Raw genomic sequence first — 111,649 nt, 5'->3', positions numbered from 1 at the left:
ACACATATAAAATGAAACATACATTTTATGACGAAGGAACAACTTTAGCTTGACAAAATATATCTGAGAACAATATTATAAGAAATTATTAAGAACCAGATTTATGAACCTAATTTTATTTTATAAATTTCTATTTAAAACAAAGATTGTAATATCCGCTACACTTCGTAATACCTTTGTAGAAGTTTCACTATGTATAATTTATTTATATATTTATATGCAACAACTAGGTAACAACAAATAAGTAAACTCTCTACTGTATAACGTTTAAACTTAAATAATTATGTTTTATAATACCTTAATTTCAAGTGATGCTCGAAAACTGTTCTTCTGATTTGCATAGCCGTTTACTAACAATAATAATTATTAAAAGTTTTTATGCAAATGCAGAAAACTAAAATGTTGATGCAGTGCTGTAACTAGACTACTGGAGGCCCGTGTGCAAACTAAAATCTAGAGGCCCCTTGTTATAGGTACATCATTTTTAACTTTAACTTTTCCTTTTTTTGGAGGGGGGGAGGTGCTGCTGGATAAAAAAGTAAATAAAAATATAAAATACAGTTTATCAGAATAATAATATATATATTATATAACATATAATATAATACACGAACTACATAATTAATAAACAATTAAACAAATATTGTATTATAAAACCACTTGTGTAGTTGTGTCTTGTTGGGCTGTATCACTATACCTGTATCAGGCATCAGCTGTATCTTTCTTTTCTTCAGATTCAATATAACAGCTAGATGTTAATGTTGGTCTTTCATCCTGAACATCTTCATGAACATCTAAAATTAGAAATAAATAGTTTTGAAATCAATTACTTTCAATTAATTGTAATAAATAATTTATCAAAAATTGTTTTAAATTTAACCAATCTTTCCTATTTCTTTGAATTACTTATGAAAAAAAAATTTACACGGTGATCGGCGATTAATCCCAATAAGCAGACAAGGCGTGTGTACATCGTACGAATGTACGATACCATGATACTATTAATAGTATTACATGGAAATACAGACGAACATCTATATAAATACTTCATAACTTTGATAGGTTCTATGATAAGTACTAGCAAAATAATAGGACAACAATAATAGTAAATTAGTAAATAGATACAAAATAAAATTCGTTCCATTTTAAATGTTATAAACTTATAACTAATATATTTTTATATTTTTATAATTTAATAATTTGAAACATTAGTCCTTTCGACTTTTGAGGCCCTCCAATATATTATGAGGCCCGAGGCCTGTGTGCGGTGCACACTCTGCACACCAGGTTTTTAAGGCACTGTGTTGATGTGATATGATTTCGTGTAAATATTAAATTTAATGTTTATATAATATATTTTATTCATGTATCTAGTTTACCGTCTACTTCAATATCTTACTTGTATATTTACATTTTTAATTAAAACAATGTCATATAGGTAGTTACATAAATATCATACTCGCATATTATTATTAACACATATTTATTTGCATTTAATTTGTTAAAATTATTACGTGTACGTTAAAGCATTAGAAAATGAATTGGTGAATTCAATTTGTTATACGCATTAATTATTTGAACCGTAGTTAAGTACGAATGGTTACAAGTTAAACGGAAATTTAAGGCTGAACTAATCATGTGAAGTTGATAGCTAACAGAATTGATTTAAATTTTATGATGTAGTGGTTGAGGTAAAATGAAATTAAAACTTCATTTTATTCTATGATAATAAATATAAAACGACTTCATGAAAGTCCTCGTGAGGAACAACTCTGTAAGTAATGTTGTTATTAAATAATCAATAAAATCCAAAAAGGAAGAGTACGACCACCTAGGGGAAAATAAATATATAAATATATATTTTATTTAATAATTTGAAAAATGATTGTGGTACCTATATTGTATGTGTAAAAATCTGTAGAAGTATTGTGTTTATCGATTTTGTAGTTAATATAGTTAATGTATTTATATTATGTATGTTATTATATATAACTTATGTAACAACTAAAAACAGAAGATATTATATAATTTTAAGATCGATTTAAAGTCTATTAATTACATATTTATGGTTAAATATAATGTAATATATGAATTGCTTACCGCATTATGGTGTGCAGTAACTATAAATAATATTATTTTGGAGTATTATTATATGTATATGTATAATCAATTGTAATTGTTGAAACAGTTTTACGTTTCAATTTAATATATTTATTAATTTTTCATTAAAAATGTTGATTCAATAAACGATAATCTAAACGCTAATTGAAGATCGCTTAATTCAAAATAACTTTCATACTCCTTTAATTTTCTCGATTAATTTCATTTAGTAAACATTGCGACAAAAAATATTTTTAAATTATGTTTTGACTTTATTAAAGTGATAATTTAATTTAAATTAATGGATATTTTAAAAACAAAAATGATGTTTGCTGAAAACCATAAAAGTTAGTTTGGTTTCTTTAAAATAATTACCGTTTCTCATTAATTTCTTTTCAGCGCTATTCTTTTTGACACCTAGTCTGTGCCTAGCTGTTTTACACTATTCGTAATCCATCATTGAAATTTGAGATCCATTTATTATTTAAGGCTTTTTCGTGTTGACATAACATACAACCCTAATTAACGTCAGAGCTGTCGGGATTTCTTCCGAACACGAAGGGTGCCAAGATAAGTCTGCCGGGCATGTGTTTGTTAAAAAAAAAAGTAAGGTAGAGAAGTATAATAACTGCGGTTGATTTTACACGATTTCGCTGATGAGCTATGCATATTAACATTTCAACGCCATCGTTATAATATTATGAGATTACACCAATAGACGTAATCTACACTATTACCTACTTATCTGTATAATTTACGGGAAATAAAAACTGAATAAAAATAAAAATACTATATACACCGTTGAAATGGTCAAATAAAAGTTAAAAAATATATATAAGTATAAAAATATTAATATATTTTCTGCATCTTATAATAACAAATAAGTATTAAGTATTTTTTAGTATACTATGGCATTGCTTGAAAGAGGAAATTCCGTATTCTAAAACGTAGACATTTTATAACAATGCACTGCAAATAAGTACCGCAGAGAGAAAATATCAGTTGAAAAAATACAGTTATGCGGGGAGAAATAGAAGTTGTTAGAGATAAATTGTCACACTCATTTGAAGATCCCGTGAAAGACCGCAGTGGATACATTATATCCTCATTTTTTTTTTTATATGATAATTATATAGCAGATTTATCTATATTCGTCATTACGTAGTCTATTACCTATTTATACCTGTATTACATTTTATAATAGTTATTTTTACTTTATATAATGCTTGGACGTATATTAAATCCTATATAATATTTAGGATTTAATTTTATCTGGTGATATTGATGATATACATAGGTAGGTATACATTGTATTTTATAATTAATTTTTTTTTATTTGCTTAAAATTTACAAGTCTTAATATTATTTTATGGTCTATTCATTTTCATCTCAGTAATAACTAATAAGAATCATGGAATATTTCCAATTAAATTATTATTATATTTCCAATTAATTATTCAGTACCTAATAAAAAGTCTTAAGTATATTATCCCACTTAAGTTTTAGTATAGATCATTATTGAGTATTAACAGTATTCATCAGTGCTTGATATTGCGTTCATATTGGTATCATATATTATTTACACGATGCACCTACTCAATAAATCGTAACAAAACAAAATCATTAAATTTAAACAATTGCTTATTATTAGAAAAGTTAATATTATTTTTTTGGTAATCGATTTATATTTGTATAATTTATTTAAATACACCTACGGCAAACCGAAATGTTATTCTTTATTACAAACATATGTAAAATAACTTAAAATATTCCGTTACAGATTTTTTTTTATTTTTAATTGCTTTACCGAATGTCTATATAAATGATAAATATTGTATCCCTATTTTTTTGTATCTGTATAAATAATAATAAAACCACAAATTAGTTAAACAAATTTGAATTTTTTTTAAACCCAAGTTAATACTTAATTCGATCCTCATTGTAACTGACGTATTAATTTAAATATTCTCATCTTATCAAACACTAAATAGGTACCTATGGAATATTTTAATGGCTCGTATTTTTTAAGAATAACCTTAGACTTGTTTTTACGAATTAATATATTTTATTCGAACGGTATAAAGAAAAAAACGAATTAAACTTGGTTACAATACAAGCGCGGCATCCTGATCTCGCTGTCGGTGATCAACCGATAAGTCTTGAAATTATCGGTAACAAGAAACATAGCATGGGATTTATGCCTAAAGCACGATTTGTTAGGTTCTTAACGTCCTACGTGCACCGTGTACATATACTTCAATCTTGATAAACTAATAGTTAACTACGAATTTATTGTTGCGCAATGATTCATTATACTAAGTTATTTTTAGTAATAATATTTAAAACAACATCGTGTTAGTACAAATTATTATAGATACCAGATAGGTATAGGTACGCACTGTATGTCTTTTGAATTGAGTGGGTTCTAACCATTTTAATCCATGTTCATATGTAGGTTTGGACATAATTTAGAAACCAAGATTATTATTTTTAACATATATTTTTAAGCATATAACTAGTAAATTATTAAACTATATTACTATAACTATGGGCTGTATATTTATTTTTAAAGATTTAGTTGCGCTATTTTTTTTATACTAACAGAATTCCATACATAAACAGAAAATGGTCAAATCTAATGAGTGGTAAAACTTAGTGTATTTTTTTGGAATGCATTTCATATTATTTTTAACTCTTATCATATATTATCAATTTATTAAATCTATCATAGTTGTGTTTAAGTATAAAAAATGAATAAACTTGCTACCTAATACAGGGGCGTCTCCAGACCTTGGCTATGGGGGGGGCGAAATAATAAAAAAATAAATATTAATTTACATGAGAATATGGGATTCAGATACTGAGTGATGATTTTAGAGACTGAGAGAGAATTTATCATATTATCATAACGACATAACGTATTATCATATTTAAATCTATAACACTTATCAGTTGACTCCACTTATCAGTTATCATGGCCATGTGGAGTAGTTGCCATAGATATTAAAGAATGGATAGGCCATTTGAGCTTATCATACGGGAATGAATATGAAATTATTTTGAGGTTATAGAGGTCTTAACACAAATAGATAACAGAATTTGGTTTAATCACACATAATAATTATTTATTTTATTTATTTCATTTTATTCAATTAGTTGTCAATATTTAATACTCAATATTATAAATTAGTGTAATATACTAATATGTAAGTTTATAAATTAATAAATAATAATAATACAATTAATACATTAATATTAAACCATATTTTATATAATATAATAATAATAACATAAATCATTCATGTCTAAAATGTACTAATTTCGTCAATTTTGACCTTGTTTTTCCAGATTTAATATTTATATCATTTATTTTACGTAGTTCGTGGAAAACTCTAATGTCTACATATGTAACAGCAATTGAATTAATAAGTTTATTTTGATGAGTATCCAAAGCAGAAGTTTGACTTTGGCAATTAAATAGGCAGGTATTATTTGTTTTATATAAACTGGATTTCAAAAAAATACATACTATGAATAATTAACAGTTGTCGAAGTACTTGGAACTGGTGAACAAGATTAGGCTTTAATATTTTTCTTGCAGTACTAAAAATATAACAATCATTTGTGAAGTGATTTCCACAAACATATTGCCAATCACCAATTTCTTGCAACCCGAACCCTAATGCTGATGCCCATTTTTTCCTTTTTTCCAAATTCTTAGGAAATCTAACCATCATAATTATTAATTAATTAACATTAAATATCTGATATTACTAATTTAAAATAACCCATAAGGGACTATGATCCTACCTATGAAATGGTAAATCTTTGTTGTCTTTAGATGAAACATTACACACTTTGCAAATATGAACCATAGTAAGTTCTAATATAAATATTCAGTTTGGATTTTGGACTTAAATGGAGTAAATTAGTCAAATTATGCAATAACTAGGTAACATCCAACAGGTTCAATTAATACAATTAAATTTATATTATAATAAAATATACATATTACATTTATAATAATTATTATTTTATTATAATTTATAAATTCAAATATCTATTATCAGTATTATCTATGCGTCCAGCAATGATAATAATCACAAAATATAATTTATGATAAGACCTCTGCCAGAAAGAGAGGTAATGATAAAAATCTGTCTTTCTCTCTTCCCCATTCCGGCACACTTCCCTCTATTCGATTAATATAGCAATGGCCTATCCATTCTTTAATATCTATGGTAGTTGCAAGGTTTATAGATACTAGTATGATACTATATGATCGCGAATACGTGTTTTGATAACAAGATAATATTGTGAAATTACTGAAATTTCATATTATATAAATGTCAAATAATTTAATATAAATTATAAAATTTACTAATAATTACTATGCAAGTCAGTCACCTTACGGGGGGGGGGCGATCGCCCCTTTCGCCCCCCCCACAAGGACGCCCCTGACCTAATATTCATAATGTATAAATTAAAATATTTATATTTAAATACAGACATACTGACAATAAAGAAGTATATAACTATACAAATTAAAAAATGTAGATAAACTTGCAAACAATTATTAAATAAATATAAATTAATAAAATAAAATATTAACATTATATACAGGAAACAGACATGTAATAATAACAATAGTTGAAACTAATAATTAATATATACTTTGTCTTATGATTTTCATTGGCATAACGCATAACTCATAATGATTTCACAATGTCTGGATTATTGTGTAATTGGTTGCCTTAAGATAGCTTCCTAGAAATAAAAACAAATAATTGATCACATTTTTCAAGCTAGCCAAAAAATTAATTATAAACAACTTGATCACTTTCACGCTGGTTTATTGTCTATAATATATCATGCAAAGTTATAATTATACCCATAGTATTAGCTATGTGCCTATGTCTATCCATCTAAATATTTAATTATTATGAAAAAAAAAATGTATTATATTTTTATACACACACGTCATGCAGTATACCAAAAAGTAGAAAAATTAGTTAATAATTACTCTTAAATAAATAATAATTATAAATAAAAATGTTTTTACTGTTTTATAGAACCATGTTTTTTTAATTAAATTTCATTCGTTAAAACAACGTTTATTTGAAGCGTTCGTGCGCACCAATGGACATACAGAGAACAAAGATACCCTATACTGGGTGTTTCACAAAGAGAGGGGTTGACAAATTTCACCACACCAACTTTTTTTTTGAGAAGAAAGGTATTGGGGTGTTTTGACACCTAAGACACCCTTCTACTTAACGCCTCTATTAAAACCACAAAACCCTCATTGTTAGGTGGTTAGGAAAAAATACTCATATTTCTAGGGGAGTAATGTATTTTTAAAATGAAAATCTGGTAAGTGAGAAATAAAGTAGTTGTTGGTGATACTAAGTTAACGATTGTTGACAGTTGGTGAAACCAAACGCTTTCATTCAGTTGATATAGAAGTTTCAAACGCATCCTGCAGATAACTAAAAAATACTTCTATTAAAAAAATCCAACGTGCTTGCCAGCTGCCATATTGTTATAGCAGTTTTGTTGCTTTATAACGTTTTTTTTTTTTTTTTTAAACTAACAAATCAAAACTTAGTATGTATGTGTATCATTATAAGATATAATATATTTAATATGTGGTAAAGCTTTTAGACAGACCTATAAAAACGTGATGTTGTTTATGTGTTTAATGAGCTCTAAGAGACCTGAATATTTAGCGCTCAGACACGACACGGTAGAGAGGTGCCATAAAAATGTCTCACTAAAATAACAGTTAACATGATATCAAGACACAAATATCATGAACAAAATATTTATTATATAATGTAGATACTCTAATTATTATTAATACGGAATTTATTTTTCGTTTTAATTTAATCTTCTCGTTGTAAATGTATTTACTGCAGTGTTAAACATTATAATTGCATAATTGGTCGAATAAAACAATATTATAATATATTATTATATAGTAATATTTACATAAGTAGTTTTAAACACATGTAACCCATATGTAACAAAATTATCATGTGTTTGTTTATTTATTTGTTGAAATAAAAAAAGCATTTGATATGACGTTCATAAGTTGAACACAGAGAACTAATAAATTATTACGGCCAAGAGAATAAGTATATATTATTATTATTAAGAGAACCCGCTGTAACATAGTCCATTTGGTGTGGGGTGGGACGGTAGGGTTTTTTTTTTGTGTATTTGTAGATTTTTAAGTTGGTTGTAAACTTGTAACACGTTTTATGTATGTGTGACAAGGATTTGTTGTTGAAAATCCTGAGTGGTCAGTGGTCACCCATCCGGGAGCTAACAACTGCAGCCGGTTCGTATGCTCAGCGCGTATCCGCAGATGAGTGAGTGTACGACCGCGCCTCACCGAGCCACATTTTTATTACTGTAAAGAAAACACTAGGACAATACGACTTGTTCATTTATATACATGTTTTAGAAATGTAATACATGTATAATATACAGGTAATATGGTTGTATATATAATTTTCTTTCTTTAAACTACCTACTTGCAAATAAAAACATATTTTTGTTGTGTATTTCGATCTATCAATGATATTTTTGTGCGGTACTATACGCGGTATAGTTTTTAACGCTTGACAAAAATTAAAGAAGCTAGGAATTTATATATTAGATTATATTATTATATTTGTGTTCGCAAAACCCAAAGTATTTCCTTTTTAATTTACCATTAAATTTAAAAAAATAAATAAACAGTACAAAATTTAAAAAAATTAAGTTTGTATATTTAAATTTTATTTTGCAAAATAACACACGAAAAAATTATACGAACAGTATCAAAGTATATACTAAATTAAAACTTAATATAAATACGAATATAAACGTTTAACCAAAATTTAATACATAATATAATAATATTATATTTGTTTCAACATCTTACTCGCAAGAAATATTATATTGAATAATATAATTGTACAGTCAATTCATTTCACATTTGGTGGTTTTAACTCATCATTAACTAGAAAATAATAAAATATATGGATATCTATGTAGTTTAATAATAATTATCATGTACCTACTGATGTACTAAACGAGTGTTATTTAAAGCTATAAAATGACTTAAAATATAAACGCAGACTGTAGATACCTACATGAAATTAACAACTCATTAAAATTTAAGTAATACACTTTTTTTATTGGTGTATGGATGTATAATATTATGTATTATGTATACACTATCCTCATAAAATCATAAAACATTAAACCTTCCAAGTAATTATTATGGTTTAATAAAAATATCACGATACGTTTAATTGTACTTAAAAGTTATAATACACAATCCTATAAGGTATGTATAATAGTTAATATATATATATATATGTATATATATTATATAATGTGTATAATTTACCTTGATAAGATAATAATTTGAATAAAAAAAATGGTGTGCGTTAGTTTTTACTTTTTAATAGTAACACAATATAGTATAATATATATATATAATAATTATAATAATAATAAAATTTAACTTAATAAAATTACTATTAGTTATTTAGCCATTTTAGGTCTATGTATATAGTCATATAGATACCTAATAACTTTTATATTAATTCATATTTTTTCTCTTAATTTATTTATATAAGCTCCGTAATAAATGAAAATTAAATTAACAGTTCGGTATAATAATGCTAAATAATGAAATAACATTTTAAAATAATGGTCGTAAGATTATAATTATGTCTTATACGAAACATAAAAGTTTTTATACACTTAGAACTAATGTTGGGGATTAATAAATAATAACCACTACAAGGTACTACAGTTTACTTAAACTTGCATTCATCATATTTTGTTAATTTACCAAATTAATTTGGGTCTGGTCCGTATAGTATATTTTATTATAACAAATAAATATTTGGCTTTGTTGCCGTGTACTCAAATATTTCCATGGTTATAAGTTTTAAAAAGATTTAATTTCAGCATTAACATAGTTGTTACTCGTGTTATATAACGTCTTATGAGCACGCAACGTGTCATAAAACTTTTTTGTTTTACATTTTTACGACTCTTATGCGAGGAAAAAGTTGCATATAATATAAATTTACAATTGTCGATTGCTTAGAACGGTTTTATTTTTGTTTTTTGTGTCAATTAATATCATTTTCATTTTTATTATTATTTTTTTTTTTACAAATGTTCGGTTTTACCTATTTTCATAAATTATTATTACATATAATAATAGTTGATATATGTATACAATATAGTGCAACGTCAGCTGTTCATATGTTTCAGTGTATGCGCAGCAGCCGCGTGCTCTAATAGAGCTGTTCGTCTGTTTAATTTGGGTTTAATCGAAAATGTAAACTCGCTGTCGACACGCTACGTCGCGGTATATATAAATAAATAAATATATATATATATATGTGTGTGTGTGTGTGTGTGTATAATATATAGACAGACAGACATACTGCTATGCACAAGGCAATAGGCTGCACACCGTGACGGACTTTCGGAATTACATATCCCCATAGGTATATGTATGTATATAAAATGGGGCGTACTACCCAGATGGTACTGATACCCCGACAAGGGTGCTCGTTAAAAACATTCGATCCTTAATTATTATTATATCTACCTAGCGCCCGGAGAGTATTTTCGCCGTCAAATCTAACGACTATATTATAGGTATATACGGTGCACGAAGAGTATAAAAACAAATGGCTTTATATAATATTATATAGGTATATGATGCTATACGTGGTGATGGTGGTGGTGTTGTTGTTATTTATTTTTTTTTTTTTATCGAACACCTGGCGTATCAAAAATGGTCCGCAGGTATACGTATAATAATAATACATAAATACACGATTGGCCGGTCGGCCGTCAGGAACGTATTAATTTTTTAATCCGAGTTTATTATGTACCTCAGGTTTCGTATTAATAATTGACCCATCGTTTAGGTGTCCGAAAAAAAAAATAGGCGGTTTCCTCGCTTCTCTATCTCAGTTTCATTCTTCTCTCTCCGTCTTTCTTCCCCTCCACCATTTCTCATTTTTCTCTCTTCCTTTCTAAAATAAAAATTGGCTTCCGTCCCGACGCCTTCGGTTATTATTAATAGCTCGTGACAGTTAAACATGTGCTGGTAATAATTACTAATTAAAACTGAGATATCTCTATTAAAAATAGGACAAACGTAACCCCTTGAACTGGGTATTTTTTCTCTCGGTTTTCGTGTTATTTCGTTCTGCATAAACTTTTTAATGCAATGAGTGTATATACGCGCTCTTACGCCAACGAGTTTAGTTTTCCCCGTCATTAAGCCCTATTATATATGCTGGTACCGTGAAATGCGTATAGACAATAATACATAGCAAACATAATATACACCCCTCGCCGCACTTAAGCCGTATACAATGCGTTAATGTGTTTTTAAATATTATGTTATCGATGGATATAAAATAAATTTAAGTTTGATTTTTAAGTGTGATAATTATGGTGGTTGCCGATTTTGAGTAAAGCAAAAGAGTTACAATTATTCAACAATGTGTAGGTACCTATTTCATAATTATTTTTTTAACCAGGAAAATACATTTTGGGCGTATTAAATTATATGCTCCACTCCTGCATATATGATAAATTTAAATTTAAGTATACCGATCATCGTGGTAACTTATTTATAAGTTTATAACTAGTTTAGGTAGATATTTTCCTGGTAATATATACATACATATAATACATATAATAATATATTATGTATAATATACATAGTATATTAGGAAATCATTCTTATTTCTCTTAAATTTATTGCACTGTGTACTAACGTAAATAGAACCTATATAATATATATATATAGCCATATAGGTACCTACTACCTACCCATTATCAATAAGTCTGTCAGAATAAATCGTTCTTACTTAAAAAAATACAAAAGGGTTATTATACCCTGTCATGATATAATAGGGTCTATATTCAACACATATTTGATACATTTATTAAAGTGTGAACGTTATATTCAGATAGGCTGTATCACATACAATACCTTAACGGAATACAAGACGTATGTTGTAAATGCTTATAACTGCATCTTATTATAACAACATGTTATGTAGTCCGGCTTTAAGCGTTATAGGTATTTCCATAATCCAATATTAACATGATTTTTATTTATATAAAATATAATATAGCTACATAATATTACATATTATTATCACCTGCAAGGGCTGTCTGATTTGGTGCCAGTCTGAGATCCCCGGGTTACCGTCGTCACCACTCACCTGCAGCGTTGGAGTTGAATATGGCTCGTGTTACGACACCTGAATTGTTAATACTTGATATAAATAATGAATATATTACATTATAAATTAATATGTTGATATTATTTTGAAATGTCTTTATAATACGTCATAAGCGTTGTGTGATGATAAAATGCTGACGATGCAATGGTCGATAATAATATGATTTGTCTTGAGTACTTATAGGTATTATATTATACAATACAATACAATTTATATACACACATATAACTATTTTATTTCATATACTAAACCTATAGCTATATAGCTCACTGACTTAGTTTATTATACCTATTGGCTATTCACCTAAAATATTTAAAATTAATTATTATAAATATTAAATACTTTATCCAGTGGATGATTGATAGTAAATTATCATCGTAAAAATTGTATTAGCTGGCTTGAACGTTACTGTCGTTACAAAAATAAATATTATGCTATGATCTTGGTAATTTTTATATACACCACTATAGCAGTATTAGTGTTTTTATACATGCAAGTCGATAACCGTGTCAAATGTCGATGTATGTTGTGGAAAATATTTTTACTGTAACCGTAACTCATTCGAGTACATACTCTTATTCCATATATATTTTTAAATCTTTAAAATAAAATTTTTTTCCATGTATATAGGTTAAAAACTTATAAGTTATAAATACGAAGTCTATAGGATATTGTACATCGTTATCTATCTATATATGTATACAAACACGCTGCAGCTAGCAGTGCTAGCATAATCACAGGAAACGAATTTAACACACAGTTTGAGGCATATAAAAAGTAGGATTTTTAATGGGCTACGAAGTGCACGGGTTCAGCTAGTGATTACTGATTAATAATAATAAATAATTTCATTATTTTTGACGGTTGAAAGTATTATTGTTTGTTGCATAATCGATAGTTACGGCTATATTACAATAGTGCCTGTTAAAATAATGTTTTTAATTTCGAAAGTCTGCATTGAGATTTTTGTTGGTTCAAATATATTTGTTCATACTACAAAGGGAAATAATAAGACTAGGTACTGCAAAAAAAAAAAAAAATACAAAACAATCAAAATAAAAACCGTTTGGTTTTTAAACCTGTAACTATAATTCTAAGAAATATTTACGATTTTATTTACCATATGAGCTGATTGCTGATAACATTAAATCAAAGGAGAAGTGTTAATATTTATTATTGAACATAATAATTTTTAAATATTGTTTTTATACTTATATTAGGTACTATAAATGAATACCTAGATTCTATTATTATTTTAATGTAATGTTTTAAAGAAAAGATGAAAACTGATATATTTAATATATATTAAACTATTAGTTATTACTTATTACAGTAAATTACATAAATTGCAGTTAGACAAGGGAAATGTATGTAACTAAAATAATTTTTTTTCTGATAGTTTTACTGGTTACCAAAACCATTATTTGTATATTCCGAAGGATGTGAATTGTTATTATTAACAATTCACATCCTTCGGAATTTAAAATTGTTACTTTATTTTTATTTTTAATCTACTGCCTATATTTTAGGTTATATTTTATACATATATAATATTATATATATATATATTTATTAAATAATCGTTTGAATTCATCGTATCATTATACAGGTGACAAAATAAAACACAAAATAATAGGTACTGGGTGAAAATGGTATTTTATTATTTTTAAGAAAATTAACTATAAGCCTATAAGAAATTATAAAAGTAAAACTGTCATTAATAAAAAATAGGTTAGTTTATTCAATTTTGCATAGAATACATTAATTATAAGTAAAACTAAAACTAAGCTCTTCTACGATTTTACAGATTAAAATATAATGATTAAAAAAAACTATCAAAATAATGCGTTATTGTTCTTTAAGTAGATTAAGAATTCATAAATTGATAATTTATAAATTAAGCATGTAAGCCAAAAAATCTCTAGTTAGGTATTTTATATGGTTGAGGTAGGTGTAGTAAGAAAATAATGCTGGTTACAGGTTTCTGACATCTGACCAGCCACCGGTCTTTGCCGATTTTTCTTTTACGCCAAATTAAACCATGGATTACAAGATGTTCTTACACTGTGCCTTATCATTTAAGAATGATATATCTACAATAGATAAATTCTAGTGATCGGTAAATTTAACCACCGAGAAAAGCAGTAGGTATGCGGTTTATAATAGTTCTTATAAACTTGATTTAAAAACATCTTTTTATAATATCCTAATATTATGACCATTATCTGCAGGCTGCAGCTGACAGTATTATTGGATTGATTACTAAATTAAAAGTTAAAACAAATATTTGCTCTTGACAAAGTAAAATAAAATTAATTTCTTGCAGTAAAAACGTTTTGACTGTATATATTATTTACAATTGTTTTTTTTTTTTATTTAGAAATAATAAGATAAATATAAGTGCTATATTTATTAATTAATATTATTTACTGATAAATTATTAACACGTCTTGTCTCAAAATTACATTGTTTTATCGACATAAAGCATCTTTATATAATATATATATATATATTAATAAAAATATATACTTATTATTATGAATAAAAGTTTTCGAGTTCAGTTGTTATTAAACTTAATTGCAATAACAGGATGGTTTTAATTGGGTGATATAATGGTTATATACGCCAATTACAAAATATAGTCAGCCTTAGTATATTTATTAAGTACAATATTATATTAAAAAATCGTGTATTAACTGTAGCTAATTATTAATTCACGAAGGCACGAAAAACAATAATTATTTTAAATTAAAAAAAAATTATAATAATAAGACAAAACTATTAAATAGGTAGTCTCATCCTAAATCTGATATATCATATATGATAACATACTAAATAGTGTAATAAATTTATTGTATTACAATTACGGCGGCGTAAGAAACCCATTATAAATCATACAAATATTCGACAGTGCTAATTTAGTAATAAATTGCATACTAAATTGTAATAACGGCATACGGTCGGTTAGTAAAATAATTCATTTTTAAATTTGCATAATATTATGATAATAATTTTCGGTTCAAGTTTATTGGTTAATCCGACTGCTGCAGAAACTCTTACTACACTGTTTTAATCGAGACATACATTGTGAAGTTAACCAGCTAACAACCACCGCCATATTATTATCATATATGAATATCATCACAACGGACTAACTTATATCTGCAAGTACACACACCACTTGCTATTCACCGTACAACAGATATAATATGAGATACTTCATATTTATATTCTTATATAAGACCACGAAACGCGTAGTGGTAGTAATTTTTAAGTTTTAACGCTGTGCAAGTGTGGATTTATTTTCAAAATCACAAAAATCTAATTTCTATAGTGTTCTCAGTTGCTTCGATATATATAAAAGGAAAATAGATCACTGTTGCAACTTTGCAAGACGATATCGTGTACAACACGAATAGTTTTCATGCAGCGTTCCTATACCCTGCAATACACTTTTGATGAAGTTGTAACAATGCGGCCTTTTTTATATCAGTATCAGATGTGTTGGCCAACAGGTTTATATATATATATATATATATAATGACACGTATCATCGATAGATTTTAATATGCCAATGTGGTTTAGAATGACGTATTTTCAAAATCAAAATAATCGTATTTTTGAAATTCCATCGTGGTCTTCTCGAGATCGCGTCGATATATAACGCAAATCGATCACAGCTGCACGACGGCGATATCGTAAACTGTAGACATAGTTTTCGTTTATTTCTACCACATAAGATTCGGATGACATTACGAGTGTATTTGTGTATGTTATATCGCATGAATTGTGTTGGTTAGTACCAAACTAATGCAGAAACTGATATGCTGTTTTAATCACGACACGCACACACACACAACGCACTCCGATTCAAAACTACCTACTATAATATTATATCATCACAGACCAACTTATATATATATCTTCAGTAAGTACACATCAAGCGTACTATTCACTACGTCTGCAGATACGAGATATAATAGGTCGTACGAAGCATTGATGCAGTAATTTGTCCATTTTAGCGCTGTGCGATTGCGCATTTACACAATTATATTAAAAATATATCCATACAACATTCTTATCTTCATTAAACAGTCCAATTTTGGCAAACGTCGTACAGACATGCAGAGATAGAAATAATATGGTTCTCGTTCGCAAAAATAACCTAACTGCACTTTAACAATAATGTTACGAAATGCAGAGGATGACAATAACAGTGTATATTACAGATATCCGCAGATGTGTTGATTAACAGATTTTTATTTAATGACGCGACTATATAACTTACGTATATTATATCAATGGGGCTTAAACATATTTTTAAGATACCAAAAATTCGTATTCTCGATCTCGGAATTCTGTGGCGCCGTGGCGGTGTTTACGCGATTGCGTCGATAAACAGTGCAAGTCACCACTTTTTCAATTTAAGACCTGAGTATTAACCTTCATTTCAATAAAGCGAAAAGTTCAAGAATAGGGAGACATATAATAATGAAAAATAATAACAATTAATAACAGTTTAAGCCAGAAAATATTTATTTTTTTCGACAATTTTGAATTGTTATATCTTCTTAAATTATTTAAAAATATACTTTCAAATATTTTATTAATATTTTGTGGTGATGACTAATGAGTCGAAGACATAGTGTAATTCGCAAGGTATATCTGATAAGATCGAAAAAATAGACTAAAAATGTGGAAATACGTCCTTAACATTACTCGTTGATCCCATTGTAACCAGTGAGTTAAATAGAAGAGTTTTTACGTAGGTATGTGTTGATATACGTGCGTAAATCGAGACCTGCAGCCCATAATATAATTTGAGTCCAATAATAGCGAACGAGTCCACAGACTAAATGTATAAATCTGCCATAAACGCTGTAACTTTTGCAAACGTAATGCAAATCGATCACTGCTATACGGTTACGGCATTGCGCGTACTACACATCGTTATATAATGCATTTTTACCCCCCAAAAACTTTTGACCATGTACCTATATATATGTATATATATATATATGTATGTGTGTGTGTGTAAGTGTGTTTTTTTCACCAAACGACCAGCATTATAATATTATATATGTTTGTCCATAAAAATCGTTACGGCTGTCGTCGTCGGCGACCGAGTGCGCAGCGTATACATATATATTATAGGATTCGGATACGCATAAACATATACCTACCTGTAGCCTGCCTACCTACCGCCGAACTGACGATTTCTATACGACCGCCACCATTGCCACCGTCGAAACCGGGAAGTCGGCCACACAGCGATACGCGTCGGTCGTGTAATATATATGTATATTGTACCGTATATTATTACGCTCAAGCGGGACGATACTGCTAGTGCGAGATCGGCACGCAGGAACGCTGGAACTCACGCGAGCATACTTCCGGCGACCGGAACCAGCGAATAACGACAGTCGTCGTGTACCGCAATACATTGCATTGTAGTTTATTTTGTGCACCTAAATAATATTAATACATAATGATAATATAAATATTGCTCAAACGTTGTATGTTTATCGTATATATATATATTCGTATTCATGGGACTGTATTATACGAATATAATACCTAATATGATATAAAATATTGTGATAATTCGTGTACTGACGATGTTATCAAGGATGAAGGGTATAATGAATGTTGTAGCGATTAATAAAGCGTACCCGCATACTTAAAATCCATCTTATTTAATTATAACAAACGCATAACTACCAATACCATTAGCAAATGTAGGTTAGTAGGTTCAGCTAAAACCGTAACGTAGGTATATGTTAGCTGTTTAGGATCAGATGATATCATTTCGAGTAAATTAATCGTTCATCATAATGATTTATGACTTTAAGAGCATTTTTAAACTCTATTGTATAATTATTATTGTACATACTATTCATATTATATCAAAATTATAATGGAGATGTTAAAATATAGTATCTTACTATAATATGTAAATGTATATATGTATAGGTACCGTATAATAATATGGTATGCGCATATACAAGCAGCTAATACGAACGATGATATTTTAGGAGGGAAGTTTTTTGAGTGTTGGGAATAGGAATAATTTTGTTCTGAAAATGTACTGTAACATAATAGATATTAAATTAAATTATTAATTTGTATATTCAATATAGTTAGGAAGGAACTTTTTCAACTTCTCGGTGGCAACCCATTTCATGTCGTCGATTATAAACCTACTAATAATATGAAATATTCATAAGAATAATGATTTACGACGATCGTGATAAACGGAACAGAGAACGGCGCCGGACAATACGGCGTAGTGTTCTTATCGAAAACGTCAGCGAGTGCACTTTTTTTTCATCTATAACGTAAAGGTCGGTAGGGAGGTGACTGCATACAAAATATTGAACATTATATTTATAATAATGGGTGAAAAATATTTACCAAGTCTATCCCTCGACTAATTTCGAGTTTTCCTGCAGGGGCGACGTCGTATCACGGTAGACGCACACTACGCTATCGCCACTGTGCGCGAGTACTTTTTCCGCGTCACACTATTATTCTTATATTATGAAGTATCGACGACGGTCATCGTTGCCGCGAGATGAAGATGCGAACTTGTGTGTACCACTGTGTGCGTGTGTGTGTGTGTGTGTCGGCCGAATCGAGAGACCGCGGCGGCGGTTGTGTCTTGCAGGCGCCTTTACAACACGCCGCGGCTTGGGAGGTAGCCCGCGCACCAGTCCGTGTGACCACCGCGAAGAAACCGGTTTAATCCCGGGCGGCCGTCGATACATCCGTATAGAGTGGTCCTCCGCGCGCGCAGTCATCGTGCACGTTCGTCTCGCCGCCGCCGTTCGGTATATAGATGCATGACCGCCGCCGCCGCCGTCGCCGCTGCGCTCTCTCTCTCGCACCGCACCCGGTGCCGCCGTCGCACTTCGCAGTCAGTCAGTACTCAGTACGCCGCTTACCGCACCGAACGTCGTAACTCGCGGTCGACCGTCGTCATCACGCACCCATGTTAGTCGTCGTCGTGTTGTTTTGACGTAGCTTTTAATACTTTGCGCGCGATCGCCCTTCCCCATCACACTCACACCCCAATCGATAATGCCGTACGCCGCCATGACAATCGTTTCGGTAACGTCGTCCGGATAGAGGAGGTCCCTGTTAGGCTCTTCTAGCGGTATAATACACTGTGCACAGGTATTATATAACACTACCGGTAAATCCTTCGCCGCCGCGTGTGCGTTTGTGTAAATGTTTGTGAATCGTCAGCGGAACCAGCTCGGTAGCGCAGTCGTAACCATCTTCGTCGGACGCACTAGGAGGCCCAGGACGATCCCGCCGGGACACTCGTTCTAAGGTAATACCGAATATTATAATATACGCGTATCTGTTATAAAAAAGCATATTATATACCTATTATAATTATGTTGTATAATAATATGCTCGCGGAAATCGTGACGATAACTTCGCACGGCGACTGCGGAATTACGAATCGTCTTAATACTCGACTCACAAGAATGCCGATTATTTATACTAATATCGGCTAAACAGAGTAGGACCGAAGGTATTATTCTGGTCATACATTTTTTTTAAGCGCCATCCCTTCTCTTAAACGTCCACAACGGTATGACACATTCTTCTTATTCTTCACAATATATCCTTAATCCACAATTGACAGACATGTACTCCCTATAAAATATGCCTATAATGGTTAGCGCAGTTGATCTGCACAATTGACATGGGTTCGTTTGATCGACAACTTCCGAAATCTCTTTTTGATTAAAACGTTTGTAAGACAATATTACATACAATTAAATATGATTATTGACCATTTGGCTCTGTCTAAAATGAATTATAAACATAAAAGGCGTACCTATAGGTGTTAAAATTCATCAGTTCAGGAGATGCGAGCAAGGTTTTTTACTGTTGAAAACTATCGCTAACACAAATCGATTATGGTTTTTTTTTATTACATCACGTGTTCGATAGTAAGTAATGGATTTTCATCGTATCCGCTTGCCGCAAGTTCAGTATACTATATAAGTACGCAATATAATATCATACCCTTAGGGGTAATCGACACTTAGATTTCCGCGTGCAGTGTATCATGACTGTTTGTTTTTTCTCCTTGCACATCCGTCTATTATAATATACCGTCTTAAAATATATATTTTCGCTAAGTGATTTGACATTTTCGCCGCCGTTTTCTCGGACGCGCATGTGTATGATATTTCAAACTTCGCCAGCTTTTCTAAAATGTCATATCACTCGAGAGTTCATTCTTCATTTTTATATTCATATATTAAAGATTACTTGAGTATTATTTTCCATCCAACTAGCAATATCATAATGTCAGTGAATACTAAATTATGTATAATATATTATAGTCTGTCTGTAATCTAGTTTTAGTGTTTTATTATTATTATTATTGTTTGTGGTTATGGTTTATTTTTTAAACGATTGGTGTTTTTATTAGATTTATAAACTAAATGACATGTAATACTGTAGTACAAGTTACAATGATTTCATCTCATATTAAATTCATAGACGCTATTAGCAGTACCTAATATGATGTTAAACTTTCATTTCTATTTACTAAATTTTTTTTTAAAAACTGCCTATGGCATCTTTATTTAAACGACCAAAAGGTTTTATAAATACAATATGTTGCGAGTGTGTACAATATAATAATTTATAAGTAATAATAATAAAAATAATTACTTAAATATATATTGTACAAGAACATGTTTGGTGTTATACCTCCAATGAGATAGCCCCTTTCCTTAACCTAAGTCATCTGAGTGTAAGATATGGCCGTTGTGACAGTTTTTGCTGATTGTTGTTCATCGCGTTGTACTGCAGAAACTTTTTTAGGGTATGCAATTTTCTTCTGCTTTTTAGTAAGTAGAACAACCCTTCCAGTTTGCGGTATAAGCTTCACCGCAATTGACACGTTTAGGTTTTGATTTTTTTTTTTACTAATGACAATCTTTTTTTCTGTGTTCTTCACCGCATTTTACACACACGTGTTTTTTGTTACAAAAGTTTTGTTTATCTTCTTTAGTAATAATAAGATTAAAATCGTGAAAATCTTAAAAATTTCATAAGGTGAGCGGTTTGAATAATATGAATTATTCAATTATTGTAGAATTATATTACATCTACCTTTACGTGTTCATTTTTGTTTTAGATATAGCTTTATTTTGAGAAAATTCTTGGTAGATACCTACCTATACATATACGACGATCAATGAACAAAATTACTTGATAATCCCGAAATAATTTAAAACTTTAATACTGTGTTCAACCCCTGATATGGCTTGTGGAAGTTATTTTAATGGTTCAAAATTTCGATCACAAACTAGGTATAGAATATTAATATTATGTTCATAGTTCATACGACATCCAGAGTTAAAAAGGAATTTCAAGAATGCAAATTTGTCTAACATTCATCTAAAGGTATATAAGATAATATGTACATAATGTATTATATAATATATTATATACATATAAATTGCCTTTAAGTTTTATTACAATAACGTAAAGCAATCGATATTATACGAAACATATATTTATTAAACCTTATAATATGTTATATCCTATAGCTATGTGTAGAATCTGTATACGGTGTTATAGTAGTTAATGCTTATTATATCGATAAAATGTGCTGGGTCACCTTTTCCTTATACATAATATCTCAATTGTCTAAGAATACAAAAAATATTTTAAGTTATAACTTATAACCCTCTCTCTCACTCTCTCTAGTGGATGTATCGCTGAAAGACAATACTGAAACAATGCTGAACCGCAGACACTTTATATACTTATACCTACTATAGCCGCCGACAAAAATCGAAGCTTAAACCTGTTCTCAAAAAGCGATTTTTAAATAATACATATTATAATAGTTATGGGATCGACTGCGTACGTTTTACTTAGTCGTAATTCGGTGGAATGTTTGTAATAACATAATAATAATAAGGAGGTATGCACTTCGTATCAAACATTTTATCTACGTCGTGTGACGTGTCATATACCTACTTATTTAATTGACTTTTTATATTGTCTCATCGCGTGTTTAATTTTGAATCAATTGTCGGCATAAGTCATATAATATTATATGTGGGCATTTAGGGTGTTTGAATATAAAGTATGACTCTGACAAGGAGTTGTCAAAATCATTCGTAAATATATATGTATGTCAATATTATTTGACGGAGCGTTGTCAAAGAATCTATTAAAAAATTCGAATTTGTATGAATATGTATTTTAGTTACGGTTGTGTAGGTATAAACATATTATCTAGGCACACACACCACTAATAGTAATTAATAGGCTATATCCATTCTTGCAGGTTCGGTTGAACGTATTGTTTATATTCTAATTATAATAATTGTATCGTTTTGGTTTAACGGTCGATAATTATATGGTCTGCAAGTACGGCGGCGGCCAACCCTAAATTTCTTACGTTCTCCGGGCGCCGCCGAATGAAAATAATAATCACAATAAGTGCACGCTAATTTGCGAATATGTTAAGTACTTGAACACATGAGTTTGTAATGTTTTCAAAAAACACGAACTATATTATCATATTTCCCTCCATAGATTCATACTCGTTAGTACCGTACCTATAGGTAAAATGTACAGTGCTGCACTGCTGCTGCTGCCGCCGCCATTCCGGTTTTGTTCTAAATAAAGTCATTAAAAACAATAAAGCCATTATTTATACGAAATAAAAAACCAGTTTTCCCATACTCAGACCCGGTAGTTCGCAACCCCTCAATTGTTCGATATCTTCCTATACTTGTTACTGTCTATTATATTATATACACCTAGAAAACAATAATTAAGTGGTATCTTCATTTTATTTTTAAAATTTTTATTTTTAGGGAAGTACTCGTTTACTGCAATGAATGATTTCTTGAATCGTTTTTTTTTTTTTAAATGCTTAAGAAATAGTTTATAAAATAATATATTATATTTCATTTATACGATTAATTATAATAATTGTTTCAACGTGTTTATCAACGATATTTCAAATGTTTTATTAATCGTAGATTTTGGATCGTTAAGTTACATTACCTATTTAACAATATCGACTTGTACGGTTAAAATCTATGCAAATATATTTTTCGAACGAAAAAATGCTTTTTCAATATTGTCCGGTGTAGCTCGAGACTTTATGGTGAGCTATGCTATACAAAGACAAATATATAAATAAATAATTCTAACACAGCTATTGTAAGGGTATTTAAAATTTAAATGCATTTCTTTTTACGCTTAAAGCTTACATTCTCCGCAATATTTTTGTAATCAAGAGAATTTTATATGTTCATATTTATAATTTTTTGAATTCTTAATTCATTTTCCACCGAGTTTTACTAATCACATATTGTATGAACATTGTTTTTAATTTCCACCGTGCTCGTGTTTTCATTTGGATTGACACGAGAATAATTGAATTTATAATTTGTGAATTCCCTTATTAAACTTGGAAAGTTTCCTGACGTTTTGTGGTTGTGAGGTGTCTAACGTCGTTTTCTATATTATTAAGGTAAAGTGTTCGTTACGGATTCGCTACACCTAAATTTAAATTAATTTTGTATATATTTCAGAACCCTTTTCAAGAGCAAATATAGTATAATAGTATTAATATATATTTCTTGGTAATACGTCATTCAGTCATTCTGTTAATACATTTAAACGAAGTATTTGTTAAACATACTTTTATGTGTATATGTGCAATTTATATTCTATATACATTATAAATAATGGCATTATAAAAAAGTGCTTATATATTCTACATTTCCGCGATGTTATTTCGCAATTTCAGTGCGTGTTTACTGAGTTAAGCTCCAATATTATAATCATCTTATAATATATTTTATACCTTATTGGTGCTCGTCTGGAAATCCTGTTTTTGTCACTTACCTCGTTGGACATTAAAAACCAATAAAGGAGCCTAATAAATCTGGTTTTAGCACGTAAATAAATAACATATTATATATTATAAATTTATAAATTATTAAAGGAATATACTCGAATATACACATACAGTTAACAGCCCCTCATATATTTTGTATAGACAGTGATACGGTGATTTTAGTGACATACCTAGGTGACAAGATATTACGTATCATGGTTTCGATTATTATACCAATAAATCAACTCAAATAGAGGCTTCATTTGGAGTAACACCATGGTTAGAAATAGCATATTGAAAAATATTTTTAAATTTGCATTCAATTGTATTAATGAAGCTTCTGAGAAGACTATAGTGTATCGATAAGTCTAAATAAACTGTTTATCATAATTAGATAGAAATATATTCTGAATTTCACAAGTTAATCAATTTAATTCTAAAGGAAGTGTTCCAGACACTTTATTATAAAATTCACTCTAATTTCTTAGGTAATCAATTATTATTTAGCTTAATATACTATATTAAAATTGATATTGGGTTAGGTTGAATAATTTAGCCATCGTTTATGGAAAATGGTTTGAATAAAAAATTAATTTGTATTTTTTTTACAAATTACTCAAAAGGTATCGTAGCTATTTATTTTCAACCCTAATAAAAATGGTAAAGGTAGCAATTTCATTGTAATGACACCTATGAAGCAACCAATGTAATCTTTAAAAAGTTTTTATCTCGAACATAGACGTAAAAAATTCTGAAAATAAAGCTTGAGCAGTTGATGTTAACTTATTCTAGTTTTTGATGTAAAACCATATGCTTTGTCCACATCTTTTTTTTTTTTTTGGTAGTTATACCTTATACACACAGTTTTATCAATACTACTGCAGCAGTACAAAGAAATTGTAAATTAAATTATTAAACATGTATATCAATTAACAATCACCTAAAGTATGGGCATCTATTTAGTATTTTTATTATAATAAATTCAAAACCTAATAAAATCAGAAATAAATGTTAAATAACAAAATTAAATTACGTTTAAATATTTAACACTAAATTGTGTAAAATATCATATGTATGGCTTGAAATGACCCAGGGATGGCTAAATCTTCCTTAACGATGAACGGTCTCCCCACCATTTATTAATGACCACAGTGACGAATTTTATTCGCATCTTTAGTCTTTGAAAAATATTCAGCAGGCGATTCGACAACGATAAACTCAACGGATGTAGTTCGCACCAACATGAAAACAAATTGTGGTGAAAATCGAACCATTCTGACGACATTATCATCACGACGGGTGATTTTAAATGTACTTACTACTTACTTTAAAACGTCAGTATTATATACGTGACCGTGTACCAACCATTATTGTGTTATATATTATATACGCTTGGTGTATATTATAACATGGACGCAGACACGCAGTAGTCATAAATGTTGCACAGTCGGCGAGCATGTCGCTTACACACTGATGTTTTGTGTCGAATAATAACGCTTGAATTGGATATTTCATAATTTGCCATGTGTCCGACTCATGCGGTGGTCGGGTACATTATTGTAATGTAAGAACGTCGCGCCCGGATTCGAAAAATCATTTTTCTGCGTGAATCGAACAAAAACGCGTAGTTCCTATACGGAAAAAAAAAGAAACGTAACGATTGTCGGTTAAACGCTTTACAATGGTAATCGCCGCAGTGGGCTGGCCGTGTTCGACGTATATATATAGGTAAAGCGTTTGAACTGTTGAAGGGAAATTCATTTTTTTTATTGAAGTAGAATTGTAACTATTATATATATAAAAAAAAACGTTTGTAGGTACGCATATAATATATATATATATATATACAACACAGCCACTCATTAATCTAACAATGATGTTTCTGATCAATTGTCGTCTGTCGACAATTCAATGGGGTGGTTTCCACGGTTAACACATGTACCGAAAATTCTGTAGAATATATACATATACATTATTTTAAATAACAAAAAAAAAATTATTGGACTAGTAGCTTACGAAAACTGCACGTGTTCAACAGGGCGGATAGTTTTTGGCTGTCGTATAAATGTGAATTATTGTATTGTATTTTATATTTTTTTCTCTCTTTAAACCCCTATTGGTGCTTATGAATGTTAAAACTGTTATAAGTATTTATCAAAGTTAATTTTTTTTGAGTACAATAACTGTTTAATATAATATTATATTTCGACTTATGGTAAATGAATTTTCATATTATTTACAGTTCATCTGACGAGTTAACTACGGTTTTTGTACTATTAATTATTATAATAATACGTAATACGACAATGTTTTGATTATATTTTGGTTTAACTTATGCTATATGATGAAATAATTGTAATTTTGAATAAGTGATCTTATAAATCATATTTTTCTCAATAGGTCTTGTAATAATAGAGTGGTAACTTCACAGAATGAAAATATTTGTTATCTTACTATTATTGGTAGGTACACTGATATCTTAAATTGCACCATTCCAGTTCAGTGTTCACGTTATATAGGTATTATAACGGTTCTTGGATAGATAATGTCTGTCATTTCTGTAATATTAAATTTATGAAACCTTGTATCTACATCTATGGCTATAGTATTAAAATAGTAAGTATTATATTTATACAATTTATTTATTGTATACAATGTATAGCATTGTATATAATTTATTTTTATTTTAATCACAAAATGATATCTGTTAAACTGTAAAAGACAAAAATTGCTTTAAGTTTTTTATACATATCAATCATTATTTTATACAACTAATAATCAAAAGCAAGGGCAAGAATTTATTTTAAATGCTATTTTATTAATAATAATCACTATTTTAATGGCATACTGCGGATCAAAATAATATTTTACATTCATGATAATATGATAAAAATAAATTTCACGAGTTTGATATGGGTTACAATAGATCATATTTTAACCATCTTAATAGTATTTCTTTATTCAAATAATGTTTGAAGCCTTATTAATACACTCTTACTTATTATAATATTGTGAAATTAAATACGTCTTTCTTATAATGCATTTTATTTTTATAAACTGGATACAGCGTTGCTAAAAATACGATATTGAATTTAAATAATTTTTTTCGAATGAAAGCTAAGCTAATGAGAAATGTCGGTGATCGAATTTCCCGTGATTTACATATTCTATGAGTGAAATCCATACCATGTATAGGTGTAGTTTATAACGACATAGTTATACAGTCGAATGACCAATATTACAATATTCACAATAGATATGTTTAGAAGTATTGTGAATTGTGATGCACACATAAATGTTAGCACTGATAAAAATTATATTTGCATAACGTGTATTTTATCGTCATATAATCTGCTTTATTCGTTCTACATCCTGAGCTTACTATAATAAATAATAGCAACAATATATTCGGATGCTGCTGAGATTTATTACGTTTTTCATTACTATATCTGTATACGGGTTAAGTATACATAAATTATTATTTTTATTGGTTATTATTACTGCGCAAATGAAATGGGATCTAAAACAAAATGTACCTACACATAATGATAATATTATATATTTTGTAATATCACGATGAACGTTAAATATTAATCAACACGTGTCAGATGCGAGAGCGATTTCTCTTTATAACCTAACGTCATTTTGTGCATGTATATGTAAGTGTATCGTATATACTTTATTGTGTGTATAGTACATACATGCACATCATCCTAGTGGTTAATTTTACACGTGTAATATCGTCTCGTCTCCCGATGGCCGATGCCGACGACTCGGTACTTTTCACACGTAAATTTTTGTTCGGAATCTTAATACATAGGTATATATATGTCGTGTGCAGTAAGTTGTGTGCATTTGATAATTTGATTCCTTAATTCCGTTGGATATAGTTAAACCGGTTAACGGATACATACTCTATAAGATTGTATTTAAAGCTTCCTATAACGATAAATCGTTTGTATGATATTATAATATGCGTAATTTATTTATCTATACTAACCAAACATATACTATAGTTTTCTGTTTGCGTTTATCCGAGTTATTCGAAATTCTATTTGAAATACGTTCATACGTACATAAAAATATGTTCGTTGGTGAAAAAAAAAAGAGAAACGATTATTTTAATAGAAACATTCAATATCACATAATATTATATAGTTATTTATTAATTATACGTACTAGGTTCAAAAATATTTTTTCCTTTATAATTTCACTGTAACTAATAATATTACTTATTCGTAACGAAATTACGAAATCACCATAATCTGTCATCTGTGTGCATGCTAATGCAAATCGTTGCTTTTTTTAATGCGACTAAATAATAATATAATTAATAAAATTAAAAAAATACGCTATTATTGAATGAATAAAACTTAAAAGTGTTTTTGTTTTAAAATCCTCTGATTTTGATTTGAATAACAAATGCTAAATTTAACGGCAGTGAAAACATGCTCGCCCTAGTCGGAGGCATTGTTGTTTTAATTTAATCCCGCGTGGGTTTAAAATAACATTTGAACAAAGCGAGATTTGATAAAAATATTTAAATCGAGATTTGCTAGAAAAATGCATTAACTTTTACGTTTAATTTATTGTAATATACATTATATACAGTATACACCCTCGCGAAACACTAAAAAATCATTACAATAATAAATTGAAACGAAACAAGTCGTAAAATATACGATCGATAAAGTTACATTAGGTAACTAACAAATTATTATTGCAACAATATATATATATATGAATATTGTGTATTTGTGTATACTGTATACTATAGCCTATAATTAGTTCCGACAATTAAACATTACTGGACTATTTGTACTAACAGTGTACTATGAAGTAGTGTAGTACAGTTAAGTATTTAGCTGAATTCGCCATTATATTATGTACACCAATAATGAGGAGTGACTAAAGAAGTTTAACAAGAGGTGCGTCACAGGCAAGGACTTATTCGGAAAAAAATGAAGAACATTGTACCCATTTTGATTAATTCCAGCTTATGTATAAAAGTAGATCCAATAATATTTTGCGATGCTTCTCTAGTTACTTATTATAATCAAATTCGTATAATCGCAAATAAGCGTTGTGTTTAGATATAAGATATATAATATATTTTTAATGGAAAATTATGTATTTGATCCATTCTAAATCATAACAATCATATTTAATATTTTGTAATTAATTAATAATAATAATATAATTGACAATATGAAACTTATTAGTATGAATAATATTATAATAGTAACCGGCAATAATAGCATGCACTTATCATATATAAATTAAAAAATACATAATTATATATGATATATTATATGATTATTAATCATTGAAAAACATTTATTTGATGGAGTATGCTGTATTTGTTGTCAGGCACGGGTCCATAGTAATTTAAAATGTATTTCTCAATATTATAGTATAATCTTAATGTACATAAATAAATTATGAACTCGATTAACACGTGAATACGAAAATACTGCAATAATAGAATCACAGTTCACTGATATCATTAATTTTATATTTTATAGACTATAGTATATTATAAAATCAATGCTGATATGTATATTATCACACATATTTGTGACTGGAATATAGTGATATCTACAGGATCTATAGAGTTACAAAAAAATTGGATAAATAATATAGCTGGGGAGGGGCTTAGCCTGGGGCCCTTGAACTCTCTAGATTTATCCCGAGTCGTTGTGGAGTTTTTTGTGCATGTGTTGGATACACTCGCGCATTAATAATCATACCTAAAAATCCTTCGCTGTTCATAAGAATACCGATAACTTCAGATTGGTTGCGTTATAAAAACCCAATTAATACAAGTGTATACTTGCGCAATACGCATTTTAGTTACAATTTACATTACACTAATTTTCAATATGCCGCTAACTTATAAACACAACGATAATGCACGATAGATACTTAAATGTTCTAGTAAGTGATACTATAGGTATAAAATTGTCATGCAACGCGTTTCACGATTATTTTTCAAAGATTTTCAAACCTACCCATTTTGTTATATTTATATACAATCTATTTTAATTACCATATTTAGTAGAAACGTAAGATAATGTCTAATCCTATTTACAACGAATTCCTGTGAGTACTATAGGTGACTAAGTGTCTAAGTGTATCTTATCTTGACGTATCGCGCGGTGAGTAATCATCGGGAATCTTCAAACGGGTGGCACGTGTTGTCGTGCCGAAGGTGATTAAGACTAGTTTGGCAACTGCAGCACATAACTACATCATTTGACACAAAAATAGTTAGTGATCGAACTTCGCCGATGAAACTTCTTAGTACTACACAACGTGCTCATTGAGGTGCAGGAAAAGGAAACAAAAATCAAAAAAAAACGTTGTAATCGAACGGTTGATGTATAGAAAAGGTGGCAGTCGCTCGTATCCCGTTCACCGTGAGTATACCGTAAACAACAATGGAGAACGGTCACCCAAGCTTTGATTACCGCACGTGTGTTTGGTGCGTATCTATAAGAGGAAATTCTATACTGGAAAACGTTTTTCAATACGAATGCTAACGTTTGAAACGTTTGTAAGATTGAAATTCATATAAGCGCTTGGTGTATAACCTTAACTTAGTTGTTTAACCGTGGTATAAGACATAAAATGTTGACCGTGATAAGTCGTGATATTAGATGGCCGCAAAAGTATAAACAAAGTCGATCACGGTTCTGGTTAATAGAGTTAAACTGACCAAACGCTGGATCATGATGGCGTTTGCAAATGTTTTAGGCTTCGTTATTAACAGGCAGCCCGAATTCGTCCGTTATCAAACGTTTTCCGCTATAGAATTTCCTCTAAGAAAGCGATTCTCAAACTTTTTTTTCGCGTACCTACCACTTAAGTATATTATCAATCAGTCGCGTACCACTGATGATTATAAATATCGACAATATCAACGATTATACCTATACGATATCTTATTTATTGACGTATTTTCCGTGAAATCTAACCTTTATTATCTGAATATTAAAAAAAACACACGGCATTGTAAAATCATCGCTACGCCAAGAATCTAATATTTGTTTTTAATTTTCCATCCTATATCACCATGCGGCCTTTTGCGTATCACCATGGAGTCTTTCGCGTACCACTATTGGTACGCGTACCACAGTTTGAGAACCGCTGCTCTAAGAGTATCTCTTCGTTTTTTCAAACACGAATTCCACAATATGGGCTGTAAATACGTAAGCTCGGTTAAGGCATTTACTACGGCTGTATTCATGGTGAGCAAGCCCAGATTAAGACATTTTGAGGCCCAGGGGCCAAAATTTTAAATGAGGCCCTAGTACGAAAAAAATGTTATATATTATTATATACCTGCCTATTATAATAAATATATATAAATACATAGTAATAAATAATGAATAATTCAATAATGTATCACTTTATTAATAATTAATAATTTACAAGTTTTTTTTCTTGCTTTTGTTTCACAAAATTCTTTAATAGGTAACTGTTTCATTATTTATATTTTGAAGAATGTCGTTTTCAGATGCCAATATCATAAGCGCAGTCAAATTTTCTTGATTTCATGTTGACCTGTATTTATTCTTGACTCTATTTAGTTTTGAAAAAGCTCTTTCGGCTGAATAGTTAGAACTGGGTATGGTCAAATAAATTTTAAGTGCAATATATAAATTGGGAAAAACATCAATTAATTTATTTTCATTAAACCATTTCCAAAGATCAATCATACTAAAATGTTCATAGTCTTCAATTGATGGTCTGCATAAAGAAAAATACTCTTGAAACTGTTTGATTTCATTTTTTATGTAAATATCTACATCATCCTTGTATAGGTCAAAATAAAGTTCTCAATACTTTTTTCAATATCATTTTCTTCATTGTGTCTACAATTGGAACACACAACTTTGTAACAAATAAAAAATTGTCTGAAACAAACTTGTAAGCTTCAATTCGTTTATCTAATTCAGAACAAAATGTATCAATGATTATGTTGTGGGTTTCAATTCTAAACTTATCACCACCTTCAACCATGTAACATAGTATTATTTAAACCACGGAAATTTACATTTTTTTTTTTTTGATGTTCTTCTTTCTTCATCATGGTAAAGACTATTAATTTCTGGACCAAGTTCAATAACTTTATTTTCATAATCCACACTACTATTTCTTAAATTTTTAATGTAATTTTTCAACGATTTTAGTAAATTCAACGCGTTCAATGGGTCACAAGAACTGTCTTGTAGGTATATAGATGTATTATTAGACCTATAACCTATAAAATGTAATCTATTCTGTGGTAGTACCTAAATTGTGTATATTAATCTTATGAATTATTACAAGAATTAAGAGGTTTATGTTATTTGACATAATTGAAAATAATGTCATCAGCAGATTTATTATCGATTTTTTTTAGGTGATTTATACAATAAATATATAGCCTATAATGACAATAAAAAAGAAAATCTGAGGCCCCTAAATAAATTTCAACCCTCTGCCCCCCATTAATCCGGGCTTGATGGTGAGTGGGTATTGGGTAACCACGATATTTTTTGGTGATCATCAATGATCAATCTCACGCGTTAATGATGGCCTTCGCCGTCCGTTATCCGGATATCACTATATGATTTTTGCGACTATAATAGGTATGCATATTATAAGTGTTTTCACAGTACGATTAAAGTCAGACCCTACGAATTCGATTTAAGTAATTATTTTTAATATTCTCTCTTGTAGTACTCAAGTACACTCGAGTGTGATAACATTTCGGCGAAATAAGTTTTAAATGAGCTTCCTTCATATTACTTCACCTTCAGGCCCGTGACGAAACGCGTCGATCGTTTTTTGTGAATTACATACCAGACCGGATAATATAAACGTAATATGGTTAGATGCACGTATCAGTCGCCTATATATTACTGAATATTAGTCACAAGTTCCGTATAAGAATAGAAACAATTTCATACACCCTACGGGCTATGACGCTTATTTAGATTTTTGGTTTATCATAAGAAATTATAATTTTAATTGAGTTGAAATTCTTACTAATTATTTATAATACGTAAAATAAATAGTTTAAATTTTGGAAGTTGTTTGAACATAATGGTGAGTCTATGTGTATTTGAAATTCTAAATGCTGAAATTCGTTAATTTTTTGATCAAATCTATCATAAAAAATAAAATTGTGTAGGTATATTTTTATATAGCTGTATAATATAGCGGAAACGACAAAACCCACATGTCGGTTACCCCTTCCGCACAGTCGCGTATTAATGCCATCAATAGTTTTGCTCTGTTTCTGTCAAAAACATGCCGATATACGCAATCAGTCTGTGTTAAAACTTTAAAGTAATATTTTCTAGTTTACATCGCGGCTAGCGATAGGCGAATTGTATACGATAGCTGCGGTTTGTGTACAATTTCCGAGGTATATTAAATTATAATGCGTACCTGTCCGGTGATTGAAATCTCATCGCGTTAACCCTCACTGTATCAGATAGATAGTATAACGACGACGCTTGGAAATATTTTATTTTATTGTAATTAACCGTCTTATGATTTATACAATTTTATATTTTGAAATCCTTTGAAATGTACGGCTAACGTGGGTGTGTGAAATTTCATCGTAAGTCGAGCGCAAATAAAATGTGTTAATCGGCGTCGACAACATCAATACCGTTGCATGTTTAAAAAAAATATAATACCGAGCGTCATACACCTATATAATAATATAGTATTGAATTTATCGGTATCTATATTTATATACGTAAAAAGTATTGGTTTTTGCGTTGTCGTAGGTATATTGGGACGTGGATGATGAAAAAAAGGTTAGAGAAAGAAGAGACGCTCGAGGGGAAGCCGAGTATAAAAAAAGTCGTTTCGTAAGGGCATTGTGATGAAAGCCGTTTGTTTGGTAGAGAACAGGCTACCGTCGGGGGAAAAAAATGTAAGAAAAAAACAAAACAAAACTGGCGCGATGACACTCGGCGTCGGCGTCGGCGGCGTCATGATTTAAGACTCGGCCGCGCCGCCGCGCAAGTGCATACAGCGTTAATATTTATAATACGCGTTCGAACGTCACAAAGGGCGATTGTGAGTGTGTGTAGGTATAACTCTCAATGCGTATTACAATAATATATAATATACGCTGGTAGGTACGTGCGGAGAAAAACACGGGATACGATTAAAATCTTTCTCCCGGTTTGTTTTATATTACATATCTACTAATATTATTGGCTCTCGTAACCCGGTATAGCGGCAGCGTCATCAGCATATATAGCACCCTGCCAACACACACGTGCGATGGTATCGCAGTCGGCTACAAACGCGTATAAATATATAATATTTTTTTAATACGAGCTGCACACTGCACGGGGGCGAGAGCGTATCTATACAGAAAAGATTCTTCCTCGGTACATAATATATAATACTTATAATGATAATAATAATAATACTGTTAAAGTGTCTCGTAGGTAGGTATATGTATACAGGAAAACTCGTTGCCCAGTTGAATTATTATAGGTTCCCGGGCAGGTATAAGGTATAAGTACTCGAAGGCTGTGAAAATGAGTTTGAGCAAACGACGACGACGACGACGCACTAATGACTTCATGCCTATAGCCGCCGACACAGTCGTTATAATACGCTGTATAAACCTGGTAGTTGGTGGCAACGACATTGAAAAGTTAAGACCCGTACACTTTTTCGATTGTTGTTTATTTGTTTATTTTTATTTTTTATTATTATTATACGGTAACAAAACGGACAAAACTTGATATCTAAAGTTTTTAATTTTTTTCTCGGTAAACGAATATTTTTTCTCTCAATGCTTGTCGTTTAAAAATTGAGAAGTACCAGTGATGATGAGACTTGGATAAAATGACATTTCATTGTTTGTTTAAATTTTGCCAAAGGTGATGAATAATTGCATTAAAATACGGTCGCGTGCAAAATTACTCACAAAAATAACTAGCACAACGCATATCGATGTCTAACGAGTGTACAATGTAATAAAGGACGTTATGAATTATGATGAAGATTTTTCGTTGACACAAAATTAATTACATTACAAAGTTAAATTATAACACGAAACCACGAAGGCAAGTTTTTTTAATGGCTTTAGTAGTTTTAGTCTCGCATTATTAATGTCACGTCGGACTAAGTATCAAAACATATAAAATTAAGTTTTGTTATTATTTAAGGAAAGATTTATCGTTTCAGATTGAAAAGATAAAAAAACTCATCCGAAAATTAAACAGAAACTATTTATTTTACGTATTACGTTCTATATCGGTCTTATTTATAATATTCTTTATAGATTTCTTCATTCTTTGACCTCGTGGCGTGCGTGTATATATAACTAATATTTATTTTGTTTGTGTGAAATAATAGCTGCTTAATTTAAACCGATGGTTATTTAAATTTATAACGCCGATTGTCTTATATACACGGGCTACACTAATCTTACGATACCGTGGTATACACTGCAATACGTAGGGGACAGGGGTATAATATGTTTAAAATAATATTTTATTTTTTCATCTGCGTGTTATGATAAAGCCAACATGTGTCGTGCACTTGTTCCAATACTCGATTGACCTATACCTTACCTAATATATCTATCGCAAATATATTGCTTAACCTAACCGACTGACACATAGTTCATAAAATATTAACTATAGTTACACTATAGTGTATACCTATTTATGTATAATATATATATATATATATTTGAAAAGGTGCGTCAATTCATATTTTCTTATTATATTGTCGTCGTATAAATCGATCAGCCGAAATATCTGTTAGCTCTTCTGTTTATTAGTATGAAAATATGCAGATGATGACCGTAAATATTAAATATTTCGATTAAAAAAATTCCGTGAATACGCTAAGATTGCGTGCCTCAATATTATGCATTCTCTCAGCCTATAATGTGACGATATCGGTTAGTTCGTTATCGTTACGCATTATAAGAAATTGTCGTATATAATAATCCTCACAGTTTTTGTCACACGAAATTTGAAACACTCTTTACGACCACCACGGGAATATATACAAATGAGTGGGGAATCGTCGTAACTACACAGTGAGTATATACAGAATATAATATACGTTATTAATACCTTATAAATATAGGTACCAAGCGCGTCGTATAATATTATAAGTATTATATTTCTAGTTTAGCTACTGCACATTATATTACATTAAAATAAGGATTAAGGATGTTTCCAACGAAATACACTTTTAATAACTTAATATTATTATACCTACATATTTAATAAAATTATACCTATGTATAGAATATATGATCTAATGTGGTTGAAAAAAGTATCAGAAATTGTGTAGACAATGCTTGTCATCCTCAATGGCATTATATATTGTTTTAACAACTACACTGAAGTTGATATATTATTATAATAAATATAGTATTGCCACATAGATTTAATATTTATTATTTAGTAGTCGATCGTAACGAAAACGCAATAAATTAATATTTTGGTAGAAGGATAGACTACAGGGTAGGCACACGTAGACGTCGTCGTGTCTAAACAATGATTCAACATATGTTCTTAGAACTCGATCAAAAGATTAATATTTAATTTAATGATTTAGTGTATTCGTGTACATAGTGTAGTAAAATCAAATTTAAAAAGTACGTATAAGGTACAACAACCATACGCGAGTGTGAGAATTATTATGTTACTGTGCATATTATTATAAGCTATAATATAAGTACGCATACCTAAATATAATGACGAGCGGGCATGGAGATCAGCGGAAAATCTTTTCGTTTTCTTTCGTCTCGTCGGTCGTCCATGTAGAGAACTGACAGCAAATTGATCACACACACCGTACTTTGCATGGTACACATTATTTTTCCAATTTCGAAATCAGAATTTTATATCATTTTATTCGATACCGTAGGTTCGATATTTTCTCTAAAAGAGGACACTATAATATGGGAAAAATGGCTGTTTTTAATAATTTTTGAAATTATGGCTGATAAAAATGAGTTAATTATAATATGTTGGATGTTAATTAACTGATAACTGATATAAAAATAATCGACGACTAAAATTGTTATTTTAAACATTTTCCATGGAGGTGATATGTCACACATGCCTTTGGCACTTCACCCCTTCCCAAACTATATTCACTCTTTCTGAGAGAATTAAACGTCAGCTGTGCACGGTGTTATACATACCTGCATACTATACATAATATTATAATATACAATATAAAGAGAGATGTATTTTATCCGTTGCCTACGCATATTGTTCGTGTCGAGTTGACGTCGCACGCGACCGTTTTCTTTTTATTTCCGTTTCCTGTAGTTCGCTGTACATAATACTTGCATATATGTATATTGTATATACATTGAGACGCCAGCGAACGGATCTAGCAGCGTGATTTATGTGAATTTGCTCAGATTTCCCAGTATTTTATTGTATATTATCCGCGAGAGAGAAAAGAGGGGTGGAGTGAGCATTAGATCTCGTGTATACGACTCGTTACCCATCGTCTTGCGGTCGCGTGCATATTGTAACGGTCTACGTGCCTCACAGTTGTGGTAATTATACTGTGTCAGCCGAAATTTCAGAGACATCTTCGCGGTTTTCGCAGAGCAGCCCGAAACTGTCTACGGTTAGTAAGCACAACACAGTCTGCGATCCGATTATTTTACTCCTAGAAGCGACTTGCATTAGTCGAAAAGCTTTATTTTTCCAAGTAGAGCATTCACAGCGTCGCTTCACAGAATATTTTATTACACAGAACACTGTACATTATATTACCTACTAAGCGTCCAAAACAATTCCTTATTTCCCTATGGCCCAAAGTTGGAAATTGAGTTAAATTTTAAGATCAATAAATATTATTATTATTGTGATATTTTACAATAGTATGGGACAGGACTATAAAAATAATATATTATGATAATGTTGAAATTGAAAACCTTAAAGCGCATTCATAATAACAAAAATCAATGATGTATTTTTTTTGTGTGTTTGAAGACGACCTTTTATATATAAAAAAAAAATGTTTTAATCTTTAATATTGAGGGTGGCTTATAGTGCTTATACCTGCTGGTAGCAAATTGGATTTAGTCTGTACCTACTGCAGTGGGAAGTTAAAACTAATAATTCCTAAAACCTTTTAAAAATTATCGGGAGAGGGGAAACTCGGCCGTGCAAAGTATACATGTATAGGCATAATATATTATTACTGTTAGATACCTATATCTACTCAGCTATATATATAGTACTCTGATGTTACAAAAATTAATGTATATTATGTACGTTGCAATCATTTAGTGTAATGGTTATGGGTGGTTAAGTATTTACGGCAACATGACAACATATTATATTACATACATAGACATAATATTATTGTTTCACGACGTGATTTTTAGATGTCGGCGACAAAATCGAGAAAGACGAGAAAATGCGGCGCGATTAGCCCGAGACGGATAAACACGGTGGCACGCGTGTGACGTAAATAAAACAGGCGCGCGCGCTCGCGGTTGTCACGAGTGAAACCGATGTAGGATGTGAAGAGAAAAATATCTCATTTTCTTGACCGCGGGGTTCCAATTCATTACTCAGCGCACACATACATACACACACATATAATATACGTCCGTGTGTTCTCGTTATTATTGTTGTGTTACAACAACCTTCGGACCGGTTGATATCTTGATTGCCGCGTAAATTTATTTCCTTTGTACGCGGGTACGTATATTATAAATGGACGCGCGCGTCTTTTTAATTCTAGCACGGGTCCGGCGAAAGGGTTCGATATGTCATAGATACTCATAATAATAATAATATTATGTAAACACAATTAAACACACACTCAATTCGGTGTGGTTATTTACAGGGGGGAGCCGAGGGAAACATTTTTATATTATGTCTCCCCCCCCCATCCTGGACTACCTTTTTTGTCCAAGAGTTTTTGCACCAATGATGCTTACATTGCACAATCTAATTGGTAAGTTAGGTGATTGATTATAATTATTGTACTCTCAAAAATAGTATTAAATTACAGATTTCTCATAAAATTGATTCACTATATCATTGTTTGATTATTAAAGTACGAACAAAAATTTGTACACAATTTATATATTTCATTAAAACATTAACTACGTTTCGAAACTTTAGGAATAGGTATTCATTTAATTATAATATAACTTGTTTGAATTTGAACTTTGAAATATCACTTTTATCAAAATACCCATATTCCAGCGGAACTAGATGTCTTTATAATTACTTCACCGACGCACATATGTAGGTACTATTTATACTTACATACTTATTAGTAATAACACTTCAGTATGTCACCGAATTCCATTAACCAACGCTACATTCCTAGGGACTCTGGTCATATTTTCTTCCACCGCGGTGTCGTTATACATATCATTATAAGCATCTCGGCAGGATGACATTTCCTGTGTATGAGTACTATAGATATTATAACCTTCTGCAATAAGCATCACGACATACCGTACGCTATTGTTTTTGTTTTCCCATCACGCTCACGATTTCATTTTTATTTTTATTTTTCAGGCTCTGGGATCGAAATCGTCTGATGCTTCTGCCAACTACTGTTTTAACCGATGAAAATTATGTAACCGAGGTAAGTCAACTGCATATTTAAATATTACGATTACGTTTAAATATATTAGGTATGTAGGTAATACGCGCATTCTCCAGAAGTATACCTTATTAGATAAATACGATTTAATAGGATTACTAATTGTTTTAACAACTTTTTTTTTATTATTTGAATAAGTAATAGCTACCGAGGACATATTTTATACGAGAAATACCTAAGCAGCGCGAGCCATAAATGTATTATTAATCGATAATTATCATTAGGTAGGAATGATTTTTTTGTCGAGCTATACAACGTAGGTACACTGCAGTAAAAACTAAGAGATGTACAACAATATTAAACTGAGCTACGGAGAGGACATCGCAATTAAGGCATGTTTGTATAATACTCGGTACGTCGCCGGTTTTAAATTCTAGGAATAGACGTTAAGACAAATATAAATCTGCGCTGTGTCCATAATGGTTATTCGTGATGAATATAAAATGAGCTGTCCATTGGCGGTTTTCAATGACATTATTAGTGGGTAAACGTCCTTGGATCTTGACGAAGGCTGAACAAATACTCGCGGTAGAAACGTCGGGAGCAATATCTAACGTTCGCCCTGCGCAAGACATCTTTCGATGTTTTAATTAGAAATTATTTTTTGACAGCCGATTTAAATTAAACAGCTGGACCAGTACCAATATTTTATTGGGTTAAATGCGACACTAATTGGGGCGTGGTCACAGTTTTTGATATATCCATTTGCAGTATGCACGCTCCCCGAACCCCAACGCGAAGGTACAATGCACATATATTATAATATTATGTATAGTTGAGTGATATGTAATGAAGTTATGCGCGTGTATCCGCACCAGGTGAAAACAATATATCGAATATAATAAACGACATTTTTTGTCCGTTACATAATAATTCGAGTGTACTTATGTAATACCATAATAATTATATATTAATATGTATTTAATAGTGCCATGCGTGATAGCCGCGATGCGTATTATTCTAATATGCGCCGTCGCGTATGCAATACTTACCCGTAAATCTGTAACAAAAATTATTACTTGCAATCCCCTGCTACAGCTGTCTAGGCTCAGGTAGTCGAATTAAAAATTCCGACCAATTTTCCTTCTTCTGCAGCAGCCACATCGACAACATCGCAGTTATTTTAATAGTCTTCACTAAATTATATTATGTACTTACCAGTTTCCAGCAACCGAAGAATCATCATTAATCATATAATAATATTTTCGTTCTTTTGAGTTTAATACCTGCTGCAGTAGTAGTATGAGTGTATGATACTACAATCGCTCAAAATAGGGATTAATCGAATACTTATAATATATATATATATATTCTTTTATGCTCATTGTATGTAATACTTTGGGCTATGTTGTATAATACATGGCAGGGGGGTTACTTTGAGACAACAGTTTGTATATACTGTCAAACGTCATAACTTATCTTGTTTACAATATAGGTTAGTTAAATAAGATATTATAGTCACCCAGAACTCCCTCTCTCTAACCCGAAATATACCTTGTAGGTACGAAATATTTTCACAAAATCTTCAACATATATTTTTTTTGTAATTTCTGTGTATAGATTTATATACACATTAAATAATCCATTCAGTTTTTTTTCCAAAATATTTTAATACGTCATGTCTCCAAATATAAGTAGGTACATAGGGAATAAAAAAATAATCAAAAAATTGAATGCCATCATTGTGTTTTCTAGCAAAGGGTGTTTCTAATAAATATTGTAATAATCATAACAATAAATGAACAAATGATAACAATATTTTCTATTCTTGTTGATCATATTTATCGATCATCGATGGTATATCCTTATAGAAGTTGTTCTTGAATAATTCACATATTGTACTTATTTTGTAGCAGAAAAACCTTGATTCCAACTTTAAGAACTCACTCATTTGATATAGGTTACAAGGACCCGAACCGTAGGGGACATGACCCCGGTCCGAAGTTAATTCATGGTTTAAAATATAATAATATTTGGTTTTATCAAATTTATGTCCTCAAGTGTTAATATTTTATCTATACATATATTGTTAACATTGATTTAAAAAAAAAAAGTCTATTGTAATTCATATATACGCATGCTCTTACGTATATGATGGCCAACTGGCAACTACCTATACAATGATTAGTGTCACTAAGATGATTGGCACGAAAAAACTTCTAAAAAAAATCTTTACCATTATAATAATGTCATTATTATTGTATAGTCGAAGAATAGGTTAGTCTATAGAGAGTTTGTTTTCATTATATTATTATATTACGATCATCGGTCAAGTGTGCATAAAGAAACTCGAGATGGGTGTATAATTTTTCTCTCATTATAATAATTAATCAGACATTGAATACATATTGTATCAACCGAATTGCCTTCAGAAATTTTTTATTTGCATTTATATACCTATAATATATTTAATCCAACCTATTATTAGACATCTTCTTTGTACCGTTTAAGCCGGTATCTCAACCTTTGAACTCAAACACCTATAATATGGACATATATTTATTATATATATTAAATTACCCATAGTTTTTATACTGCTAAAAAAAATGAGCGAAATGGTTTTAAATATCTTCTAAAATTCTAATGTAAGCGATCAAGTTTCTCGCGGTGGATATCGATGTATACCTAACACATAATTTTATATGAGATCACTTTATAAACAAAAACCTGCAGTGTGTTTGCGTTTGTAAAAAAATTCGCCTTATCTACGCATATGTGTGTAAATAATGAACGTTAATATTTCCCTCGCTTCAACTACACTGCAGTATTTCATGTGAATATATTATATGTATATTAAATTGTAACACTGATTTTTCAAGTCAACTTAAGTATAAATACTATAATATTTAAGGTTTTTTACATAACAATCTTATTGTTTTCTAGTCTTCTAGATTTTATGTTTAGATGTGCGGAGTGATAACCACCCATTTAGCGGTGTAGCTTTTAGTTTATTTTCCTTAGTTTGACTAAAATTTTAATACTGAAAAGTAATTAGTAAAATGAAACTCATTATTTAATAGGTTTCGATATTAATAGGTACATTTTTTTTTTAAAATATCCTTCAGATTATAAAATTAAAAATATAAGTTTTATAGTTGTTTCTATAAAATAAAAATAAGGAATACATATGAGATAATACAAATAACATTTCTCAAAAACCAAAATATTGATTTGGAAACTTAGTGAAGCCAGTCAAACGACTCAACCCGTATTCGGATGCTGTAACGTTAAACATTTTGGCCAGGTATAATAATTCAAAAATGCGATTCCCGTGTGCTTTGTGTTTTCCACGTCACTCGAGTAGGACGCGACGGGGTCGCACAGCACTCGGGGGAATTATAGCGATCCGTCGTTTTATCCCAATCGATATCAAACAACACTGCGACGGCGGAGGCAATGCTCGGGCGCATAATATACAACGTAATAATAATAATACCGATGAGGGTCTCGGATTGAGTGTGTGTACCTATGTGTGTTATTTCTTTTGTGCGGCATTATAAAATTTCCTGCCGTTATGACCCGCAGGTAAATCGTGTGTAGATACATACGCGGTACACACTACAAATATTATACCATACATAGTATATTATGTAGTATTTTTATTATTATTATTATAGGCATGGCAACAGTTATTCGTATATTATAACGCGTGTGCACAGTACTACAACTATATTAACGTATTGCCGTATAGGTATATAAATATACTAGTGGCGTGCATCACACACTCTTGTAGCGCGAGGCCAACGAGCCAATGAGCTGTGCGCTCTCGTATAATTTACATAGGCATCACGAGACGGATTACTATATTATTATTATGATATGTACGCGATGTCGGGCGCGTGCACTATGCTATAACGAGAGTTAGTTTCACTAAGTCGATTTGTGTTTGTACTATTTTATTATTCCCTGTTTTTATATTTTCGACTAGTTATTCTGATGCTTATATGGTAATATTAGTATAGATTAGTAGAACTAGCATTATGAAGTATGAACAAACTCTAAAACAGCATAATTAACTTGATGGACATAGCCATCACACGGATTGTTGCTTTTCCTTATTTCACAAAATTATAAAATATCAAAATAATAAATATTTATCGACATCAAAGATCACCTAACATATATTAAATTCATCATTGATTATAATATCCACACTTAGGACAATGTAGAATGGGGGAAATTCCTTGGGATAAGACCTGCAAAGTACGGCATATTACGTTATTACATAAAAACCTATTAATATGAGGTTAAATTTTTCGTCGTGTAATAATATTATGTAGGTCCGTACACCGCCGCGGATCCTGAGCTGTGCGCGTAGAGGGAGCGTTCAAGTCTCCACGGGATAATTTAATGGTCGGCAGTGTTCCATTTTGTTGTACAAATAATTATAATAACACTTGTTGTGGATAGGTACACCTATATTGTTGTAAATAATATATATATATCTATTATACATGCGCGGGACACAATGCGTGTCGTACCTGTGTATTATATAATATACACGCACACGAAGAGTTATTTATTTTTTGACCGGTGGCGGGGTGCAGACCTAACCGTCCATGTTTTGCGCCCCCTTCCCTCACTGTGCGATCGGACTGGCGCGGGACACGACTGGTTAATTAAGGCATCATTCAGGTGTGACACATATATTATAATACATATACGTATACGTATATAAAACCATCCCTCGGCCACTAATTAATCACGAAAAAGAAAAAAGAAAACCGTATTTCGAATAATATTTTGTATAATAAGTTGGTGAGCGCGACGCGTCTTCTTCGTGCCTACCTATATCATATTAATAATACAATATACATATTTTAAGCGCGTCGAGATATTTCCGTCCGCCCGTGTCGGTTTATATCACACGCGGTAATATTATAACGAACATGTCCGGCCACTAATAACGCGACCCGACGTACACGTATACTTATATATATTACATGTATATATATATATATGTACTGGCAGCCGTCGTTGTTGGGTTTTCAACACATAATATTACCATAATCTCGTGACACGACACTCTTCTTTTGTGCGGGCGCGCGCGTACTAGAGAGCTCCCGTCTGCCGCCGTTTGTACATTATTATTACTATTATTATCATCATTATTAATAATATTCCGACTTGTGTAATATTATAAAATTGTGTTCAGACTCGGCCGAGCGTCGGTGTTGGTGTCGTGTGTCGAGATCTGTTCAGTCCATAATACGACGGAAAGCCGCGGAAGACGAGTGCCTGTCTCGATGATGATGATATCATATTATTTTTTTATTCGCCGAATAATAATAAATAATATAATATATATTATATAGCTAATAGCGATTATTGCTGTACCATATCATACTCATTATATTCTCGTCGTCGCACATTATGTGTACCGTGTCCTACGACGATGAATATAAAATTATATTATATTATGTATTATTGTCGTACATCGTTACGCAGGTGATCCGACGACAATGCGAGCCGTCGTATATTATATGGAGGTTGGAGGTATATAATACAGGCGTACCTATGTATATGTATCGATCGAACACGCGAGTACCGTTTCTGTGGCGCGCAAAAAGAAATAATGTATTATTAATATATAAATATATATATACACACATGTATGTCAGCGTGATTTATATGTACGAATTGTGTTCGCATTGTGCGAGCGTAACGTAGGTATATAGGTATGCGCGAGTCGCGCGTTCCAGTCGAATCGTTTCCACCCGAGAAGAATCTCAGAGCTCATACGTCTTGTACCAAAAGCGGGATGTACTATTATTATACATGTGTTTTATTAATACCCCAACGTATATGTTTATTTATTGTCCGCGCGATTTTTTTAACATATTGCCTCGATCGCATAGAAATTTACGGCGGGTCCGCTCTGCAGCCCGGATCTATACATCATTATACAACTACATATTATTATAATATATATAAACAGCTCGGGTGTGATATATTGGCAGTATAGGCGTAAAATATATTATATCGTGCGAAGGTCTCGTAAATTTTCACATTTTTCGTACAGAATTGAAAATCATAAGGTGAATAACTATATTATTATGACGTGTCTATATTAAGATGTATATATTCTATATGCATCTTATATGCGCGTCCTCAGCGATTACTCTGTTCGATTCGCACGAATCGCATGAATTTATTGTTTTTTTTTTTTTTTTGTTCACTCTCCTCCGTTCTTGGGAACCGTCTCGTTCATAATAATATACGCGATACTTGTAGGATAAATACACCTCTCTATCGTATATTTTATATAGCATAAAATATTTATATATTGCCATATTGGTACGCAGAAAGTATAATATTATATGCATTATACGCACATCAATTTATCATGTGTTATCCCGGTAAAACAACGTGTCATCCGCGATTGGTACGCCTGGAGAAGATTTAACAGCTAAGCACTACATTTTACTTGAATATACCATCATGTCGAAGGTATATAGCATTATACTATATCAACATTACCGTATACATCTATGTATATATAATATGTATTTTTTCATGTATAAAAACACTACTACCTATATATATAAATTTAGTTTATTGGACGTCGCTTTGTGGTCGATAGATCAAATCTGCAATATGGCTGTATATAGACTTTTTATACTCAATAAGAGCCACGGAACAGGAAGCACTCGAATCGGGCATAAATAGTAATAAATTTACCGGTGACGTTCAAAGTCTACTGTCTGCTGCAGCAGAGACTGGTCAAACGATGGAGTTGTTGGAAGAATTATAGGGAAAAAACCGGTGAAGACGTTAAAGAGAAAATTTACGACTCCGGGCTATCGAGTTTTCTCGGTTGGACAATTATACAGCTATAATTAACTTTCGTACAAAAATGTGAAACGTTGTAAAGTTTCAAAGTGCCGACGGGGGTATAGAGCGCGAAATGTATAACCACCTGCATGTTGTATTTATACGATAAACAGTCCCGCGGGACGCATTCTTCACAAGTACCAAAAATATATAATTTGATCGTTATTATGTTTAAAATTCGTCACCGAGAATAATGCTTCAAGTATTTGTGTACCGTGATGCAATATATTATATAATAATATAGTATACACTTCAGCGTGGTCAAGACTGCAGAACAATCGTATAATAATATAGTAATACTGGTATAATACTGACATCAGTATCATAACAATGAATAATAGGTGCTTGAGTTGGTCGGAAAAAGTTAGGCAAATATAAATAAAGAGTTTACTTAATAAATGAACAAAAAAATCTGACCCTAGCTAGCTATTGTAATAAATAATAAATGTATAATATTATTATGAGTTATGATGAGTTGGTACTCGGCTTATTCAGACTACTACTGCATCAAAGGATAAATAACTCAGTCGTTTTGTTTTATTTTTTAAATCAAATGTTATATGTAGGTATAGTCTCATACATCTTTAATATTTCAATAGCTTAATTAGGGCTAAGTTAAATCTCATCATTCATTTCAGGAAGTCAGCATAATATTGTCACGAATGCTCATTTAGGTATATAGTATATATACATATATATATTGTACAAGAATGCTTTATATTTCGAGCAATAGCAATCACATTGCAATATTATTAAGTATTAAAAAAAAAACAATGGTGTCCATATAATAGTCTAGTTACTTTTTTAACTTCATAATTGTATTGTTTCATTTATAAAACCCTTTAGATCTATTGGTGAATTAATAATAGTTTATCCGCAGAATAAAGACACTATAGAACTGGAGCAGTGACGAGAAAATTATTTAAGTAGCAATTTACTTGAAATTCGGTAATATTCTACTATACCTAGTTGATTTTTGAAAATATTGTCACGAAGTATAACTTTAAGTTATTTAACAAAAAATATTCCTTAATGATTGAAGCTTTTCGAAATAATGATTATATCGTTACAACAATCAACCAGTATCATATATATATATATATATATATATATATATATATATATATATATATATATATATATATATAGTATCATATCATATATACCTCGTTAAGTCTTTCTATGTGTTTACACCAATGAAGTGTATATGTATAACGCACATATCTTATATAATATAAGTTTATTATTGATGATTATTTTGAAGTTATATCGGACCGGATTATTTTTACACTCGGTAGGAGGGGGAATGAAAAGAAACGGAATAATCAAGTGGAAACTCGTTATTGGGCAGCGTCAGGTGTTACCTATAATACGATAAGGATGAACTTGATTTTAAGCATGCGGTCTATATATTATTATTGTGTACTATGTAATATATTTTATATAAATAGGTATATAGGAGCATCTCGGAAACACGTTTATTTGTTATTATAATTACGAGAGACATTATATTGTGTTTTATTTTCTATAATACACGATATAATACCATGTAATATATTTTTGCTGTAATTTTCTTCGGGATGACGTGCAGGGTGCTGCCGAATATCCCGCAGTAGTTACATTTATTGCACCTACCTGTACCTAACCGAAGTCGATCTTAAATTGTACTTCGGACTGGAATATATATAATGTATATATAGAGTGAGAGAGACAATAACGTCGGTGGTTTAGCGCTGGCGGCACCCTGGAGTACGTCACGGCGACTGTGGTACTAGGAATGCCACCTGGGAGGTGAACAGGCCGACCTTCGACAGGCAGTAGACCGCCGCCGCCGCCACAGCCGCCATCGTAGCACCAGCCGCCGCCGCCGCCGAATGATGTCTTCATCAGCGTTCATCGAGAGTGCAAGCCCGATCATTATTATATTATTATTTGTATACCTACCTATACACGAATACGATCCAATCCGACATTTGGGTTATCTCTCAATATACCTGTGCGTACAAAAACAGCGGCATCAACAACAACAACAATAATAAATATTGTAAATCTTAAATAATATATATTACAAGTCAACGACGGTTCTATAATGTGTTATAATAATAATATTATGTGCATTGTGCACCTTTAAATTATTATCGTCGATCGTTCTGCACGGAGTGTGTCAGTGAATGTGTGTTGCACGCGATGTGGTTTTTAATTGAAACACTTAGTTGTATATTATTATTTATTTTCCACATACGGCGTTGTCTACAGAGGGGAATAAGCAATAACATTATTGTCCTCGCCAATCGGAACTGAAGATGTCGCGAGCGATAAGTTAATTTATATACGTATACCTACATATTACGATGTTGTGCGTACAAATTATGACCATTTATTGTAATTAATTTTGTACATAACGACTTATAATATACGCTAAACTAATTATTAGTGATACGCTAAACTAATTATTAGTGACCTGTGTTGTCTGACGGCCAGGTTGCACTTCTGCAGTTCTGCTACAGGTGGAAGGAAACAAACGAAAATAATTGTTATGAAAACAAAAAGCGGTGCAACGTTCGAATGCGACGGCGTCGTTACAATTATTAGATGCCGAAAGGTATTTTTTTTCGATTTATTATATCCAAACGGATAAAAAAATTGTACGTAAACCGGCCGGACAACGCCGCCGACGGGCTTTGTCGCGATGTCCTTTTTGGGCACACAATGAGAGAGAATAGAGATTTCGGCGGTTAATTAGTCGAGTTCGCTCTCTGTTGGGGGCACCCGTCGTCGTCGTCGTCGTCGTCGATATACGACGACAATTTAATATAATATATATATATATATTATTATATACATGCGTATATACGCGTTTAATGCAGCTGCACTCTTCTATTTCTGGGCCGTCTGAGAAATCCGGAAATTTGCATTTGCTAATTAAACCGCGTCGACCGCATGTCGAAGCGTATACTAGTGATGCAACATATACGTAGTAATATATATATGTATATAATAAACATCTATATTGTATTATATGTAGACATAAACGATCGGAACGGCTTGCCAAGAGTCGAATAGAGAACTAAAGTGGCGGTCAGGGAGAGATTGAGAGAGAGTGAGGGAGAGAGATATAGCAGAAAGACTGAGACAGAATGACGCGGACAGAGCGTCGTATTATAATAGAAGAAAACGTATTGTATGTAAAGAAAGAGAAGATAGATGTGAATGTGCGTGTGTCGCGTCTAGATTCTGGGCGGCCAAAACGAGGGAATTAAAATAATCCGCCGCCGCATAGCTCGTGACACCGTTGTTAAAATGTTAACAGGCTTTCTCGATTTTTGTCCGACGGCCGAGTTACGCACTGCACACGATCTACTTGCAAACAAATTGTCTTTTGTCCACGCATTGTGATGCATAAATTTAATATAATAATAATTATCGTTGGATCTCCGCCTCACACGTATATTTCATGCGCATAATCCGCTCCTGGAACCGTCGTACCACACTCTTCTATAACATAGGCCCGCCTTTACTCGACTCAGATTCCAAAACATATTGTGTTCGCGATAAAGCTCGTTTTCCGACCTTAGTTTACCACACCATAGGTGCCTATATATAGATAAGTACTCGTGGCGCAGTTATACACTGTTATTATTGTATTACGACTACACCGACGAATACTGACTTTATATTGTTCAGTATATATATAACACAACTTACATACGTATAATACAATGTATAATAATAATAATAAATACTACGTTATGTACTATTATTATAGGCATCGAAAAATGACGACGGCCGAAATAGAATAATTTCAGATTTTCCTTTAATTTATATACCCTCGACCCGTGTCCGTTCTCATAGATTTATTTTAATTGAAATAATGAATGAATTTCGGTTGGTTTGGAGTTGTGCCCAAAACGTAAATTACGTATAGCGTCTGGGGAAAACAAATCTAATAAAATATGTCTTCTTCCTTACTGCGAGTAGATCATAATTTATAATAATATTTGTACCACGGATAATATTATGCATCAATTGATTATTATTCCCGGGCAGCAAACCAGTATTATGATGGTTTTCAACAAATTTCTACGAATAATTTGTTGTCTTTGCTTTATTTTCAACCAACTGGATTTATGTAGAAACCAATACGACCATAATAACAATAATAATGATACTCTCGTACCTACGTTAATAAGTAGTAACATTTTTGGAGATGAGTTACGGCGTGTGAGTAAATAATAATGTATTACCGGTCTTCAATGATTACTGCGAATAAATTGGGGGGAGACAGGTGTTGTCATAATTTACATTGTTATAATATACGCAACGTGTCTTGTTTAGCCATCGTTATTATCGTCGAGGTATAATTAAACCGCGCGGTTCCACGGGTTAACCATGTTTGAAAAAACATTTTAAATGCTTCTAAACACGATACCCATAACAATTTACATCCTGTATACCTACGACTATATATAGAAACGTGGGCACGATAGATCCGTCAAACGAAGGCGACGGCGTTGATTGGATTATTAAAAAAGTAAAAAACGTTATTACTTTATAATACACAGGCGCTTCGGTCGGGACAAGGGGACACTTTCATTTAGGGTTTGACATACCGCGATTTTTGGGCACACGTGTGTACTATAATATATATATACGGTACTTTGGCAACAAAGTTTTTGTATTATTTTTTATTTGAATTATTACTCATACCAGATTAAACACTGTATATAAGTAATGACTTATGAGATTCAGTTGAAATTACCGTCGGCGGCGTCGGCAGTATTATATATATATATATGTATAATAATATATACATCCATAACTGCAGCGACAGCAGCAGACACCGAATCAAAAGAGAAACATAATATAACGATTGCTGCTGACTGCGTATAGTGCGTATATTATAACTACGGGGGTGAACAGCAGGTGTTAGATATATACGCGAAGAAAATAAAATATGTTGTTAACCATTATATTATAAGGATACATTTTTTTTTTCCCGAGCAAGAGTGTGTTTATTATAATTGAGTTGTTCGGCATGCCGTAGTCAATTTCCACAAGATATATTATCTTGTATTTTACGACGCGCGTATTACTGCTGCGCTAAGGTGGTATAAGAATTAAATAAAATGAAAAAAAATTTTAACCGCACGGATTAAAATATTATTATTACTATAGTGCCTAAATTATACAGACGAATTTGAAATTATTTTTCGTCTGCCCGTACACCTATGTAATTTATATTATTATTATTATTATTACTATGGTGGGTATAACCGCGTCGCGTAAGACACCTACCCATACGAAGGCGGCGCACACCTTTAGAGCGCGATGGCGGCTACCTAGCTATATTATAGTTTTCCACCGACGCCGTTCGCGAAACGATTATGAAAAATCACGCAACTGTGAATATCTACGTCGGATCGTCGGGGGTGCAGGGGAGGGGTGTGTCGTATACAATATTATACTATACGGGGTGGATATTATTATTATCGTGTTCCTTCGCGCGGGACGACAATATCGTAATATCTATATACATATATACGTGTACGTTTCCTGCTGCTCGTATATATTATTATTATTATTATAACCTACCGTATACCGCGTGCGTGTGATAGCTACGAAGACGGTGCACAATGCCGCGCGCGTGAAGAGGATGTGCGCGCGTGGTCTTGGCGTGTACACGTTTAACGACAAGGCGTGTATGTACACCGTGTTCCTTCTGGTAATATATATAATACCTATAATATGTCGTCGTCGTCGACCGTCTGCAGTGGTGATCGTCGAGAGGGGTTCATTGTGTGCCACGCACTATACGTATATCGTAATATATAATATAATATATATGTATAAGTAATAAATGCGAAGACGGTTGTCGCCGACGATCGTCACGACAGGGCGTCCTTTGATGGGTACATGCACATATTATTATATTATATTATGGACATATATATTATATACACGCTGCTGAGCACAATGCGCAGCGGCTGCTGCTGTTGCTGCTTGTACGCGGCACAGCGACGACGACGATTTTTTTTCTTTGGGGGTAGCCCACCCTCCCGGGTCAACCCCGCCGTTAATCGGATTATGCCGCCGCCGCATTGTCCGAACAACCGATGTACCGCGGTTTTATTGACCGAAATCGTTCACCGCAGCTCGGTTTTCTGCCATTATTTTTACGCTTTCGTATAGGTACCTCTATGTGCCGTCAACCAATTTATTCCACGACGATAGAGTTGAAGAGAAAAAATACGACCACGTCCTCCGCAGACGCGTTCCTTTTGTCTTGTTTCACTTCTTAACCACCCCGAAGCGTGGACCGCAAACGGCAATCGCTCCTCTCTCACACAATGAAGATATACACATGTACACCATATTTATATTATATTGTATACTATATATATTATATATATACCTACCTCTACACGACTACACCTCGCATCAGTTGCAATACGTTCTGCAGTAGCCGACCGGCGATCGCCGAGACAAGACGTAACTGTGCCGCCTCCCTTTAGGTTTAGATTTACTGCTCATGTGTACGTACATATACGTTGCCGATGTTGTTGTTTGTCGTGTCGATTTTGAAAAAGTTTTCCGGTTTCAGCGACTATAATATTTTGTTATCGCGCGACACATGGACACTCATATTTATGGTAAGTGAAAATAATAAAAACCATTTTTTTTATATGAGTAGGACATTATACCTACATAATGTATACATATTACACGCGTTCTGACTAAACAGGTCGATTGTATATTATAAATTAAAGTAATAATTATTATACTTTACGATTGTGTTTTATAACTTTTTTTGCCGATGCGCTTTCGGCTATATATATTTTTCTTATTTGTTATACCATATCAGAATACCAGACATATTATAGGTATAAAGTATATAAATGTATACATATAGGTACCTACTCTATATACGTTTTACTTCAAACCGAATTGTTTTATATTTTATTATACCTAGCCTCGATCTAATTATCAAACTGGGTTCGAATAAATCCATTAAACTACCCACATTTGGATAGACTAGCTATTTTTTATTAGTATTAAATTATTGACGGAGTCGTTGGATTTGAATTTGCTCGGAGTCATTAAATTTAGTACATTTTACACTGAAAAAAAAACCTTGGTAACATTGATAAAAATATGGATTGGATCAATAAAATATTTGTCACTATACAGCTTACAAACAAATTTATCCAATCAACAAAATTAAAATGTCAGTTCCTAAAGATCTTCAAAAATGACAAACATTTTATCATTTTGATTTAACTTATATTATTATTTTGATTATATTATATTGTAATGGTGAAATTGTTTTCATAAAATTTCTGATCAATACAATAAAATATTTAATCAATACAATAAATTATTTGATTAACACATCTTAAGAAATTTGTTGTCAAGATTATTAATTTTATCTTTTCAATAAAATGTTTTTGTTACTGATAAAAAAACTGTTCCCATTCAACAAAATATGTTTATTATTTCAATAAATTATTTTAATCATATTAACTGAATTTATTATTGGTTGAAATAAAATATAATATGCAAATTGCAAATACATATAAGGTATTAAATTTTTTTTTTATTTTTTAGAAAATTTCAAATATTATTAAACATAAATGTGAGCAAAATGTAAATATAAATAAAATTATACAGCCAAAACAAAATAGATATATTAAACATATATTAAAATAATTGAATAGTTTAGGCACATAATGTACCTATACAATATAAATTCATATAAATTATACAAGTAAGACAGTGTATTAAATATATTTAAATAACATAGGTACCTAATGAAGTTTAGATAAATAAAGTATACAATACAAATACATATAAATTACATTATAATGTTTTACTGTGTAGTGTTTAAAATGTCCATATACTACACTACTACTATGAATACTTATAAACAAATAAATCAAATAAATAAAAGGTATATTAAATTAAATTATATTATAACGAATAAGTAGGAAATTTATATATAATTTAAACCACACAACAGCCTGGATAACATATATTTTTTAAGCAACATAAATACAACAAGTATAGGCTAATACAAATAACACTATGTGTAAATTACATGAAAAATGTTTATGCATATATTATTATTTTTATATATTATCTATAGGTATATTGAATAAAATTAATGATGTATTTACAAAAAAAGAAAAAGAAACATAGGTTTATAAATGTATACATATTTTAATATTATATAGTTAAAGTAGTTAATTACAAGTAAGTAAATAAATTATTATTCAACTTATAAAATATATATTTAACTATTTATTTTTATTTTTTTGATTAGGTTCTAGTAATAACTAATAAAGCTCAACAATTATATAAAATTTAACTATTCAACATTATTTTCTAAATCAAATATCAATTGATTTAGATTAGGGTGGGATTTATCGAACTTGGTTTTAATATTATACAAATATTTTTGAATAAATAGCCATACAGCACACGATTCTACTGGATATTCTAAATTAAATAAATGTATTATTTTGAAACATACATCTATAGCTCTTAATACAGTGAAAACTTTATACTTTATTGTATCAAAATATACTATTATTTCTTTTGGTTGTAGTGGTGTACCAATAATCAAAATAAAAGGCTGAATCGGCATATTAAGGCTATATTTATTAGATATTAATTCTTCAGCTTGGGAAACAGTACTGCAAAACACCACAAAAGTATTTTGGGAATCTTTTATAGAGAATTTAATAATATTCTTTTTTCCCTTATCATCCCTGGTTACTTTCTTAGTAGTTGGAACAAGTAACGAATGTAATAAATAAAATGTAACTGCTTGTTTAGCATCTGAAAATATATTATATAATTAGTTATCAATATTCAAGAGTCAAGACTACAAGTCTAAAATATTATAATCTTATTAAGAGATATAATATACAGGCTGTCCCACTGAGATCTGACAAATGAAATAACTTTTGTTCTAATTAATATTTTTAAAAAATTTCTTCAGTATTAAAAAATAAAAAATAAAAAGTGTATACTAACAATGTAGCTCAATTGTCTATGAATTATATTTAAAAGACATTTTTTTAAAATATTAATTAGAACAAAAGCTATTTCATTTGTCAGATCTCAGTGGGACACCCTGTATAATATATAAATTGTTGCAAATTACTTTCACATGGATTTTCAATCTCATTTAAACTCTCTAATAATTTACGAGAGCTTATATCTTTGATTTTTGTTGTTAAAATATTGAATATTCTGAATAATTTTAGTTCATAATTGCCCAGTACATTGAAACAATTTGGATGTAGAACATTAAAATCAATATCGATCTGAAAAATAAATTTGCAGGTACCTAATAAATATTTTACATTTTGTTATTTAAATAAGCTATAAGACATGTCTTAAGCTCAAGCCCAAATAGGTCTACCTATAAAATAGTCTAGACAGGTAGGGCCGGTAGGGGTATTAGGTAATCAGCAGGGTCCATTTACGTATTTGTTTTTGGATACACAGGAAACTAAAAGTAAAAGGTTAACGACCGCTGGTCTCAGGTATAATCTATATCCATATCTATAATATCATAGAACATCATGTATTGATAATCGCAGTCAAAATTATTTTATTTACTATCAAGTTTGTGATTACAATGTTATCATACAGTATACACTATACAATCTAAAAATAGAATGTCTAGTCACTAATAAGAAATAAGATGCTTTCATTATCATTTCATTCTTTTTCAATGATAAAAACACAACAGTCACAATTTAGTGAATTAAAAAGTAACTGAAACTGAAGTTAAAACAACTTTCAATTGTAGTACTATAGTAGTATGTTCTATAATATCCGATTTAGTATTTATTTTATTATTTATAACTGTTTACCAGCAAGGCACCAAATATTCAGAATTTTTCAAGATTTTAAATAGTTTGTTGTAGTTTTTCATTTAAATTTACTAAAATGCAGTAGCAGATATTCAAATTCATGTGTGGAATCGAGTAACTAGTTATGCTACAATCTATTACAGCTATAACCATTAACGAACAAAAAATAATAATTTTTTTTCATATGCAAGGGCATTATTTACCATTTAGCATAATATATTGATTCAAATTATATTAGGTAAGTAATAAGTAAACTTTCTACATAAAAAATTTAATAAAATTAAATGTTTGGTAATATTAATTATATACCTTATTATACATTTATAAAGGTCAACCAGCAGATTCATAAAAATTGATGCTACAGTTTATATTTTGTATTAGTATCAACTAAAAGTGTAGGAATTAGTTACTTATAGGTATGTATTAAATTAAACCAATGTTTATAAATTATTTTTGTAACATGATGGTTGCTAGGCAAAATAATGCATAATATAATATCAATGATTTACTATTCGCAGTTTTACTACAGTGTTATGTAAATTGTAATAAATTATGTAAGATAGATAGATGAACACACAATTGATTATAGTAGTATATATATACCCTTTTGGTATTATTTACCTACTTATAATATTAATCAATTTTATTTAAACTTAATATTTGCATGTAATGTGCAGCATATAATTGTTTCAAACAACTTATTGTTGAATGTTGATTTAAATTTAATTAAAAAAATATACTTTTACTCACTAATTTATAACCCATTGGTAATTTATAACTCCTCCATTCTTTTATTATTTCCTGAGTTGATGTGGCCTTTTGAATTTCATTTAGTCTATAATTGACAGTTGAACTCCAATGTCGTTCTAGTTCTGGAAGACTACAATTATCATGTTTAATTTGATTCAAAATTAATTGTACATCTTCTTCAGGTTCTGTTTTAAATTAAATAATGTATTATGTATAATATGTATGATACAATATATGATTTTTAAAAATATATTTACCAAAAGTATTGCTAGTCCAACTACTAAAATTCCTACTTTTAGTTATTTTTTTTATTGATTTTTGTTTTGAAATTAACCCACTTGATTTCAACGTTCTCATTGTATTATAGTACTTGCAATATAACTTCCCTTTGGGTTGTCTTGAACAGTCCTTAATGAAATAATTTTCCTACAAAATGGTATGATAAATTAAATTTTTAGTTATACAAGTATTTTAATAGGTACTATATTTATTCATATCAAACCTTCAATTCAGAGGGAAATAGTTGCTGTATTTGGTCAGCAATTTCTTCTGCCAATGACACAGACATTAATATTTTTTTTGTGATTAACTCTTGAATTATTATTTCGACTAAAAGTGTTCTTATATTGTCATTTATACTGTTATGTTTCTTATAATAATCAATTATTAAAGCACCCTGAGTGGAGTTTAATATATTTGATACTTCAATGTTTGGATTCTTTGAAGGTATTATACACTGAATACTTTGGTTTTTGTCTAATTTTATCATTTCCAACGAAGACGAACAAGAAGAAGATGGGATAACATGGGATGATGTTATATTTTTATTAGGTTCATTTTCTGTAATATTACTTTTTTGCCATGCTTCAACATGGTACCTAAAGTTGATCTGAACACCTAAAGGATATTCCTTAACTAACATGGACATTTCAGATGGATTTATTCTTGACAAACTTGTAAGGTCTACCAGTTCAGCTATAAAAAAAATAAAAATAAAGGATACAAATTAAATATTTCAGAACTATATTTATGAATTATGTTATAATTACTTAAGCATGTTTTGTATAAACAACTCAATCCCCATTGGCTCAACAAGTCACTTAAACTTTCAATATTTTCCAATGGATATTCATAACCGCCAACCGTTGGAATATCCACATAAATTGCAGATTGATCCTATATTTACAAAAAAATTAAATTCTAATTCAGTTTTAAATATTTTATAAGATAATACATACTTTATTAAAATCCTGAGTTTCAGTAAAAGAGCACTCTTCATTACTAATTGAAGCAGACATTGAATCATTCAAATTTTCAAAAATGTTTTTGATACTATTCATTCTTCTTCAAATTACAATTAATTCTAATTAATTTTATTACAATATAATATGTTTTTAATCATAAATCTTAAAAGTTATTGGTTAAATTATAATTATATTATTATACAAAAACAAAAATTAGCTATCAGTTATTGAAATATTATACCTAATAATAAACATAATATTCATAAAGATGTATATTACATAAAATACTCTTTTGTTCTGAACATTTTTTTGCCTATTGAAGTATTAACTACATTTATTGGTGGTCCATTAAAGTCATTTATTTCATTAAAAACTGGATTTAAAATGATATGCTCATTGAAATCTACTTCGTAGGCTTCTAAGTGAGAATGAAAACCATTTAATTGTATTTGTTTGGTCAAAATAATTATTTTAATGTTACTAATCACTATTATTTCTATAATTTTAAATAGACACATTTCATAAATAAACCTGGTTAAGTAGTATCCTTCTTTGTAATTAGTGCCCTTGTATTCAATTTTATTATAACATTCATACTGGTTAGGTGTTATTTTATATTTATCACTTATTAATTTGCCAAATTGACTTTCTTTAATTTTGTGTTTAAAATTCAATACCAAATCATCTTTTTTTGGCTGCATAAGTAGATAGGCAAATTTAATTTGAAATTTTTTTGCAAGTGTTAGTGTTATATTTTTTCTTGATGTTATTGAACGTGCATACATTTTTATCTCCTTATGTTTTCCTTCAAAACGAAAACACCAAAAATGTCGAGGTGGTCCTGATTCACGTATTATATTAGGGTAGTGTATCAAAAAATGATGTTTGGGCTTTAGTCTATCATTAAAAAGTTGGCTGTATAAAAAATTATGGTCTTTAATTAACTGTTCCAAATATATTATTGAGCTTTCTGTAAATTTGTAAGACAATAATAACTCAACTATTTTTAACAAAATAATTACAAAATTCCATACCTCATCATCTTCAGGAATTAAGTCTCCTATCATCAGAGGAAAAAAATGTATAAATGTCATTACTTCTCGTGCAGACATTTTTAAGTGATTGTTTTGTAAATGTAATAATGTAATTTCGGGTGAAATATTACCAACTTCTATTGGACCATAGTGAAATGTGGTTTTTCGATTATTTAATTTTTCCAAAGAAAATAATTTAACAGTTTGCGTATAATAAAAAATTACATGACAGATATCGTAATGGCATATCCCTTCAAATATGTCATGCATGACATCTACACAATAATTAGTTACAACATGAAAACTATAAATTTGATTTAAAACAGACTCTTGATAAATCCCAGTACTTCTAAAGTCATTTGTATTTATATCATTTGAATAATTGTTAATTGTGCGCAGTAATTGTTTATTTTCAATAAATAGCTCTAAAGCTTCAGATTTACTAGCTTTGCAAAAACGACAGTAGTAGTTTGCTGAGAAAGATTTACTAAAATCAAGCATAGTGTTCAATCCTAAATTGTCACCCAATATTAAACCTAGAATAAAATGCACATGAAACTCTCCGCTTGGTGTTGTAACTATTATTCCTTCTTTTTCAAGAACATTTATTTCCTGTATTAAATGTGTTAAGCATGGTTCGTTTCCAAATTTTTTATAATCAGTGGTTTTTATAAGTGCAGCCAGGAAAATATTTGAGAGTTGAGAACTGTTTTCCGCAAGTGGAAAACTATAGTAAATTGCAGATATTGATTGGGACATTGCATGAGACCCTAAAGGATTGTTTATTTCCACATCATCCATGTACAAAAAAAAAGGAAAAACTAATTTTCCAACATACTGGGATGTTTTCTGTCGCCAAAGATTCCCTTGTACAAAATGAGAGATACTTGAATTGTCATTTTTTAGTAAGGTGAGCTTATTAATAAAACTATTCAAATTATCACCATGTTCTAAATATTTTTTAAATTGTTCATTCAAGGGTAACAGAGCTCCTTTAGTCGCCTTTTCATCATAAATTGTTTCTCCCATGAGCTGAACATTACAAATTTCATTGTTAATTGTAAATTGTTGTAAATGAGTAACATATTGATTTTGAACTAGCCATTTTTCTAGACGATATTCGGTACTACAAGGTTGAAAAGGATTTGAAAAAACTGAGCTAAGTTTATTAAGTTTTAACTTTATGACTGAATGTTCAACTTGGGTTTTATTTAATTCTGTAAGCATAAATGCCATCGGTTTAGTTAAATTTTCAATAATGCCATTTTGTATTTTTAAAACATCTTTGACCGTAAAGTTATTATTATTGTGTAGACTCATAATAAATGTTATAGCTGATTTATATAAGGAATTAATAGCAGAATCTATATCAAAACATTCAGATGTTTTTGTTGAGCAATTAGGCTGACTATCTAATGTGGGTGTATCAAGGTATTTTTCTTTGACATTTTTATAATTATTGGCATTAGAATTTTCAACATTATCTATTGGATTATTATGACAAATGTGTTTAGTTGAAATGTGCCTTTTAAAACTATTTAAACATTGGAAAGCCTGATGGCAAGATTCCTCAACACATTCATATGTGCTATTTGTCTTAAGTAAGTGAAATATTTTAAAATGGACCACCAGGTTTTTCAAGTTAGAAAATTTAGATTTACAAATAAAACAAATCATTGTAAGAATAAGTAAAAAAAAAAAGAAAAATCAGCCAGTACTGCAGTATTGGAATTTAACCTGAAAAAATATTTATATATTTTCCACATTTTAAAAATAGTAACTTGCATAATTAGTGATTAGCTACAAGCCTACAAAAGTGTGTGTGGTGGGTATGGATGATATTCTAAATTAATCAAGTATTAGGTAAATATTTATATGTACTCCAGTTTTTAAAAATATTTATAATAAATATAAGTTAAATGTGAATTTATTACTTAATTTAATATTGGTTATTTATAAAATAAATATTTAGAAAAATGTTTTTAAATTATGTATTGTACCTACCTACACATGAGTTAATCTTATATTAAATAAAAAAAAATAGCATAGGTTCAATTATATAGCTACCTAATAATAATGTTATGTTTAAAATAATTAATTTTTTGTTTTATATTTTGAAATTTATATGTATATTTTTCAAAATTCAAGATCAACATTAGCTATATTTATATAAATAAACCTTAAAATGCCTAAAAGTTAACTACATGCTTGTACATACTTATTATGGGCTATGGACTATGGTTAATTCATGTAAATTATAACTAACTAATATAAACTTACCTTATGGCTTGTATAACACTTGCAGTAAGATACAAAGTCTGTATACAATATGAGAAAAATATAAATGCTAATTTTTCTTATGTAATAATAGAATATTATGGTATCTAGCGTTTAAGCTACGTTGAACACCAAAATCGGATTGCGACTAATGCAAGACTGTATAAATAATAAATGTATAATCATCAAGAACGTTCACGTCTTATTATTTGTTTGTTCTGCAGGCGTAAAATCAGTAAAGGCCCAATGAGAGTTGACGAGAAATGTGATTTACCCATCGTTAAATCGCTCACACATTCATGGAAAATTATTTCCCATTATCACCAATCGAGCTTTTTTCCGAATTTAATATTATAACATATTATTATTAAGCTTCAAACTAATTTTAACAGACACATAGGCACGTTGATTCTGCGAAAAATATACGTGCATTAATGCTAAATGCATATCATGTAACGTTTAATTTTGTATTTAATATACTTACGTAATGAAATAATGAATACAAAAACAAACTTACCTCACTTTTATGGTTCATAAACCAAAAATTGACCATTTTTTAAATTGTGTAACATTGTATAATAATATGCTGGATTACAAAATATAAAATATAATATTTAAAAACACTATAAATTATTTAATAACTAATAAACGTAATTAATACATTCAATGTTTAGCCAATGTAGGTATTAATAATACCGTATTATAAGTTATAACAACAATTCTCATAAAAAATAAAGTGGGCATATATCATATATATACCTAGTGGACAGAGATACGAATTTAGGTAAAGTATAATCATATTTTGTAAAGCTGATTTATATGTTTGTTGCACTAAACAAATTAATTTGTCAATTGAAAAATATATTTTATACAATATGATTTTATCATTCAAGTACAATTTACTGTCAGAATGATGAAAAAATTATCAATTTAAAAAAATGTATATTGTAAATAATAAATACATTTTGTTGGTTGGATTTAATAAGATTTATCAAACTTTCAACTTTTTGTCAGGTTGATAAAAAAACAACAACATTATATGACAAATTTTTTATTAATTTATCAATAATTGTATCACCACGATAAAATATTGTCAGCGTAATACATGTTAGATTTGTCAATTATTTACAAAACGCGTTTGTCAATGTTACAAGTATTATTTTTTTCAGTGTATACTGTACTATTACAGTATACGAACTAATAGTGATAAAGGTTTGACGATAAATCTGTCATGTATGATAATTTACCTTCTGAATATTTATCGAAATTTAATTTAAAGATACCTCTATACATAATAGTATCTACATATATTATTTTCACTAATATAATATGAAGGAATCATTTCAGTTATAGTTATATAATAATAATAAAAAAAATTGATAAAAAATACAAATATTTTATTTTTTTTAAACATTTTTTTCCCAACCCACTGTGCACCGGTTACAAGCAATATAAATTATCGAACTTGTTTTTTCTTCTTTTCTTCTGAATCTGTCCAGAGCTCACACACACACACTTAGGTACGTAACGTTGTTTGTTGAAGAACGAGAGAGAATCGGTTAGGACCGCGAAACAAGGTCGCGTGACAGTGCACGTATATATAATAATGTTCACAGAAAAATATTGCCTACACGACTTGTATTTTGTTTTTTCATCTATATACGAGTATATATATAATTTCATTTTTTTTTTCTACCACTGGTATGACCGGTCGAATAAATCACTATATTTGTGCTTTGGTGCCCACTGATTGCGCCTTATGTACGCGCGCGTGTGTATTTACTTCGATTGCGAGCTCTATTACAAGTGATTTATTGAACGAAATAATAGTAACACGAAAGGTATATATCTCACGAAATTTCCTCGACCGCGTACACGCCTCGTAGGTTGTTTTTACTCCTCAGGTATTATATGTACACGTACATATATTATGTATTGTGTATATATTATATATACGATATAGTCGTTGGCTCGCACAATCGCGTTTTATTATCTCTCGTTTAATTTATTATTGTTTGAAAAAAAAAAACCTTCTTTAATTGGCGGATCTCTCATCCCGTGACTCCGGCGGCGTGACGAGTGTATACATTATATGCGTATAACATTTATACACATACATATATATATATATATATATATATATTGTGCTTACTTATTATACACGTTGGATGATGGTTAATTGGTCCGTTATACCTCAGTGTGCGCGCGTCTGTGCAGTCCGTGTGTGAACGGTGTTCGGTGACTTAAATACGTCACCAAATTATCGTATTCGTAATATTATTACAGAGGTACGTGCATATATCAACAATATTATACCTGTATTACATTATAAACACACGATGTCTGTCGGTAAATGTTACTATGCCATGTAATATCATGGCATCATGCGATGACAGAGACGTCTATATAATATTATTATACCGCAGTACGATGAGGATTGAGGGGAACCACTGGACCGACGTAGTTAATGATGACATTACCGCGCGCCGAATCGTGACTGCAGCATACGAGAAGAATATATCGTATCTCGGACGTATACTGTATATATATATATATATATATATATATATATACGTAATAATATAATATAATATTGTAGAGGTGGTTGGGGCCGAACCGATACTCTGTGTTATTCTTCTTCTTCTTCTCCTCTTGTGCAGCTGCAACAATTCGTGGTGGAATGGCCCCGCCGCCGGTCTATTGAGATTGCTATATACCTACGTGTTCCTTTCAACGTTGTAACACCAATTTTCTCGTTTAATATAACCGCGCAAGAGCATGATCTCCCCCCCCCCTCCCCCCACTGGTGTACAGCGTGCGCGGGCGTGTATATGTGTATATTTGTACACACACACTCCTCCCGAACGATGACCGTTGCTGGTTGGGGGGGGGGGTGAAGGTGGCTTAAGATAGTATGTATATATATATTATGTTTTTATTTATTTTTTTACGCGTGTAAGTATATATATTATACCTCCAAACAAAAGGCTGCCTCCGGTCGTCTGCCTGCTCCACTGACTTGGGGAAGGGGGATTGAAGAACGATGAAGACATTAAAAAACCATCAGACCGCGAAGCGCGCACCGAAAATCCGTTTTTATCGGGTTGATTACACAAACACAATATAAATTGTGAGGAACTGCGGCTGCGGCGGCGGCATAATTACTTGTTTGGTGCGCTGTGTTTATACCCCACGGTACGCGCTCCGCCGCGCACAATATAATGTATAATAAAATAATGTATAAATATTACATACACTGCTAGTTACATAGTATATAATATATATATTATACACTGTGAATACCGAATCGTACAATAATGTGTATACGAGAGAGATGCACGTCGATACTCGCCGAGAAGTGTTTACGGAAGCGTAACCCCGAACAGTGTATAATATAATATATAATATTATATATTTGTCGGGGTCTTTACGAGAGCCGCCGCCGCAGAAAACGCTACCGGCATTTATAGGAATATTGGTACCGGCTTACACATTATATTATATTATATTATGTGCATACAATACATATACCTACCTATATATAATACATACTCGAAACAAGCATTTTCATCGCGTGACACGGACCGCAACGTCGCGTTTCCCGCGCGCTTGTGAGCACACACACACGCGCGCGCTAAATATTATATAAGGTATATTTATATGCATCTATATGTATACTTTACGAGCTCTGCTATCCTATATTACATCGACGACTGTAGCAACTAGCAGCTGGCCCTTTCCCCTGGCTGCGGTCGCGGCGTTCTCTTTTTTACCGTCTCCTCATCGTGTCTTACCCTCAATTAAAGGCATTATCCGTGCACGACGTTTATATGTAACGAACTGGTCTCGAAAATGTATTTTATACCTATATGTATCACAACGCGCGGCCATTATTATCTACATAGGTACTCGCGGCGATCATAATATTATTATTATTACCGTCATAGTAGTTGTTGATGTTGTGGCAGTGTACATCCTCCATCTTTACCGGATAATTTCTTCCCACCGTCGATATAATAATAATACCATATAATCCTTATACATTATTATAGCGATCCGATACGTATTTCGATATTGTACATTTTTCTCTCCCCCCCCCCCCCCCATCCCACCTCGGAATATCAATATATCATCATAACGCCGGCGTATACCATCATACTGCAGTTTTATACAAGTGTAATTTATGTTATAATACACAATATAGGTCCTATTATTATATTATGTCTATTCGACAAAGAGGATTAAAAAATAAAAACGAAATCGTTGCGAGACATTTTTCCTCATGGATTATAATTAAGTAATTTTAAAAAGTTTCTTAGAAAAACAAAAATTTAACCAATATTATTTGTAAAATTAGTATACGAACACTATAATTTGATTGAACCTGCAACTGAAACATACTGTCTGACACCGAATAAGAGAACTCTAGCTGTCTACTATGCGCTGTTCTTATTTTTTCGATGACTAAATAAAAAATTGTACATACTCATAATAAAGCAAAAACAAACCTTTTTATGACTGCTAAACTAGTATATAGGTACTGGCAATGATTTGTGTTATTGTTTTGTACAAATTGAAAGTTTCATGACACAACAATATATATAAAAAAGCGTCGCTCTTTTAGTCATTTTACCTTCGTTCGGAAAAACATGCGTATAAATCTTAATGTAATATAAATTATTTATCGGTATATTATCGCATATATTAATCCCGCAAACGGTCACGTGCGTTTAAATTGATAATTCGTACTTGTAAGTGTAATATGTAAGCTATTTTACTCATCTAACCTGATAATTCCCGCGAACACGTGCGAATGGCCGCGGCCGTTGTGGCCCGGGGAACCTCGTCGTTCGTAATATTAATGTTATAATACAATAATGTTTTATCGAATCATTTGTTTGTGTCCGTACGATTACCGCCATTTTGTTTTTTCGTCCGTTTCTATTAATTAATTAATGTACACGCGCACACCCGAAATCCATCCGCAACGTATTTAAATGAGGTAGGATGTTAACCCGACGTTCATTGTGTTGTGTAATAGGTATATACTCGGCGGAATCGCTGTTAGTAATGCGATATTAAAGACGCAAAAATAATACAGAGCGTGGTATATATACACTGTTTATAATTATATGTGTTTAAAACTTAATGCGTTTTAATGTACATACACTATATACTTATATATATATATATATATATATATATATACCTGCTATGTGTATATAATAGTAATAAATTAACAAAACCGTCAAAATTGATTAAAAATGTCTCGGTGTTTGCTCTAATGTTTTTAATGAGATCCGTCTTAAGACGCGTAGCTCTAGCTACATAATAATGTATATAGTGAGATTGTACCACCGTCGTAATAATATGCTTTTATAATAAGTTTGTATACGTATATATTGTCTCGCACTGTTTGTCGTAAGGAACGCATATTATTTTTATTTTAATAATGTTTTAATTTTAACACTCTCTGCCCCTAAATCGTAATACTTGCATATTATTATGTGATACGATTTGAAGGAACTCAGCATTGTCTATCGTGTGTAAATACTCGTATGTTATCTGCCGGTAGTCTTTACTCTTTATTGTGTATGCCCGAGTTTGGTTCATTGTCTAAAGTTGTGAAGTTCGTTTATTATTACGAATTTTATCAACGTATTATATTAATTGGTTGAGTATAATTATGTTTGATTGAAATAGTTGTAAGTTGTATTATATAGTTATAGATTTTTCGCATAATCTAAGCAAATAATGTCACTGGAAATGCACGTTAATTTCGACCTCGAACCGCAACAAAATCGACGGTAGAAACCTAAAGCCTATATAGTTTGAAGGACATCATCATAATATTGTATCAGTGCAAACACGTCCAATTTTCCGTCAGATCGTCTAACGGAAAAATCGACTTTTCAGTATTTATAGTTATTATTAAATTGCAATGTCCTACAGCGGTGTGTATTACAAAATGAATTACAAAAATATGTATTATATATTTTCATATTATATAGTTATTATTATACATACATTCGTGCGGCGTTCACTGAGCATCAGTGGAGGTGGAAAAGGTGCAGTGTTTCACACTCGCGATAGTATTATACATAGCATGTTGTACCTATGGTGAAATGACGATGATTTAAATGCCACCGCTTACATTATACATTTATACTATTATTTAATAAGAAACGCGTCGCTCGTTTTCTAAATAGTCATTTCGACAATTTTATTTATACGTGCCCTCCGGGGTCTCGCCGAGTTCTGCTGTGTGTATGTACCTAATACCTATATATATATATATATATATAAATTATATATATATTACTTACAAAAATGTATAATATATCTTGTATATCAGTTTATGCACGTTCGCGGGATCCGCCGACTTAGCATAAGTGCGTAGGCTAAAGAGAAGAAAAAAAAAATAAAACGAAACGATAAACACGAAACCGCAACGTGTTAAACCCAAACAATGGGACTACGGTGCTGCAGTGCGCGCGCTTAAATTTTTCGTTGTTATAAAATCATGATAAATTGACCTTTTGTTTTTTGGTATTTTGTGCGTGTGTAGGAAGAAGACGATTATCAGTGGTGGACCGAGGAGGACCTGTGGAAGTTTCCCCCGCCGCCTCCCCGTCCACCGTTCCTGGAGCCCCCTTATTCGGACGGCCTGACCACTTGCGACCTGTGCACATGGGCCCTACAACCTCTAGACGGCACTGACAACGGTGAGTGTTTTAAACGGCTATTGTGCCGCTCATTGTATTATTTTAACGTTTTTTTGTTTTGTTTTAACCGGGCTGTCGTGTATATAAATATATAATATATACTTATAAATTGTATATCGTAGATATCCCCCACCCCCATCACTATATGACCACCGACTGAGACTCTTGTCTCCCCTCCCTCCACCCAAACACTTCGTTCACGGGCGATGATTCGAGTGTACACTGTACAGTCGTCCGGTAATGATTTTCGTTTTCACGCGTCTGATTGCGATCGAAATAATATAGTAAGATTTCGCCTTGCGTTCCGCACATTATTATATGCCCCGCGTTCGTGTCGTTTCTACAGCTCGGGCGAGCACCTCCTCTTTAACGACGACGTCCAAATCACGAATGTTTTATTTATTTATCTACTTTTATTTCTCTCCGCCTCCGTCTATCCATCTCTCTCGGCACCGCCGTTCGCATCTGAAATAGTTTTCAGCCGGGCCTAGCCGTACAGAAATATACGTTTAAGGGATATACGCCCAACAGGAAATTGCTCGTTGGCCGCGATCCAATTTCGATAAATTAAACGATGACAATTGGCTCGTATCACCAAAGTTTTCATTATGTTTGCCCTCTCGACGTCATCTTAAGTAGAGGACCGCTCTATTTGGATATTTTTAGATGATAATAATAACATTTCCGCACCAAAGTCAACGGCAGTTAAAATGGCTAATTAGACGTGTAATATAAATTTTCTTTGGAATTCGGATTCATCGCTCTCAATAAAGTTCTATGGTATTATAGATACCTTTATTTATATACATATTATGTTGTACATAAATATTTTTAAGATTATGAACACATTTTATTGTGTTTTCTTTATATCCGTGTTCTATTACTTTAAAATTCCCATAATAATAAACCAATATTGAATGTTAACAACTTATACATTGAATGAAATTTTGGTGTATATATTTCGTGTATACCTACTTATTAGAACTTGACACATTTTCGTGGGATTTCAAATTTTTAATAAGCATAAGAATTCTTTCATCACGTCCCATTAGCAAATCAGTGGTTGGTATATTAATAATTTTAATTTATTATAATATATAAGAATATTTAAAATAATATCAATATATATATAACATATTGGATGGCTTCTTTAATTCAAATAATTTAAGTTATGTAAAAATTTCTCATTTCGCCTATACTTATACCTATACTCTTGTTTTAAAAAAAGTAGTAACTATAATAGGTAATACAGATTGCGTATTTTCTGTTAAATTTAAAATATAAAAAAATTGGTAATTGAGCTTATAAAAACGTGGCATGGCTTTAATAAGTACCTACTTATTATACCTGTATCTGCTTAATATGATTATATCTATAGATGAAGACGTTTAATGAGACTTAACCACGCCGGACATAACAAAGAATAATTTAAATTTAGACAACGAAGGATCATTGCTTGAGTGCAATAGTAACTATCAATATATACCTACCTTTTCATACACTATAATAATATACTGTCGAAACAATGCACAGAAAACGATTTAGCGAGCTCTTTGCGTGCCTCCGTGTACACACGCATATATATATATATATATATATTATGATATATACATACGCGATTAACTGCAGCAGTGGTGGATGTCTAAACGTAATACTCACACGCATACATAGAGAGTTATATACTAAACTAATGGCTTCATTCAACGGTGCTTTTGTTCGTATACGTGATCTCGTTCGCGGCTTGAGCGATTTTGCATTCCATCGACACGTGCCATTAAAACGGCAACAAATCACCGGCCTAATGACTTTCTAGTCGACGTCGAAGTTTAGTGCGTATATATAAAACAGACAGTATACAGCTGAAAGCAAGTGTGTATATAGGTGCCGTATGCGGACAATATACTGCCGCCTCGGAGAGAGTCCTGACTGTAGAACACTGATTGCAACCGACACGATATTATTATACGAACGTCCGACCGACCGACAACGGGAGGTATTCTGCTGAAAGCTATTCCCATACACTGATGCACGCCATAATATAATACAATAATAATAATAACACCACCAAATATGTCAAAAAATTGTGGTGTAATGAACAGTTTATAATAATAAATTATACAGACTTAAATACAAATATTCGTGAGACGTATCTATAAGTATATACTTACAATTATTCACTATCGACATAGTCCGATAACCAATAGATTTAATGATATATTGTACAATTATAATCATTATAATAAGTTTCTACGAAAATTTTTCATTTTAAGCCCAGTACGGTGGATTCAGTGGAGTAGATGTCAAATATAGGAGAGGAAGGTAGTCGCTTTGAGTGGTTAATTATTGGGGATAGAAAAATAAGTTACCTATTCTATTAATGTATTTATGATAGATATCTACATAAAATTTGCTTCATGGTGGCAAATTTGTAAACACGGTAATGAGTAAGTTCTGTATGTTTTTTTTGGGTAGTCCAGCGATTGGAATCTCGTTAAAATTCAATAGTATATATTATCGAACATGCATGTTATATATTATACATACACGTCGGGGTATTATATCGTTTGCAGTGCACCACAGACTATTTTACGAGTATTTTTCGTATGTCTCGGCCCACACGACGACAACCGCAAACGAAATAATTAAATTTCCGTGTTGAAAAAATAAACATACACTGGTCAAACCCACTCGCGTACAAATTTCCGAAACGAAAACATTTCGGATGTCGACGACGATCGAAACGTCTATCTCTATACGTATATTATATTCGACTACCTGCAGAAGTTGCATCCGAGTAATTTGTATTCAACTACCATAAACTTGTTCTTATATTATTATTTCATATTATTATACTTCGACGGACGCATTAGAAACACGTAGGGAGAACAGATTACAACGATATAATAGATTTAACTATATACACGATAATACTTAGTCCCTACGGAGTATATACCTAATATAATAATAAAGGAATCAGTGTGGCACACGTTTAAAAACTTTGGGAGCAATGAAATTCTGTATAATATTAGGTACTACGGTAAAAATTTACAGCGCGCGAATGTAATATAATATAATATATATATATATAAATATACATAAACACGCGCTAGACCTCTGTCCATTAATATCGATTATGTGGAAACACAAGAAACATCTCGTGTAAGTAATTCTTATGGATTCAAATTTAATGTTTATTTTATTTGAAATAACGACTAGATTTTCGATTTTATATCTCAATTTCGTCGGATATTTAAATAAATTATCATTTTCATTTGCATTAAATAAAATGTTATGCGACTTTTGATATAGCTGCCAACAGCAGTTATTACTATTATTAATGTAAGTATACCAATATATTAATATCCCTATATACCTACACACAGTTGCGTTATAGTTTAAATGTTCTGTTCTATCGACGTGCATTAGCCGCAGGAATATAATATAATGTACATTTAACATATTTTACGTGTTTCACTCAATGTTTGAGACAGTTTGGGAGTTTGGCTACGGTGGATTTTTTGTTTCTGGAAATCGCACGACGTTATCATAACACAGCCGGAACCTACAAGTCGTACATCGAAACGCTAATGCTTTATATAGTTGTATATATATATATATATATATATATATATATACAAATACAACACATGAATCCGGACGTTTGGGAATATCTGACTGCTTTATTATATAGTTATTTTAGTGTGTATGCGGCGTGGCGAGAATCACGCAGAAAACCTGGATTTTGGCATAAAAACCAGACCACTATAATATATATCTCTCTGGTCTTGCTCCCGATTACAGGGTGCACTCATACACGACACACACGCGCACACACATACTGCAGCAAACTATAATAAGTATACCGCACGGGGACGAGGTGAGTGTTAAAGAGGAAAACATTAATCACGTCAATTTTAACACGTCTCCCGCGATACATACATATACATATATATATATATATACAATGTACGTATAATATATTATTATATATTTGTATATCTATAATATCGCGTCTGTTGAGTAATTTTTTTGTTTGCCGAAAACCAGAATGGCGTTATACGTATCACGTATATATATATACATACCTAAATAATATATGCCGACACAGCCCAAAGGAGCTTATGATTTGTGTATGTTATGCACCGCAGACGTTTAACACCGACGACAAAATGAGTTGTTACAATCAGAGCCGCCGGAAAGAGGTGTAACCCCGTGTTATTATATTATATATACGCGTGGTTCGCGCGCACCTTATTATATACTGCAGGTGTACTGCCAGCGTTCGTCCTTACGGATGGTTATTATTATTTTATTTTTTTTTTATCCGTCGCTCTCAAAACCGGACCCGCTCCTGGATTGGATAATGACGGTTCGGAAACGATCGTAATGAATGGGTTCTTATCACCAACATGGGCGAAAATATCACGTTCCCCCCGGAACGCTGCAGCAACGATGATGGCGGCGTCGGATCTAAACATATTATACATATAGGTATAGGTACACCCAATAATACACGTACGTATTATATACCAACTATGTGTATGTATATATATGCTTGTAATACATCTCCACGTCATGTTCGTTATATGCACGCGGACGACTATAGACCGGCGGGGAGTGGTCGGGGGTGGTGGGTGATGTGAGGGAGAGAGGCTACGAAAAAAAAAAATAACCAACGAACGTATTTTTAATTTAGCTATCAGTTGATACAATATCTTTGACAGGTATAATTATGGATAGCCGACAGAGACGGGTTCGTGTGTCTGCGTGAGTATTAATGTGTGTGTGTGTGTGTGTGGATCCATGACATTTAATTAAAATATATATCAGCAGTGTTAGTTATACATATGGAGAAGAGAAGTATTATGTACACTGTCTAGTGTCTATAGGTACCTATATAATAGCCTCGGGTCTTATGGGCGCGGGATGTGTTTTGTATGGCGCGAACAGCTCTGGAACAAAGACCCGAAAAAAGGATGTCATTTTTTTTTACACTTGCGTCAGTGCATAACGTTATCATTATTATTATTACTATGGCGAGGAAGACGATGACGGTGGCGATTACGTGGTCCGCGCGATGAGAAAATGCGGCCGTCGATCAAGGTATATATCCAATCCCGTGATGAGATCGATTCCGATTCGTCATCGGCGCCGCGCATTTCACTCGGAAAATCCGACGGGAACATTATCAATGTCACATGACTTTATTATTATATATGACCCTGTCAGCACTGCACAATCGTATTATAATATATTCAGATATCTACAAATCTACTGGCTTACAAAAAAAAAAATTTTAATTGTAATTCGGTGGACATCAAATTATTACGTAGCCAGAAAGATGATTTTTACAAAGATTATAATATTTTACATAAGTTACCGAACATCGTTTTAAGTAGATAAAAAAAGAAATATGAATATTAATTATTCGTGGAAGACTCTATATACGCGTGCGTGAAAAAAATATACCGCATGCTGATGGTGATGACGGCAGTTTTTTCTCTTATCCGTGAACGATTTTTTGTCGATCTCGTTTTTATTCTCCGTCAACGAGAAATGACGGTAATTTGAAACTCACCTGAGATGTAAACGCAGCAGCTGAATTCCGTTGTGTGCGTGTTGTGCTTACCGCCAATATTTACGGTCCGAAAACCTTTTCAACTGTACAAACAAGATGACATACTGTGGTGCTCTCCAAAATCTCGTGTGTATTGGTTTACCTGCAGCAGTTCATTGAAGCCGTATGGGAAAAAATGAATAAAAATAAGCGAGTAAAACGAGTGGAAACAAGTGTCTCCCTGTGCGTAAAACCCGAATCCTCGAGGAGAGCTCGTTAGAGATCACACAAACGACGGCGGCAGTGGCGGTGATGAAAAACCGGCTTCGGAAATATTATAATTTACGGTCTTCTCCGAGTCTATATACTGCCGAAAAAAAAAATAAAACGACTCGAACATTGTTTGAATAAAAATAAAAACAAATACAAAACACACAAAAGGTCATCGAATATGGACACGTATAAATTGTCAACGAAATTCAAGAAGTGTTTCATACCTCGTTGCTGCCTTAACGGCTGGTAGTTACATACGTACCAGAATCGTATATATATACATATAATGAGTATACGAGTTAACGTGATTATAGACTGTGATAATCACTGGAAAAACAAAACACGCGTATAAAACATATTTTATAACACGTGTGATTTGTAATAAGTGCTTTTCAATACTTTAAGATAGTGACACAATATTTATTTTTTCGACACACCCCTTTCATCCTCTAATTACATGCGATTATTGGAACATGAAAATATATACGTTTTAAGTAAACACACAAACTATATATAAACTAAACATTATAAATACGTCTAACTTATGAAGTCGTTTTATTAACATTTTATTAATTTCTAAAAGTCTTTAAATCAATATTTAATTTTCACCTGTGTTTAAATCTGATTGTCGATCCTTTTAGTCTTTTCAATCATTAATCTGACATTTTTTGCGTCCTACAAAATATTATTTTATATTTTACTTTGTACGCGTGTGAAAAGTATAAAAACTCAAAATTACACCAAGTGGAATAACTTACGTGTTACTTGTGTTAGATACATATATATTATATAATATAATCATATGCAGGCAGCAGCAATGGCGTCGGAATTGAATTTTAAGAAAAAATAAACTTATAAACTTCCATTTTTTTGTGTGTGTGCAGTAATTGTGTACTTCAAATCAGACAATTATAATGTTTTTGTACTTTAGATTACATACAAAACATACTGAATACATAACTGTATGATAATAGTTCCCAGCAGGTACCAACATATAATTGCTTTTCCAGCAGTCGACATATTATTAAAAGCGCGGGATTAATTAAAAAAAATTCTGGTTTATTATTGGGTGCAAGAATTACCTATAGGCTACGTAGACATTTTATGGTGTCGATACAAATATCTTTCCAAAGTAAATTAATAATTATGCAAAAATATTCAACGCTAGCTTCATTTAGCAGCGTATTTTATATCAAATTAAATCGAGTGCAATTTCGTCTAGGCATATTTGCGATTATCGATTATTCCAATCAAATATGTAAATTTATAAATTACTGAGTCCAAATAATCGTAAACATTAAACATAGTTTAGGACTTAAATAATTGCATAACTGTTTGCATGAACGTGGCGAGCTTATCGGTTTATGTATATATTATAATTTAGCGTATATACCTACTATATATAGTGTATATAACAGTAATATTTTAGCATATTAATATTATTTTATTATAACCACGATAATTGTTTTTGGAGCATATGATTTTAATACGCTTCAACCGGAACATTTAATTGGCATTCGTCATTTCGTCAACGTTAATTGAAACTTTTAAACATTTATATTTTATCATTTAATTAAATACTTTAAAAATTTTAAGATGACAGTAGCCTGTCGTGAAATCATTTGTTTATTTTTAATTCCTTGGATGATAATTTAAAATAAGAAACTATTGTACACAAGGATGATGCGGCAGTTGTAGTAGACTAATTATATTCCGTCGGGAAGGCTGATAAAGTTCTAAAACAAAGTTTTTATTCACATCAGTTAAGATCGTTAATCCGTCTCAGAAATCCCCTGTTAATTTTAAATCACTATATATATTCATAATCGTATGGTAAGTATAGTGAACAAATACACGCTATGTTTTAATTAAATTATAAAAGCAATGAATTTCGACTATTTCGAGTCGACAGCGATCGACGTACAACGTATAAAGGCACCTGTATCATACATAATTATAATATATTTATCAACTTGGTAATTATCACATTATTATTATCGTGCTATGGCCGTGAAAGAACTAGAAATGAAAACAAACACGTCAACGTCATACATCATTTTATTATATAGGTATCTATAAACAAGAGTACGTTAACGATTTAAATTTCGGCAGTTACCTAGTTATAATAAGTATAATATACGAGTTTATCGGATTTTAGCGTGCAGCTAAAAAACCTCGGTTGATGAACTTTGGTGCAATTTTTTCTCTGTATATATACGGATACATCATGAATCATGATATATATTATATATTTATAAATATTAACCGTCTCCCCGACATCCCGGGACTTGTGTACGTGTGTGCGTTCGGTATAACGGCCGAACGATTCCACAGCCTTCAACGAGTGTCAGCAAATAAATTACATTTTTAATTCGTTTTGAAAGTAGCCTGGCCGTGTACGTGTGCTGACCGGGTGTAATCATCAAAATATATAAGCCAACGCGAGCACATCACACATTATACATACATGTATAGGTATTAGGTACACAGTATACAACCACCGTCGTCGTGTTATTACATGTAAATCTGTCGGAGAGAGAAAGAGAGCGAGAGAGTAACAGATACAGAAAATCATTCGCCGTCATTGTCGCTGACAACTCCTACGGTCCAACGTGTAGTATATATATATATATATGTTCTATATAAGCTTTATATTATACGCGTCGATATAGATTGGCGGAACACCAATAGTAATAGTTATAATAATAATAACATGATCACGATCTGCAGGCGAACGTAATCGAAACGTTCATCGGTAATAATATTATGTATATACATACATTTGCACAGGTGTCTCAACATCATTACTTCACCACTCTGCATGCTCAAATCATTAATTCTTATTGTTAATTATATTCAAGATGTGTTTTAGTTTACCTTCAAAATCTGAGATATCGAATATTGTTTGATAGGTATACGCATATAGATGTATTTTATAATTCGTTTTAGCATTTTGAAAATATAATTACTTTTTTTCATTGAGTGTTCAAACAATAATATGTACGTCGTAAATTTTAAGATTTAAGCAAGAACCGAATAGAGGAATGCAGCATATTTGTGTGATCGTGTAATTGATGACTGGACTTGGGCAGTATATATTGCATGGGTACGCGAGAATAAATATTCTTTGAAATAAACAACGACTAATGAGACACCCTGTAGAATGTAGAATGTAGATGCATTTACAAAAAGTATAACAGCAATTTTTTGCGTATAATAATAATAACAATAAATGTCTATTGAAAGACGTCGATACAAATCACGTTTAGTCGCAATAACAATACGATTTTGTTGGTGCCTGTGCTGATCGTATCTCTAATCGTATAATAACATTCATTGTAGCGTACACGGTGGTATTCGGGTGTGTATATACTATATAGGTGTACGTAGCATTGCAGGCTTGTCTGCGTATTTTGTTAGATTTCCCAAAAAACGCATACCTTTAGTTGTGTGAATTTATTGTTTAAAAATATTCATATTATATATATACCTACATATAGTAACCGCATTGCGTCGTCAGTCGTATACACAGGCTGATTCGCCAAGCATCTCCCATCTCCTTTTTTATCTCATAATGATACAAAACTTTTTTAATTTTGAATTGTGAAATGATAATTTTTTTCTTCAAATAGGAACCCGTATTCTTCTGTGCAAAGTCAAGCACACTTTGATGCAACTTAATCGAAATTCGACCGAAAAGTTTCCCAGTTATTTAAGCCTATCATATCATAATATATGTACAATTATTATAATACTTTTGTTCTTGTAATTTAAACGTTGCCCGAGTTGTGTGGGGGTGGGTGTTGTCATGGAGATGACAAACACACTGAATATTATCAACACCCTATGGTATTTGATTTCAATCACACAACGTAACTTCTCTAACATTTCACAGTGAGCAGTCGCGTTTATTATCACACCAATAACAAGAATTGGCCCCTCGAGAGAGAGTATTATCTTCAGTTTTTACATAATATGGGGATGTGAGTGCTGCATCAAACGTTAGTACGAAATCCAAGAGTCCCTGCATATCTTATAACAGTTATAACTATATTATATAGACTATATATAGAGCTTAAAAACAATGCCTCGCTTTGTATTTCAAAATTCTTCTTACATTTCAGTATCCCGTGGTGAGCAGTTTATAAAAAATTTAAATTTGAGTAGAATGTACAATGTACATTTTATATTGCATTAATTTTAAACTCTTATGTAATATTGCGTGTTTTGTGATTAGTGAAAAATAATCGCTTTCGATAACTATAGGTATAGGATATACGGAGTGCTTCACGCATGTCATCCTCGTATATAAATATAAATGTCCGTTTTGGACGGTCGACAGAAAATGGCCCAAATCGTTGCGGCACGATAGCCGTAACTCGTAGGTGCATTATAATTTATAATATTATAATTATCATGTCGTCGTTCGCGCGCCACGTGGCCCGCGCAGTCTCGGATGACAGACGTTGAGACGAAGAAGACTACATTATATTTTATGCGGTCACGACGATTAGACGATTGTGAATTTTAGGTACCTGACCCGTGTACCTACTTATATAATATTATGATGGCGTTGTGTACGCGGGCGACACGTTTTACGGAATCCTAATATAGACGGAATAAAAACACTATACATATTGTCATTTAGGCTGTCGCGCTTATCCGCGGCCGCTGCACTTTCTCATTTTACAAGTCAATAAAATTAAAATGAGAAGAGAATATAAACACTAAACACTGGAGCAGCCTGCAACCGGTTATCCGCCGCCGTACACCTATTATATACATATATGTGTATTATAGGCACTTTTATAATACTGAGTAACTTGTCAAGTCGCTAATTAGTCAACCAGGGTGATTAGTAACCCGCTCTGTGAAACCAGTTGAGATTTACTGGCGAACCCGACAAAAATCGTAAACGTATATTATAATGATAATATAATAATAATAACAACACTACGGCCGAACACATAAATCCACTCTGCCGCCGATCGTCTTCGGATCAAGAATATTACGCCGTACCTATATTGTACATAATAAATTTATTTAATATGTTGCAGTATAAGCGCGCGTGGTTCGACAAACATGCGACGAAGAATGTCTCAGCGAAGCTATCTGAAAATTTTTTGAGAAATTTTTTTTTGTAAAAATTTCGCTCGTCAATATGCACGTATTGTCGGTTGGCCATCAGCGTCTTATTTTTTTCACATTCTTATTATTATTTTTTTTTTTTTTTATCACGCTGGCACGTCAAATATTCGAATTTGTTACTCAGATTTATGACTGTGCGTGGGTGTCTCATCACGTAGACCATTCATCGTACCTATATAATATATGTGCACTGCGTTAATACACGCCGGTGTACAATTCGTTTTGGCAAATAGGATTTCGAAAAAAAAATTATACTATATATATATATAATATATATTTATACGTTTTACAACGCGGCGGCTTGCGACGGATGCGGTCCGGCGAAAAACATGATTTATTCCACCGAGTTTTCATTGCGCGCTTGTCTTATTATTATTATCATAATATATTATTTTTTTAAAAGTGTATACCGGTCAATATATATATTTTCAAAACGATTTACACTATAATCAAGTTGTTATTCCGTGTCAGTTTTTATATACTTATCATCAACTATCTCACCTCCGCGAGCGAAAAAACTACATTTGCAGATGAATTACCTATAAATTCGAAATTAATGTTATTATATTATTATCGTAAGCGTTGTTCGATTATATTTATTGTTCGCCGCAACGCAATCTACCAAATGGCGATTTCTGTGTTGGCGTTTTTCATTTGTGAGCATATATAATATTATAATATAGGTGCATACTATGTATATTATGTTATAATGTAATTGTTTATCTCATAGACTATCTATAATTAATAAAGAAGAATAATAATAATATATATAATCCAAAATTGTAGTAGAATTTGGTATTATGCTTATTAATAATAATAAGTTATTATATTATAAATAGGTACTCCCATAGTCCCGTATAAGACAATATTTTTATTAATTAAAACGTTCGTTTAGGAAAAACTGGTTATGTTCAAATTAACTTGTTAAAATACATTCGTGACGCGTTATTTTTTAGCTGAAATGCACCTACCTATCGCGTGTAAGTAATAAACAAGGTAGTGCCAACTATAAAATTTTTATTCCTGAAATAATTAATGAGTGAAAATAAAATAATCTACTGTATACATTTTATAACCATACGCACGTAAACAATAATTAAATAATATTGTATCACTATTGTGAGCGTGGACATTTTTTGTTTTGATAATTAAAAAATTATATACAGCCCAATTAAAATAAATCACGATTTTTTCTCGCAGAAATTATAATAGGATAATAAAATAGAATAAATTATCTATCTAACATAATATTATAATTAATAATTTCGATTTTATCTGCAAATTCAAAACACGTTCAATACAATATACCAAAATAATCCTAATCATTATAATATTTAACCGTTAATTAATAATTTTGCAATTATAGTAATAAGTTTGCAGAAAACAATTTTTTAATTTTATAGGTCACGTTGTCGAATTTCAGATATAGGTTTATCTTTGTGATGATAACGTGTCGCGCTTATAACTCGATAAACGATATACATATAATAATATTCGTATTGATGGAAATTTAATTTTTCATTTCTCTGTCGTGAATATAATATATAGGTACCAACAGTTAAATTATCATCCAAAGAAATACAAATGCGTTACAAACATTACTTCATCATGCGATATTACATTACATTACATTTTTTTTACATTTTATTACATTACATTATATCTCAATTAACTATACGCTATAAAAATAAAAATCAATGTAACGTTTGTCTAAGATCTTGTAGATTATTAATTCATCATTTTTATTTTTGCAAGTTTAACAAAAATTGTATAATTCTAATTAAATTAGGTGGAATCTGTGACTACGTAATATACATATTTTTGAGGATGGACACCCATGTTAATAAAATACATCTATATTATGAATATGAGGTCATATTCGAGGGCTAACTATATTATCACGAAACGTGTGTGAATTATTTTACTATACGTAATGTATGACGCGGCGTCCAATCAACACGGTATTTAACCGGTGTTTCCGAATTACTTTCGCCAGAAACGAATTAAAAATCAAAACAACCGAATTGCGTGTGAGGAAAATTAATAATGTAGATATATCCGAGTTGCGTGCGAAATTAATAGGAGGTACGATAATTAGAATTTGCGTGCAATGCTATTTGATAATAATTTTTTGAATCACTTAGTATATGTATACGCAAATACTGTTATTATTTAATGTAAATAACATCGCAGGGTTTTTTTATTCAATATTATTCTATGATTTAACTTCGCTGATTTTAGTACACCAATTGCAGCTTCCTAAACTGTAAAATAAAAATATCTCTTAACAACCATTTGCGTCTCGGTAAACTCAAGTTATCCTTCAATCATTATTTTGTTTACATAATATTATTGTGTTATATAAATAATGATTATATTTTCGTTTCCTTAATTGAATTTAAATTAATCGAGGATCTTAAATGTCTTTGTTATTTTTGTCTAATCAATTATAACACACCCTTATATATATGGGTGAATTTGTACCATATATATATATATGTATAAACGTATGTATAATACAGTGTTTACTACTCATTTTGGACGATATAATTATTATTTGTTTCAAATAGTATTATATTTTAAACCGTCTTACAATGTAAACAATATAACCATTTTGTTTATAAAAGTGAAATCTTATATAGCTCTTAAACTTTACCCGAAAGGCCGAAACCAGCGGTAATCTCACTAACAAAACTGCACTATAAAGTTATGAACTTGGTACCTATATATATATAGGTATACAATATACAGATGCAGTATAACATGTTTTAATTAAATTTAAAATTTAATATAAATAAGTTGTGTACACTGTATAGTATGTAATATGTTTAGGGATATAAATCTTTGAAGTTTTTCAAACGACCATATATTTAAAGATAGAGATTCAAATCCCGTGTATGGATAATTTTTTTTAAATTGAATCTTATACAATATTACAATAAACCTCTTAAATGTATTATTTATTATTGTCACGCGGCCGCTAAATCTGTGAATCTCTGTGAACACTGTTAAACGATCAAAAATTCATACGGCCATGCTATTATATAATAATATACCTACGTCAACGGACAACGATAGAAATAAAATATTCGTTTGGAACGCGTCGCAGATGAAACCCGAACGACGTCACTGTCGCCTGTCGTCGGCTGTCAGAGGGTAGTAGTGGTAACGGTGGCGGTGTCGTATAATAGTGGTTTCACCGCCTGCGATCGACTGCCTTATTGCTGTAACCCGACTACTGCTATATAATAATAATAATAATAATAATATTATACTCGACGACATGTCATACGAACTCAATCAAACCGTCAGCGTTTTCCCGCCAGTGTTTTGGTGTGTACGTATGCGTATAATTTTGTACGCGCAGAGCATAATAATGTCATACAAAGCGGGAAGATTCGTCGAATGACAAATAAAAAGAAAAATTAAACAAAACGTCGACCGGAGAAGATACGCGCCACTCGAATCTGATGCGGGTGCGACGATGGCGGCGTTGACGTGATAAATAATAATAATAGTAATAATAGTAATAAAATGCCGACCAAAACGAAATTACACATTTTTCACAGTCTCGTTCCCACGACACGGCGGCAGAGGTGTGACAATGATATTATACTATTATAGGTGTCGTGTTGTTGTATTATGTATTACGGTGTTGTTGTGAAAAAAAAAATCCAAAATGAAGACGTTACTCCGTGTAATAATCGAGCCATCATCTCGCGCATATTAGGTATGGCTGTATAGGTATTATTATTATTAATATTTTTGTCGTGCCCCGCCCGCCGGACTTCGCGGTGGTGGTTACCAAACATTGCCCGCGTTATTGTATGTATACGATAATATACCTATATTTTATTGTGTATCTTTTATATTATATTATTTATAAATATATATAATATGAATAGTATGCCGCCATCATATAATAGATCGCGTACTACCTAATATATTATATTGTATGTATTTGTTTCGTACCTACGGTTTATAATCCAATAAATAATAGCGTGATTATTATATTATTATTATTATCACCCGACACGTGTATAAAAATATATAATCATCATTGTCGTGTTTTGACAGGTATGTTGACAGTTCCCATTGCCGAGGTGACGTGGCCCATGATATTGGTCCTGGTGTCGTTGCTGTCCGCTGCCATCGGCGCCCTCTTCATGGTCGTCTTCCTACACCTAAAACTGTGAGTATCCATCTACTGATTTATAGTCTATACCTACCTATTATTAGTATTATAATACGTGTTTTTTTTTTTATTATATATTGTCAGGTTTTTATTTGGTTTTTGTCAACGCTCGTTCCTCGTATTTTTTCCTCCGTACACACTGCACCACCCTTACCGCCATCATATTATGCCATCACATCGTATCCAGGCACAATAATGTATATTATTATGATGACGGACGACATATACGATCATAATATGATGGTGTGTAAAGCGGATGGTTTACGAGCAGACTTTTGTTTTTTTTTACGACGGTGTCAGCGTTTTATAAAAATTACCGCCTAGCTAAAATATACATCGATAATAATAACGATTTTGTAATATTATGTGCGTGTACATAATATTACGTTTAGGTAGGTATATACGAAAAGCGAGATAGATAATTTACAACCACTCGGTGACAATAATAATCATTACAAGCCTTTTTACGATCGAATGTATAGGTACGCACACGCATTATATTATTATAATACATAAATATACTGCAGCCACGCGTACTATGTATAGTAATACACTAATATAATGTGCATAGGTGTACACGCGTTTAATGTACGTATGAAATTATAAATGATAAACATATAAAATATATAAGGGACATTTTTTTCTCGATATCGTCGCAGTATGTCTCGTGTATACAACTATACGGTATAATAATAATAATATATATCATAGGTACTTACCTACGACGCATACAAACTCACGCACACACACACACACACACACGTCGTCGGTTTTATGTATGCGCTGCGCACCTATATTATGTCGTGCCATTATATTGTGTTTATATATTATGCGATACTTGCCCACACGCGATACACGCCGCACACGTATATACCTACCATGTATACTGCACATAATATTATTATTATAACGTATGCTGTAAAATACGGTATTGTAAAATGTCAGTGCGCGCTAATGTGACTTCGCCTACGCGCGTAATGCTGGTACGCCGGTGAGCACACATACCACTAACCACACTGTATATGCCATCGTGTGATCTTCGGAGCAGTCGTATGTAATAAATGAAGCACGCCGCATTTACGTCACGTGATATATAATACGTACTTTAGCGCAAGCAACAAGCGCACTTTACACGACGTATATAGGTACGCGCGCCTTGCACGCATGTGATATTGTGCGCGGCGTGTTCGCGAAACATAATATTACACAGCGCGCAACATCGTTTAGAACGCGCGCGCAACATCGTTTCGAACGCGCGCGCGAGCCCTGCAGGACGTCCGCCCGGCCGCTAATATTTTTGCACGTGATGCCTGTGCGCGCCCCGTCGATTAGCGCTCGTAAACTTGTCGCGCGGCACCGTCCGGAATATGACAATAATAATATCATGTTCATCCATCGTAATAATAATGACTCAGAAGGGGGGGGGGCCCGTTTTATTTATTCCGATTTAAACGAAATTATATTTGGCCGGATTTCGCCCCAAAACAGTGGTCGCGACGTGAACCTGCTTTACGGGCATGGACCAGCTGCGCCTAAAACAAAATTTGTATTTCGGGTCAGTATATATATACCAATTGCGCTGCTTATATTTTAGGACATGTTTTTATTAATTCACATTTTTACAAAAGTTTATTCTAGGCGTAATGTTATAATAATGTTATAATAGCAATTTATTAAATTTGAATTATACATGTGTGGGTATTATTGGGTATAGATGTATACCGAATCTACATTGTAGATAATACATCTATATAATATTAATATTTGTAGACTCTACATTTTTATTGAGCGCAATTTTATTGGTCTATCGACCCAAAAAAGACGGATGTCGAAAGGTCATTTTAAGCGCAATTGATAAACTCTCCAATAATATACAACATGATAGTACCTACGCGTTCCTATAAATGTAATAATAATAATAATATTAATGTACACATTTACGATCGCCGTCTTTCTGGCGGCTCGGACATACACATCACAAGCGCGTGCGTAAAATTTACCGCGTCGTCGACGTTTATAACAGGTGGCAGGTCCGTTTTTATTAAGTATTATTATGTTTTTTATTTTGTATATTATATAGATACGGAGAGGTACGCCCACTGTTCACTCGAGGGCTTTATAATAATAATCGTTATATTATTATATATATTATATTACAGGTACGCGCGCGCATTTCGTACCCGGTCCACACATAAATAATAATAATAGTAATATAGTAATATAATAATACATATATGTATAGTATATATAGTATGGCGCGTTTGTAGTAATTATCCCGACCGAAAAACGAGATTATAATATTATATTATTATATACATACACATTCCTATAACGAACCCATCGATTTTTAACTATTCGATTCCCGCTGTAGCGACGCAATCTGCTATATTCGGCTATTCGTATACATTATAATATACACATCTATATATTATAATAGTAATAATAATGAGCAATATATTATACGTGGTTATTATATTATCAGATTTGACTTGGTACCGTAAAATATACTATCTATAGGTATATGTTAGCATGGTATATACATTTTTTTTTCATTTATATATGCACACGTACATAATATTATAATGCTATACAAAATATATATGTATATATAGGTACTGTTCAATTGTACAGGGGTGAAATCCAACGAAATTCGTGATGCACGAATTCGAAAAACCATTTTTCGAAAAATAAAAATTCAAAACCATTCGCTTTTACAAAATAATTTATGTATTTTATATAAGACGAAATGATTTAAAACGTTTGACGAATACCCGTATGACGTGTGATCGATCTATTGATTTTTTTTATACACTTAATTATTGAGATGTTTTATACCAGCAATTTTCGGATTGGGGGTCGCTAATTATTGTTTTATGATGACCAATACTTAGAATTAAAAAAAAAAAATTTAAGTAATTTTTTTACGTAATTATCATCATATAGGATAATAATTATTGGTATATTAACATCAAAGTTATTTTAGTTTATTACGAAAAAATTATTACAATTTTTCTAAATGTATTGTACATACTTCACATGTATACATTAACAATGCTGTAGCCATAATACGCGCTGGAAAATGTAATGATCTTGTAACATGAATAATGATTTTAAAAAAATCGCTATCATCCTCATAATAGTAATAGTCATACAGGTAAAAATATACTTTCAATTCATTGTTTCATTTATCTATAGTAATTAGTAGTTATAGATATGGGTGAAAAAGTATGTGATGTTGTGAATGTATGCTTTATGCGTAGAATAATAAACCTCATTCGAGCCATTGCAGTAAATATTCGTATTTTTAAAGTTGTTGGATGACCAAATGGGTTCAGCTGGTTCAGGTCACACAAGATTTGCTAACCTGTCACACACGTATTGATATCACATAAGATGGTTATGTAACGGGGAAAAGTCTTAACTCGTTTATTTGACCTTTAAACATAAAAATTGGAAATTTTTCGAAAGACAAAAATATAATCCTTGTTGGCTATAGTTATTATATTTCAGATATTTTTTTCTATTTTAATATCGTAAATTTGGATATGCAAGGGCCATATAATTATAATACTAATATTTTTATACCAAAATTACAATAAAATAGAAGCATTTATCAACAAAATTGAACTTTAAGGAAATAAAATAAAAAATAAAGGTCGTACGTTCGATATGTTTCCATATTTTTCAATATGGCACAAGAGACTACACAAAACTAAATACAAACGAAATAAATAAAATTCGAAAAGTAATTAAAATTAATTTCTTCAAACTAGAAGAAAATTTGTTTAAATATTTTGATAGAACGAAGTACATTAAAACAATTTATGAGTTCATATTTTTATAAAATCAGACAAAATTATGTTAAAGACTTGTATAAGACCAATTATAATTATCTGATGCTAAAAATGTACTTTTATATCGCTCTGCAGTAGTGAGTGGGGTAGTACCAACTTATTATTTGTTAAATTATTATATAAGCATAATGATATAATACTATAGCTATGGCAATAGGTATTTTTATAATTATTAATCACATATGTACATTTTATTCTAGACTTTAAGTAAAGCGATTGTTTTACAAATATATGTGTGTTTTTTCATATTTGTCTCCTGTGCATTTTGATGCAGAGCATTTTTCCAATATTCAACTTTGTAAGTAAATTGCGGTAGAAAATTTGATCTTGGTACTTGGGGCCTGGGAGAGTAGGATGTAGACGTAGAGAATTGTGGATCATGTACAATATTCTTCATGTATATTATATATTATATAAAAAATTAAAAGAATAAAACCTAATCAACTTAATAAATTGGATTTTTGATGCTTTTGCATAGTGTTTTATAATTATAAACTATAGGATTAAAAATTCTAACTTAGTTCTATATACAATTTATTATATTAGTGATTTATATTGTGTGACGAAAATAATCATAGATAAATATGAACATTATAAAGTATGAAATGATTCATGTTAACAAAATCAAACCAAAAATGGAAATTGTCGAGTTAGTCTGCAGAAAAGAAAATAGGTATATATATATATAAGATCGCTGATTATAATTTACTAACGATTATGTAAGAGAACGGGTAGAAACTTGTTAGAGGTATGTATAAAATATAACGCAGACGACGGAAAGAAAAGTTTAAAAACCTCTTTAGTTTATATAATATACATATTACATATATATAGCTGTGTATGCGAGAAAAGCCCACGCGCGTATAGTAGCGGCGGCGACGGTTCTCGAGGAAAAACGATTTAGAAAAATATCAATAGCGTTTTTAACGACATTGCAGCGAGCTATTAACGATAAATTTTATTTGTACGTACATCCTATAATTTATAAAGGATAAGACTGCAAAAATATATTTATCTAAAGGCCAATATAATACATACGTAGTTCGTACCTACAAGTTAGGAGGCACTTATATATTATTATATATACTTATAAAATGCCACTCCCGAAACACAACAGTGTTCAGATATATATATAGGTATATTAATACGAGTACAATACATAACTGTCCGTTCCTATAACAGGTATACAAACAGTTTTGAAAACGATAAGCGCGAATAAAAATTTCAAAAACCTATATACTAGAGACACGCGGCCGAGCAAAATATCTTGTGTAAAATCCAAAACGGAGGTCATAAAAAAATACCGACTTCATGGGTGGTTGAGAAAAAAAATCAAGGTTTATCGCGAAAAAAATCCATCGCATTGTTGTGCCAAATGGCATACCTATGTGCACGTCAGATATAATACTCATGTATATTAAGCCCCTTCGTGGTTAATGCCTCATTGGCTGAGTGAACAATATTTTTAAGTCTAAACACGGTGAATTATAATAAGTAAATATCTTTCCATTTTATTAAACAATTCAAAACAACAACATTTTTATTCGTACGTATTATACGTCGAGGCTGAAGCAGAACATATGCCAAACGCCACGACCATGCGCAAAAAATAATTTAAAACAAATTATATAATTTTGTAATAAAACCGTTTGATATCATTAAAATATAAACCATTTAATATACGTAACGGCTACGTCATAACCCACATAAACAAATATTTACTAATGTCTGGGTTTAATAGCTCCTTAAATCTTTTAACGTCCACAGCATTAAATTAAAATATATATATAGTGAAATACAAGTGATCCTTGATGTAGGATGGATGCATTACATTTTAATTAGCCGTTAAATCTTTATGCAACCCTCATCACACGATCATTTAAAATGTATCAATATAAATATAATGCTAAAATGATTTGAAAACAACGATTTGTTTATGTTTATACGTATACCTATAATTACCTAACCAGGTATGAATCGAGGAGTGCAGAATGACCTAATAGAATTTAAATAGATTATTATATTATGTTTTTGTCATTCACAAAATACAATTTTTTTTTTCATTTCGAGTTGTTTATTTACTGATTTGAAAAATGTCAATAAATAGTTATTTATATTTTTTATAACGACAGAAAATATTTTAAGTTTTTAAATCCTGCAATAAAACAACTTTTAACGAAGACTACAAAATTATGAACCACGCAGTACGTCAGTTAGGACTACATAAAAAATAAAGTCATGTTGTCATGCCCCGCAGAAATGCACATATATTATAGTTACCTATATAACTGATAGTTGTCTGTCGCATTCTGCAATGTTATTTTTTTTTACTCTCCCGGAGCGCGTTATATCATTTTAATATACCAGCGCAAGATTATGTTTTTAACGTTTATCAAATTTTATGGAGGTAAAACGTCAACTCTACTGCCCAAGCATTAATTAAACTCTACCAGACATCTCGTAAAAAAATATACGCGTGCGCGTATTAGAGGATTTAGTGTATAAAACTTTTGCAGTAAAAATAAAATCTTTCGCGTTTTACGCTTATGGCGATCTCTGCAAAAATGTTTTCAACAATTTACCACGATTTTAACGCGCGGAGTAGTAGCGAAACGTTCGCGGCGTACATATTGCCTTGCTGCAGTTGTTTCGAATAAAAATGTCACACGAGACGTCCGTTGTACATAATATAAAAGCAGTGTATTATAACTTATATTTTAGTCGCTAGCAGACTCGGCTAATTATTTATTTTTGTGGAATACTGAAACGTTGTAATAAAAACACCAGTGTGTCCCGGCGGCAGCGGTGAGGCGTGTTGGTGGTTCACATGACATAAACATAATACGGCCCGGCAAAAAAGTTCCTTTCGGGCGAACGGATTTAGAGAAAATTTTTAAATAACCGGTCGGAAACGTCAAAGGCGGGGAATATGACTTCCCGAGAAGATCTCCACGCGGCCCGAACGAAATTATAATAAAAACGATTGCTGCTGGGCGCGTTTAGTTATAATTGTAATAGTAACAAAAATAATAATAATTGCACGCCGACTGATGACGAACGGTAATGTTTTTATAATGATGCGGGATCGTCGTCGGCGTTTCACTGTACAAATGCATAATAATATATTATTATAATGTACGGCAGAAATAGGTTTTTAAAAGACTGGCGCACATACCAGATATATTAAATCATTCGTCGAGATATAAACACAGTACACACACACACACACACACACACATACACACGACCAATTAAAACGACGTTAACCCATCGGGTTATAGGACATAATAAATCCGTCGTCGAATGATCTATACTATATTAATATTCGTATATACAATAAACAGTATTGTAGTTTTAAACAGAATAGAGACGACGTTTGCGATGCATCCACCCTCGCACAAAACACTGCTGCAATGGTATAATATACCTACCAATGTACCATAACATAAAATTATATTAGTAATGAATAATAATTAATAATATATTATGTAAAACTGACACGTTAAATACGTGATTGCGATCGTACATCTGAGATCCGTCTCCTACGCAAAATAAAAATGCTCATAATCTCGTGCCCGTCGATCGTAAAATTTGATAATAAACATAAACATATAATATTAATATGGTCGCGTACAAAGAGCACTCGATTTTCGAAAAAAATACTTTGTGGATATAGATACCTTTAAAATAATAAAATTTGTTTTGTTTTGTTTCAGACGACTTTCCGGACGCACAGCTCCATCTCGGCCAGGTGAGTTAGACGCAATAATATTAGGTGTATTACATGTTTAATATAATATAAAATATGCCATTATAATGTATAATATACGATAATATAATATATTTATGTCGTCGCCAACTCGTTTATAAACGTAGGTACTAACACGTGTGCGCCCGTTCAAATTTCCTTTGAAATTTGTTTTGCGTTTTATTCTACCGGTTTATTTTTTTCTTAATCTGTTTATTTATTTTCGTACCTGCACTTAGTAAACTACTCAAAATATCAGTAATTCGACTTAAAAATAATGAACTAAATAATATAATATAATATGATTATTAATAAGAAAATTAAAATAATAATACATTTTATAAGTTGCAGCTGAATATTAACGAACGTTTCCGAGATTACAAATTACTATATTATTATGTATGTAATTATTTTTAATTAATAAGAGTGTATTAAAACTTTAAAACGAGTTCTTTGATGTGACACGCGATCTGTTGGTATAAATAAGTTGGAGCAAAATGTGTGGATTTTCCAAGCAAATCGCGTGGAATATACTATTGGATTTAAAAGTAAAAAAAATTATATAGCTTTTTGTATATACATTTCTAGTCGGACCGCATACACGGCAGGTTGAATAGAGTTACTTTTATGTAATATATTTTTTGAATTTTCTCTCCCAATTTAAATGTTACTGAGAATAAAATTTTGAAGAGTTCGCGGGTAGGTAAATATGTATTTTATAATATCAGTATGTAGCACTAAATCGTACCAGGACTCAACTATATTACTTCGAAAAGTCATTATAAGCGGCTTATAAATCTCGAATAAATAAAAATGTTTATAACCGTACGCGGTTGGTTCATCGTGTTGGATGTTTTAATTAGAAGTTATAACACGGTCAACAGGGTATTATATCCTTTGTACACTGGTTGCCGCTATGCCGCCCGCCGTTCGAGGAAAACGTGGGGTCGTCTTATTTTTTTTTCCCAGAATATATACACTCGATGGGAGGGAACATCTGGTGGAATTATGGTTTTTATTATTGACACTGCGTTTTTTCTTTAATTTACTCCATCTGCGAGGTAAAAATTCCATGATGTGTGTGCAGTATACATGGCAGTGAGTTATGCATATAATATAGTGTGTTTGTAATGTTTGTATAACCTCAGCATGCACATTTAAGCTCGCAAACAAAATAATAACAACGATTTGAGTGCGTATTACGCACACTCTGTATAATAAATAATAATTCTCAGAAAATTGTTTCCACTACAAAATGCTAAATTCTGTACGTACGTGTAGGCACCTATCTTAATTTAGCGAGTTAGCCAGATTAGGTATTTGTCGTATTTATACAATATATTATGATATAATAAGTGTCTATAGTAAACGTGTGTAAGCTGTACCGACTAAAGGGTTTGAGTTTATATAGGTATACTAGGTATAGGTATACCTAACCTATAATGAAGTATAAAATAAAATATAATATCATAATAATATATACGCAGGTGGAAACTCATATTAATTTTATATTCAGCGAACTCGAACAAACTGCAGAATACGATTATATTGGCTATAAAACAACAAACAACAACAACAACAACAACAATAACGACGACGACGACGAAAACGAGGAAACTAATACATTTATATTGTACGCGATCGTCAAATTTTAACTAACCCAAACAAGATTTTATGTAGTACATTTTTACGATTCTCAGCTATAATAATATATTATGTAAAAAAAAAACTATTGTGTTAGCGTGTGATGTTATGCAACGCGCGCGATGGTGAGTGGAAACGAAATAAAAAAACACGTTTGGGATCAACACGCCATTGCGCGTTATAATAACACACATCGAGATGCAGGGGTAAAGGGAGAAAAAAAAATTATCAGAATTATTTCGTTTACGTTTCGTGTGTATTATAATAATTTCGTGTACATTATTGCGGTATGAACGCTCATGTACCCACTATACGTACACAATGTAATAATAAATATTAAATAACGATAGGTATACCCGTGTACGAGTATATAATATTATATATATATATATATTGTATACGCTGCGGTATAATTTATATTCCGTTCGGTGGCGGCGACGGACGCATAAAACTTTTGTCCGATGCGTATATTAAAGGTACCTATATATATATATATATATATAATACTCGTGTATAATATGCTGCTCTTCGTATATTATAATATCTGTTCTCCGCGCCGATAGGTCGTGTGAGAAAATTTTGAAGAATTGAACTAGCATCGCGCTCGCTATATTATAAAATATTTATCGCCGTATGTGTACTATCCGCATGGCCCGAGTTGTACGCGTTTATGCGGATATATTATATACCTATTACGTATTATTATATATGATCTATCGCTCCGAGTTAAGTATCACGCACGTCATTTAACATACCTCCATATAGAGGTATATAGGTACGCTCGGAACGCGCAGGTACATTTTAATAATATTATCATTATCATATATAATATTATGTATAACGAGGTCGCGTGATGATATATTTTAATACGTAGTAGATGTATAGGTATGGGGCAGAGTCGGTGGCGACAACTGCACAGAAACGCGTACACCCGGTGAAAATATATAATAATAATATGTAGGTGAGGCGTCGTGTCTTAGGGAAGTATTTATATATATATATGAGATATACATATATATATAGTAGTATAGGTATAAATGTGTGTATAATGTGCAGCAGCAGTTGTGGAAACGAGCATATAATACATTATATATATATATATCATATATATGCGTATACGATTGTGTAGGCATATCCCAAACACATTTTTTATTTAGTCCGCTGACAGAACAATACCAACTCGAGTATAAATTAATACGTTAGCTAGCTGCTGCGCGTATCGCTGCGATGGAGAGATAATAATGGACAGTATATATTCTACGCGTATATACACTATTATAGGTCCGTTTCCTTTTTTTCGCTTATTCTAAATTTATGTTCTCAATCGGATGTCAGACGGACGTTTCCAAGGCGCACTGCTGCCGCTGCTGCTATTTAATATACCTACGTTTTTCCCTTTTACAATTCAGACGACAGTCTTTCCGTCGTCCGCGTATAAATATAATATATAGTGCCTTTAATACACCTGTATAATAAGTATATATACACTTATAAAACATATATATATATATATATATATATATTAAATAATACATAAGCATATACATGTTGGAATGTTGCAAGCATTGTTATAACTTATAACGCACACTTTATACAGAGTGATTCTTGTATCACCAAACTGTCGTTTTCTTGTTTATCTTATAGATTTTTAAAAACAAAAATACATAATTTTAAATCATTACAACATTTACAACACCGTAAAATTTAGTAAGTAAGAAATATATTTCTTAACATTTTTTTCGTTATCAATTTATCATATTTTAAGTTTATTTGCTGTTTTATAAAAAGAATAAATTTAATTTTAATTTTCCATTTTCAAAAGCTGTGTATAAAAAATTAAAACTAAATTACGAACCAGTAGTCATTAAATTATTACTTATAAGCATTTCAATGTTAGATAAGCAAAAACATTTTTTTTTTTTCAAAAACAAATTACCAAGAAAATGGCTTTAGCATTTAGTTAGTGTCGACTGTTAAAAAAATCACCTTGTATATATTATTATTATTTATAACCGTTCGTTCGGATAACAATATCACGAAAACAATTTCCGTTTCCCTACATATTGCTGTGCATGGTATATGATATTAAAACGTCTACATTATTATATATACGCGTGTAAAATATTACGGTCGTATACTTTTGGTCGTCTAATATTAATATATATTTCAAAATTACCGTGTGTGTGAAGCCAAAAAACTCGGGATTTATACGATCGAAATTTGGAACGCTAACAATTTTTCACGATGTATATAAACTATATAATATCGACAATATGATTTTTTACAACACAGTAGCATTAGTATAATATTATATTGCGTGCTTGTAAATAAACAATAACCCATACAATGTATACCTAGCTTATATAATGATATTTGTAACAATATACCGACTACCGAGTACCATCACCTGCTATGTACAGGCTATATCGTTATTGTATATTAGAACGGTTATTACGGCTTGAGTACAATAGTAACAATAACTTTAACTAAAATAATATCATATACTTGCTCGAAAATATATTAATAACATAAAAAGCTTTTTCATTAACTTTTCGACAAATAATTCGTGTAAAACGCTCTCCAGTAATTTATTCTATTTTTTTTCTTTATCTGCACGTTTTAATATTGGTAATGCAAATGTTTTCTTATGTAATATAATATAGTTATTTACCATACAAATTTAAAAGTTTTTTTTCAAAGTATATAATAGGGATCTATATATAATATAATATTAATAATTTTAATGTACTTAACGAACGTAGTGTTATGATATTGACACTAATTAATTCGTTGTTAATATATTATTTATATACTCGTACATTATTTAACGCCGTTATTTTATTAAATAATTAATTATACCTGAGTATAATCATTTTTTTTTCTGTTTCAGAAATATTTTAATTTATACCTCATTAAATATTACGATCGTAAAAGAAAAGTAATTTTGCTTATAACTTACAACTCGCATTAAATATAAAACGTGTTTTTTTGTTGGGAATAATAATATAATCATATTCTACTCTAAAATGAATTAACTGCTGCAGTCTCTTAAACATATCGGATTTATTATTTAAATACCTAAAGATCATTTAAATATTGATTCTTTCCCAATATTAAATGTTTATTCATTAACCATCGTTATCTATAATAATATGTATTCAATAGGTATTCATATACTTACACTTAATTCGTTTTTATTTTATTTGGACGGTGCGTAGTATTATAGGTATCTACCTTGTATATAAACGTTAAAACGTGCACATTATTTTTGAAACAAAAAAATATTTCAAATTCAACTCTGCAGAAATATAGAATAAATTATTTTAATAAATAATTTTTACAGTAAGTAGGTAAATAAATGATGCTCGCCCGGCCGGCTCTGAAGTATCCTACCGCCGACTGCACGTTATTGTACTATACCCGATAAAATAATATATATGTACGAGTATTTCTGCCGTAGGTATACGTGTATGCGTGTGATGTGTGAATAAAACGGAGAGGATTTTAAAAAATGAATACTTCATGAATATAAAACGATATCATAATATTATACGAATAAAATGCCTAGTATGGCTGTACATGACGTTGCACCAGTCTGCAGTTACTATACTCACCTGCATGTGTATCGCTACATTGCAGCTTACACATCATATATACATTATACCTATAGTGCGCTGAAAAAGGAAAAATACGAACATATAACCAGTAGAAACAAAATAAACATAATCGTAAAAAATGACTCGTTACATATTTTCGTTTACAATATAATTATTAAAATGTTAATTTGCAGATTTTCGAGATTGCGCGTGTAATAATGCGCGAGGGCGTGTGGGGTGATCCCGTATAAATAATTTCGCAGGTGGTCGTCGAGCGCGTGGACAATCGTGTTTCTTGCTGCTTTTATAGAAAAATGTTTGAATTCTATAATAAATATTTTTCGAATACCATAAAACAATCGAAAATGTCAATTTTTTACCATTATTATATTATATATAATATGTATCAGTACCTATACATTATTTGGCCAATTACCGAATATTAATATCTGCAGGTGTACATACACATAATAATTATATGTCGTTATTTTGTTGTGTGCGCAGAATGTTTGGTGTCGTTCGATCCGCCCACGGACCGGGTGCACCACCATCACCACCATCAGCAGTTACACCACCACCAACGGCAGATCGCGCAGATAGCGGCGGGCGACCACCACCACCTGAACCACTTGAACCACATGAACCATCTGAACAACCTGAACAACCGCCGCGCCGGCCCGATCGTCCGGCGGTCTGGAGGTCCGGACGGCACGTCGTCCATCAAGCACACCGGACCCGGACGGCCGTCGGTCGTTGGTGGCGTCCGTAACGGCGTCGGCGGTGGTGGTGGTGGGGTTGGGGGAGTCGTTGGGGGCCTCATCGGTGGCAGGATCGGCGGTGGTGACGACGGTGGTGGCGTCGGTGGTGGCGTCGGGCATCAGCTATCCGTGAACCCGGGCGATTGGTTCCGGTGGTTCCGGCGGAAACGCGGCGCCGTGTTGCCGCCGGACGCCGTGCCGTCCAATCAGAACGCCGTCCGGGCCAACCATTACACGGTTGAAGAAGCGGCCGCCGCCATACCGGTGGTCGTGTACGCGTCTGTCATCAGCGGTGGTCAGGATGACGGGCCGCACAACATGTCACCACCGTCGCTGTCCCTGTCGTCGGCCGCCGACGACGTGCTGTATACCGAGCTTGACCGGGTGCCGACGCCCGCTTACCACAACGCCGGTTACGCGTTCGACCAGCACAGCAGCGCCTACTACTCGGACATGTACGAGCCGATCGACCCCTATCACAGCAGTCACCACCATCACCAGCGGCAGAACTCGCTGCCGTCCGACTACGTCTGATATTACGCCCGGCACGCGACGCCCGCGAATCGACGACGCCGCCGCAGCCGACGACGCCGATCGCACGCAGCCGCATTGCCGGTCTCGGTGCCAACCGTCTCTCGCGTGTACCGTGAAATATTAAAATAGGTGAGTTGTTGTTTTGTGAAATGTATTCTGTTCGTGACATATACCTCATATACATTCAGTCATTGTGCCTCAGCTCCTCGCGGTGCTGCTCTATTTGATTCCCAAAACGTTTCAGCACCGTATATAGGCAACCGATGTTTACATCGCCTTGCTAATAATAATGTGTGCAGTGGTTATAGGCTCGCGCTGTCCAATTTACTGCTCTTGATGGGAGCGAGGGGAATTGTAGAAAAAAGTCTCAAGTAAAAAAGTCCTAGGAAAAAAAGTCCTAGGCATAAAAAGTCTGCCGTAGAAAAGTCCTAAGCCTAAAAAGTCCGAGATATGAAAGTCCGGTATAATATAATATTATTAGAAAAATTCAATGATTATAATGATAATATATAAAAAATATATAACAATCGAAATAATTATTCATACAAATAAATAAAAAATGCGATGATTATAATGTTAAAATAAAAAATATAAAACAATCGAAATAATTATTCATATACCTACAAATAAATAAAAAATGCAATGATTATAATGTTAAAATAAAAGTTTATTTAAAAAAACAATTCAATAATTTTAATGTTTATCTAGGCCTTGTTCTGATATTATGACCAACTTTTTCTAAAAATTCTTCAATGGTAATTGAATAATCATCTATATTCTTTGGTATAAAGTAACTTACTATAGTCGGATATGTGTTGATTTTTTTTTTACCGGCTCTCCCATGTAGTCGATAGCTAATTTCGCTTTATCTGCCGCTACTTTCAATCTCATTTTTTTTATAAGTGTCCAATTAGTCGAATGACTGTGTCCAACTAAATAACTAAATTTGTTATTCCACGATTCGCATACATTATTCGTTCGATGGTCACCATTCATCGTTATTTTATGTACATTCCAAGTAGGTATTCGGAGGAAAAAGTGGACTTATTTTTTTGAATTTAAATTTGGTACCAGCCCCTACTTTTCTAAGTAGTTCATTTACGTAGGTTGCGTCAAAATAGTCAAATTTGAATCAAATATTGTTTGAGCGGCATAAATTAGAGCTTTTTCAAAATCAAAATTTAAGTGGATTGAATCTGGAAATAATGCGTGCTCTGCACATTTAGTTAAAATAAGTTTGAACATTTCTTCATAAATAGACTTTGTCTTACGTTCAAGAAGACAGTACACCGTAGTTATATATGAATCATTTTTTTTTTTTTTACTCTTATAACATAGAGTTGTAAAAAATATTTAGGACTTAGGTTAAAATTACCATCGCAATCAATACCACGTTGTGGCGTCTGTCAACATTATCAAACTTTCATCGGTTGCAAACAATACAATTCTTTCACTAGTTATTGATTTATTATCAGCCAATATAAACTGTTATCCATTAACTAAATTCCTGTCATCTGAAAAATAAAGTTAGGCTATAACAACAAATGTTGGCTCACTATATTTTAATAATAAATTGTATTTACTTTGTATAACAATATCATTAATGCAGGATTATTATTAGTTATTTGATTTCTAATAAATTGTTCGTTTTACTACACTTTATTTTGGTAAGAACAATAAAAAGCTTCGGCTGGTATTTGACTTACAACTTCCGAAAATATCTGACTAGGTTTGTCATAAGTTTTTCGTGATCGTGATTTGACATCGTTTTTAAAGTTTTCAATTATTTGAATTTGATTATTCATCCCTGTGTGGTTGCAGTGTTTAATTTGAAGTAACGGATTCGTTAAGACCCACGATCAAGATAGTATTCCCGGACAATTATACTTTGTTTTATTGCTACATTTCCGCACCGCTTTGTTTTTGATAACGTATGTTGAAGGGTATATGCATAACCACCCACAACTATTTTGGTGCTTTTTTCGTTGATTTCTAACATGTTTTCGTTGATTTGTATGATTTCTAAAATTTTTTCAGACAACATTTCGAACTATACTGACAAAAATGACAACTGTTCAATTACCCACGAACAATATATACACGGTATATAGACATACCCGCCACCTATAGATATAATAAATATCTCTATCTACATTAATTAGGTATGTGGGATGTATATAGACTATATATAGGTACAAGTAAAATTCGACAAATCAAATATAATTAAAATAAAATATATGTTATTTGATGCAGCCAAAAGTCAAGCAGTGTTCCAAGTCCGAAAGTATAGATATTGGTACATAAGTAAAAGATTATTTATTAATTTTTGTAAGGTAAATAATGTAGTCACAATTTATATTAATACTTATTGGAAGTTTGATTGTGCATCACATGGTATTTTTCCTTTTACCAAATTAATGTATATTGGACTTTTTTATATCGGATTTTTTAATAGTCTACCAAGTGAGGGACGACGGCAATGCGAGGAGTATGTTCATTAGTCAGCACGAGTGACGTGTTTACATTATACTCGTTATGCTCGCTTTCATGTTCACTTCCCTGTTAACGGAAAATGGTTGAATGTAAGCGATGTTTTACGAATATACGGATAGGCACGTGGACAGGCAGTGTTGAGGAAGTTACAATATTTTTTGGTACCTAATTAATATTTAGATTATGAATTGTCATTCAAAATTGTAATTTAATTATTCTCAAGTTATTTCTTTTGCTTGTTTAGTCAATTTACACTGTTTTTTGGGCTAAAAGAGTGACTTTGTTACAGTTACAATTCCCTATTATTTTTGGAAATATCAATGGAGCTTAATTAATAGACAATACTGTTGCTGATAAATTATCGATATAAATGATGGAAATTAACAACAATAAATTATGTAAAATCTTTAATTAACTCAAGTATGGGAATAATTTATGTCATTCTTAATTTATAGATTGATTTAAAATAAAAATGCATTCTCCGAATTAAAACTCACCAAAAATTATATTTTTTTCAAATAAAATTTTGTTGCTAATTATAAATGTGCCAACGTAAGAAATCCGTATCTACTAAAGCTACTTATACATAATACCAATATTTACATATATTATTAATTAATTTTTAAAATGTATTAAAAAAATAAAATAATGAGTTATTTAATTATTTTGCTACAAGAAAAGACATAACTTAAATAACATATAAATATAAATCACTTACAATAATATTTAATTATAAATCAAATTTTTTTTAAAGTAATTTTGTTACTTATATCACTCAACAACACTATTTTTACGTCATTTATTACATAATATATAGATATGAGAATAGTACATCTTGTGACTCCTCGAAAAATACACCTTATATTCCATTCGAGTATTCATGGTATTTGGATATTGGGTACCATAATATAATATATATACTGCACAGGTTGGGCTAGCGCTAGCTATATAGGTACCCTATACCTATATACGAAATAATACTTGCACAGAGGTTACCTGCTGTATAGTTTATTTTTTCTACGTTTGGAAGTTTTAGATAAAAAAAAAAATAAAAAAATATTCATAATCGTTTAGGACGCGGGCGACGCGTTATCCCTTCCACTCATCTCGGCCGTAAACGTTTATTTTTTTCTGTATAAATATCGTTATCTTAGTTTGGAAAAAACAAACACTCGGAGGGCAGACGAGAATTTTCGACGTACGACTTTTTTTTCTCCCATAATATAACCAACTACAACACGTGAAAATTGAGGAAAAAACTTGACACAATATTATAATATTTTGCTTGCCCTTACATGCATTATTATTGTATACTGAATATTATATACCCACCGACGCGGGCGACGATGACAGAATTGATAGCGCGTATATGTACATTCGAGGTGAACCTATACATAATATAATCTACACATATATGTGTGTATATGTATACGTTTAAAGTTCATACGTGGTTTTTGTTTGAAAGGATTAATCGGAACAAACATTGACGTTACATACAACTGGAATATGAGTGGTATAGATAACGGCTGCAATTGATATACTTACCTACTATAATATGTAATGCCTAAATGCCTTGATGGTTAATGTATAAAAAATATGAAAAAACTTGAGAAATGTACGTGTGGTCCCGTTATACGATTGTCATGTGCGTGTACATAATAATAAAAGTATATGAATATCATAACATGATGTTATAATATATAGCATAAAGTTCTTAGGATTAACATTTTATTTTACTTTTTATCAATCTTATCCTGAAAAATATACAGTTCATTGATTGCGATATAATTGATACAATATAGGATAAAAATGATTAATGATAGTAATAATAAGTGGCGTGCTTCAGCACAATATATAATTTAGGTTTAATGACAAAAAGCGAAGTTTTTGTAGTAGTAGTTGGATGGGTCACATTGGTGGAATGAGCTTTTAAAAATGGTTAAAATGTTGTTAAATCTTTCACCTTAATTGCTTTATTTTTCGTGGATTTTCAAAAGCTGCAAAAGAAATTTAATTTTTTTTTTAAATACTTTAATTTCTATTACAATAAATGTTTTAAAGAAATTGGTGCGTCGTTACTTAAAACTTTTTCTATTAATTATTTTAAATTATTTTCCAGTAGTGAAACTTTACTTTGTATAACAACTTCTATACAATTATTCAATTAATTATATTAAGTATAATATTTTAGTGTTATACCTATACTGGCGAATTGATTACCTATATATTTTTGCCATTAATTAGTACATAAAAGTTTATAAGATTAAGTATGTTGTTATTTTAAAATTTAAATAAATGTTCTATACACTGTGGCTTTTAAAAACTTTATTAGTTTACGTATAAATATGCCAAAGAAATATGATATTTATCATTTTGACAATAATACTAATTTACATTTAAAATAGCATTTACGTATATGCTCTCTATGCTTAAATTTATTTAATTGATATCGTCAATAAAGTTTTGTGTCTGAATGTTTGGAATTTTAAACGTTATACCTTATCGGTTTGAAAAGCATATATAATTCGAAATACGAAATTGGATTCCACATTATATAATGCTTATATTTTGACGTGTATAAATCAATTTTATATTCTACACAAACACTTTAAAAATATATTATATATATTATATATATATATTTATAAATATTGATATTTTAAAATATTTGACCGCCTATAGCAGTTATATTTCAATTTGACTTTGTTCGTATTTATCAAATGGTAATTTTGTTGATTAGGTGTTCGAATTAAAAATAAGATATTATGATGACGTTGCAAACGATATAAAATTGTGAGAAATACAAGAGTTTTTATGGAATACCTACGTGTTATTTGAAAATAGAAAATGTAAAATACATTTGTCTATATAATCATTTTTACTTTTTACGAACGCAAACGTATTTTATTTTTATAGAAAGTTTTTAAATTCCGATCCTATCGTATACCTACCAAAAATATGACTGGGTGAAAAAAATGTATTATGTACCCCGCGCCGTGGCGTACCTATTTCTAAGAAAAATAGTTTAAACACGTAATAAACGTAGTAAAACCCAATATAACACAAATTGCGTATCGATTGAAGATAAAATAGAAGTCATCTACGTGTTTTGGTGACAAAATCGAATCGAAAAGACTAAAAAATAAAGGCTTGCAATATAGATATGTTATTTTGCAATTTTGCTGCGATTCAGTTTATACGTATTTATTAGGTATATTCATGTCGATTTTTTTTTCTTCATGCTTTTACATATTCTTAACATGTTTTACCCTTCACAAATTCTAGTATGACTCTATAGGCTGCAGTTGGAAAAATTTATCGTTCTATATTATGTATATCGTTTATCTATATAATATAATTGTTTAAATAATAGTATACGTCTTTGTATAATTATTAATTACCCACTTAATATTTTATGTCCGATAAGTAATGCAAAATTTGCAACGATGTTTACGTTTACAAAAAATAAATTATTGAAACAAAAATAAATATAAATGATGTTATAAGGGGTTGCGAATTAAAATAGGTATTATGTTTACTGGACTACGCACCGCGAATATTATCTTCGATACGTCCTGCTAGATTAACAGTTGGCCTGGTAATATGATATTAATTTAAACGGTATCATAAGTACTTGCAGCACACCCGTGACTCTCACACATTATAATATATAATAATTAATATTGTCGACCGTTTCGGACGCTTTTTGGTCGCCCGCATGTTACCTAAGCACATTTTTCAATTGAACACCATCCAAAATATTGTAAGAACATTATATTATTATATAGAGTGTTATTAACGGTGTCAATTAATAATAATAAAAAAAAAAAAACGTATGCGTGAGGGTCGTGGAAACACGCAACAACGTTAGCTGTTATCTTTGCCCGTGGAGTTTTATCTCGATTTAATTTTTTCGGGTAGCTTAAGTAAATAGAATGCTCTCACTAATCTGTATCATTGAGCACCCTATATATAGTTGAACCAAACAATATGTGTGGATGCATATGATACGATTCGATGCGAAATCAGCGTACCTACTTCTATTCTGAGCGCAACTGATTTTGATGTGTACTCATACAAAGAATGTACCTAATAAACACAATATAATATTAAAACGATATATACATAAACCTAAATAAGCTTGTAATCGCAAAATCATGTTTGAGATTAAATGCATATTTTAATTGTATAGGTAGCTTTTTATTAAGAATGTAGTAAACGAAATTTGAGCGATGGTCAAGTATCAAAAATAAAATAAAAGCTGGTACGCTCATAGTTAGTGCTGATCACTGATTACGGCTATAATGGGAAGTATAACAAAGTAGTAGTATTGCTAATTGTTTTATTAAACAGAAAATTAAACATGAATATTTTATCCGGAAATGCCTTAGAAACCAATATCTTTCAACTCATATTCTAGTACGTATAGGTTAAGTAACTTTGTGGAAATTTGATTATTGCATAAATTAACGTCTTGTCTAATGTCTACATTCCAAAATATAGGTACCTACTAAACTATATTGAACTGTTTGATAGGTATAGTACTGGGGCTTTAAAATTTATCTTTTGAATGGCTACATTATTATAAAAATATACCACACATTTTGTATAATCAAAAAAAACATTGGTAGCTTTCGCCATAATATATTATACCTAAAATCTGTATAAATTAACATATTATTATATTTACATATATCATTATATGCATATAGACTATAGGAAGTCGAAAAGGTATAACACCCCCCCCCCCCCCCCCCGATTGCATTACATCGATTATTATATTATACATATTGTATAGATCTCGCGCGCAAAGAATTAAAGCGTGCATCAGAAAACAAATTAAAGAAAACAAATGAGAATTTATACAATATAATATTTTAATACCAATATAGCTATATATGTATACGTTTACGTTTCACGCCCGACGGATACGTGTGGGAACAGTCGCCGGTCGACCGTTTGTATACACTGTGCAGTATATGAGCGCACTTGTCGGCTGCAGTATACATCGCGTTTCGTCTGCGCTTGTACATCACATTCGAGAGATTAATTACCCAAAATTATTCACCTAGTCACACGACCGACGTGAAATTTTATTTATTTTTTAATTAAAAACAAAAAAAAAAAACGCTAGCCACTCTGCGGGTCGCCTCTTATAGAACAAAACATATTAATTTTCCTCCGCGTTATATATTATATACGCATAATATGCTTATCGGGAAGATACCATATGCAAGGAAAATATGTAAATTTCCTGGCAATATTTCGTCGAATATAATATGATATATACATTATACACCCGCGCCAGACATGCCGTGCCACTATATATATATTACAGCCGAGTTGGTCGTGTAAATAATATCACATTATTATACATATTCTATACATATATTTGTATATTTGTATCTATATTATTAAATTATAGACGTACAACATTAGCTCGCGGGGGAAAAGTATAGTATGTAATATTTCCAAAAACGAAAAACAATGGCCACGATTAATATAATAATAATAAAGATCGTAAATTAGAATATAAGTAAATAGAGGATTTCATGATTAAGAATACGAAACAAGAAAATATGCATATTTTCAGTCGACCAGTTGAGATTTTTAACATCATTTTCAAGAAATATATACGACCTACCTTAAATTATGTTGTGAGTGATTATATGAATATAATGATTGGGCGGATCTTTATTGCGGTATAGACGTGAATTTGTTTGAAATTTTTTTCTAAAGACATGCAGAGTGATTTTTCTTGAATACCTCCGAGAAAAAACTTTATTTTTAAGCATTCTTATCACCACAAGTCCATAAGTTACAAAAACCAACGTTTTTAAGCTCGAAAAAACTAAATTTCATAACAAAAAAATATGGCTATACATATAAAATATCATCTCTTACTTGCAGGGACTTGTTCCAAACAGAGATATTAGGACAACAGGAAAAATATTTTTGAAGATGGCAGTAAAGTACCTACGACTTTGCGTTTTCGACTTTTTTCATGATACGACTCCGTGTGTTTCGCGGGACTATTTATAGAACGTATATTTATTATTTTTTTGAGTGAAATGTATTATGTACTTACTACTTACTATATATGCTGCGACTCTGCGAGGTTGCCAGTTTAAGCTTTTTCTTGTTACATTGCCGAGGAGTTTTTTCACGACAAATCTATTTGGACATTAATTGTGGCAACGCAAAAACCAGATCATTGTGCCGTCGAAGATGTATTTATACCAGCAGAATTATAACCTATGCGAAATGCATTTTTGTTTTTTATGTGTTTTAACGAGCACAATCGTAATATTCGTACGCGATACTATCTGGTAACACAGCCTATAGGAAATAGAAAATCAAAGGTTTTCGCGCGTTATCGTAGGTATACTTTACAAAATACGTGCAATCGTAGGTAATAATTCTTAAATAGTATACGGTAATAAAAGTATGGTAAGGCGCTCAACCGCTCATTACGACCAAAAAAAGCACATTATAATTTATAATACATATTTTGTACGGGACGTGCGGTGACCATATATATTATAATTAGATGTAAAAAAAAAAAGAAATTAAGGTTGCAAGAAAATATCGTCTGTATAGTGTGGTATATTATGTGCTAAGTTGTAATTATATGGTAGACATTGAAAAACAAATTTGCGACGCGCACGCATAGGCATGATTACACGAATCGACGATTCAACAGTACCTATATTTACGTACCTACCTGGCTACCTATAATACCTGGTTATAATCTACCTGTTGTAAATTAAGGAAATAAATCCAAACAGACGTTTGGCAACTCTATGCCTTAATAGTAAAATATGTTTGCAACTGTAATTAATGAGTTCATAATTAACATCGTTTTTTTTAAAATTTTTTCAGAACTAGTCGCTATAAGTTGCGCACGTCCACTGAAAATGCTGTTTGATGGCCCTGCACCGCGACGATGCACTGATGCACTATATGCTACAACGTCATCGTGACCGCCTGACATCATGATCTCATCGTAGATCGATCGATTACGGCTGTCGTTCTAATATTATAATTTTTAATATTAATCATCGCACCAACAACGAACATCGACCAAGTTCAGCCGATGACGATCAGATGACGCACCGCGATCCATTACCAAAAATTACCATTACATGGCTGGCGAATATATTATAATATTATCACGTTAGCGAAAATCACATCATAATATGGGACGTTAAGATGATTGTTATAACCATCATCATCATCATTATTATTATTATTATTATTGTTTAGTGCAAACCTAAAGTTATTATTTTTATTTTTAATCTTATTTTTAAGTGTAATTATGGACTTTTTTGCATAAGTGTTTTAATTAGTTGTTGATTGTTTATATATACCTAAATAATATTTCCAGTGATAATAATTAAGTGTATATAGTACCTTTATTATGTAATATATAATATTATTATTGTTTAAAACGCACACAGTGTAGCGCCCGCGACTTAAATGCTAATAACATAATGTGTATATAATGATACCTACGTTTGCGTTCAAACTCTCACCGAAACGACGATCTTTAATGTAATATTACAATGTACCTATAAATGATAAATCGTCGTACGCGCATAATTAGTCACGAATGTTATTTTTTTACGTGCATATATTTATTAAAAAATATTATGTGTATAGATTATGTACAAAAATGCAATATGGTTAGTCTTTGTTTTATCTCAACTATATTATACTTGTTTCTATCTTTCAGTATCTCTATCTTATCTCTATAATCTTTTCCCCTCTTTTCTTTGTCTTTCTCATACACTCGCTCTCTCTATCATTCTTTCTTTTCTCTCTCTCTCTCTCTCTCTCTCATTCACTCATGTTCTCTTGTTTTCGCGGTTTTATATACTATTAAAAATGTTATTTTATGAATAACATAATATTAATTGTGTAAACCGCAGAGAAAAATAAAACAAATATATTATATATTATGATATTTCACTGCAGACATTAAAAAAAAATTTTGAATTTTATTGTTAGTGTTTACTTACAACGATTAAACCTTTGAAATATAAAATACTCAGATAGTATAATTAATACGTATTATATAATCGATTGTCAAAGAAATCGTCTATTGGGGTATAACCTTTTGCTTTCAATCTGCATGAAAGTTTGGAATCAATTTTTAATGGCTCCTAGATTTTTGTTTGAATCTATGTGGTATGGTTTTTCAACATCTTATGCCTAATCATAATACTTGAAAGAGATTATTATTAAAATTTGATTAAAGTGGTAAATCCCTGTGAGGAAATTCCCAATCCACCGTAAGTCCATTCGTGTTTCATCGATCGGCCAGTGTACATATTCTGCAGAAGTATATTAGATTATTACAAGTGCAGTTGCATATCAAATATTATGCTGAACTTCGCAGTCATATTGGCAGGAGCGCTGCAGTGACGTTAAATCGCACAAACTTTACAGGTTTAAGTATTATACAGTGCATCACGAATTTCTATTGGTACATATTTAGAGAACGATTTCACCTTAGTAAGTGGTATAAAATCTAGATTATGCATTTTTTGGATGCGAAATTTTTCAAGACTCTCGCGTTAGCTATCTCGTAAAAACTTATTCGTATCGCAATATTCAATAGTAAATAGTATACATAACTAAACAATACTAGTATAAGTAATAATATTAAATAAAAGATTCAAAATACTACTGAAATAATTCCTACAATAAAATTGATGGTATACCCTAGTCTTCTGATTAAAAATGTGCTTAAGAGACAGATACAAAATATATAATATATAGCTTATTAGTTATTATATTTACCTGAAAATATTAGTGTTTGATAAAAAATAACAATAATTTTTCATTTTTAGAAATAATAATGTTAGCTGACTAAAACGATTGAGCAAAAAACATAACTCAAGTGTTATATATTTATTAATACAACTGAAATGTGTTTGAAAAGTTTCGCGAGGGAATTTATTACTAGGTAAGATGAGTTTAATATATTTGTTAAAGACTTATTCAATAAAAAAATGATTAATTATTAATTAAAGCTACTTCTTAGTAGTTACCTATTGCCAGTGATGTCGTCATTTTTTTAGTGAGTATACGCTTAATGTGTTCGATATGTAAGCGTGAGGGCCTTCGCCCCCCCCTTCACACCTTTCTGTATTCTACAATGTAGAATCTACATTATTATTGTGTTTATATTTATAATCGCATTCACTATATTACTATACCCTGTCGCAGTTAAGCCTCTATACAGTCTATAATCATACTCCTATTGAAATATATTAATATTCAATACACATTTTATTTTTTTATTATTACCTATATTATCGTGTTATTACCTATGACTGATATATAATAATTCAGCGATTTCCTATTTTAAGTTTTAATCAAATAGGATTTTTAAATGTCAATCATACATATTATTAAATATTATTTTATTAATTAATAAAAACAAGAAACTGGATTATAGGAAAACATTAAAAATATGAAATAAAATATATCATTTTATTTGAAATCTCTATCAAAGCAACTGTTAAATTTAAAAACATTCCGTGTATTTCTCGCGTATCATGTGTTATTCTATAAGTATAGGCACTTACAGAAAAGTGGGTATATACCAGCGTATAGTATACGCCCCAATGCACCACTGCAGCCCACTGCTAGTAACGCATTTGCAAAACTCAAAATGGGTTAACTACATCACTCGCCATCATATTATTGCACAATATCAGTCTCATCTCGATATTTGTGTACAGTAAACCAGAAAACGCATTGAATACAATGTAATATAGACGAGAAAAATATGCATATTATATAGTTACAGACGTTACAGTGATGGTATATGACTACAGGTTACAACTAGTGCGAGCACCTATCAATATTACATAGGTATAAAAGTGAACGATTTCGAGCCGTTTAAACGCCTCGGGTGGTTAGTAAACAACTATATAATATAATAATAATAATAATATTATATATACGCCACACTCGTTGCAGTTCGTTGCAGTGCTACACTATTATACACGCGTGCCATAAATAACAGAGTTTTTAATTGGTATAATATACAGCAACAGCAGTACAGGTATAAGTGTTTCTTATATAATAATATATATTATATTGTATATTTGTATATTATTTATACAGTGTACCTACGTGTGTCGTGCATATATATATAGGTGCAGTGGTGTACCTATATATAATATATTATAATGCAAACTGCAGCAGGTACTATAATAATAATATTATAACAGCAGTGCACATGCTCTGGATGCAGCGATTTTCTGTTTTCGAGTGGGAGTCGTCGCGCTGCACCAGCAATACCGACCTGATCGCATATTATAATATTATAACTTACAACTGCAAGCGTACTAGATACCTATATATAGTATACAAATATTATGTAGGTATAATATCTATCCGAACTGGCAGTTTACCTGTATACACGTGTCAAGTGTGCGTACTGCGTATTATCACAACACGCATTGTGCATATACCTATATACCTATTGTAAATCATGAGAACAAGTATAGGTATATATACAATACATTATACGTTTTATTGATATTGCAATTTTTGCACTTGCCTTCCGATCATCGCAAACCGCTCTAAACCCGGCAACTGGTTTGATCGTCATTATTAATGATATTATTATAATAAATTATTGAGATTGTCATTAGTTCGCCCTTTATACATCCTATCGCTATTATTTGCTACCTATACCTACTATCATATATTATACAACCTACGACGAGTTATGCACTGCACTATGATATACCAGCTAACCTTTGTGCTTCGTTGCATATATAAAAACACTTTTTGTTTGTATTAGCCACTGTGCAAGAGTAAGTGCACAGCGAACGCGTGTGGCGGTAACTTAGATCAAATACAATGGATAGAGCTATACTGCATTATAAACGTTTACTACGGGTTGAAGAAAACATTATGAAAGTGACTGATATCTATTGCGCATGTGTAATCAATAATCATTAGGTGTAATACTTAATAAAAATATGTGTTATGATATGTGATTATAGTGATTACGCATGTACAGTGGCGGTCCTTGACCAATTCCAGGGGGGGAGGGGGGCGAAATATTTTTCACATTAAATACAATAAGTACTCAAAAATAGAAGTTATAAAAAAATTTATTTCTTGTAATAATTTTATATTTTATA

General features: G+C 31.4%; 3 protein-coding genes and 1 long non-coding RNA gene across 6 annotated transcripts; 1 reads left to right on the top strand and 3 right to left on the bottom strand.

The window, feature by feature from the left end:
• Window positions 1–588: 588 nt before the first annotated feature.
• On the bottom strand, window positions 589–19,199 carry LOC149058644 (uncharacterized). 2 transcript variants are annotated; one of them, XR_016190217.1, is made up of 5 exons: window positions 18,801–19,199; window positions 17,768–17,854; window positions 12,303–12,404; window positions 6,775–6,867; window positions 589–794 (listed from the first exon to the last, which is right to left on the bottom strand). It is a non-coding gene; the product is annotated as an uncharacterized LOC149058644 (long non-coding RNA). The 2 variants fall into 2 exon arrangements; XR_016190216.1 differs by lacking the exon at window positions 17,768–17,854.
• LOC149058645 (THAP domain-containing protein 3-like) lies at window positions 4,740–6,711 on the bottom strand. Its single transcript, XM_089219704.1, has 2 exons — window positions 5,911–6,711; window positions 4,740–5,826 (listed from the first exon to the last, which is right to left on the bottom strand). The coding sequence occupies exons 1-2, from the start codon at window positions 5,973–5,975 to the stop codon at window positions 5,598–5,600; spliced, it is 294 nt and encodes a 97-aa protein (XP_089075830.1). The 5' UTR covers window positions 5,976–6,711; the 3' UTR covers window positions 4,740–5,597.
• Window positions 19,200–19,225: 26 nt separating the features above from the next.
• On the top strand, window positions 19,226–108,159 carry LOC107171414 (uncharacterized). 2 transcript variants are annotated; one of them, XM_089219290.1, is made up of 7 exons: window positions 19,226–19,722; window positions 39,843–39,912; window positions 68,522–68,678; window positions 83,734–83,848; window positions 91,422–91,456; window positions 97,198–98,114; window positions 107,361–108,159. In XM_089219290.1, exons 2-6 carry the CDS (start codon window positions 39,865–39,867, stop codon window positions 97,983–97,985), a joined length of 1,143 nt encoding a protein of 380 aa, XP_089075416.1. In that variant the 5' UTR covers window positions 19,226–19,722; window positions 39,843–39,864; the 3' UTR covers window positions 97,986–98,114; window positions 107,361–108,159. The 2 variants fall into 2 exon arrangements, with proteins under 2 accessions (XP_089075416.1, XP_089075415.1); XM_089219289.1 differs by lacking the exons at window positions 19,226–19,722; window positions 39,843–39,912 and adding an exon at window positions 53,220–53,414.
• LOC149058643 (uncharacterized) lies at window positions 55,088–58,820 on the bottom strand. The gene is made up of 7 exons (XM_089219288.1): window positions 58,637–58,820; window positions 58,448–58,574; window positions 57,901–58,373; window positions 57,656–57,824; window positions 57,399–57,583; window positions 55,931–56,093; window positions 55,088–55,602 (listed from the first exon to the last, which is right to left on the bottom strand). The coding sequence occupies exons 1-7, from the start codon at window positions 58,736–58,738 to the stop codon at window positions 55,130–55,132; spliced, it is 1,692 nt and encodes a 563-aa protein (XP_089075414.1). The 5' UTR covers window positions 58,739–58,820; the 3' UTR covers window positions 55,088–55,129.
• Window positions 108,160–111,649: the final 3,490 nt, after the last annotated feature.

This window comes from Diuraphis noxia, unplaced genomic scaffold, assembly GCF_037042655.1.
Source record: "Diuraphis noxia isolate RWA-SAM2 unplaced genomic scaffold, SU_Dnox_SAM2 contig0002, whole genome shotgun sequence".
Lineage (NCBI taxonomy): Eukaryota > Metazoa > Arthropoda > Insecta > Hemiptera > Aphididae > Diuraphis > Diuraphis noxia.
Note: the sequence above shows the minus strand (reverse complement) of the source record. Positions and strands in the feature narration are given on the sequence as shown.

What these genes read in the sequence shown, in the direction of transcription:
- LOC149058645 (XM_089219704.1), bottom strand. Translation starts at nt 5,975, where the DNA reads ATGGTTCATATTTGCAAAGTGTGTAATGTTTCATCTAAAGACAACAAA. An exon ending in AAAGATTTACCATTTCATAG is followed by an intron (nt 5,827 to 5,910) that starts GTAGGATCATAG and finishes TATGATGGTTAG; the next exon opens with ATTTCCTAAGAATTTGGAAA.
- LOC107171414 (XM_089219289.1), top strand. Translation starts at nt 53,319, where the DNA reads ATGTTGTTGTTTGTCGTGTCGATTTTGAAAAAGTTTTCCGGTTTCAGC. An exon ending in TCTAGACGGCACTGACAACG is followed by an intron (nt 68,679 to 83,733) that starts GTGAGTGTTTTA and finishes GTGTTTTGACAG; the next exon opens with GTATGTTGACAGTTCCCATT. An exon ending in GTCTTCCTACACCTAAAACT is followed by an intron (nt 83,849 to 91,421) that starts GTGAGTATCCAT and finishes GTTTTGTTTCAG; the next exon opens with ACGACTTTCCGGACGCACAG.
- LOC149058643 (XM_089219288.1), bottom strand. Translation starts at nt 58,738, where the DNA reads ATGAATAGTATCAAAAACATTTTTGAAAATTTGAATGATTCAATGTCT. An exon ending in TTGGACTAGCAATACTTTTG is followed by an intron (nt 57,584 to 57,655) that starts GTAAATATATTT and finishes AATTTAAAACAG; the next exon opens with AACCTGAAGAAGATGTACAA. An exon ending in GATTGAAAATCCATGTGAAA is followed by an intron (nt 55,603 to 55,930) that starts GTAATTTGCAAC and finishes ATATATTTTCAG; the next exon opens with ATGCTAAACAAGCAGTTACA.